Source organism: Lepisosteus platostomus, chromosome 2 (genome assembly GCF_059453375.1).
Source record: "Lepisosteus platostomus isolate fLepPlt1 chromosome 2, fLepPlt1.hap1, whole genome shotgun sequence".
In the NCBI taxonomy this organism is placed as follows: Eukaryota; Metazoa; Chordata; class Actinopteri; order Semionotiformes; family Lepisosteidae; genus Lepisosteus; species Lepisosteus platostomus.
In genome coordinates this window covers 893,150-1,037,328 of record NC_142612.1, presented here as the reverse complement: position 1 = coordinate 1,037,328, position 144,179 = coordinate 893,150, and the positions used below count along the sequence as shown (strand labels likewise).

Here is a 144,179-nt window from a genome sequence, read left to right as displayed (position 1 = left end):
CCTACAACATATACTGTAGGTATAGAAAGCATTTTACCTTGCTTTGATATCATTACTAAAATACTTGTGGAAATTGTAGATATTTCCTTAAAATATTTTTAAACTTTCAAGATTTTAAATTTTAAACCTTTTCATACTTTTAGTGCAGGAATATATATTTTTTTCAGATAACAAATTTATGACTTCTGCAAAACAAAGCAAACAAAAATGCAGCATACAATATTTACAGTGCTTAGTTTGATAAGAGCTGAAGACTGATACTGTACAAAGACACTTAGTTCAGGTGGGGAACTGCGACAACATGCGTGGGCTGCAAAGGAACATGTAAAGGTTTATTTCTTCTGAAAAGAGAAGAAAAGAAACACAACATTTCAGCTGTGGAGCCTTCTTTGGGTGTGTGAAGGAGGACACACCTGAATAAGGCTCCACAGCTGAAAAGTTGTGTTTCCTTTCTTGTCTTTTCAGCAGGAATAAACCTTTACTTGTTCCAACGGCACTTAGGACATATTAAAACAATATTGTGTGTGAAATTCCTTAAAACCTATGAATTCTGAAAAAAGCCTATTTCTTATACGATTAAGTAGACATTTAAAACTTGTAAAAATGCAAAATGTATTTGAATCAAATGTTTTTTTTACACCTAAAAAACTGAAAATGCTCAGATATGAATGTACTGTACTAAAATAACAGTGAAATCTAAACAGTTTTCAAGTTGAGAGACATTGAAATCACTTCAATGAACAATAAATGGTAATTAGTCATAGAATTTAACATTTACAGTATTTATTCATACATACAGTACCTGACTAAGCAGAGGTGAAACGCTAAAAAGGCTAGTCAGTTAATTGCATCTATAATGTAGCTCTCCTGTGCATCTCAGGTTATTATGAACATGTGAAAACTGCAAATTTCATTTTAATTAAAAGCTCATCTGTTAAGAGGGTCACATTTTATTTTCTACAGCCAACTTCAAGGACCATTAAATTCATTATTGAGGCTGAATACTACATTCAACAAAACAGAATACATTTCATAGTTGTCTTTATCTAGAGTGCAGTGCATAATGTACACAGCAGTAAAGAAATACATTTACCAAAGGAAACAGAATTCCTTTCCTGTGATTGAATATTGTGAATACTGTAACATTTAAATCATAAGGTAGCCCTTTTTAGTCTTTCAAAAGCTTATTTTTGAAGGTAAAAATGTACATTATTTGAAGCTGCATTCACAGGCACTTTTATGTAAAGAAACTTATAATCAGGGTATAGGGTGTCTGTAACAGTAGCATAAAACAACAACAAAACTAAAAAAAAAAGGTAAATACATTGTTAATTAAGCACTTGAATGTTGAACAGTGCTAAGGCATTTCGGTGCTGCTTGACAGACAGGAAGTAGTAGCATAAGAGCATATTCAGTGAGTGTTAGTCACAGACCTGTGGGGTACAGTATATATTTGGGCGATGCGGTGGCTCTGTGGCTAAGGATCTGCGCCTGTTATATACTGTATTATATACCTAGGGGTCACTACTATATAGTCTACGTGTATTACTGATTATTTATTTATTTCACCTTTATTTAATCAAGGGAAAATGAACAATGTTTTTAGGGTGGAGTCTAGGAATCTCCAGCATTCTTGCACTGGACAACAGCAAAACATGTTTCAAAATAACAGAGTCAGACCCACAAGGAAGTGTCAGAACAATTAAACATTTCTCAATCAGCAAAATGGATGTAAAGAGAGAAACGCTAGAAACAGCATCTTATCATAATTGGAATAAGATTGTTTTGTAAGGTCAGGCTTGCAAAATCTAGGGTTATTTCAGGAGAAAATACTTTAACTACAGTGACATTTTAAAACAGCAACCCTTTCATACAAAAACAACAAACCATTGAAAATATGACTATTGAGATGTTTGTGCACATGACATGAACAGTAATACATTTTAGTGAACTAAGAGCTTCAACATTAAACTATCACATGAATTAGTATCAAAATTAAGATCTCTGAGGATTGTATCTTAGAGCTGTTAACCAACAATAAGCAAGCTGATCCAACATCAGAGGGTTTTCCATACATATCTCATAATTATATCTCTTGAAGAGAGATGCTTGGCATTGTATAATTTATACTTTGGATTACCTTGAGACTTATGATTTATCTGTATTTTACAAGACCTTATCTGTGTCTATATCTATATTCTGTATAGCTAAAAATCTTATTAGCTTTCCATACGACTTGGTCATGAATGGATTTTCTTTTGTGACTTTCTATGAAGTCTTTCCTAAGTCTTGCCCCAGGAACTCCATGGCTGAGTAGCAAATTCTTATCAGTATAATGATTCTTTATATGCACTGGCATAGAGAATTTACTTTCTTTTAACACAGCTTTGATCAACTTGTTTTATAGAAGAAAGAAATATCACCACTTAAAATGCTGAGCTATATCAATATAAAATGTACAGTATCCTTATAAATTAAAACATTTTTAATAATATAAGCATGCCATTTTCAGGAACATAGCTACAACAAAACCACATAGTACTAAACAATACTAAGTCCAGAGATAACTTGTGACACATGGGATTGAAAATTGAAAATCATATTGATAATCTTTGATGTCTTAGTACTTTAATTATAAAATGCTCTTTATTGCCTTTATGATTGTTTTGCAGAATGTAACATGAACTCTCTATAAAGGTCTTTTCACATGTAATAAAAACATGTGCTTCAAATGCAGTGGGTCAATTGTCACTAATTTTTGGATTTAGCAAGGAGCTCTGTGTTAATCATTGGATTATTCTCAGTTACTATTCTAGTTTCAGTTTGTTGAATTGGCCTACTAAAAACAATGCATGAAGACAAGAAAAAAGTTGTAGTTTTAATATAGGAGGGAGTATTAGAAATTTTGATTTTACTGGTTGGACTGGACAGTCAGTAGAGACTTGCTTTTCACTTTGGAGCATAGCTTCACCTTAAGACATTATTAATTCAATCACCTTTAACTAAAAAGTAACAGACGCAATAAATTAACAATGAAAGTAGAACAACACACACTTTTGGAAAATTCTGTAAATAAGAAAGGATCATAAGACATTGCAAAATCTTGTTTGAGGAAGACAGTGATGAGCTTTAACTGAGAATATGCATACAATATACTGTATACAGTGAGGTGAAAAAGTAAGAATACCCCCTTAAGATTTTATGGTTTAACATATTTAGACATATTTGATCTTTGCTAAGTCCTCACCAAGTCATAGATAAAACAAACCTCATTTGACAAATAATACACAAAAAATGTACTTTGTCATTATTTATTTTAAAACTCAGCTAGCATTTGATATCTTTGCATGTTTTAAGCTTGATACAACACTTGGCCTGTAAAAACCAAAATACACAGGAAAGTCTGCATTGCAAGCTTTTCAGTAACTGAGCATGGATACATTACTGAGACGTTCATTGGACTTGCAGTTTGTCCCTTCAGCTAATGCATGATCTTATGGTTGGCACTGTCTGTACCCAAAAATTCTGCACTGGAGAAATGCTGGAAGAGTGCCCTTATTTTCCTGCTCTCAGACTGTATCTTCTTCGTCATTTATAGCAGGCATTGCTGTATAAGCTTGTAGGTCCATTTTTTAGATTTCTCTGTGTACAATTTATTGCACTTAACTGGTGTACAGTATTCCCTCTAAGTAGTGTGCTTATGAAATCAACGCACATACTGTAGGAAATTGAACTGTGCACAAAAAATTAAATATGATCATAATAAAACAAACACGATCGTCAATTGAAAAATGCCAAATTGACCACAAGAGACTGGCTGCCAGAGGCCCAACTTGGCTGTGTGCATTATTATTGCTACTCATAATCAATATCTACAGGTATGATCTCATAGTCTTGTACCTCACTGCTCACGCTCGCTCAACACTCAGTCTCAATGACTGGGCTCGTTGAATCGCTGTCCCGGTCTTTTGGATCTCTATGCTTCTATGAGAACGGCTATATTAACAAATAATATTTTCAAGTTTACAATTTAACATTGTAAACTTGTGAGCACATGTTTTTGTCACTGGGGAAAAAAGTTGCACATTTTTGCGCACACAGGCCATTAAAAATATGAGGGGACATTGCTGGTGCAGTATGTGTTTAGCAATTTAAATGAAAGATGTTTTCATTTTTTCCCCACATTTTTTAAAGAATTGTCACTCTTTAGTTGTATCAAACTTTTTTTTCAAGAAAAGCCTTCTACTATTGAACATATAAATGTTTAATCTCTATTAAGTACTATAGATGGTTACATTATAGATAATACGTTTCTAAATGTTTTGTTTTGGTTAAAAGTTAATTGTGTTTTGACATAATCTTTAAATATGTTTTCAATTAATGGATTCATTTTTTTTTGCATTCACATAGCAAAGTAGTTTTGTTATATTTCTGGAAATATGTAATCTGTGGAAATAATTTAAATTAAATGTCATTAAATCTTTTACATTATTATAGTGTTATAGAATTATAGTGTTGTTTGTTTTATGTATTTTATTTCATTTCAGCCATACATTTCAGATGGTGCTAAAATAAATTGCAAATCATGTTTATATATTTACTCTTAAACTGAATTTACTAGGACTAGGAAATACAGAATTATATTTTGTATATTTTAGTTCTTCCTCCAGCAAAGTGTGTAAAATTAAGAAAAAATAAGAAATATTCAGTACATTTAAAAAGGGAGAAATTAGTGGCTTGTAAATTGAGGGTTTTGCACCTCTGAAGTGGCAAATTCAAGCCAAAGGCTTCATCATGTGATTTTCTAAATTTACAGTTTTATGTATTTGCTTCAAGCTTGAGTTAATATTTTCTTAAAAGCCACCCATTTTCTGAGATAATTTTTGTGACTTCTATTTTTTATAAACATTAAGAGCAAACAAGATTTGTAATTATAATATCAAGTCAGTTTTTTATGTTCTCTGAACATTGTGGTCTTAAAAGAAATGTCTTGATTGCGCAGACAGTTTGATGCTGTGCAAATATGTCATGCATCAGTTTCTCTGAGTGCTGAATTCCCTGTGCTTACAGCTATTCACATTCCCATTTCAAATACTTCCTCTGTGAGACATCATTTAGACATTACCAAAAAGAAGCATTTTTTGAATGTTACGCTTGAATAAAATGTTAAGTGACATAATAAGTTTATGGGATCAATCTGAAAATCTGAAATGGCAATCAAATTCCACTTTGAAACAATTTGTTAAGAATAAGGAGCACACTATTATTAGAGCCAAGATTTACTCTGCAATTTCTGTCATTCAAAGTCAGTCTGCCTGTTGAAAAAAAAGGAAAAAGAAACATGCCTATACAGAAAATCCTTGTAAATCTCTTGAAAGCTTTTAAACCAGTCAGTCAAGCTTAGGATGAAGTAATTTAGGGAATCATAGCACTGAGGCTTTGGGGCCTCACTGTGCACGGGTAATAAATGTAAATGATTTAGCTGTATATAAAAAATGCAGTGAGGAAGTGGTTAAGTGTTTAAAATAGCTATAGGACTGCTGTGATTGCTGAACAAGAGGTGAAATAGTGGACAAGTTTTTGTGCTAGTCAGTGTTGAGGAGTAACTACTGTATATCCGTAATTTTTGCTTTAATTAAGTTTGGTAACTGATTGTTTTTTGCATAAAAAAGTAACTTCTCATTTTAATAAAGAGCTATTGATAATGCATAAAGTACTGTATGAATCAGAATGGCCTTTACTAATTCAATTAAATCCACTAGAAATATTTGTCCGAGGTTATGGTGATTTTATATGCAATATTAATTCACTGTATATGAGCTAAACTAAAGAAATATTAATGCATCTCCCTTTGCCTACAACAAGTGTCATGTGTAAGTGAACTAATATTACACATATTATACATAAATTAGAATCTTAGAAATTAGAATGCTGAGCAGGATTTTAATAACCATAACCCCCCGAATTTTAAGAGACATGCTAAGAATATATCCGAGAAGTTCGTATAGTTTGAAGCACCTGAGGTTTTAATTATCTGGCACAGCTCTGGTGAAAGAATAATAAATGTTTATTAGCAATAACAATAAGACATTCTAACCAACACACAAAATAAAACATACATCCAAACCAGAGAAAAACCCAGACTTCTAATCTAGTACTAAGAAATCCTATATAATGGCCAAAGTCATAAAATAAAGGGATAAACCTGCATCCTAAATAAAATAAAATACAAATCAAAGCTAAAGCTGAAGAAGATCACTTTATTAGCCATATACAATGTCTTGTATTAGGAATTTGTCTTTTTGCATACCCCAGCTTGCTCTCCATGAGACACAGAGACAGGGAGAGAAGCTGGGGGTCAGAGCGCAGGGTCAGTCATTTATACGGCACCCCTGGAGCAGTTGAGGGTAAGGGCCTTGCTCAGGGGCCCAACGGAGTAGGATTCCTCTGCCAGCTGCAGGATACGAACCAGTAACCTTCCAGCCACAGAGCCACCGTATCGGTCTTCTTAACATCTGAATGTTCTAAAATGAATGGGAATCAATGTCCCTATTCTAAAAATGCATCCACTATCAGGAGAGAACATTTTTAACCTGGGGATTTTTTTTATAAAGGAAATCAGAGCTTCCTAAAATAACAGAACAGCAAGCTCTCTTAAACCAGTTTCTAATACTTAGCTAGGATCTAGTCTTTAAGGTAATTTGAATGAGGTGCACTCACCTTTATCTCCTCTCTCTGTTTATTTCCTTCTTCCCCTTCTTGTGTGTGGCTCTATCTTATTTCCCTGCTTCATTCTTCCTGTTTTCAATCCAGTGTCCCTGGACTGTTGTTCACTGTTAATGATTTTCCAAGAACATAATTAAGGTAAACTAGACAATTCCTTTTGATCAACGTCTCTCAGACCCCCTACAGCTCAGCAAACACCTCATCTTCCATTCATTGTTGCTACTTGTTGCTTTGAATCCTGGGAAATGCAAATGTTGATTTTTAAGACCATTGTAATATCTGCAACAATATACAATACTGTGATGTCCTAAACATCTTAATCACAGTCAGGAATTGCAATTTATGTACAGTATGTCTACTTATGAATTTACTGAAAGCTTCCATTAGCTTTTCCAATAGTTTTCTACTATTTATAACTCTGATAATTGTTTATACAGCTCAATTCTGGCAAGAAGAAGCTTGTCTTTTAGCAGTTTTTAATTCACATAGATCAAATCTTTTAGAACCTGAAAACCCAAGGCAAAAAATACAGGGCTGTTGTAGCTAATTAAATTTACCAATCAAATCTAATTGTATTACCACCTTATTAACGTAATTTCTTGTTCTCTACAAATTTTATAGAGCTACTTTTTGGATACCGACTTATCAGGATTAAGTATAAAAGTAAAATACTTAAAAAAGGAAAAACATTGAGTGAGAAGATCAGAAAAAAAGACAAAGTTGAATGCTTTTACAAACCCGTATGAATTATTATCATAATTTTATTAGAATAATTCCACTGGACGTGTTTTATAATAATAATAATTATAATAATTGCTTACACTTATATAGCGCTTTTCTGGACACTCCACTCAAAGCGCTTTACAGGTAATGGGGACTCCCCTCCACCACCACCAATGTGCAGCATCCACCTGGATGATGCGACGGCAGCCATAGTGCGCCAGAACGCTCACCACACATCAGCTATCAGTGGGGAGGAGAGCAGAGTAATGTAGCCAATTCATAGAGGGGGATTATTAGGAGGCCATGATTAGTAAGGGCCAATTGGAAATTTGGCCAGGACACCGGGGTTACACCCCTACTCTTTTCGAGAAGCGCCCTGGGATTTTTAATGACCACAGAGAGTCAGGACCTCGGTTTTACGTCTCATCCGAAGGACGGCGCCTGTTTTACAGTATAGTGTCCCCGTCACTATACTGGGGCATTAGGACCCACATGGACCGCAGGGTGAGCGCCCCCCACTGGCCCCACTAACACCTCTTCCAGCAGCAACCTTAGTTTTTCCCAGGAGGTCTCCCATCCAGGTACTGACCAGGCTCACACCTGCTTAGCTTCAGTGGATTGCCAGTTGTGAGTTGCAGGGTGATATGGCTGCTGGCGTGCTTTTATGCTAAACTAATATCATTTAAGCTCACAAAGCTAAATTTATATGTGGGTCTGCTTTCTCTAACATTAAGTTATAACATTAAATGTTAATACTACTGTAATTTCTAGTTCAGTAGTTTGGCTAGATCCTGGTGAATATGACAGAGGGATGAAAGGTGCAGAGGGGATTTGGCGTGACTCACCTAGCTGAGCGAATGCAGTCTAGCTGTGAGGACAGGCTGCCCAAACCCCCCTCTCTATAGCGAGGACTGAGCTGGGGAGCTGCTGCGAGGGTGTAGGTGGGGGAGCAGAGGGGATGCAAGAGAGATACACAGAGGGAAGTCCTGGGTACGAGACATATATGTAGGGGAGCGAAAGTGTGTGAGATTAGGATCTACCCTTCCTCCTGAAATTCTGCTATAAAGTCCATTAGTAACAATAATCATGATATGTAAGACATGTGATGATATAAACCTTTTAAGGTAAAGTGCATTATTGAAAGTAAGACCTGGTTATCACTTACCAAGTAGGAAATTATAACTGCTGGAAGTCGTATTTTTTTGTGAAAAAATATATTTTTTATTATTTGAAGAGAATACAAAAATACTGTCCAGCAAAAATGTACTGCATGTAGTCAAACAATCAACCCAACAAAACACCTCTTCAAAACACCCTTCAGTGGTTCCTCTCCACCATGTTCCATCCAAAGGACTTCAGAAATTAACTCAGCTGACAAAGGTAGAGGTAGAGGTATGTATAGAATAGCATGTAAATAGAATGTATGACTTGAATGAAATAAAATGTAACAAGTCCTTGACCTTGTCAGCTGCAGCACCTCCATCACTACCCTTCAACTGCCATGATACAGAGTGGAGAATCCTCCATATGAAAATAATGTAACAAATAGGTTACAGATTTTAAACGCAAGAACTAATTACAATTTTTGACAATTACAATTTTTGAGTAACTTGTATTGTAACTGATTATATTGGTAAAAGTTGGCAACGTGACTACTGCGTATGATTCTTTAAGCAATATGAAATACAAATCTAATCTAATGTTATATGTAAATGAGATGGGTACCAGTTAAATTGGAGCAAAGATCTACAGAGAAATTCACAAACATTTAGATTAAATGGGGGATCTGAAAGAAAATCTTCAAGACAGACTCACAAGGAGCAGAGGCAAAAAGTGAACCAAAAGGGGAAACATCAAAGGACCAGGTAATTAAATACGTTTTTCTACATAGAAGGAATAAAATACAAGAAATTCAAGTTACTGCATTAACATCGATTATAACGTTACTGAAATCACTAACAGAGAGTGGCGATGACAAAGTCATTAATAGATGTTCAGCATTAGGAAGAGACAGGAAAGATAGAAAAGGTGGTAATGGAGCAGTTTACATCAAAAACAGCATTTGGGTATGTTAATCTCAGTGCCTATAAGGGTCAGATTGTATAAAGAAACCATAATGCTTAGAGTACAACACAGATCAAATTCATTTATTAATTATACTGCATTTGTATAATGGAAATCAGAGATGTACAGTATGTGTAAAGGAATTAGTGGTTATCATAGGAGTATCATGGGAGAGGTGAATTTTCCTCACTTTGATTGGAGGAACAAAAAGATGTCTGCAACTAAAATGGTAGACATGGTTCACAATGTCAATGTGTCCGAGCTCCTACTGTCACGGATTTCGGAAAGGCGTGCCGTGGAATGGCAGGAGAGTGAAAAAAGACACCATGCGTAGCGGCAAGATGGGGGGTAGCCCGGGCTCAGCTGGTCAGACAATGTCAGGTAGAAACCTGTGCCCTCAGGCTGCGGAGAGGACGACCTGGTGCTAGGCGACCCGCCTACACATCCAAACCCTCAATGCTGAGCCAGAAGGAAAGTGTGACCCGGAAATATATCAACCCAGACAAAGATACACCGGAAGGACAAGCAAAGCACAGGAAACTAGGGACAGGACAGAGTAGGAGCACCCTCTAACTGTAGAGGACGTGACATCTACAGAGCCAATGCCTGTATTGATCTAGTGTTTTCAAAAAATCAATACAGAGCGAGGAAAACACTCTGAGGTGAGAGAACCTTTCCGGAACTGTGATACTTTGAAGTCAATAATATAAACACTTACAGTATTTTTCTTGATATTTTAAGACAAGAAAAGATACCATTTAGAATTACAAAACAGAAGGCAAGGAGTAACTGAGCATCATCTAAAACTTTGGTTGTTTTTTTTCTATTCTCTGGCACACCTCTAATAATAGATTAATAAGCAGGCCCACAGGACAAAAAATATTTATTAACAATAAATAACACATCTGTACAGTACATCACACTATACAGAGATGTACAACAACACCACCTTGAGACAACTGAGAAATTGAGAATAATGGAATCCACCCAGGACCACATCTCTCTTCCCAAACATGGATGTTCACAATGAATGAGAGCCAGTTTACCTTTTAGAACACTAAAATATGAGAAAACATTTTTAGGATTCCACAGTGAAGAACTCATGGAATTAATTGAAAGGAATACGTTTTCTTACTTTAATGTTACCTACCTACCTGGTTGCAGTCAGCTTCAAGTTTATTTTTTGTGATTACAAGTGCTAAAAAAAACCCGTTTCATACAAGTAATTTGTAGAAAAGGAGTAAAACTTTAAGAGCCTCATTTCACGATTTTTTTCTTTTTTCACTCTGGTCAAAAACACACTTAGCTATTCTTTGTTTTTCAAAATTGTAGCGTGGTGTCTCATAATTTTGTACATTGATAGGTTATTCCTAAAAGCCAGGAATTGTTCGATTCTTCGATCAGCCAATTTTTCTATATCGTGTATAATGGCCTGCAAACCCAGCTGTATTTGGTCGGGAATATGTCTTAATGTTACAAACATTTGACTCAGGAATACTTGATTAACAGGAGTAATAACTGATGTCTAAAATACTGTAGATGTATTATATGTCATCCTTCATGCTAATTACTTTCCACTAAACGGAGTGCAACATTATTCGTTTATTCTTCTTAATGAAGATAATACTGTCATGAAGATGCTGTTCTGGTTCCTAAACGTTTATTTTTAAACCAAGTTGAAAAACATTTTTGTCAAAGTTTTTTTTAATGTTTTTCATTAGTATTTATTTCAAAATAATACATTGTTATCTCGGAATAACGCAATAATATGTTTCTTCTCCTTGGCACTAAAAGACTTCTATAAAAACATACTGTACATATGAGGACATTTCAATTTATATTATTATAATTCTAATTTTAGTATAGGATTGTGGAGACCTGCCCTAAATGGCACAGTGACCTAATTCTGGGTCGCGATCCATGCGTTAAGAACTCCTCATCTAAGACAAGCACAGAAAGTAACCAATATGCACTGCATATCAGGAGAAAAACACCTTTCTGTTATTTTACTGTAGGTATGACAGTGGCAGTGCAATCTTATTCTCCATCTGGAGTATTGACAGACAGCAGGGCAATATGTTGAAGTGAGACACAATACATTCATGATAGGCCACAATCTGAGAGACCATGAATGGGACAAAATATCAAAAGCATCTTAAACTGGTGTAAAGCAGTCATTGTAAATGTAAAATATATTGCTTTCAACAGTGTATGGCCTCTCATTTCTTACTGTAGACCCCCCCGGTAGACCCCCCAATTAACCAGCCAAGTTGATGAGAAATGTTCATCACGAGAATTAATTTACCTTTAATCTTGTCTGTTCAATAAAAACTTTGGTGCTATAAAAGTTATTTTTCTGGTAATACCTTTGTGAATGTGTTGTAGTTATATGTGATGTGTTTTTACATGCTTATTACATGTGGAATACGTACTGCATATGTAATGAAGTGAAATGAAAAGGCCCCACTGACTACAAATGAAGCAAACAGCAGCAAATAACAGACAAGCCTGAAGTTTAATCAGTTAAATACACAACGTTAATTTAACAGTGCGCACTGGGGACAGAGTGCTTCTCTCTGCATCTGCATTTTTTATCTAGAAAAGCTGATTGTTCAGATTTGCGACAGTTAGGGAAATTTGGTTTTGAATAAAAACAGTTATCAATCATTTGTTTTTTGATTGCCAGCACATTGGGCAGCACTATAAATAGATATGTTTCGTCTTGACAAACCAGTGAGACTGCTGTCAGCTTCCTTAAAAATTAAAGTGGCTATTAATTATGTACACATACTGTACTTCTCTCTTTCTGAAAAAAGGGATATTGCTAATTCTTCTGAATCCTTTATTTTCACAACATTTTGTAACCATGTCACCTTTATGTCAAAAACTGTCTATCCTGACAAGTGTTAGGATGTCTAAAAATAATATATATAATTATTTTAATTTTTGAATATTTGCTATTATTTTTATTTCAATTTTCTACATTAAAAAGCCATGGATACTGTATATTCATAGAAAATGCTCAGTGGCCATCACAAAAGAGTATTAAGTTGTTTTCACTGGTTTTATGATAGTTTTTGTCTGTGTCATGAGCTATACTGAAGAATCAGAAGCATCAGAAATATTTTATAAGAGGAAAAACTATGAATAGTTGAAGGGTTTTTTTATATTTCAGGATTTGACCATGTTCATATGAATCAACCTTTGTTAATTTAATCTAAATACAGATTTACACTCATCATTGATCATTTCCTGGAACACTTTATTTATTTAAATAAATCAAGCAAAAAAAGTATTATTTTTACATGATGTCAGTAATGTAAAATGAAGAGCTGTCAGGAGATTAGATGCAGCATTGTTGTTGCACAGGTAAGGGTGAAGGAGCACTTGGATGTAGAAATAATGTATTTTAGTATGATGAAATAATATTATTTATCCTAGACATTCCTTTCTTTTTCTCTTTATATCTATTTCTTTTCTTACATACACTTTCATTCCTACATGTTAAAAGAGAAACATGACACACAGATTACAACTTTGGTAACTTGTTTAAAGACACGCTTTTTAGGCTGTAATTAAATTAACTGCACTTAATTTCTCAATAGTATTAATATATTTATTTAATAATGAAACTCAAAATATTGAACCTAATCATTTTTCAAGTATAAATGACCATCAGTTTGGATACATTTCTTTATCTTTTGGAACTGTCTGTGACAGTCTCCATGCTAATGTTGGCTTAGTAATTACAGCTCTGTTGTCTCTAAATCATATGTCTAATTTATATATTTCCTTGTGAAGCAGATTGTTTGTTTGTTAGTTTGTTTCTTTGTTTGTTTGTTTGTTTGTTTGTTTGTTTGTTTGTTTTGAGTTGAGTAAGAACATCACAGTGTTTTAACTGTTGAGTCAAAAGAGGGCACTGGGGGCGGGGAGTTCTCACCATGCGATCTGGAGGAGCCAGAAGAGCCCTGGGCAACACGAAGAGCGAACCGAGAGCAAACGGCTCATCCATTCCCAAATGCCTATACATGTACCTCAGTGCTAGAAGCATGAGGAGTGAAGCACATGATTAACAGTGAACTACGACATTATAGGAGTAACAGCAGCATGGCTGAACGAGGGTTACTGGGATGAACACGAAAGCAATGGTTACACAGGTTTGTAGAAACACAGGCACTACAGAAGAGGTGGGGCTCAGCGACTGTATATTCAAAACAACCTGCAAGTTAGAGAGCTTGAACTGGAGGGTAACAGGCAGGGTACAATCTTTGTGGGTTAAACTGGAAAAAAAACAACCAATTGTGACATGATAGGCGGATGCCTTGGATGCCTTGGTGATTGCTATAGGTCACCTAATGACAGCTGCACGCATACCTTACTGTGTGATGAGATCAGGAAGGCATGTAGCAAAGGTGATGTTATGTTACTGGGAAATTTCAACTTTCCACACATTGATTGGGATAGTGTGATGGGGGATACAGAAGTTAAAACTGAATTGAAACTGAAGTAGTTGACAATTCTTAGCCAAGTCTGCAAAAGCACAGACTAGGAAATTATTCTCTCATTGACCTTATACATGTCTTTTTTACCGTTTTATATGTTTTTGTCTTTTCTGTCCACATCAGGACAATGTGAAAAAGTACTAAAAGCCAGCAGAATGCTTGTGTATGAAGCCCAAAGCGTAGAATTTAATTCTGTTGAGAACATTCTCAAGCTTTCCAAAGCACTAGTAAGAATACTCACCTAAAATAGTGTTCAGTTTATGTCTCCATACCACAAAACTGATGTAGTCTTAGAAAGAGTGATATCAGGGAATTGTTATATACTGTACAGTCTGGCAAAGGAGGCTAATTACCTCCAAAAAGGAGAATGAGAGAATTAAATACTTGTCCACTATAGAAGAGCATAAATGGTTAACCCTGGGGACACTCAGACATTAAACAAGGACACTGGATAACAATTGTTAACTGAAAGGGAATTAATTTGGGATGAAAACTCTTCTCTACAATTGAAACAGTGGGTATCCAGAACAAATGTCTCAACCAGGTGGCCGAGGATAAAACTCTGAGCTCATTTTAAAACTTTGCCGGATGACATTGGTTTAAATTTAATTACTGAACTGCCAAACAAGCAAGATGGGCTGAATGCCCTCCCAATGTTGACTATAAAAAACTGATAGGAAGGTTTAAGTCAATCTGTGTGTTTATACAGTAGTTTCAGAAATGCATATATTTTGTTCTTCGGAGGCATTGTTTTGTAGGGTGTAATTTCCGAATACAGTATTAAATGCTTAATTGGTACCTTTAAAAAGCTTGTTTGATGTACTTGACAAAAGTAGCAGTTAGTAAAATGAATGTTATTGACATCGGAAATGATTGGCATTTCAAGTATTAAGTAAAAGCTTTAGACTTGCATTGATACTTTTAGTGACAGATTAGAGATGTCATGCCAACCTTTTATTTAATCCTTCACAATGCTTTTATATTTACAAAATAATTTCCTCATTAAACACCTAACTTAAGCTTCCTTTCACTGAACAGTGCCACTTTTGAGTCAGTTTATGCCACATAAAGCAGAGTCGTCCACAATCTCTTCAACCGACAATCAGTTAAAACTAAGCGAACTAAACAACACACACTCCCTATACGATATATGGTGTCTTCCATCAAAGTACGAGGGTAGGAATCAGATATTTGCGAATGTTTTAGTATTTAAGTATAAATCGTTTTGGCTTAAAACGCTTGCTTAAGAGGTAGCCGCGTGACATCAGGACATGGAGGCTGTGCCACTTCCTCAGAGAGAAGAGTTCACCAAGGGGCAGCTGCAAAGGTGGAGCTGGGGTGGAGGAGGGATGAATGTGGAAAAATGTACTCAAGACTTACTGTATATCCTACATATAACAAAAGGTGCTTATGATTGTAGTATTAAACAGCTGGATGAGATTGGCCTGTCTGTTGCTATCCTTCCTGAATGTCAATTAAGAACCCCAATTTAACAATCTAGAGACTTTCACCTCCTTCAGGAGTACAAATGTCAGATGCTCTTAGATAATTCAAATTATCCAAATTTCTTTGAAGGTTCTGAAATATGATCACCATACTGTCCTGAATTGCTATGAATTGATTCCATCAATGGAGTTTGAACATATGAAATGATAAAGAAGATGAAATGTTAATGGAGCATATAAAATCTTATTTAAAGAATAAGAATTTACAAAGTATGTGAAAACCTCCAATAATCTTTGACATTGCTTACTTGTAAGGAAAACTGCAAGTGAATTAATTATTCTTTGGTTACCTTCTGAGGACTTTGATCCCCTTGATCAACTTGAAACTTGAAACTGGGATCTCTGGCTCTGTGATCATGCAATGACAACTTGTCTAGTGGTTCAAGTTTAAGCTTGTTACCTGTAGATATTGTCAAGGACATGCTTGTGTTAAGGTAGAGAAGAATGATCTCCCTCAAGCTGTGGGGTGATAGTTCAATACTTGTCAAGCACAGGTAGGCCAGCTAGGAGATGATAAGCAGGCTGAAAAGCTCTTGTACTGAATGGTCAGTGCTTCTTACATATAGATTATAATTAGGACACTTACATTTAAATCATGAAGGTCATATTCTTCAAACATGTTGAACAGAACCTACTTATATAAACGTTATATAAACTACACTACAATATTGCTAAAATAAAAAGTTGCCTCTTTAAAACTCTATTATTTAACACATAAATGTAACATTTTTTTTTCTACTTGAAAAGTTCTGTTCAGTAGTTTTCCTTCAGGAGTATTGGATATGTTCTCACTAACTAACTGTAAAAGAGCATTATTCAATGAATTCATCTTCACTATTTGTGTTACATATTTAATGTGATTTTTACCCTTGCAGCTATATGCGTCTTGCTGTGATAGAACACAGATTCTCACGAAGATTAGGGCTGCATAAATATTTTTTTACATTTATTAGGAACAAAAAATATCTATATGAAAAAAACTACCATCCACTCAAAGGTTGATTTAAAATCTTTGATACTGTCTTTATTAACAATTTAATGTCCATGTTCTATTGAACAATAATGTATAGTCTCTTTGGACTAATGATTGTTATCTTTTATAGCATTTCTAGAAGAAAATTATAGCTTCCAGTTTAATACTCCGATAACTATTCATAACTGTAATAAATAAAACATAAAATAAAAAATAATAAATACAAATATTGATATTGTTTTTATAGCTCACGATCCCTGTTTAGAATAAAATAATTAATGTTGTTTCTTGATGCAGGAAGGGAAAATTTTCTTGACCATGAAAAGAATCTAATCCAGTAGGCATTATATTCGTACATGTAGATTAAAAAAAATCAGTCAACTTTCACTGTCAATTTTCCAGCTCTGTTTCCATTTGAACAAAGCAACCTCTGATTGTGAGGTTTGTACTGGTTCAGTTTTAGCCTCTCTATTTAACATAGAGTAAGTTGAGGAAGAGTTACTAATCTTTCATTGTCAAATCATTGTCAAGCTTTTCTCCCTCTCTTTTGTGCAGCAGAGGGAAACTTAATTTCTTTTAATTCCTCTTGGCAAAATTCAATGTGTTCTGTAATTTTATGTATCTACATTATTTTTCTTTAGAATATGACAAATATTCCAGGTTTTGCTTTTCCCATTGTGACTATTTTATTGTAAATCTGCTTTACTGAATAAGTTAATGAGATATACAAGTGTTTTAGATGTTGTTTTCATGAGCTGTCCAAAACGTTCTTACAGTGAAGTCATATATTGAGCTGACCCATTCAAAGAAGCATTGATATACCGATAGGTTTCTTCATCTTTCTTTCTGTGAATACAAATTCAAACTAAGAAAAAAACATCTGGAACTTTTACAACTGACAGGTTCTGTAGCTACAGTATCACCATGTCACCACCTTTTCTGCAATTTAATTGTCTGAAAGGGAAATGTACTTATTAAACAGTATTGAAAATGTGCACCTTGAACCACACATGGATTAAAAACTACCATTTTTATCTGATGAAAAACACATTTTACTCAACAGTGATGAACAGAATAAACATGTAGAATTGCAGAAATGAACTCTGGCCCCTAGCGACATGAAGTTCTTGTTTTACAGCCTCATTTAAAGGTCAAATTCTCTCTGTCTCATTGTAAGATATATTTTCTCTTGATTAACAGGTATTAAGCCATATATTATTTCATTGTGTAAAAAACTAGATTAAAAGGACAAAATAAAAAAAATGTCTGTTATCATTAAATAATGACACTCCTCATCAAGGAGGCAAACCTGAGTGTGAAATGGCATCTGTTGCTAAAAGAGGTGTTGTGCTGAAATCATGAACATAGCTGGAAGGGCAAATGAAAAGCAGAAGTGTGTTAATCAGATACTGTAAAGGGCTTTAGGCCATTGTGTTGCATTTCAATTGCAACATTTTATTTAAAGAACAATAGCTTTCTTTAGAGTTCCTTATTTCCGTAATACAGAAATAATCTTTAATAGATAAATTAAGTTGTCAAAACAAATATTTTCTGTAACTATGTGGCCAGTACTGACAAAGGTAAAGGTGCTATTATGTCAGCTGAAAGCACAGAATTATGCTGTTTTGTATTTATTGTGGGCAAAGTTAATAGAAAAGAAATGGAACACTGATATTTTTGCCTTTTTTAATTAAGAATTACTTTATTTGTATACCTGTGAGATTATACCTTAAATGTACCTTATTTCTGAAACAGCAACTCAACAATAAATTAACAGATAATGTATTAGTGTCAGTTTGTCTCACCCACTTGTAAGAGATATGTACATATTTATGTAGCTTAAAACAAATAAAGTAAGAGCAATGAAAATGCCAGCAGACTTTCATATGAATTCAAGACTTCCAATTCCTAGATAACTAAAAGACACATTGGTCCTGTTTTTAAAAGAAATTGTTTCTGTCTTTCAGCACCATCCACTGGACAATAGTTGCAATCACAATCTTTCACCATGAGTGATGCTTTACATTCAACATAATAACTTCATGCACCAATTATGTGTGACACAATGATTTTATCATGCCACTTACTCTCTCCGCCGTTAAATCAAAGTCAACTGAGTCTGTAACTGGATTCGATAATTCACAGAGCACAAGAGCAAGCTGGTAGCACATGCTGGAGAGTCTAATGTTCTCACTGCCTTCAGTTTGGGGTTGGTTGTAACTATATTCTACGTATTTCCTATCAAGCAGTTACTGTGCATAATTAGATATCAGCCCCATTTTCAGTCACAATATGTCATTCTTCATGTCTAATTGTTGATAAAGCATTCTTGAATGGTTTTATTTAGGTGTTTTTATTTTCCAGGTAGCAAAGACATCACATTTAACCTCTCAACACAAATTGCATGAGTGATTGGAAACACTTGAATTATGCTGAGCTGAATTATAGTACAAAAGAGAAGTACAAAATTTTAAAAGTATTTGTTAGTAGGTGTTTTACTTACACCTTTGTCGTACTTTTTCTCATCTTAAAGGCATGAAATAAAGTGAATAAACTAAAATTAGCAACCTCAAAAGTGTCCCAGTTCTTGCCTTTTATAACAAGAACATGTGTGGCTGGTGTATAAATACCAGCATAGAGTCAATGTTGGGAGCAGTTATTATTGAAAACACACCTGACAGCAATATGGGAGGCATTTTTATTAATTTTAATTTTGAAACAACTGTCTATATTTAGCAGAATAACATTACTTAACAATCACCTGATGCACAAGGTGTGTGTCATTCAAATATCTGAGGAGAATTTTGAAATTTATGGGAATATTTGATGACCTTTATGAAACATAATGCATAATATACAATATTGCTTAATACAGTATATCAAAAAATGAAGTTGAATTGGGAACAACTGAGGTTCTCCAAACAGATCACTACAATATCGCATTAACCACACATTTCTATGGAATGCAGTTCACAAGATTTTAAGTCACTTTCAGCCTTGCAGCTGTACTTTGAAGGTTTTACAGATGCATCTCAGGGGACATCAATGAAACATTTTCGAATGTCAATTTTTTTTTGTAATTATCAGAAACACTGCCTTTAGAATATTGAATGTATGCAAGGTCTTTTAGCCATTCTGAAATCTGGCACACAACGTATTATAAAAACAACACCTGAAAATACAATCTTGATTTTGACTTCAGAATTAGAACATATAGGTGATATGGAAAACCTATTTCAGGAGCCACTTATGAAATAAACAATGACCGTGTGAAATGATCTAATATTTGTTTCAGTATCCTCAATCCTTCGAGGAAGAAGATAAAAATTTTGCATGGGGAATTGTGTTCCCAAAATAACAATCACAAAATCTTTTCTAAACAACACAATCAATGCTGTGCTGCCTTCCCCATTGTTTAACTTTCTTGTCCATATCTAAGAGATCTCTGTGCATGTGCTTATCTTTGACCTTCAGATTGTAGCTTTGTCGCTGCTTCCTTTTAGATCACAGATGACCTTCAAAGAGATATCATTAAACCCTGACCCACTTGATGATCTGCTCATGTGGAATGCATATGCTGAATTGCAGTGGCTTTCACAGTAGGGGTGAAGTGAAGTACTTACAAAAATTCAAGTTGACACGCTTTATCAAATGTGGAAAGATGAAGACAAAACAGCTGCTATTGCTGTCGTAAGCAATCTGCCCGTGATTGAATAAAAGTGTCAAGAAAAGGGCTGCTTGATGGTCTTTTGTTCTCTCCCATCCAGCTTGATGTTAGTTTGAGCTGTCAGGAAGGAATCACAGCTGTGTGATTTATCAATACACTAAGTGACCTTGTAGTTCTGCTGGTGGTGTATTAGAAGACAGCGCCCCCAAATGAAAGACAAGCTAACTACTTGGAAAATGTCTCTTTAGGAAATTCTTGTGTATGGGGAATTTAACAAGTAGAGACTCACTTTCACAAACTTAAAAATGAATTCATATGAATTAATTTAACCTACAATCAGGTCCTTAGAGCAAAAAGATTGTGGTCAACAATCTTAAAAAATTGTATTCCAAAAGGCCCAAAATTGTGTATTGGAGAGGAACAAGGAGAAAGGCATTTATAGAAGTGAATGGGTGATATGTGTGAGAGAGCAGAGTGGTTATTGAAATTTCTAGATAATTACTGGCTGTACAGTTTGATGACAGAAAAGGTAAAAGTCTGTGATCCCTGTACACAACCACAGCTGGACTGAAGGACAGAGAGATATTACAAACAAATATCTCTCTGTCCTTCATTGAAACTCATATAAATAAGATGTATTTATTTAAACCAATTATTCTATTTTTATTCATAACTATTCTTTTAGATACAGTATATTAGAAAATATATGTGATTTTTGTTAACACTGTAACATATTACTATCATTTTAAATGCCTGTATTCAGAACTGAACGTACTAGAAATATACAAAATCTATTGTAGAGGTTGAAGAGGTGAAATGATTAGATTGTAACATCTAATGCTGCGTCACAACTCTCACTTTCAATATAAACCTTTAGAAGGAACAAAAGGGCACTGTAAAGCCTAGAAGTACAACACACCTCAGGATCTAACAGCCATAGGAATAAGAAACACTTAAAAATTAGAACTACTTAAAATCGTCAAGGTGTCGAAAAACTTTTCCTGGACCTCCATAAAGCTCCGACTAATGTAATCAATGTTAATGAAAGACGAAATCCGTCAGAGAGTGAACCCCTCAAATCCCCATGAACTGAATTAAATACAACAAAGCTGGTTAGGTGGTACTGCTGTTACGAAAATATTCCATTTCTCAGACATGCTCTGAAGTTCATTTATAAAAATGAGCATTTGGGCTGAATTTTTTTTTCTTAATTCAAAGAACGCAATGTCAAAATCGTCAGCTGGGTGATATACTGGTGTAGGAAACGTAACGCATTCATCAAGTATCACAGACCCGACTATTGTAAGGGTCTGATTATGCTGGTAGTATGGTGTACCAGACAGGGCCTTGAACGAGATGCCAGTCCATGGAAAGGCACACAGGTACACAGAGCCAGTTCAGAGACTCCGGAAACCTCATCAGTGTGACTTGGGAAGGCAGGAGAAAATGGGAAACTTTAGAGAAGACCAAAGAGAACATGAAGAAAGCATATTAATGTTTAGAAACACAAATGTTCCTTAAGAGTGGATATTTTTAATAATCAATACTATGATGTATTCAAAATGCATTTCTTTGGATCATATTAATTTACATCTAAAATGTAAAGAAATTTACAGTTTGAAAATCGAATCAATTTACAGTGTGCTGGACATTGGATATCAAATATACATATATAGAATGCCAATTTCAAATATTTCAAATATTTTCTTTCTGTTTTCCACAAATACTTCCTTATCTCTATGGGGATGGTTTCGGTGTATAGAACATAATTGATCTTATTTTATTCAAATCTAAACAAACTTTAATATTTAAATATTCATAAATCATTCACAGATTAATTATTAAATATTACATTAAGATGTTGATTTCCACCAGGTAGTCTGTGATACCCCCATAAATAACCTCATTCTGCTTAGTCTAATTGCTTTCTATTTTTGCCAACATTAACATTCAATTCTTATTTAGACATTACTGAGTGAAACTAAGTATTTGGTGAAGAATATAAAATAATGGGGCTGCTAAGTTCATCTGTTTAAAACATAATTGCTTAAAAATATGATAATTTATGTACAAATACATTAAGTACTACATACAGGTATACAACATATTGTTGTACAAGAACAATACAACATATTGTTTGTATGTGCAATAAACATATGAAGACAAATTAAAAAAAAAAAACTTTCATGTTGCTTTAGTGTACATAAATATTCCAAACATTTTCAAAGTCCAATCAATACATAATGACTTTTGGGATTTTACATAATTACAAATAGCTTGTAGGTATATCCTGCAAATTCCCAGAGTTAGTAAATTATATTCGCCCTACAGTCCCAATTTATTTTATCTGACCAATGGTTTTAATCTTGAAAGTCTAATGCCTTCTAATGGGACATCTGGCATTTTCTTTTAACTTTGTGAATTCTGTACATTCTGGAATTTTGAACCAATTCTCCTCAGAAACTCTAAAACTCAATGAAAAAGATTAGTAATACAAATGTGAGCACTGCATTGCTGTTAGGTAACATTGAAAACCCTGGCATTAACCTAGAAATTAATTGATAACCTTACATAATGTGCGCTGGTAGCTTTAAACTAAAAAGATGAACATTTTTGTAAAATAGGTGAGCATAACAAACTGTGAAGCAAAACTAAGACTAAAATGTAACAAATTACCATGTTTGTAAGCTTCTAGCTTGGCTCATGGCTCATTGGCCTACTATTAGGTTTGGAAAATTCAGTACATTTAGTATCATAGTTTATTATACCTTATTAAGCTTATTTTCCTTTAATAAATGCAATTAGTGGTTGTTGTCCAAGTAAGATATAGATATGTAACTCAATATTTTATGTTATGTTACCTTTTTACAAGTTTTTGTCCTGTTGAGTCAAGTTTTTTTCAAGATATGACATCTCTTAATCCAATCTAATTGATATAAAGATATGATATGAAGCTTCATAAAACAACTAAGGTACTGTACATGGATTTAAACATGCTGCATAGGAAATTATTTCTAGCAACACTGCTTAAATATTCTCTTTTAAAGATACCTTTGTTGTTATAAGCTGCAGAATTGAAACCTAATTAATTTCCCCAGGTTCTTGCAAAGAATGCAGAACACGTACTAATAAAAATTGCCTTTAAAATATCCCATTGATTGGCAGGCCTGCTTTTCAAGGGACGTTGATCTCTTTAATCCTGAAGGTGCCCCTTTGTTTGGACTTCATTGACTTCAGAACCATGAACAAAACCCCAGCTGATTTTCATTAAAAACTCAAGCATCTGATCAAAAAGCATTTAATATTTAGATAATAGTCTTGAACATGTAGTTTCTTTTGTTTATTAGATCTGATATTCAGTATGGAATTAATAAAAAAAACTTCAAAGGCTCTGGGTTTCAGTACTGAATTATTTTTTTTTTGAAAAAATGCATTCATTTTATTGTTTCTATCAATACTTCCTCAGATAATGGTACAATAGTAAGGAACCAATGAAAACAAAGACTGGCACATTTTCATTTTCTAGAACGCTAGAAAATATTTCAGTTTATTTCAGACTTGTTGCCTAAGAAGATTATTATTGTAAAATGCTAGCGGTGTCAGTACACTATATTTTAATGTCAGAGTTCTGTATATTTACTGTTTGATTCAGTAGTAGCTTTTACTGACAGTACATTAGAGAAGTTTCTTTCAGAATGAGAGGCATTCGAAATAAGAGCATACTCTAAGTGTGTTTCCAAAATAATCACATCACTGGCAGAGTTTAATTACAGTATGAAAGGCTATTCAGAGTTATCAAAATGATCAAAGTAAAAAGGAGTTCAGTGATTACAGTATACATACAGGTTGCTTACTGATGAAAGATAGTTTTAGACTTCCTGCATCGCATGAATTGTCAGGATTTTAGAAGTCATACTCCAAGCAAAATAACCTGCTGCCCAAAGACAGCCATAAAAGAAAATGTATAAAGCTGGTTAGAAAATGGTTGTACTAAGTGAGAGAAAATAAAGTCAGTGGAACATGAAAGAGATTTATCAAAATATTTGTTTTTAAAACAGTGGGAATGTTGTGATGCTGTGGTCAATGAAGTTAATCCTATTTATACAGAGATCAAATTTGTCCTTATGAGATTGAAAGATTAATCTTATATAACTTACACATGATTTATAATATAAAATATCTTTATAGTAATTCCATCTGTTGTAAAAATTATTTTGTCCCAATAAAACAGAATTGTGATATATTTCACAAAACTTGTTTTGGCTTATTGGATAATTTAAGACTCCATAAACATGTGATTTATATTAACTATCACCAAAAAGTTACACAAAAGAATCTTTAATACATTTCATTTATCACATTTATTAGGATCGAACTGGATTACTAAACATTAACTTTGTTATGATTTTATCAAACTCTCATCCAAATCAGTCAATATTTAGTCAGCAACTTTAGTCAAACTTTTATGCCAGCAATACATGGATTTAAAATATTTGAAGCAAATCATACCTCAGTTACAAATGGAGTATCATGAATAAGGCAGTGAAGTGTCTATGAAGTTTGTTCACCAGTAGCACAGAGAAAAACAGAACTGGACCAAGAATTGAACTTTGAAGGGCTTGCATACGGCCACTGACACAATTAAAACTAAATTAAATGTATTAGTGAGATAAGAACCCGAACAAAACATTACCTGGAAATCCCACAAATATTTCAGGAGTATCAGTTAAAAAGAATGATTGAAGTTGTCAAAACATTGTCCATCCAGGAGAATCTATACTGATGGCAAACAGGTCTTAACAGGACAATAAAAAAGCTTTTGCCACCTGAATCCGAACTATGCATCCGCTTTCTAACAGCTGTATCTAGTACAGGGTCACAGGAAAGCCAGAGCCTGTCCTGGAAATCACCTGAAGCATGTGCGGTACATGTAATATTTAAGTGTTTGGTGTTAACACTCCTGGCTGTGAAAATGACAGCTCTGGCTGTAAGGTCAAGGCTGACAAAAAAAAACCTCACGTGTGAGGAATGAACTAGGGAGGCAGCCAAAAGAGTGAGGATGTGGTGGAGGGAGGGGGGGGCTGGAAAAGATGTGCACACAGAGGTGATCTGCAGATTAAGTATATATGCAGAAGAGAGCAGAAGTGCGATACTACCAAATGACTCCCTCCCAGTCTTGTGTTTAACAGCTCTATTTAGTACCAGTATCAACTGGATTACATGTTTGACAGGGTGAAATCTGAAAAAAAACTTTTGCACAAAAAATCATGTATAGCTAATAAAATGTATAAATATTCATGTAAATTGCAAATGTAAATAAACCTGGGCCCCTTTGTTACCCCAGATTTAGTTTTAGAATTTCCAGTTTATCTTTCTTGGAGGGTAAATTAAATAAAATGGTATTCCATGTAATGCATAAGATAAAATATTCAGGGTTGTGGTGAATTGGTGTACAGTATATTCTCACTCCTTCACAGAGATTTACCACGTAATAGACACATGTAAGATATTAGAAACTCCTGAGGAAAAGAGCTGTTGCTCTCAGTCACCTGACCAGCAACTGGGAGACAATTGGTTAGGTGACAGCTTAAAAAGCATGAAAATGGGGGTCGTTGTGTCAGTCAGTTGGAGAGATATCTGCCCTCTGGAGGCAAAATTTAGGAGTTTGGAGATTTTGGAAATTTTTTGAAGAGTCTCAGGGAGGAGCTGGGTTTTGAAAAGAGTCTGGAACAAACCAAGCTCTTTGAAGTCTGTAAGCAGCAAAGTTGCCTGGCAAAATAACCAGGTATTGAAGAAGTCAGGAGCTCAAAAAACATCCAGGCTCTTGTTTGGTTGATGTTTTTTTTTGCACTGTAAATAAATTGCAGTGTTTTTGTTTTTAATCTAATTGTCGTGTATTGGTGTATCTGTTGTCCTGGACCTGCCTGTTTTAAAAGATCCTTACGGCACACCCAGTGGGATGTGACAATATCCATTGCAACCACATCCTCTTGCAACACACCATACCACTGAAAGTTGTTCTTTATAATTATGACTGAATGTTTTATAAGCATTTTAATGAAATTTCAAAACATTTAGCCTATTATTCTCTTCTGTTACCATACAACCAGCCATTTACCATGAAATTTAATTTGTAATTCTAGATTATTTGGTCTCAGACATGCCAAGTGTTGAACATTATTGAAATCTGAAGTAGAACACGAAAAACAAAAGTAAAGAAAAAATGCTTATTGAGCATCAATACTCCAATATTCAAAGCATTACATCTATAGAGAATGCTCTCTTTTTGTGTAATACAAAATAAACATGTTACTTAATACCATTATCGATGTAGTCAAAGGATCTGTAGAGAAAAATTGCACTTTCATGAAAAATACAAAGCCAATATTAATCTTAATTTGTCTGTGTTAAATTGTGACTGTGAGGGTAAAATATTCATGGAAAAGTCAATACTGCATTGTAATTTCACATGACACTAATGAAATGACACAAATGACAATTTATTTTTGTTTACTTGTCTGCCCTTTAATGGATTGATAAATTTTATTAGAATAGAAAACAAGAACAGTGCATACTAGGCATATTTTGTAAAACAATTCTGATTGATTTTTCCTCTGCATTCCTTGGGTAAAAGAGAACAATAATCAATCTCTTTAGACTGATTTTGTCCTCATATTGTTTTAATAACCCTTTCATTTTTAGTAGGTAAGCATATCTCTTAGACGCAGTAACAAATCAGAAAAGAGTGAAAGGTTGAATTTACTATACTGTATCTTACCAAACAGTTTAAATACTATTCCTTTCAGGATAAATTTTAAGTGATAAGCCAAGGATTTATAACACAAGTAATCTGTTGCCATTGGGAACCTATTATATTATTCAAGTACGAAAGGAGTTGTATTCTAAGGATCTAAAGTATCTTTGGAAAAGAATAATCTAGTTTTCTTTTTTCCATAGTTCGAGTGTTTGTTTTGTAATTGTTTTCTCCTTTGCCTTTGTAATGCAGCAGGATTCTCTTTTATTGTTTCTGAGTGTGCAGAGCTCTTCAGAAAACTTAATTCCACTTGAGAAGATAATGTTGTGGCTAAGAGCTCATTAATGTGTTATTCAACTGCTAAATAAAGTAGATGTGGGGAAAAAGCCCTACCAACAACAGAAACTCTGCTTTGTTTTCAGCATTGTATGAATGCTTCCATATGTGCAGTACATACAATGTAAATGACAAGAACAATGTTTTTCTCTGTATCCCATCATAAGAATAGTGTCACATGTTCGCAGCTCCCATGATTACCAATGAAGTGCACATTTTTAAAAAGACAGGTTGCAAATGAGAGGAGGCCATTGGGCCCATCTAGTCATTTCAGTAGTTGGTAGCTACTGTAATTGATGCAATGATCTCATACGCCTGTATCCTTAAAGAAACCAGAGTATCAGCTTCAACAAGATGGTTGGGCAGCCACACTCCCACAGCCCACTGGACCAATCTTTCTTGTGAGGAGGATATTTACAAGAATTAAACCACTGAAAAGTTTTAATAGTATAAATAGTAATTCCAGGATTTTCTCAAATTTTCTTCCACTCTGTTGTTAAAAGTCACTTAATCTTCAAAATATTTTACGACCACAGTGCATTTTGCTTGTACCCTCAGAAGCTAGTACTTCTTGAGCTTTGTTCTTCTGTCAATCCCTTGAAGATCTTCCAACATTAAAAAAACATTAATCTTTAAAAAAATCAAAGGTTTGCATGTAATCTTCACAGTCGCAGTATACAATATTCACCCAAAGCCAGTTTTATCTGTATACTGTATGTTTTAACTGTAGCATGTTTAAATCAAATGACATGACAGATATTTTGGCTTTATTCCTGTGGTGTTAAATCACATTTCAGGCTAATTGGCAGCTATTATTCTGAATTATAAACATGGAGCTTTAACAAGCTGCTTTGTAAGGCCGTGTATAACAATTTGTTATTCGTTGTCTGTTAGAGAAGGGTTGTGACCAGCATTCAGATACAGTATGCCCTTGCTATAAAGATTTTTTGATAGAATTTTGAGAGGCACAAAGGAAAAAAGAATAAAAAGAATAAAAGTTCTAGTTTCCAAGATTTCTGTTTTACTTAGTGATTGCCAAAAAATAGATTTGTTACCAGTTATGCAGTGAATATGTATAAAAATGTCAGTATGTAGTGGTATTAAGTGAGAAGGAAATCAGTGGGAGAATAGGGGTGTTAAGTCATTTTAAACAAAAGGCAGACAATTTAACTTCATGTTAAAAAACAGGAGGTCAATTTGCAGACTGCAGGATGCATTTTTGTGATTTTTCTTGCTTTATCTTGTGTGTACACAGTTCAGGTGAGGTTAACTACACTACACATGTATATATTTACATTTTGATATTTATTATTTAACCAAATAGCTTCCAAGAAATGCCAGAAAAAAATATCAAAAATAAAACTATTATTTGTAATAGAATTTGATATGACAGGAAATTGCATTATATTGATAATGGGCTCTTTATAGTCCTGCTACCTACAACCAGGACCCTAAGGTTCATGTGCATTCCATGGAAGATCAGCGATGGAGAGGTCAAGTTTCCCCTGTCTGTTTTATTATTTCAGTTTTTACTTTTTTTTTTAAACAAGGCACAGATTGTTTGAGGCAGAAAACACCTGTAAGGTGCAAGCCACAGAACAACTCACTTTGACAGACTCCCTCGTTTTAGTCAAAAGGCAATTATTTCTACATATGATAGGGGACTGTCAGCTTCAAACAGACAACATTCTTCAGGCAGATTAGCCCAAATTATGTTTTATTATGTTGGCTTGCTTGGGTGGATTGAACTCTATCTAGTCCCTGCACCAGCGGAATTCAAGACAAGGCTATCACAGTAATGTTTGTGGCATGTTTGGAGTTCCTATGATATTGAGCTCCCTTTATGAAAGAGCTTCAAAAAGTCTAAGATAAAAAGTCAGCTCAATGCTGATGCTGGCTATCATTCAGCAATGATATCCATTTTATCACTGTTTTTGTGCCTGTAGAGAGATTAAATTAAACAGTCTGAACAAATGCATTACATGTGATATTACTCAATATCAAACTGAAGCAGAGGCAAGGAGCCCAGCACAGTTTAAGGATCAAAGGAACAAGAGAGAAAAGGAAGAAATATTAGAAGAGAAAAAATATAATCACCTCAATAACGAAGCAAGGCATTTTCATTTAGAATGCTTTGTACTCTAATAATAGCTTAGAAAATTTAAACTGATGAATGCATCTCGAGTTAATTAAATTGTTTTTATTAAATTAACACATTATACAGAGCAGGGTTCTCCCTAGAGTACGCTTGGCCTCATCTGGAGATATTCTGCAAACAAACAGGAATCACTTTCCATAACAATAATGTATTTATAGTATTCAACAAGTTAAGATTACAAATATTAAGTATTTTAACAAAATAAGTATTTTTTATCAAATTTGATTAATTTGCTAGGTCATCAAAACCAATGTAGTCAAAGAAAATCTTGTCAGTGTCCTTTGGTTTCAGCAATAAGGGCAAGTGATATTTATAGTGAAAGACTATAAATATCACTAACATGATATTACAGTTTTTACATGAACTGTAATAAATGTGCAGTCTTATATAGAAGAAAAATGCAATAATTAAAAAATGTTATGCTTACTGCATTTTTACAGAAAAAATAGGTTAAAAACTAAATGCTTGTGTGAACACAATAATCCATATCATTTCTTGATAAATATACTTCACAAGAAAAGCAAGTTTCCTGACCAGCTTTCTGGGTCACTCTTTAAAAGTCAAGAATCTGTCAATAAGAAGCTAATTGCATCACTAATAGAAAGAGTAAACGGCATAAAATAGCAGCACAAAAATTCAGATAAAAGGGAGGCAAATGTACCAATCTAATAACATACAAGCATAAGAGGAGATGATTTGACCATTAAGTGAATCTAAAATTGCACCTCATGATTTATTGATGGAGCAGTTTGGAGTTAATCTTCTGGCTGGGAATCCTGTTCTACATTCACACAACTCCTTCTGTATCCTCTAGGATTTTTGATTCATCTCCTTTGATCCAGACTAAAGAAATGTAGCTGTCTGGACATGTAAAATGTCTGTATAGACCTATCCCTGAAGACCAAGACATCATTTCTGTTGCTCTTCTTTTAACACAAAGGCTATTGTTTTGTGGTATGGTGAGCAAAACTGAACACAGTATTCTTAAATGAGGTCTTACTAAAGTGATCTAAACCTTACAAACAGCTCCCCAGGAATCCACACTTCCTTGATAACATACACAAATCTGTACGTACAACCTTATCACTCTTATTAGCTTCCTGCAACTCCTAATTAATCATAAAATATGTACTGTATGTCCTGACTTCAATGTTGCTAAAATTAATTTGCGTGATTACACGACATGACTGTCTTTCTGCAATTCCCTCTAGAACAAATTTGAATTTATTGTACATATATTAAAACCATTTTGAATTATATTAGCATTTCTTTTTAAGATGGAAAACAGGACCCTGCCAAAATGCTTGAAATTGAAATCACATCAAGTGTATCAATAAATCAGAATTCGGTTATGAAACAACCCTACTGTTGTATGAATCAAAACATCTGCAGTAACAAAAACTTGTGAAACTAATAGGAAACTTAGAAAACATCAACTTTGGGAACAACCCCTTTAAATGGGATCTAGGTTTTCCGCTCATGCATTGGGAACTCTTACCTGATTGAAGGAAACTTTAATGCAGTTTTGCATTTTAATGAAGGGAACATATTGCAGCCTATAATGGCACACAGCAATTTTAGGCTAAGATCACAAACACAACAACAACAACTGTCCATTTGACAAGTCAGCAAAAGACTAATTAAAATGCAAGAATGGTCAAGGCAATTAACTTACCTGTCTCAAAATTAGAATCGCTGATCTGAGGAATGCTGCGTTTTGCCAGAGAGATCTGAATGGAGTCAGATGCCAGGTATGTAAGATGTCAAAAAAGACAGAGGACACTTAGGAGACAGATGCTGATAAGTCAAAGCTAAAAAAGTTTGTATGTTTTCATGTAGCCACAGGATGGCATATAGAGTACCTAATGTAAGTGTGTGGACATACTTTTCTTTCAATGCTTTCCTTTTATCCAATATACGTGTGTCCTTATAAATATCCACATTTTTTAAAAGTATCTTGAAGTAATACTTAACATAATTGTTTGTTTTTTTCCTTAGAATGTTTTGTACAGTCTATGGCAGAGGGCTAATATTTGTTAACTACTGTAGTTGCAGTAACTGCATCGCCCGCAAAACAGCACCTCCTTGTATGTACAAAACATGTTCACCCATCAGTTTTGCAGAAATCATAGCAGATTTCAATATACATGCAAACAGGTGGTTTGGAACTCCTCAGCCCCCTGATTATCTTGTTTTTACATTCATTATTAAACTTTAGCCTGTAAATTGAAATGTTTTAAACTTTAAATAATAAAGTACTACCATAAATGGAGGTACGTTCTATTTTAATTAAGGTTCAGGTGAATGTCATCTGGCACAAATGTTGTAATTCAGTTTAACGTCGTCTTACAGTAAAAGCTCAATTCTGCTAACTGCTCGCTAGCTGACAGTGAGCTTGCTCCACCCTGTGGTGTTTCTCTTTACTGCTTTTTTAGATTCCTGAAATGCAGAGCAAATTTCAAAATCAAACTGGTCTCTATTCAGAAAACAGAGCTCAGTTACATATTTCTTTACACCAGTAAACCAAACTTATCCATAACAACTGCCCCCACTATTAAGAACAAAAAGATGGGTACCACATTTTATTTTATTGGGCAAGCTCATTATTTTGTATTCCATACAAAACTGAAAGAAAACCTGATAAGTATGTTTGTAATTCTCATGTAATTCTCCAAATCTTAGCATACATACACATGGTTCCACAACCCCTTCGCAAAAAGAAAATCCAATCACCGATTTAAGAAATGAAAATATTTAATATGTTAAATTAAAAAAATCAATTAAATCACAAAGTTATGGCATAAAACACATTTAAAGAATTCTTAATACTGTGCTGCAGGAAGACCCACAACATATTAATGTGAAATTTCACAAACAATGCTAAAACAGATTAAGAAACAGTCCAAGTGAAACAAAAAAAACAGTTAAAGAAGACTATTTCAGACATGATTATAATTGTACTGAAGTACTTCTAATATAAATACCTTGAGAGTATCAGATTAAGCCTGCAGCGTTCTGCAGATAAAGAATGTAGAACTTTGTTCTACAAAACTGTAACCCTTTTATATGTGAACAAAGAATTCTTTATGAAGACATATCTTCCCCAGCTCTGTGGTTCCATCTTGTCGAAAACATTTGTTCAAACAAGAGCATCTTGGTCTTTCTTAGCTTGTGCTGTTTTCAGAAGTCTGTAGAAAGAATGTAAAAAATAGAAAACATTAAACATTAGTAAAGCCACAACAAAAACTTCTGAGGTCCATCTTATCACATTATAGACACAGGTCTGGAAACTTTTTATTTAAAATAATTTTGGAAAATGGCGTTTTACACAAGTATCTCTACAGAAAACTTTGGATTTGTTTTGCATGTTATGACAATAAAAAAAACAATTGAAAGCATCTTCTTGGTATTTGGAAAGCCCAATACACAAAAACAAACATCTGTTATTTTGCGTTCATGTATTTATGACTCTAATTACAGACAAGTTTTCTTCTGAACTGCCACTTCACATCACCATGTTAAAATTAAACAGTATTTAAATCTGATTTAAAATAGGCTACAGTCATTGAATTATGATTTAAATCAGTGAGTTGAGTTAAATATTTAAATCAGCCAACCTTGACCTCTAGTACAAAAGCTGTTTACCTCAAGAATTAATTTGTCTCAAACAAAATACATTACCATAAATTTGTGTTCTTTATAATTGATTACAGGAATAGAACAAATATCATAAGGCCTAAAATAATTAATGGTAAGAGGGTCTAAGGGATTTTGTGTTTTAACTTGCTATGATAGCAGTAAGCAAAGCTGCAGAGCAGTGGAAGTGTACAAATACGGTCTATCCACATCAGAAGAGAACTATGCTATGGCTGATAGTTAATACAGATGAGGCCAAGTACCAGTGAATCCCAGGGTTCACTGGGCTGCTCCAGTACTGTCAAGTTACTTTATTCTCAACATGAAAACTTTTTGAAGTTAGAATCTGAACTCAGTTCCAAGGGGGTGATCAAATCACTCTGCTAACACAGAAGTTATTCAGGAACATCACAACTCCTTAAATATGCCTTGAGACAAAGCATATTTACATAGTAATAGAGGCTGAAATTCCTTTACTAATTTAACTTACTAATCTATAACTGTTGGAAGTCTCGAGTCTTAACTTCAGCATACAGTCACTTTCAGCCACAGAAAAAACAAAATAATTAAGCTCCTGATTACAGTAACAGACAGTAAAGACAACAGAAAAGATGTACATCTTAAAAGAAGTTACATCTACTTTCAGATAATATTTCTGCAATGTGCAGAAAGCTTATCTTGTTCAAGTATTCCAACTGTGACCGATACCATTTTTATAAGAAGGATTCCATATCCTGAAGCAAAAAAAAAAACCCAACAAACCATGTTCTTTGAACCTAGAAAGAAAAATATTGGCTTGTACCTTTAGTGCATCAGAAGCTTTACGGAGCTCTTTTATAACTGAAGAGAGTGCCTCAGGATTGATTCCTTGTTCACATAGGCGAACACAGATAGAAAGAGATTCCATGTCCAAGCCTGTATTAAGAAGCCTTGATATCTCTAGAAGAACTAAGAATAAACTTGTGTTAGTTAGGATGTGCAACATTATTTCCATCAGCAAGTTCTGCTATGCTATTGTACTTATTGCTCCTTTGATTCTTTAGGTTTGTGTGTTTAAAACCAGCAGAAAATTCAAAAAGAAAGATTACAATGTCCATTTTTAAATCCATGCTGAAAAAAGAAGAAAAGAAATACAAAGTTTCGGTTGTGGAGCCTTCTTCGGGTATGAAGAACACCCGAAGAAGGCTCCACAGCTGAAACTTGGTATTTCTTTTCAGCTGGGATAAGCCTTTACTTGTTCCTTTGCAGCCTACACAAGCTGATGCTCTACAAAAATCACTAAATAAGACTCCAATGGACTCACTTTTTCTTGTTGAACAGGATATAACAAACACATAATACAAAACAAGTATTTTGTTCGGTTTGAGGCCAGGTTAGGTTTCATCTAGTAATGTATCTATTAGTTTCTTGAAAAAAGCCAGTGTATTGGCATGAACAACATGGACAAACACAACTTTAAGTATCTTACCACTGAGCTACTGCACTTTAATTTTTATACAGTATAGCTTAAATCAAGGCTTCTGCTCTCAAGCTTTAAATTGTGATCTTTCAGCTCTTAATTCCAATCTTCATTTGTGCTTGACTGTCAGGGTGGTGATCTGATCTTTGCTTATTGTCCTTATTAACTGTGGGAATGGACTACACGCTACTAGGCTACCTTCCTTCCTGTGTGGTATCCACACCACTATCTTCAATATGACTATTCATGTGCCTTGCATTGCACTTCCAACTTGCGCTAGTCGTATTCTTCATTTCAATGTAACTTACTATATGTAAATGATTTTACCTAATACTTTTCCCATATACTGTACAAATCCCTCCGAGTACACCTACACAATAATAGTTATACTGCACATAAAACCAGGATTTAGTCAAACTTTGTATACAACAGAAATACAATTATTTAAGCGTTACTAACCTATAAATTCCGTTCAAGTTCCCAATGGCATTACTTTTTTAAAATACAGGACATTAAAATCGAATAACAACAACGACAAAACGTCAATAGCCCAAAAGGAGCAGTCGGCCGCAGCGGGAACACTGGCGCGGATTATATTATTACTATCAACGAGGTGTTCAATCGGATAAACAACGGTAACACCGAATCAGTTTCATAAACAAAAATGAACGCCCGATCACGTAAACCACGAAAATCACAATAAAACGCAGTGTTTCTCACCGTCCATCGTTTCCCGCACAGCGTTCAGATTAGCAGCGCTTGCCATGTTTACAGTGCTCTGGCTCATTTTAAATTGCGACCCGGTAAACATGAACTTGAATTCATGTAGGAAAAAAATCAAACACAATTAAATCCTTGTAATTTTCTGTTCTATACAATCTATATTAGTTGTTCTTATAAAACAATTTCGTTCAGAAATTTGTATTAATACCATTAGTGTCACTTTTGTATGTAATAAAGTTAGGTCATTTTGAAGGGAAGTTGCGTATGAAGGGTGGGGCTTTCATTCAAATTCTTAGAGAAGTCTTAATTTGAGTGGCCATCTGTGCTTCCGGGTGTCGTTTATTGGTGGAGAGACAGCACCTGAGGTTACAATTGGTGGGGAGAGACAGAAGAAGGAAAATTAAAGTGAACGATTTACCGAGAACTGTGTGAAAAACAAGAATTGCATTTCAGGCATAGATACGTAAGTTCTATATATTTTATTGTATTTTGATATCGAGTTTATTTAAATGATTGGGAAAGTTTATGATAAATCTCAGACTCTTTCTGAAAACTAATGTTGCTAACCAACTATGGCTCGCTGCTTGTAGGTTAAATTTTACTTTCCTAGTACAGTTGTTTCTTTCGTCTTAAGTCGATTGTGACTGCAATTTCTTACAGATGTAGGATTGTTATATCCATCGCCTAAACAGCACTAGGCGTTGATTAATTAACTTTGTACTTGACACGTTATGTAATGTTTAGTTTTAGTAACTTTTATTGCTGATCTCGGCAATTTTGGAGTGGAGTTTAATGGAATGGTTTCGATAGTACACAGGGAATATTGTTAGTCATTCATAGTTAAGTTAGCTAATAAAACAACACTGTGACACCGTCACCAAAGGAGTATTAAGAACTGTTTTAAAATATTGTAACAGATCACTTTCAGTCAGTTTCATGTTGTATTATTCTATTCTATTCAATTCAAGATTGCACTTTGATTTGCTATATCCAAGTCTATTGCTTTGTCGTTGGATATTAAGTTGAAATGATAGTTAAATTTGTGTCCTCTTGTTAGATGTTAATTTGTGTTTGGTCACTGTCTCCTTGAATAAAGATACCAGCTGAATAATGTTCATTCTCTCTAGCCCTTTGGTAGTTTAGTAGTAAATGTATCCAAGGATCATATCCAACCGTTTCTTGAAGGAAACCATTGTATCGTCTTGTTGTCTTGTGTTTCACTGTTTATTCTAAAGACGTCTGCTGGGGTGTCTTTGTTAATGCCTGTAAGGATTGTGAATACTTTGGTCACTGTGGTCTTCTCTGTTTTCAACTAGAAAGAATAATTTCCTTCCGACTGTCCGTGCAGGACGTTTTTTTAAACCATTGAACGTATCTGCTTGCTGCTATTGTTTGGATTGATTTTTAGAGTGGCAATATCCGGTGGAAACCAAAACCGTACACAATATTATACAGCAAATAAAGTTTTACTAGTCCAGTAGTAACAATTTGCATTCTACGTTTTTAAGAAACCAGCATTTTCCATTTTAATTTTTTTTTTTCTTCAGGAGCCTCTTTAAGTTCAAAGTTTCTCATGGTGATTTTTTTTTGCTGCATGTAGTGCTTGTCCTTTGTCATTAAATGTAGGTCTTGCATTTTAAGGGGTCCCTTGGCATTAATAATAATAATAATAATAATAATTGTTTACACGTATATAGCGCTTTTCTGGACACTCCACTCAAAGCGCTTTACAGGTAATGGGGACTCCCCTCCACCACCACCAATGTGCAGCATCCACCTGGATGATGCGTCGGCAGCCATAGTGCACCAGAACGCTCACCAGACATCAGCTATCAGTGGGGAGGAGAGCAGAGTAATGAAGCCAGTTCATAGATAGGGATTATTAGGAGGCCATGATTAGTAAGGGCCAATGGGAAATTTGGCCAGGACACCGGGGTTACACCCCTACTCTTTTCGAGAAATGTCCTGGGATTTTTAATGACCACAGAGAGTCAGGACCTCGGTTTTACATCTCATCCGAAGGATGGCGCCTGTTTACAGTATAGTGCCCCCATCACTATACTGGGGCCCACATGGACCCTGCTGGCCCCACTAACACCTCTTCCAGCAGCAACCTTAGTTTTTCCCAGGAGGTCTCCCACCCAGGTACTGACCAGGCTCACACCTGCTTAGCTTCAGTGGGTTGCCAGTTGTGAGTTGCAGGGTGATATGGCTGCTGGCATAGATCTCCAGGGGATAATTATACCCTACCAACTGTACTTAAGGAAACAGGAGATGTCATTCATAGGTTATTGATACAACTGCTTTAAACCCTGTTGATCCCTACTCTTTCTGTTAACTAGTTCTCCACTCATACATACATTATCTAGAATACATTCTGCTTGTGATTTGCTAATGAATTTTAATGAGGACCTTTATCAAATTCCGTCTGAAAATGTAAATATCCCAAATTGCATACTCTGTCTATTACTGTTGTAATATTAGGATCCTATTTCCAGATAGTTTTCATAACTTTAAATGTAATAGAAGTCAGGTCTATTGGTCTGTAATTATTTGGTTCTGTTTTGTCACTCATATGGATGGGCACTAAATTGTGCAAATCTCCCATCAATTGGTCAGTCACTAAGACTACCCGTGTTTTGAGTGACTGTTGGAGCAGTTGTATCAATAACCTATGAATGACATCTCCTGTTTCCTTAAGTATAGTTGGTAGGGTATAATTATCCCCTGGAGATCTATTAATCTTGAGTGCTTCTAGTACTTCAAACTTGATGTTAATCCTTTTTAAGAATGATCCTTTGTCCTTCTGCTGCCCCAGGTATGTTGTTGACTTTTTCCCCCATGGTGAACACCTGAGAGAAACACTCATTTAGTACATTGGCCATTTCTTTTCTTTGCTTAGAAATTACCCCTTATTGTTGTGGATACAATTTTTTCCATTCTTAACGTATTTTGCTGTTGTAGTATGGAAAGAAACTTTGATTATTCTAGCCTCTATTGCACTATTCCTTTCTATCTCTTGACCTTTCTAGTTTCATTTCTAACCTCCGCTTGCAATTCTTTGCAGCCTACACATGCTGACGCAGCCACCTACTTCAACATCTGTACACTATGTTTTATCTTCTGACTTATTTACTCTTGAGTGAAATCTATTCTGTGCTTCAAGCAGAGTTGGTTTTGAAGTGTTGTAGACCAACATTCCCTATTCAATATTTATTCTATCCCATTTTCTTTCATTGCTATAAATTAACTTCTGATATTGACTCATTCTGGATAATCTCAAACTCTATTTCAAAATCATACCATGTTATGATCACAGGTCCTAAATTGTCCTACCTCTTTGTCTTGGTTTTATGTCTGAAAAGCCAAGAGAAATGAAAGCATTTCCTCTTGTAGGTGTGTAGATATATTGAGTATGAAAAGAGCTGTTGACCACATGCACCATTTTGGTTTGTGCTGCTGAGAATCCTACACGTCAGTTGTTCTTGGTTATTTGGCTGTGGAGGAATGCTGCAGTCTGCACCCCCAGGGCTACCTGATGCCTTTGTTCACCTGCTTGGTTGTTGTGACTTCTTTGTAACTTTCATCAGTCATTTCTGAGTGTCCAAAATTATCTACTTCAAGGGTCTGCTTCCAACAACATCGGCACACAGTACCTTATGCAGTCTCTTCTACACTTGCTTGCCTTTATTTCAGTTTGTAGAGCTCTTAGTAGTTGATGATGAACAGGCATGGGTGGGAATGCCCCTGTACTATCCTCTCCCACCTCAGTGCTTTTTTGCTTTGTTTGTTCCATTGGCTACATTTCAGTCAACACCCATGAGGCCAGTTCTGAAACAGGAATTGACACGACATTGATGCCAATTGCATGAAGAACTTGGTCAGAGCAAAAATCAGAAGAGACAGTGTTCCTCCCAGACCGGCACTGGAAATCTACGCTATATGGCTGGTGGGCAATGTTGAAGTCCACTTCTTTTGCACATATATTCATCATTTTATTATACAGCGTTTAATTCTAATTAACATCTTCAATTGCTGCTCTGTAGCATTCTCCTAACAGTACTGTATAACCCTAGAATGTTTTTTACAAGTATGACCAAGTAGCCTCAACTCTATATAGCCTAGATTCTGAGACTCTATAGCTCCTGATCCTGAAGGCACCTTTTGATATAAAGAACTGCAGGTCTGTCTCTTCTCTTTCCTGTCTCACTGGAACAATGTGTGTCTAGATAGATACTTGATAGCCACAGGCGCAGATCCTTAGCCACAGAGCCACCGCACGTCTGCACTCTGCATCGGTTTTATTAATCCGGTAAGGGAAATTGCAGAAACTATTGTTACATTCATCTCAGTTGTTCTTGTTAGCTATGTTTCTCTGTTTCCAGTTATATCATAATTGCCTGCTAATATGGTACTGTAGTTTCCATCTAATTTTTTCTAATACTTTATTTAGGTATAGGAATGTAATTACCTTGTCATTTTATTTCATTTTCCCTTTGGTTTTACTTTTACTTTGCCCCTTATCTTTTATTTTATTTGACTTCTTTCCTTCAGTTTTAATTTTTCCAAATCTCTTTTGAGTTATTGTGACTGGTGCCAGTCTCATTCCAGTGGAAGCTGTTATATCTGTGCAGATCTTTGCCACAGAGAGGCAAGAAGTGGTTAAGAAGCTGAGGCTGCCTTCTACACACTGTCCTTATCTGTTAACACAACACATGGATTAGCATTTGAGCTCTGTGTGCAAGGTACCTCTAGGTCCTTGTTGAGTAATATGGTGATGGGTTGAATGTCATAACATGTTCTTTCTTCTCTGCAGTGTTGGCTTGATAGTTGCTTGTCAAGCATTTCAGACTTGAACTGCAGAGACTATCCGGAAGTACTGTTAAAACTGTAAATGGGGGTGCTGCTTTTCACAAAAGGTTGTGGGGGTTTGGAATCAACTACCAGCCTTGTTGTTGAAGCTGATCAATTAGGTACTAGCCACCATACAGGCTAGATAGGGTCAAATGGCCTCCTTATTTTTCACCTTTATTCAGTAAAACCCATGAAAAATAAAACAAATGAGAAACTCCAGCATGACCTTCACCTACAATTTCTTTTTAAAATAGTTCTTATTTAAACTAACTTTTGCTTTTTTTTTAGATTCACTTTGGATTCCATCTGGTTCTTGCTAGTGTTCTCTGTCCATTGCAGTTTCATTTTAATTTTTTAAAAATACCTGTGTTTTTATCAGTTGCCTTCCAGGTTCATTGCTTACCCCGAATGTTCCCGTTGAATAACATGGAACATATTCAAGATGCTGGTGAAATCTTACCTGAATCACCTGGGCATGCCGCAGTTCTCAACCCTTTTGAGAGCCCCAACGATTATCATAGCCTGCATGAATCCGTCGTCGCTAGCCCATCACTCTTCAGGTCTTCTAGGACATCATCAGCGGTGCGTTTTACTCATTTAAAATTAAAGAAGGCTTTTCAAGGTTAGAATTTTCTGAAATTGATTGAAAAGACCAATCTCTTCTCTTCCCTTGAATCAATATGTAAGGGGCACCAAGATCAGTCAAGAAATTATGTAACTGTATTACGTTACTCTTGAAAGAACGCTGTTTTATTCATGTTGTTGAATTTCAGACCCCAGCAAAATTCAAGTGGTCCATTGATGAAATAGCTAGCCTTCTGCCAGTTGACATTGACCCAGAAGACATCCATCGTCAGTCTCTGTATCTGAGCCAAACCAGGTAAAATGTGATTTTGATCCAAAGTGACAATTATTTTACACAAAACTATTTCAACAAAAAATACAGTTAGAAATTGTTTTTGAACATATAGTGAGAGAGCAAGAGTACAGTGCAGTAGCAAAGTGTGCAAAAGATGAGAAAAAAATAAGTTTATATCCTTACACACTTATTGGTGTGAACACAATAGAAAGAAGCAGCTGTAGTTAAGTGCCATTTTCTGTACCTTACTCTATTTTGTAGAGCTCACAGCTTTTCATTGAATGTCTTCATCTTTGTTTTTCAAGTATAGTACTTTAATACTAATAAATATGTTGTGTTGACAACAGTCCTGTTTGCTTATTGTGGTCAGTAGGATGTCCTGGAGCATTTCATACTAGGTATGTCTTTTATTAATTTGCTTTGCTCAGTAGCACAATTCAGGCAAAACATTCTGATTGCTGTTTTCAAGTTTATATGAAAACTTGATGCAGGCTTTGCTGAAAATAATTTAATGGGTTTTTCACCATAACCTATTCTTACTTTTTAAAATGTCAATTTAGGACGGATAAAGAAATTGAAGAAAGGCGACAGCATGCGATTGAGCAGGTATGATTGTGTGTTTACTATATCCTTGAAAGCCAAATTTCAGAAGATGTCCTCGCAAAAGTGTCTTTTAGTTTAAAAAACTATTTTTAAAGGCCTGAATGTTCCAAAGATGTGTTGTTGTCACTTTGTTAAATTTCATCAGAGTGTAAAATAATGAAAAGTATAATGAGTCAATGGAAAATCCTCACAGTTATATTAATAGAAACCTGTGTTTGTATATAAATACACTGTAGTCTCCAAACTCCTGCAATGATAATATTATTGATATTTGATAAGTAATGTTGTTAAACAGTACATCTATTTTGCATCCTTTGCGTTGAAAGTAAATGCTGGAAATTTAATCCTTAATCCTTAATCCTTAATCCTTATTTTTTAGTCATTTTAGAGCCTCATAGTTATTGCAACCTTTTTTTTAAGTCTCTTTGATTGTTGTTTTCTAATGGCTCCTGGCAGGTATCAGTTGCCCTAAGGTTTACAGTAACATTGCTCCATTTAGGTGTTATTGTATTTAAATATAGTTGTTTTACAATCTGTAGCGTCTCATGTTTTTGTTTTCTCCAGTTCTTCACTAAGAACACAATTGTTCCTTCGCCCTGGGCTGAACCAGAAAGCAAACAGCCAACACAGTTACATGCTTTAAAATGTAAGTTCAGCTTACCAAATGCTGATTGGCATTCAGAATCTTTTACTGGTAGATGCTGGCACTATTCTTTTATTGTGGTTTTTCTAATAATGACATTACTATCATATTTTGTGTGTAGATTGTTTGTTGAAGGCCAGTTTTGTGATATACTTTGATCATTTTTTATTTTTTTTAAATGTAAAAAACAGTATGCTGTATAGTGCCACTAAAATTGTCATATTACAATAAATCTATTATCTGTTTTGCCACGCTTTCTTGAGTGACAGTCACTTTTTAAATCTTAAATTACCAAATATAGTTGTAAAAAGATCTGATATGTGTAAGAAACAAAATAAAAAACTGCCTCTTTGTTCTGTTTTTTCATTGCATTTTTATAGGTTCTATTTCACCAAAGATTCCAAGAGAAAATCTTCCAAATGGAAAAGCCAATGGTTTGTAGTTCTATTGCATTACATTACGTGCAGATTTACAGATGATTGGTTGAAATGATATTTTATAGGGGGGGACACACAAAACATGTTACTAAGGATTTATTTTATGTTAATCCTGCCAGCTACCTAGATTTAGTTTTAAATTTGTGTTGAGCACATCCCAGCAGAATCTTTCACCTTTGATTTAGTTTTTTTACATTTCACTCTGGATTTTTTTTAGGTTTTGGGTTTTCGAAGCGAAAGCAGGTAGCTATAAGGTGCTACTTTTTTTTAAATGCATCTTTATTATATCCTTGGCTTTTAAATATGGTTGTTTCTTGCGTTAATTAAGAGGTGCCTATGATTTGAAATGATCATTCTAAAGTTCTACGTGTCCGAGCAAGTGCAGTTACCCTGGCACATATTTAGAAAAGGTCATTGTTATAGTGTTAGATTTAATATTGATATTTTTACACCACCATTAACAAACTCATGAATTAGTTCTTGTTATAGGATTTAATTGATTTAATTAATTTTTAATTTGTATTTTAAAGATAATGTGTGTGTGTGTGTGTGTATATATATATAGCAAACCTTAACGCCAGTACTCCTCATGCATTGATTTATGGAATGGCTGTTTAATATTAGAATTTAATTGTTTTTCAACAATGAATCAAATTCAAATGTATGATCTTTAACTGCGGTCACCTCCACCCCACAATGAAGTGCGGGCAATGGGAGATCTGTTTAGTACTGTTATTTTGCTGAGAAAAAGTGAAAGAGATTAAAAAGAAATAGGAATGTAACACAGCAGTAAAGAAGGTTGTAAACCAGGGAGTTGCCTACTATGAAGAAATTCTGACTATAAAAAAGGCAGCTCACAATTGATACATTCTTCAAGGACTCTCATGAACTTCATTTTATAAAAATTCCAATGATGCATTCATCATAATATTAATTTACAAAATTGTTTTTTTTGTGACGTGCATTTCTGTTTTAGTTTTTAATTCATTTTTATGTGACTCTGTTTAGCATGGATTGATCTGAAACCACCTTATGCTCATGTTAAGCAAGGTATATCTGTATATGAAAATCTGGATTATTCTGAATTAAAGCACTCTGTACAGTCATGCTGAGTTACCACTAGAGGGTGCTATAGAAATTTGTGGGAAGCTAATTTAGAATTTAGAAAGTAGAAAGGCAATAACAGTACTGAGTAATGGTGAATGCTGGTGATTGCATATTAGCAAGTTATTTTAATAATGACTGACACAGACTCATTTTCTACAACTATAAAATGCCTAGTATTGGTGCTTAAAACAAAGAACACACAGGAAGTCCCTGTTTGGTAGAGGCATGTGAGAGAAAACCTTTCATCTGAAGCAATTTCTGAATTTTAAAATGACAAAGGAATGATTTAACAGCCTCAGAAATCAACTGTTGATACTTTCGCAACAGTAGAGCTTTCTGTCTGCAAGGATTCAGAAAAAGTGGTAGCGTTGCTTTTAAAATAAATTACGAATGTTTTAGGCAAGTGGTAGAAAATGAGTTATTTGAAAAAGGTGTGCCAAAGTTTTACTTCTGCAAATGAGTTAATTTGGCACTGTGCAGCCATGCTGAATCTTTTAATCTGGGAAATATACAGCCAATAGAACTTAGTGAATGACAACATTTCTGTGTTGTTTTTAAGAAGTGAAATAAGTGAATAAATAACTTTATAATAAAGTTTATAATAAACTTATAAAATAAGTTTATATTCAGAAAATACTTCAGAATCCTCTGATCTCCTTAATAACCTTACAAGCAAGTTGCACAATTTCTCTTATTTATACTATAGTGCTTCCTATAATCACTGACAAGATGTAGGACAAAATAAAGTATGAACAGGTTGCTCTTGTCCTCTGACTCGTATGGAGTGCGTCCAAAAAATCATGAGTCTTTTCAGTGCAAGTCTACAACTAGAACAGATGGCCAATCATTGTTGTCACTACTGAAAACCACTACTGTTGGCAAAAGCAAACTGAGATCTCAATGTTATGATTCCACAGCTGATTTGAGAAGTCCTTACAATGAGCCTGCTTCTCAATTCAGCATGTGTAGCAAATCATACCTATTAAGTAATCAACTAAACAACATGTTATCTTTAGAGCTTTACAGAAAGGTGGTTTACTATTGAGCTATCCATTGAAAATGCTAAAAATGTGTTTTTACCACGAGCTAGCAAGTGGCCTAAATCCTCACTGAATATCCACATTTCTTTTTGTAAGGGTTCTTAAGATTTCTAAAAAAAGTCTGACGTTTAAACTACTTTGGTTGTAATTTATAGAAACATTGGTCTTGGAGGTTATGGGAATGGCATTGTCAAAGACTGATATTCGATTTTTGTTCTCTTGTCTCTTGTGCTCAGTTTTAAAGCAGTACAGCATACTCTCAAAACCTCTAGACCGTTGTTAAAAGCTTCTGCAATTGATATGCTTGATTTAATGTGAACGAAAGACTTCTCCGTGCCATTGCAACCCCTGATTGTGCATTGGGTCACCAAATCTGGCCAGTATACACCAATGTCTGCAGGATGGATGTGGCACCATTCTTCCATTAGAAAATCAATCAGCGCACGTCTGCTTGACGGAGGTGGAGCACACTCAGTCGTTTTCCCAGAATATCACAGAAGTGCTCGACTGAGTTAGATCTGGTGACTGAGAAGGCCATCGCGTATGGACAGTCGGTGTTGTGCCCATGAAACCATTGGGCAATCACACGAACACTGAGGATGGGAGCTCAGTCATTGTTGCTGATCTCCCTCCCAGCAGGTTAGGAATTCTGCAACATGGGGCAAAGATGACCACTCGGTACCATTAAGCAGCAATTAGCATTGACGTTGCCCTAGGAGGGAATGAGCGTGTTCAGCTCGCGCAAGAAAAATGCGCACCTCAACCTCACAGGATCGCTAAAACCCTTTGCTGTTGGAGCAAGTACTCTGTGTGTTGAGTGCTATAGGTTGGCTCCACGTGTGCCTTGTCTGTTAACACGTTGAAGGATGATTCATCTGAATCCATCACATTGCGAGCCCAGGGGTGTAAAGAGCATGGGCAAACATGCCCTGCCAGGTGTAATGAGTGATGCATTCTCCCTGCAACCTGGTTATGGTATTTTACTATGTAGGGCTCTCAGTGAACTGTTTTTAATTAAACTGCTTGGACTACAGGTTGAAATTTCACCTGTTTGCTCTTGTACTTAGAATTAAACGCGTGTGGATATCATCTGGGTGTACAGTATGCACTGCCGCTGGAAGTTGCCCTTTACCTTTGTTGAACTGTCTGGATCACTAAAGCTCCTAGCAAGTGTACACCAACAGTCATTCTTCTTGTGCTAAAAACCTCAACACCAGTTGAGGTGTTGGTCTTGAGGTTTTGACGCCTTTGGTCATCAAAAACTGCAAAGGGGGGTCTGCAGTTCTTTTAAAGCCCAATTGACAATTTTGGACACGGTTTACTTTCAATAAAACTTTTTTAAAAAACGTTATCCTGGAAAATTGCATGACTAAAAAGAGCCAAACCAGACCATCTGTGTTAATCACACCTATAAGTAGTGCTTTGGGTAAAAGAAGGCTTTTTTGCCTTTCATGAATATTTTTCTCAATTCGCTGTAGTAAACAGGGTGGGATAATTGATATATTTTTTTAACTTTAAAACTTGTAGCACTGAGAGCAGGTGGCACCTTCTGCATTAAAGTTGAATCTACAGTGCTTTTCAGGTTCAGTTGAACCTGCTTTCTGAAATATCGATTCCGTGTGTGGTTTTTACCCTCCTACAACTTATACTAGTTCTGTCTCTCAAGCCTAGTATAGATTAGCTTTAGGGTAATTTAACAATATATATCTACAGTAGTCACCAGACCTGCCTAATGTAGTTTACACAGGATAACTTATGATATAAATACAATGATTAACTGCCCTTTGAGATGAAGTTGAACTAATTTGCATCATACTGGTGCTGAAGAAACACTCCCTTCTGTGCTCATAGCAAGGTCATTCGTATGATGTCTCTTGAGAAGTGTCTTGACTCACACCATTGAAGTCTTCTTCTATTACAAGCATTTCTACCTTCATGAATCCCAGTGCAAAGCTTATTGTGCATCACTGAGTGGAGCGTGACATTGGACTGCAATCTGTTGAGACAAGTAGCCTTCATTTGCTAAAGCTTTTTATTTTTCTTATTTATAACACATTATTATGCTGTTATAAGTATTTTTGCCTTTGATCTTTGTTCGCAGAAATAGGACGTGAAGTAACTTAATCTGCTGTTTATCATAGTTAAAATCCAATCGAAATGATCGGACAATTTGCAGCACTTGCATCACGACTTATTTATGCTGGTAGATCTTTCTTCTCTTGTAGTACTGTTTATCAGGCAACTTCCTTAACTTCTTATGTCTCCTTTCACTAGCACACAAGGCTATCAAGCTCATTTTCCCCCCACTATTTTCAGTTATCTTAAATCTTAGTTTTGTTCAGTACAAACTGAAATTATCCTTAATGCCAGCTCATGCGTACAATGCGTACAATCCAGAGATGAATGTATTGAATAGCAGTAGCATAAATCTTAAATCTAACCTGACATTTTCTAAGGCGGTCTTGATAAGGATATGATTTTTGTCAGTAGCTCACACAGAATCTCTTTATGCAATTTTGTGCATTACATGGGGAGTTCTTTGTGTGTTTCTTCCAGCTTCTAGTCAAACGGTGCTTTCATTGCCTGTGGATTTTGATCTGGAAAAAATATTAGGTAAGTATGAGCAATTGTCCGAGTTCATTTGTCATCCAGAGATTATCTTGACAAGATTCCTATAGTCTATAAATATTTTAGTCTTACATTTTCAGGTAGTCTTTATTAACTCTCATAGGTAATTAATCCTACCAAGGACTGTGCAATATGCAGTTAAGTGAAACTCTGTAAATCCACTGTTCAGTTTATAGGTTGGAAAGCTTTCTCTATAGTTACAGCACTGATGCTGCATAGACTTGTAAAGGGGCTCTGTTTGTGAGCGTTGTATTATGATAGTGCATCTGTACTGTTCCGAAGAGTTCCACATATACACTGTCGATGCCCTTGTACATCTTGTATTCACAGGATAAGAAATGGCTTTCAAGGTAGAGGGTGTTATACCACAGCTTGGTAGTAGCTCTGTTTCATAGGTAATAAAATCCAGTCCTGGGAGTCCTCCAGCAGTCTTTACATTACCAACACTTGAAGACCTATAAAAAGTGAAAAGCTAGTGCAGTGAAGCTAATGGTTAGCTCAATTACATCATTAAGAGGTGGAACAAAAACAAAATCTATAGATGCTGAGGCCCTCCAGGACTGGTCTTGTACACCACTTGTACATCAGCCTTACTCAGTGGAAACAGCTGTTTGATGGGTTTAGCTAATAACGTTTGATTTTCGGCATGCTGGAAGGCAAGCTCTGCCAAATAGAAAGAACAAATGAAAATCTACTGTGTATGTTATTGCTAGTTTGGTTTCATTCCATTTTTTATGCCAGAAAAAAATCCGGTAGAGATCCGTTTGCTTTATTTCCACTTCCGACTCGAGTAGCTTGCAGTGCATATGGTCAGATACTTAGTTTTGTGATGTCATATTACAGTAACATGTTAAAAGATTTCTTTTAAATGTAAGTAGCTGGATTTGTCCTTGGAGTTTTGGTGCTGAGGCTAAAGAGCGTGAGCTGTGCATGTGTAACCACGCAGAGTGCCTTTCTGTCACCTGTGCACAGGGGAATACTTCAGGGCGGACGATGCTGACCAGTCCGGCGAGAGTGTGAGCTCCCCGACGCTACGCCGCAAGCTCTTCCTGGACGGGCACGAGTGCGAGTCCGTGTCCCCCCAGGCCAGCCTCGCGCACAGCCCCGCGGCTCTGGAGACGCCCGGCGTGCCGTCCTCATATCACCTGTCACCACTGCGGGGCCCAACTCCCCTTCAGACCCCGAGCTCTGTGAGTACAGCCAGGACTCGGCAGAACCAGGGGTGTACTGCATGGCAATTGCTGCTCTGACTTCTCTCGTGACACATAGACATACAAGAAATAGAAATTCCATTGTGATACAATTAAAGCACCCTTTGTTTTATTCTCTGCAGAAGAGGCTGCCACATGCCAGGTAATAGCAAATCTACAAATATTTTATTTCAAATGAGCCAGCTGTATTATGGCAGTACATTTTTTTTCCCTTCATCACAGTGAATCTCAATGGGATCTTGTTCATATTTACCATAAAATCTTTATAAGGGACTTTAAAAGAGAATTTGCACGATGTCATTTCCTTCATTCAGGGGCAGTTTTCTTCTAGCCCGATTAAAGGCAGTCTCAGATGCTACAGTTTGGAAAGTGTGACAAGTCCTGTGTTCTCGGAAAGGCCATCTCTGAATTTAAAGACTCCTACCTTATCGCCTATTTTTCTACAGCCTGCGCAGACGCCAGTTTCAGGTACGAGCTGTATGCCGATCAAGACAATTGGGGTGTTTCTGGCTGATGTTTCAAGATTATTTCGAACAGTTCTTTTTATAAGATGAGATTGACAAAACTTGAGTAAAACTTCATTGTGCTTCTCAATTAGAAAATTAGAAAATGGGAATGGTATCCATTTATTTTGTGGACTTAAAGTTTTCACCCCAGCCATCCTTTGTAACGCAGTTGTATTAAATCTAGACATCTTTATCTGAACAGCTGTATTCATTTACTAATCGACACATAACCATGTTTGTACTTGCTACTCTTTTGTCAAAATAAGGACACACCCAGATTGACCTAATTAGAAATGTTCTTCATTTATCAGAAATAATACAACCGCAAATCTTATTGAAGAAGCTTCATCACATAATGAATTATTAACATCATTTCAATCTGACACTTTATGGAAGTATATCTAGGTAAAGGCCAACTAGACATACATTAGACATAATTTTGTGTCCTTAAGACAAATTAAATCAATGCATTTCATATTTTACTGTGGATTTTAGGATGTATGAAGAAACAAATACATGCAAATTTAACAATGCATCATGCTGCAACAAATTAGAATGGATAATGTGCGTGTTTAAAAGTGTAAAAGTGTTAGGTATCAAGGTAAACTCCAGTTTTGTGGGGTTGTAAAGCGTGCGTTAGAGATATTCAAATCGGTACAGGAAATTATTTCAGTCCAGGACGATTGTTTATTCAGTGCAGTCATAGTTGAATATTTTTATACATGCAGCCAGATCTGCCAGGTTAAGTCTGGCCTTATAAGGGCATAAAATGATACAAAACGCAGTAAGTTCACAGGTAGTGAAATCTGAGCTGTGAGTTGCTGATGTTAGCACTTAAGCTTTTTTTGCCTTTTGAAGCAGAGAGAAAACGGCTGAATTTCCTTTCTCCGGATGGCGTGGCAGTCTGCAGCTCGAACACGAAGCCCAGCCGCTGCACTGAAAGCCCTTATGTTGAGGGGTGCTCTCCCATCAAGAGCTGCTCTCCAGTGAGCTCTGGAGGCAGGCTCAGAATGCCCCGCCGCAGGGTTTCCACCTTCCAGCTGCCTCTTGCGCACGAGTGCACCATCGAAGAAAAAGAGACCCTGCCGCTCCCTGACCCCATGCCCCCCATGGACATGGACGCCTGCTCCTTGCATTCTCATTCTGTGGGGAGACCTGAACCCTTGTCTGAGGCCTCTGAGTCGCTTCATGTGGAAAGTGCTAAAGGCAATAACACGGTGAACATGGGAGAGCCAGTGGAGAGTGCCGAGGATGAGAGCGCGTGGGTAAAGGATGGGGTGGAGAACGTTCATATTCAGCTGACCAGCTCCAGGACAGGAAGCACATCCAATGCAGAAGGTTCTCACATGTTCCTGTCCCTGCTGGCAGAGAGCAGTGGCATTCCCTGCGACAACGCCAGTATACAGGTTTGTATTTTAATTTTCCAAAACATGTTAGAAAGGTCTCTGGTTATAACACCTTTAACCTTTTCTTTTTAAACATTTACATTTCAGGGAGAAATGTATGTCTCATTTAAGCTGCAGTCTGATTAACAGAAATATTTCACTTCAATGGCCTCAATAAGATGGCATTTTTTCCAGAAGACCTTGGCTTTATTCCAATAGCTGGTTCTCAATTTCTTTTCTATTTCTGTATTGTGATTTGGGGATTTAACCTCTTATCTGTTTTGTTACAGTAAAGCTTTTCATGCAGCTTAGATTCTTAAAGAATATTTGTTTTATATTCTTTATTTGGGTGTTATACTGATATTTTCAGCCTAAATGTTTAAATGCAAATGTTTTTTTTTGTGTTTCATGCTTACTGTTATTTTAAATGTATTTACAGGTAGACAGTGCATACAACACACAATCAATAGGTGTTAGCAACATCGCAGATGGAACTGGTACAGACATCCAGCAGAAAGACATGCTTGACGTACACCTGCCTGAGGAATCCTGCTTATATAACAGGATGCATTTTAAGTCGAAGGTAATTTATACTTTATTCATTTTTATTTTTTTTTCCTGGATCAAATTAGACATTGTATCATTGACTTTTGTACCAGTAACTGTAAATAGGTCACTGATTCCACTGTAAACATTAGGGTCTATTTAAAAATGGAATGATAAAAATGATAATTCTGTAATAGTTTTCCCCAGTTCTTTATGGAGTATTATAGTGCTTAAGGATCTGAGGAAGCTTTAAAGGGAGTCAATGTGCTGATTTTACCTATCAATTTTTTACAGTTCCTTAATCTACATCATTAGTGGTGGAGAAGCTGCTACTCCCATGACCTGTGCTGCTGATGTTTGGAAAGGTGCTCTAGATGTAATGAGGAATTGGGTTTGCATCTAATTTTACATTTTGGAAATACTCTGCAAGTCTTAAGGAAATTGTTAATGAAATCTTCCTGCAATATAATATATTGGAAATGTATAATATGATGAATTTTAGTGCCAGCTAGAGTCATTATAAAGGCAATGCATGTTAGAACAGTATTTATCCCATTGCTATGAATTATATTGTAAAGTTTCACAGTGGGAAATTCATTTCCTGGTTTTTAACAGTTCTTGAAACCTCTGAGCTTTGTCATCAGTGCAGTTGACAAGTCATCTTAGTCAACAGCTCTATGAAATGTGCTGTCCAAGCTAACCTCACCGTAAAATTATGCTATTAGAATAATTGGGTATGGTTTGCTATATCAAATGTTTTATATTTATTTTAATAAAACTGAATTTGCTGCTGAATTTTCTCATAAGTAAAATGATAACAAAAATGTAATGTCATCAAAGGTCATGATGATTTTTTAAGCATGGATTTTTTTTATGCATTTGTCAGCATTAAGAACTGTTGAAAGCTGCATTTTGTCTGATTTGTATGACCAAATCCAGCCATTTAGCAGTATGTTTAATATTACTACATTTAACTAGTCATTGGAATACTTTTGTAATGACATGACTAATATAAGTGTTCAATTCAGTAGTTAGCATTTATGATCATAACATACTTTGAAACATGCACATGTAGAGGTCAAGTCTAAAGGAGATTATAAGGATTGAGAAAACTGACTTTCTGATTTCATGTACAAGGAATTTACTCTGGTGTACCTGGTGCTGCTGTGTTTTCTTTGTGGTACTGATGATATCCATTTCCCATTTGATGGGATGAAATAAATATATCCAATAGGAAAATTATAACATTTTAAAGATATTGATCTCAAACTACTAAACAGATTCATCTCCTCAGTAGATAGGGCCCAAAATGGTCAAATAAATCAATTAAAAATAGAAGGAGAAAGAAAGCAGTTAAAGACAGGGTATAATGAACTGCCTGCACAAGTTTAAAAAAATGAAATTGGAAAAGGCCAAGGGAAAGAGAAATGGAATCATAAGTTAAAGGTTTATTTAGTTTTATAACAACACAATAGAGGGACTAAGTGTCTTAGAAATGAAAATCAGATCCTTCCAGATAATGGAGGGGTCTGGTGTATTACATGAATTTTTTTTTTCCAAGGAAGAAATAGACAGCAGAGCTCAGACAGAGCAATCAAACGTCTACATTAAGTATTAGCATAGAAACAGCAGTGTTGCATGTACCTCTACAAGCACTTGAGCTAAACAAATCACTACAGCCTGATGGTTTTCTTTAGGTGTACTTAAAGAAACATGATATGTTATTTCTAAGCTATTATCAAAACCCTTGGTGGGTAATACGGAGTGGACTAAATATCATCACTGTAGCACCTAATCTAAAGAAACGTGATTGTTGTAAATACAGGTCAATAAAGCTTATGCCTATTACAGGAAAATACAGATATTTAGATCTAGACTAGAGGATGATCAGTAAGGTGCTGGGATTCTGTTAGTAGAATTTGTTAGATCTTTGAACAAGCAACAGCTGTGAGGGATACAAAGAATATATGGTATATTTTAGGTTTTCTAAAAATCCTGAAAAGAGCTCAAAGATCAGTCAGCTAAGAAAAGAGTAATTGATACACGCATGGGAATGTCCTACATTGATAGGTGAAAAGAATTTAATCTTGCACAGAGAAAATGAGAAGGGGACATGATAAAATATTCAAAATCCTCAAAAGTATTGCCTAAGGAAAATCACCATAGTAAAACACAAGCTTGAAGATGGGTGGAACCTACAGGTAAGCACATCAAAGGCTGAGGAACTGAGGAAGAAGCTGCCCGTCTATTTCGTTGGCCCCAGTGGTCATCTAAAGTCTGTCCTTTTCAGCTGGAGAGGAAGCACATTTAGCAAGCAGAAAGACACTAGAGTGCACCGTAATCAACTTCCATATCATGGCGTGTGTCTATTGATATTTAATTTCCCAGATCACCTCTAAACATCTGTTAGCTAAAACTACACCCTATGCCACTCAAGTCGGAGCCTGACCAGATATTTGTTCAACTCAAATGAAGTTTAAAATAACTTAATAGTTTGTACCTACCTTTGGTTGAAATATGTTCATTTTGACAGCATCCAAGAAGTGGTTAAAGAACAATGTCAAAAATGGCATCAACGCCTTGTGTTTCATGTTCATTTTAATCTTGCATAGATCTTAAATAGTAGAAAACCAGTCCAGTTCTTATTCCCTTGTAGTTTCCTACAAAAACAGCACTAATTTGCCAACTCAATTGATTTAAATTTTTCAGGAATAACACTGAGGAAAACTGAACCGAAAACATAACTTGCATATACAATATACTGTACTGTGCAGTCCAGATCATTGAAAGAATTATGTTCCCCTGTATGCCAAGTTAACTAAACAAGGTAAAACAAAGACTTAACACCTTTATACTTAAAAATGTATTTGTTACAAAGCATTTGTACAGTGTTGGAACAACAAACTGTTTTAAATTCAACACGGTGAAGATTTGAACCATTTTTAAACCAACAACTGGATTTCACTACATAAATTGCATTATCTGTATTTCTTCTGTACAACAGTGTAGTAAAATGAAATATGCCAAAACCAATTGCTGATAAGAAATTTCATTCATCTGTGAATGTAAATTTAGCCACTGTGATCTGTTGTCCTCATCATAAGCCCTTGGGGATGATGCTTCTAATAGCAGTGTCATGTACATCTTACAACCAAATACAAAACGACTGACAGACAAAAGACATCTGAACATCAAATACGAAAGATTTCCTAATATTTGCAGGCTTATCTGTCTCACTTCTTAACTACAAAAATTCAATTTTATGGATCTGTAATGATGCTCTGTTAAAACACAATAGTTTTATGCTGGAACATGGCTAACCAATTATATATAAAACATCTCTGGGAATATTGCAATGTGTCAGATGAAAGGTTTACAAAAATATTAGTTGTTTGTGCTCTTGACAAACAACTCACAGGGCTCAAACATTATAAGAAATATCTCCAAACAACTATCAGACACTAAAGCAAAAACGTAAAAACGTCAATCTTGCAACAACTGTCACTGTCCTCAACAATCCAGTTTGGTCTTCTTTGCTTCAGGTTCACAGTCTTGCGCTGACTGAGGAGATACACTAACCCCAGGGATCTGGAAGAAATTTTTGTTTTATATGTAAGCCTGAGGCATTGAAGTCTACCAAATACATTAACTGTACCAACATTTGGAAAACAAAGCTGCTTTGCTTCTATACAGTGAAAAGCAGTATTTACTCCATCAAGAAGAATTTTTATCTGAGCAGGAGGGAATGATAAAACGAGCAATTATCGTTAATTATGAGCCCTAGTTACATCTATCATCTTTACCTATATGACATCCATCTTGTCTGAATATCTGGAATGAATCTGATTCCCAGAAAGGGCTAGACATACCTTAAAATCCTTTAATGTGAAATTCTAATTTTGTTAAATTGTTTTAGAGGTTTTTAGGGTTAAAATTACCAGACTCTAAATTTCTTACCACTGGCTCCACAAGGGACATTCGAATCTTCTGATGCTGGATGTTTGAAGAATCTAGACTTATGGTAACTTTCACTTTGTCAAACAGATGAAAGGTGTGGTGTTCCACAGTCAGGGCAGGAATCTGAAAAATAAGGATCACAAGAATATTTCTTGAAGAAAAAATAAAACTGATGTACTTAATTTATTCGTTATAACTTTTAAAATCAAAACCACAGGAGAATACACTGAGACTTCAAAATGATGTCTGAAAATGAATTAGGTTTTTAAACAGAATGGTTTGTAGCTTTCTTCATCTCTATTCATCTTCCAATTTAAATGTGATTTTATTGATCACGAGCTGCATCATTACATTAGATCATAGTACTGACATCTCACAAAACATTAATTGCAAATATGGATGAATGGATGATTATTATAAAGAGGTTTTAAAGTGATACATTTCTAAAAAATCCTTTCTAAGATACAGAAAATACAGACCTAGTGTTATAAGGAAAACACAAATTACTGAAACGTATATATCTAGAGTAATGACTTAAGAACCTGAAAACATTAAATACCTCCTCAATAAAAGTCAGACGGGGGTTGTTTTTGTCTTTGTTTTCAAAAAACACTCTGCCTTCAAGTCCATATTTGGGTATGAGAATAACGATGGCATTTTTCTTCACAAACAGAATAAAACCTTCTTCATTAAGAATCCCTCTGCTTTTGAAAAATAACTAAAAGAGAAAAAAAAAAGCACATTAAATTTTGATTATATCTTATGAGATTCTCTTTTTTTCCCAAGTCTAAAAAAACACTGTCACAAACAAAAATAAAGCCAAATGAACATGAGTAAACCAATAACAGTACACGTAAAATATGGGCTAGGAAACAAAGTACAAAGACAAAGAGCTGTAAATAAAGGCAAACGGCCACAAAATGAGGAACTCATCACATTTCACCAAAAAACGAACCTTCACATTAATTTTAAACATTTTGCGCCACAAAAAAAAAGTTTAAAAACTTGTAAAAGTGGTTTTAGTATTAATGACATTTCAGAAAAATTCAGAAAAGAGGCACTAACATCAGCTCTAACTACAGTGACACCACAGTGAACACACTGCTTGTGGTTACGAGGAATCGTACCTGTGTGTGGAAGGCAACCGATGCTCTCTGGGCATACTGTGCCATTTTGTGTCGATAGTTCAGGTTGTTGCTCAGAGCTGCCTGCTTGTGTTTGTCCATCAGGTCAGGATACGTACTGTCTGCTCCTATAGCTGCTGCCAGCAGACGATGCACTATAATGTCAGCGTACCTGTAAGAAAACTCCATAAATCTGCTGCTTGCCAGGGGTACACTGTACTAAAGACACGTGTCAAACTTGAAAACGAAATGCAGAAATTCACAAATCCAAAGGAAACACTCAGCGCACGAGGGATCGGTGTCGATTACCACTACTTGACCTCCGACTAACTGACCTTCTGATGGGCGAGGTGAAGTGCGTGTAGATGGGCGAAGCGAGGCCGTAGTGATGGTAATCGCTGTCCATTCCAGAACAGAAATACACGGCCTGCATCATGCAGCGAGTGGCCAGGATCCTCAGCAGCGTGTTGAAGTACGGAAACCCCTGTGCTCGGGCTGCATCCAGAGAGTCCGCAAGCGCCTTCGCAGAGTCCGTTCGGAGTTCAAAGCTCTGGCAGAAAAAATGTCCAAATAAAATAGTGAGGTCCACAGAAAGTGAAGATCACCAACAACACTGTTTTGGACTGCCAACAACACTGCCACTAATAATTTGTTTAACAATATATTTCTAACACAAAGTCTTTTAGAATTTATTAAGTACACAAAATTTAACATTCGTCTCATTTGTATTTTATTCTTGCTTGCAGAGAACCTTTTGAAATAAACAGGCAAACAACAAGGACCTTGATGAAAGAACACTATTTGCATTTTATCAAACCTTTCTTGACAGACAGGAGAAAAACAATGCAGACCGAAAGGGGAGAAAGGTGTAATAAATTGAGAAAAGTAGGAAATCTTCCAAAAACACTTTTTAGTACAAGTCTGGTTGGTAAGGCACCATCCCTTTGATTTCTAGGCACCAAAAAAACAAACAAACATAAAACCCACTGAATGATTGTTGTAAAAAAGGCTGAAAAAATATTAACTGGTAAAAGCGGAGGAAACAGAATACGCAATGATCTCAAAAAGGCAGAGAACCACAAAGGTAAGGAAAAACTAACAGGAAAAAAAACTTGGTTTAACAGAAAAATCTCTGTGTAGGCTTTCAGAAACAAATGCAGTAAAACGGGAACCACAGCAAATTGATCTAGATGTGAAAGCTGTGGGAAATGGTTAAGAATCCTTTCAGCTGGTCAGCAAAATCTTCAGATTACTGAAAAGGCCTTACAAAATACAGTAATAAAATAATGGCGCCCAAAACCTTTAATTTACTAATTAAATTTGTTTTTGCATGTGATTTTTCATTTTATGTTTACTTATAAAAATGAATATCTACATTAATTTTGCAAAGACAAGGAGAATGTACAGAAATCCATTTACAATGTGGCTGTCGATGTTTTTTCACATCTTAAATATTTTTCTGTAATTATATCTGCATATGTCTTACTAGAAAAATCAACTCACAAAGTGCTTACCTTAGATTTTGCTGCCTTGACAAGGATGTCATAATTGGAAGGCGGTGGGGCAGGATGTTTCCTGAGAAGGGCAAATTCGGGAAACTCTTCGTAGATCTTCTGAGCTACTGATATGTTTGCTAACAACATGAACTCTTCAACCATAGAGTTAGTATCCCTGTAAATGAAAATTAAGAAAGCAGAGAAGTACAGTAAACTCCAGGAAGTGCAGCTGTGTACAATTAACCTAATTTACACTGAAGCTGTCAAAATTATAATCACAGACATCAGCAAATATAATGAGGAGACATTATGAATCACAATGCACATTCATTCTGAAGTAATATTAAAAAAAGAACATTCATGTAAACATTATTTAGCTTACATGATAAAATAACTTATGGACTTAGCAAGAAATCTAAAGTGCTGTACAAAGGCATACACAACAGGTAAAAAAACAGGTAAAAAACTACAATAAAAAAGTAAAGCAGATTGACTCGGTAAGACCAACAGCAAGACTAAATTACATGGTGAAAGATCATGGTAAAAGGTCCACAGAGCTGTTCCTTCCCACCAGCTCATTTTTTAAACTTTTCCCTTCTGGCAGTTCTCAAAGCATCAAATGTTGAATGTTGCTTGAATTAAATAAATAGGTCTTTAACCGAGATTTGCAAAAAAGAGTACAAAGTCTAATGGGTCTGAGCAATGAGTTCCAAGGACGTTGTGCTGCACGCAAGAAAGCTCTCTTCTCACATTGTCCAGAATCAACACAAATTAGGTGAACGGCTGGACTCTACTCATGCATTGAGTCTTTAGGACGAGATCTGGAGCTAGCAAAACAAGAGATGTGTAATGCAATATTCTCAGAATAAATGTCACGGCTTATTGAAATTGGTAAAGTGAAATGGGAAACAACTCACTTGAGCTCCTTGGTTTGCATGTCAATGGGGTCGTGAGTCTCACTGTCTATGTGGAAACGTACTTCAGGAGAAGACAGAGTTAACGCTCTGAAATAAGGAAAGAAAAAATAAAACTGAAAAAAATTAACCACTTATTTCCTAGAGGTCAGTCTTTTTTCCAAATAATCAATTAATCCCAAAAAGCAAATTAAGGCAAAAAGCAATTATACTCAGTGCAAAAATGTTCTCATGACTAATACATGACTACTAAAACAATTTTTAAAACTGAAGCTAATGAATATGGAATAAGAAAAAGGGAGAATTAAGTGAAATCAAACGTTTCATATCTAAAAAAGATAAGACATTTATTGAGACTTTGAAAAAAACAACTGCAATGCAGCAAAGCAGGAGACCAACTCACCCGTTTTCAATCCTTTTCTTCTTAAGTATCTTGGCTAATCTGTTCAAACCGCGCAAGCTTTTGGTTATTTCATCGTTCATGCTGGCATCATCGATTCTCATCTGGGCTTCAGCGTAAGTAAGAGATGCCTGAGGGCAGAAAATGGCGGCACATCTTTCTGCATTGTCAACGTTTTGGAATGTTTATGAACAGCTGAACAAGCCTTTGAAACTCTGGTTTGCAACAAAACCTTTATCTTAAGAGATGAATCCATCTACAAATACAGGTCTTCTAATTACTGAATTAATTAAATGGTTTGAATTGTCATTATTTTGGGCCATGCTGCCTCAGAGCCGTACCCTGAGTGAGGAACAGCCTGGGTTCTGCAGGAAGTCTATGGTAGCAGCTGTGGCTGTACTTTTCACAGGCTGTCATTGGCAAAACCCTGCAGAAATCACTGTCTTATTCATGCAGCAGAACTGCTCGTCCTTGTTGCAGCCCTTAAAGAGGTTAAGCTTTTCCTGATCGCCAATCACATGATGTCAATACAGGAACATTTTAACATCTAAAGGAGATCCAGCAGCACTTTGCACATCACAAGCATACACAAAAAACAGTGCACCACAGAGGAGCATAATACATCCTTTAATAATGTTAACGTACAACCCCTCATAAATTAGGCTTTGTAGTAAATACATTCACCAACCTTGGAATTGATCACACTTTTTGTAAACCGCGTCTTAACAATTTCAGCGTTGTGGTTCACCTCCCAGATGCAAGAGAACGCCAGCCTGAAGGATCAGACACAGTAACAGTTATTCAGCCAGAACTAGCGTGAAAAGTTCATGTATTGTTGTGTATTTAAGAGGAGCTACAAATCTCCTACCTCTCTACATTAGATCTTAGAGAACATAAATTTGAGCTAAGCAGTTCAGGAACCATGTCGATTCGCTAAAAGAAAAGAGAAACCAATTTTAATTTAGCAGGGAAATTCCAAAGGACTTTCAACAATAAAATGCACTGCAATATTTGTTCACATTACCCTTTCGCAAAGGTAGACTGTGGTCCCTCGGCTCGCTGATTCTTGGTCCAGAGCATTTCCAGGACGAATGAAATGACTGACATCCGCTATATGAACTCCAACCTAGCTCAACGCAGAACAGCAGTACAATGAATCGTGTTTCTGAAGACATTTATTACAGGCAACAAGTTCATGTGGAAAATGAAGACGCATTCGCATTTGCTTCAGACCATGTCATGAGAAGAATTCTTTGTTCATCCTAGTAAGATGTTTTGAGTAAGCATTTGAAAACAAATTTTTGTGGAGTCCAGAACCTAATGAACATGATGTGATTTCCACACGACCCTCAGAATTTATGGAATGTGGGCTGATGAAAGTTGCAGTATCTAAACTCCTTCCCTTTCCTTATTTCACCATGGTTGTTATACAAATGTGTTACTGTTGTGTTACAACAGATGTTTACAGCTGTTTATTAAATTTATGTCTGGTTACATTGTTCTTCACTCTTGTGTTCTGAAGTCTGATAAGTTAAACACCAACTTCACTTCTTCACAAAGTCTTCAAGTAGCTACACAAATTACAAAAGCATTCATTTACACCTTCCTCAAACCTTCCACCACAACAAGCCAATACCTCTAAATTTCCACCTTTGCTAGAACGAGTGAGTACCTCTAAATTTCCGTTCTCCAAGTCCCTGCAGTGAAGTGCATCGTCGATATCCGTACACCCGGGAGGATCCACACTACACACATGTAGGTGTCTCAGGTCTTCACGGTTTTTCATATCCTACAAGAAAGAGACAAACACGAACCCAAGAGTGAACTTACAACTGCAAAGGAACAAAGGGTGTCACCATCCGAGACTGGGAATTAGAACTTAGCTTCAGCTGAACAGAGCACTCAAGACTACAAATCGGCACCTCCATTTCTCTTAAACCATACTGCAAACTAAACAAACAGCCTAGGAAAGTGGACACAGAGCAAGGCATCTACCTCCTCTGTTATGCTCCATGGCATCTTGGGAAGGAAGCCGAGGACGGCCTGGGAAAAGGCCTGATGAGGAACGTCATGCTCCAGCAGGAGCACTTCCGTCTCCGTTCCTTTGTCCCCGGCGCTCCCCAGATTCCTCACAAAGTGGCCCTACAACAACCAGGGAGAAAATAACCTTCTTATGTGACACTTCCATCACTATGAACATGGTGGTTTTGAACTGTGAAACGCCGTTGAAAGACGCTGTTGAAATCATTGTCTTACATTGGGATATCTAGAATTTTTAGGCCAACCGTCAATGGCAACGATAATCCTCTGTCCTTCTAAAGCAGAAGCCTGACGAGTTTCTATTCGGATCCGGGGGATCCTGCGGTCAGCTGGAGTGAATAAATGCCTTGTTGCCTGTAAAACAAAATCATCATAATACATTGAAAGCCCCAAAATCTTCATTTCTGGAATGGATGCAAGATAGTTTTTAATTTGTTGTATCCTTCAACTGTGAAATAAAAAGCAAGAATAAAACAAAATATTTTGGTGTAATTATCCTTACTAGGACTGTAATAAGAACATATCACTTTCCAGATTGTGAATAATATAAAGCACGTCACATGAAATTCGGCTTGTAACGAAAACGACAAAAATCTTTCTTTCAGCTTGGTTTTACCTCTTTAATATGTGATTTTGAAAGCATTCCGCAGTACGGTCTCCAGTTTCGCTTTATAATGCCCACGACTCTCCCAGTGGGTTTCAGCATCTTCTCACTGGCTACAGATTTCAGCTGGAAATTCCAATAGAAAAAAGTATTACAACCTTAGATCTGAAAAGTCTGAATAACTTTAATATCTGAATAACTAAAACTCAAGTGTTCATTTAAGTGGTTACTAAAATATTTTTATTAAATTATGCGCGGACCGAATAGAAATGAAAAAATGCATCAACTAGCGCATGGCCGAAATTTGAAAACCTAATAGCAGAGGTGAAATGAGGATATCCTCTTTGTCATAATCTTTGTGACACAAAGCTTGCACCATACAAAGAATCCCATCACTAAGAATCTACTTGAATCGCAGCGCTACAATGAATGCCCAAGGTGTTATTCAGTGGGGCTCCTTATACTGTTGTCAGTGAGTGTATCAGGTGTTACATCAAACCCCATCTGACACCACGACACTGCAAGAACACATACTGTATTTATTAGAAAGCTATTTTTTTTTCATTGCATGAAAAATGTAATGCATAAAAACAGAATTATTTTATGGATAAAAGCACTTTGTTTAGTTCTCACAATATTTTCCTTTTCGTCTTCATTCTCATCTTCCTTAGGGCCTTCGTCCTCCAGGACAACAGAGGAGGGGGCTGCCCACTCGCTTTTGGGCAGTAACTCCACAGCCACCACATCCTGGTGCACAGCCCGGTTCAGGCTACTGAGTCCCTGGATCAAAACCTGGGGAGAAAACCCTAGGAAGGTCACCTCCAAGTAAGACCTTCTGTCCATTCAACATCTAACTCAGCATGGTAACTATCTGAGAAATTAAAGTGCCTAAAGTTCTTTTCTAACATGGAAACCAATTATCATAAACGAATCCTTCATTCAATATCTTTCATTGTATACATACTGGAGAGCAAAAGTTGTAGACATCCTAGCAGCATTTGTAAGTTTATATGTGTTTTATGAGCATCAACTATTTACTCAAAATCTGTAGTTAACACAGCTTAGTGTGAATGAGACAAAATCTACTTTCCATTTAGAAATCTATAATTCACACTGAGCAGAATCTTCAAAACCTAGAGATAAAATATAAGAGCTGCTAATTAGTAAGTAGCTAATACACCACATTTATCAATCAAATGTAACTGACTGACCTCAGGAGCTCCTCGTCATTAACATCATTTGTTCCTTCGCAAGAACTCCATAAAGCGTAAAGGTTAGTTCCGTACTACAAAACGCAGATCTATCACGATTAACTGTTAGCTTAAAATAAAATACCTACACTTTTAAGAGATTATCAGAGAACTGCATTTCAGTTTAAAGAAAGACACTGAGTGAAGATAGCAGAAAAATACAAATCATCTCAGACATTTGGGCAGCAGTGTGTTTCATTTCAAAGGAACTATAACAATCTGACACAAAAATTGATCAAGATCTCATAGCTTTATACTCACAAATTCCCCTTCCCTTACAAATGCTATCTACAAGAAACCAGCAGTGTCGGATGTAAGAAAAACAGAAATGTTTACATCCTGATATCCACATTACACCACAAAAGAAATCTGAGATAGACTTGCAGGACAGTTCCTTCCACAAAAGAGCAAGACCCACCTCTACATCTTCCTCCCCGTCTCTGTGGACAAACACACTGGCCTCCAGGTAGTTGTCTCTGTTTGCACGGAATGTGCCCTGGAGCAGACGCCCAGACTTGATCCCAGCCTGTATTTTGGAGAGTGGGAGATGCTCTGGAAAGAGGATCTTACCCCTGTCACTTTCATTCTGTGGGGGTCAAAGAACATACTGCTGTTTAAAATAAGCTGCAGCAATGCCATCAATGTCAATTTTAAAACATTCCTCCTTCTCTTTAAAAAAATTAAAATCCCCAGACTGGTATTAAACAGTTTTCATGCCATGTCTCTGACCCAGTGATGTTTATTTTTAACCAAACTTCAACTTCCTATTAAAGAGTAACCGGTAATTCAAGAATGTTTATTTAAGAACAGCTTTGATCCACAAGCAGTCTGATCTCTGCTTCTTATACAAGCCTTATGCAGACTAGCACGAGTGTCTACGTCACTCAAAACAAGATCACAGCGGTGCTGACACCTACATTCTCTTCCGATTTCAAAGCCAGGCGGTCCACAAGTTCGGGGTTTGCAATCAAGCTCTTAATGTACTCTTCACCTGGAAAATAAATATATATTCACTAACACATTCTGAATTTAAGTGATAAGATCTAAAAGACATTCTATTAAGAAACAAGTACTGAAAAAAGTATTATTTTTCTAACCTAAGGAACCTGTCAATAATACTATTCTGTTTTTGATACAAATTGCGTTGATATCTCTGTCTTATCATTGATCTAGTAATCCTTTTTATTTTTTACTAAAAGCTATAATTCTACTTGCTGTGTGTAGCTCTACATAAAACTTTGACCTTAAATGAAAGGCCACCTTTGATCCTACCAACAAAGCAAAAAACGAATTCAATAAATCACACTGCCAAGATCAGCATAAGACAAAAAAACTTACAATTATATGACACCAAGCCGATCTCTTCAGCTTTCTCCTTGCACTTCCCATCATGTGTGAGCAGAATGACTTTCAGGTCCTCGGCTGTCTGGGCCTTCTTCAGGTGCTCAGTGTACCACTGAGCCGCCGCACGGATCGCCCGGTCGTGCAGCTCTGCGGCGCTTTCTCCCTGCTCTTGCTCGACGTAGGTCTCCCTGTCCGAGAACAAAGGAGACACAGGAGCTTCTGTTTACTCACTTCTGCTCAGTAAACACACAAAAAGACAGCTCCCTTAAAACAATTACAGGACTGTTATTTCCAGTAACATATAACATATAGACATAAGCCTGCCTTGACATGAGCCATCGTTCTTATACTATTAAAATAACTACAGCTGGCTCAAGAATTCTTTGTGCCCTTGATACAATGTAACTGATAGTTGGTTTTAGCAAACAATGCTGACATACTCTAATAGAGAGTACTAGATATCACAGAAACAAATCTGTCCAAAGTCATTGCATATTTTTTAAAAGTATGCACGCCCCACATGTCAGAATTCTGTAAATCCACCTTGGGCTTGAGTAACAGACAGGCTTTGTAACACTTTCAGACACGTCTCTGTGGGGATTCATGCCCGCTCCTCCCAATGCATAAGCATTTCATTGCATTTGTACATATGACAAATTACACTGTGTGGACTATTAAACTGTTTTTATTTTTAATCAAAACCAGCACATGTTCTGGCTGAAGTCTGGGAATGGTAATGAACCAAACAAGAACACTGATTTCAGGCTCCCTTAACCATTTGAAAGTACATCTTGTGGTGAGCTTCAGATCATTATTCTCTGAAAAGTCAATCTGCAACCATGTCTGAGAAGAGGGAACTAGAGTATTAGATAAAATTGTCTATTATCTTTGAAATATATATTTCCTTGAATTCTAACAAAGGCACTGGGAGCAGAGGATGAAAAAAGCGTCAAAGCAGAACAGACTGAAGTCCCTACTTCGCTGAAGGGATGACTTTTTCTTCAGACATGTGTAAATCTGCCCTAACACTCCATTTCCCTTCTTCCAGCTGCATCACGTTGTCCCATTTGAAAAGTCCCATCTTTCCTTTTCATGTTGCTAAGACATGAGATTCATGAGGTCAGCCTCATAGGGTGGTCTTGAAGACACTGAATCCTGATAATCAACCTTTTGTTTCAGCACGTCGCAACAAATTGCCAGAGTGTTTTACAGATTTGTGTGAAGAGTTTTTTCCCCAATACTCCCCACTTTTGGCCTTGAGTGAGAGGCAGCCACTTTTCCAACTGCACGTTGGGAGAAAACATTTTCATGGCAACTTCCCAGTTGAGTAGCACCTATCCCATTAGCCTTGAACATCTGGATGAAGGACATCAGGGTCTAAACTAGTGTCTTATCAGTGTTTACATAACTGTCACTGGAGTAGCTGAGGCTGATAATTTTATACCATAAATATCCAGACAGTTCAGACTCAGATTTTGAGTGCTTTGCCTCCTTTACTATCCAGTGGTAACCAAGATGATTTCCAGAAGCCTCTAGAAACCTTCTGTGTTTTTGTGAAACTGACAGATACCTAAAAATATTTAATGATTTTTTTCAGCATTTATTTTTGATAAGGTGATTAGTTGTTACAACCAACATTTCATTACACCGCGTCAAGGGCATGAATACATGTGGATCCAAATATCAATTTTGTAAAGAAATAAATTTGGAGCCAATTCATTTTTGTAAAGAAACATATCTGGTTAATTTATTAAATTATCATACCTGTTACAGAACAAAATTGGACCAAGCAGCAACAGCAATAAATCTGAAGAAAACACCACTGACAGAACATTGTCTTTTCAGCCTAATATTTACTTGCCAAATTCTAACAAGGAAGAGCTGCTTTTTACCTATGGTGTTCATTAGTGAAAGTGTAGAAATGTTTCTCCGCGTTATGAATGGCATCTTTGATCCTCTTGTAAACTGGAGCACTTCTGTGTCTTACTTCTTGCAAAACCGTCTGCAAGATTATCACGTTCCTGATCAGCGGATCTTCAAGGATATCGATCTGGATGGAAAGACGGTGTGTGATCAGTTGCATTTCTGTTCAGACACATAATCAAATCAGGTTCCATTACTGTCAAAGAATCGTCAATAAACAACGAAATAAAAGTAAAATAGACCTTTGTATGACTTGAAAACATGAATACACTAAGGAGGAAAAGACGAACACCACCGGTAAAAGGAAAGGAGTGATGCACCGGATGTTTAGCATGAGAATGTCCTGGGATTGTAAATCGTTGATGCATTCCTCTTTCGTAAGCTTAGGGCTTGAATTGTTTTAAAGTTCTAAGAATGAGAGATACATTTTGATTCTCCTACACAACGAAAAAGAAAGAGTATTGCAGTACCTGGTGTAAAACGACATTCGTGTCTGGAATTAGGTAGTGAGGAGAAGAGCACAAGCTACTCTCCATGTAGGCATTTCTCTGCAACACCGTGGAGTCCTGTGGGCACGACTGACAAACTTCGCTTCCACACCAGATATCATCTCTGAGATAATGCTCTCGAACAATCTTCCTCACCCCGCCGGAACGTGTCTTCTTTACAAACGTTTTAGACTTCAGCATCTTTATTTAAATTTTAAAAAAGACTTGCCTAAGAACAAATCGTAAACACTGAATACAGCAGCTAAACAGGGGAAAACACGTGTCGGCGGGTGGCCGAACACTACTTAACCTGGGTTTCCTACCTCCACGCAAATGCTTTTGCAAGATTGAAATACAGTTAAACCAAGTGTAAGCTTTTAGTTGGCCACCTGAACGTGCTTCGTCTACATTGAGGAAGGACAGCGCCCCCTGGCAGCCGGGCTGTTATACTGCCGTTTCGCACGGTTTCTCAGCGGGTGACCCAGCCAGGTAAAACGACTACCTCCCGGAAACCGGCTAGATGGCGCTGTAGGCAAAAAGTACGTCTCTGATGGTAGAGCATCTCTTTCCAAATTCACCGTTAGAAAATGTTTTGCAGCAGTGTTGTTAACATCCGGCGGTTTCTAGGGTGATCGGGACAGGCGGGAGGATAAAGTAATGCTGTCGTGAAAGGAATAGGAACAAGAAACGGACTTTATAAAGATTGCAAGAGTAAACGATCTGTTGTGTGTCAATAATTAAGGTAAGCAACATATTTTTAGCTGCAAAATGGGTTACGGTCTCAACTACAATTCTTCCCACTGTGTAACAAATTGGGATGCCCTAAGTTAGCTACATCTTATTGGAAGAGCCTTGGAAAACCCAGGACTTTCAAATGTGTGAAATACTTCCTAAATTTATTTTAATAGATCCGTTGATTTGTTTTCTATGTAGGCATATTTGTAAAGCTGGTTTTCAGAGTTGTCCCCCAGCACACGAATGAAAAGGCTGCTCTTCAGGAAATTGTGTCCCGTTTCTTGACTGGAGAATTCAAACAAGCGATTTCAGTGAATATCGAACTCATAACGAGCAAGTGTGGTGCTACAGGTCTGCTTGTCAACACAGCAGCTGACGATGCCTCCCAGGAGACACAAAGATGCCAAGGTCAACGTGTCCAGCTCTCTGGAGTCGGAGGACTTGAGCTTAGAAACCACGGTGCCCACCGAGGACGTGTCCTCCTCAGAGGAGAGGGAGGGGAGCACGAAAGTCACCAGGCAGCTTATTGAGAGGAAGGAGCTGCTGCACAGCATCCAACTGCTGAAAATAGAGCTGTCGCAGAAAGCCCTCACCATCGACAACCTGAAGGTGGAGTACCTCACCAAGGTGAGCGACTGCAAAGGGAAGACGGGCAGATGAAGGTTTGATCCTAAAGTACTGTATTAACTACTGTAGAAATATAACATCCAGCGCTGGGTTGAATAAGAAAACAAGACAGTCAAGAGGGAATCTGTCTGAGTGTGTTATCACTCCAGCAGAAGAGGAGTGAGCTGGCAGGCACATTAAAGACATCTTGAGCTTCTTGATCACTTCTCAGGGCGGTTAGCTGCTGTATCACATTAGATGATATGTGTGACAGTATTTCAAAAGTAACAGTTGGTAAAGGAAAATTAGTGAGCAAGTGTTATGGAGGACAAAGAGCTGTACAGCATTAGACTTCTCTGCTTTTGCACATAGTCCCTTTGTTGTAGAATGCTTGTATCCAGAACCTCCCTGAGATTCTTGAAACTGTAAGATTTTCATTGTGGTATCAGCGAAACCGCTGTCTCGAACTCAAATAGCGTCCCAGAGATGAAAATCACATTGGAAAGGTCAGACTGTAGAGAGAATGTAGCGAAACTTTAAAGCTGTTTGTTCAATCTGTCATTCTTTTGCTGAAGTTGTTGCATCTATGTGTAAAAAGCAGACAGTCACTTGTAAAGTGTAGAACCCACAGCAACTGTATCTAATGTACAAATTAATTTGGGTGCCATCAGTATAAGTGAAATATAAGCTCAAGATGTCTAATAATCTGATACAAATACTATATATATAATAAATTATAAAGATCCCAGCATAAGAACCCTGTGGAATACCTGATTGGTGATGCCTGGATCATCATCAGATTCAAAATTGCCAAGATTTATGAATTGGGTGCTATTTGCCAAATAGGTGACTAACCATCAAAGTGAGGTACCAGTAACTCCTAAATAGTTTTCGATGTTATGCAGTAAGACACTGATTGACAGCACTATAAGCAGCAAGTAAACCCAAAATATGATTTGATCCTTTTAGCAACCATCAGCAAGTAATTAACCTCCTATCAAATACTGCTTCATTATGATGTCTTTGCCTAAATCCCCACTGGAAGGATTAAAACAGCTCATCAGATGCAAAATATGTTTGCATTTGAGATGCAAATACCCTTGTCAGAATGTTTGCAAGAAAAGGCTAATTAGGAAGGTAATTATTAAGCACTTCAGGTCTAAACCAAGTTTGTGTTGAAAACATTGTAGACTTCTATGTAATCATTGTTATATTTGCAAATTAATTTTGAAACAAATTCTCTTTGATTTTCAAAACATTAAAGAATAGTTCAGAATTTCTCGGCTGCAAAGTCTTTCTGCATTGTGATGATGCTGCTGCTCACAGGGTAAATGGTCACTGCTTACACATTTATGTATACTTGATACATTACCCCAAAACTTTGAAATCTAACTGCAGTATAATTTCTGTAGATTGAGGAGCTGGAGGAGAAACTCAATGATGCCCTTCATCAGAAACAGTTGCTAGCCTTACGACTAGACAGTCAAATCAAACTACAACAGGAGGAAACCAGGTGAGAATGCATTTAAGTCTGGAATATTGCTTAGCTCTTATTGCTAGCTGCATGAAAACTGAGATTCCTATGGGCTACTGTTTGCTAAAAATACTGTGTCCATCCACCCGTTTTCGAATTGCTTTATCACATATCCCGGCAAGCAACGAGCGCAAGGCAGGGTACTCCCTGGATGGGACACCAGTCTATTGCAGGCACACACTTTCACACTGGGACCAATTTTCCCAGAACTAACAAACGTCTTTCAAAAAAATACAGATATCAGGCTGTCTTGTTTACAATTTCTGTTTTTTAAAAAGATGCATTTATCATACTTTTTTTTTCTAATCCACAGATGTTGCTTGTAGCAGAAGCATTACTGATGTGGTGTGCATGTGCTTAGCTTTTGTGGAGACTGTGCATGTAATTTCCTGTAAGATCTGGTTAACCAAGCGTCATTCTTCTTTCGGAACAGGAAACAGCAGGCTTTTAGAAAGCAAGAAATGGACACCATTATGTCACGACAGAAACAGCTGGAAGAGACCAACTTGCAGCTGCGTGAGAAAGCCGGAGATATTCGACGCAGCCTGCGTGACCTGGAGCTCACCGCAGAGCAATACTCCCAGCTGAAAGAACTCCCGGAGGACCAGCTCTCCATCCCCGAATATGTGTCCGTGAGTAATTTATTTCTTCCTCTGTAGACACCTTATGATTGGAGGAACTAGATTTGTATGTAATTTGAGCGTGGGTATGTCCACTTTTACATGCGATTGCAGTTTTGTGTTATGTTGTATGACAATATTACACATTGTAAAATAGTATATATTGAAATGTAATTATATTACATTTAAATAACATGACAAATATGTAATATGATAGTGTATAGAAGAATGATATAATTTTCAGTAATAAATTACAGCTTAGTGCCTCCATGAACCCTAAGCTGATTTCGAAGTTGAACTAAAGTCTGGGCTACCAAGAACATATGATCAGTTTATATTGATATAATATACATCATAATATACCATTGTATAACATATGTTGATATAAGCTGCATTGGCTGCTGTACATTTGTAGTGGATGGAACTTACAACCCTCTTATATTAACCTAAAAAAATATCTGGACAGCAAAATCGTTGCGCCTCCATGCAGCCCCAGATACAGTATATTACATTCATCCATTTTCTAACTACTTTATCAAATGCAGCGTCGTGAGGGAGCTGGCAAGCTGGTATATTACATTGTTTTTAAAACAACATTTTAAATTTTGTTCTGCCTAATTTAACATTCATGAATTTGTGATTCCGTATGGCCTTCCGGGTCTTGGGTGATGAAAGAGCACAGCAGGAGTCGAAGGTTGTTAAGCGCAACTTTCAAATTAGCAGCACGACAAACTAGGATCAGGAGAAGAATCCAGTGAGTGAGAGAGCCCCTGCCTGCCCCGACCCGAGTACTCACTACCCAGCACCCGCAACTCGGCCTGCTCCCGGTTCTGGTCTGGTCACTGTCATTCCGGGGAGCGGCAGGCTGGAGTCTTTACAGACACATTGACAGTTTTATTGCCCTGCTCATTCCAGTGGGACCTGCTGTTCAGGGAGCAGGGTGTTCGCTGTAAAAGAGAGAGAGAAAGTGTAGGTGTCCCCTGGTTATTCACAGGTTATATTCTGTAGCGGGTTGCTATATGTTTGTGATGACTGTTGTTTATTTTCATTAATCAGTATTATTTTTATTAACTTGGAGCCAATGCAGGAATGCTTTGTCATATAGGGGATGTTTACTTATGTCTTTTAACCATATGTACTATATGCTGTAGTACATTAGGCAATGTTATGAGAGAATGTGTCTATTCTCGTTTATTAAAACCCTACTGCAGACTTATCTTGTTCTCTAATTATTTTATTAAAAATGAACAATACTGAGATTTCATTCATAAAGTTCAGTGTAAACTTATAATAGATTATGTGCATTTGAATAACATTCATGTAATCTAATTTTAGTTAATATTATTGCAATCATTCATGTTGATATGTTAACTGGACTTGCAAGTCCTTTTACAAAGTCACAAGGGGGCAGCAGTGTACCAGAAGAGTGAATAATGCACTGTATTTGACATTGTGCAAAATAAGTACCAACAGGAGATTAAATTCTAATAGTTACTGTTGGAATTTTTATTTAAATAAAAGAACATCACTATATTTTTTTGAATAATGCCATGAAACCTTAAAAAGGTCTGTGCATTTAATTTAGTAATATTTCTTCCTAATGTAATATAATGTATTACTGATAGGGTTATGATAAACTTAAAGGACGCACTCAGCGCTTCATGGGTAGTTGTTCCAGTACAAAACAATGTATAAATGTATAAATAAAATAAATGTAAAATTTGATGTTTTAAATGTATGGTTAACAATGTTGAGCCAATTGTTATGTTGAAGGGCAGAGAGTCAAAATGTTATATAGTTGAAGGACGCACTTTTGGGTGTGATTGTATGTATTTGAATAACATTAATAGCATTAACTGCAGTGGGGTTGAACTAGAAAGTGTTGATATCCTTTATTAAAATGTAAATATTTTTTTAACCATTTCTGTGCACATTAACATGGTTTATATTTTGTAAATAGGTAAGATTTTATGAAGCAGTTCATCCATTGAGAACAGAGGTTAATGAATATAAGACTAAAAACCGCAGCTCGTCTGAGGACTTGAATAATTACAGAAGTCAACTGCAATCAGTGATGGAAGTAAGTATGTACTGATGCATACAATAAATGTTGGAAGTTTAATATGTTAGGTCTTAGTGGTTGTGCATACTATGTATAATTTTGCTTTTGTTTTCGCTAAACATCATCTGTCCTTCATTGCCTAGCTTTAAATAATTTATGAAGACTGTCATCATTTAGAAATATAATGAGTAACTATGTTACCGAGTCACTAATTATTAGTCACCTGTAAAGTTATGATGGGTGGGGAGGGCTTTTCATTCAAAGCAAATCATTGAATGATGCGTGCAGGAAATTCAGATCATTCTGGTTCTCTATACGTGGCCATCACAAATTCATTAACCCTGACATTTATATAATTGTTCAGTCACTAATAATTGTTAGAAAATAAAGTAAAATCTCTTAAAATACCAGAAGAATCTGTAATTTTCTATGCTTATACATTAGTATGTAGAACACCATACCAAGCAGTAAAACATACATTTTTTTGGATGATTAATATTTTTTGAAAAGTATGAAAGATTACACTTAATCAGTTTATCCGCTCTCTCCCTCATTCACCTACAAAGTTGAAGAAATTACGACACCAAAACATTTTTGTTCTTTCTGCTTTTCCAAGTGGAATTAACGTCTTTGTGTTCATGTATGTAAGAGTTGGAAATGCTTTAACAAGCAAGTATGACTATTCAGACAAACACAGACTCTGCTCTGTAATCTAGACTTGTATAGTTTGTGACTGGACTGAGGATGTCATTAGCTGGGTGATAGGCATTCCCCAAGTAGGAATGCACAGCTGGTCCAGTGCCACCAAGATTAATTCGTTTTGAGATGGTCAGAGTGTCCAAAGCTTGTCCTTTTAGTAATACTTTAACTCTCTCATTGGCGCTGTTAGCTTAAGGTGTGAAAAAGAGGTTCCATGATCAGTTCATCTATCCATCCATTAACAGCAAGTTGCTTAATCATAGTAATGGTAGGTGTCCTGGTAAATGTTTGTGTATATTGTGCTTTCCAGAGTTATGAAGAAGAAAGAAGAATGCGCTCAGAATTAGAAATCAGGAGTCAGCGTCTTGCTCTGGAGCTGGCAGACACAAAACAGCTCATCCAGCAAGGTGACTACAAGCGAGAAAATTATGACAAAGTTAAACGGTAAGACACAGTTGAGGTGCTTCTTGGAGTGTGTTTGTCTATATATTGAGCAAAAGAGGAAGCACATCACACCTGGAACAAACTCAAAAGGTTTTTATCAGTTAAATGACAATTGCTTTTCCAACAGGTGGAAAAAATAATTATTTCTGACATGCATCAGGGTGGTGCATGTAAATCTTTCATTTGTTGTTTAAAGAGGACTTGGTTCCACTGTAAACAAGTTGTCCGGTTTCCAAAATACTGATGTCATAAAGGTGGTGTTCTGATTTTCACCTGTATTGGCATTCAACAGGTTAAAAAGCTTTTGTCCAACCAGCTCTCCCACTCATGAAGTGATTTAGTGTTTATTCAATAAAGGCACTCCATTGCAGCAATATTGCATATTGCATTATGTTTTATATTTTCCACATTTCACTCATTCCTTCATGTTTGACATTTGAGTCATTTGTCTTTGTTTTCTTTTCTATGTCCATGAGATCTGACTGTTTAGTGATACTTATTGTAATGCTTTACTCACTAGAAATACAGTATATATATATAAAACATATTTTTGTTTTTTAGTGAAAGAGACAGCCTTGAACATGAAATCTCTGACATAAGAAAACGCTTTGAAATACTTGAAGTAACACACAAAGCACAAACAAAAGAGAGGAATGACTTGGGAAAAGAGGTAAAATAATTGCCTTTATGTTTTTTTATATGCAACAATACATAGATATGAAAATAAATAAATTTTTCTTTTGCAAACACCTTACATAACTCAAATGTAACTTTATTATGAAACAATTAGCAAAGGCAACAATAAAAATATATTTTGGGGGAATTTTGTCTGTGATTTTTCTGTAAAGAGATTTTTATGTGTTGTAATAGCTCATGTGAAAAGGCACAGGTACGATTTTGACTTCAGTTTAATGGCTTTAGAACAGATTTATTTCAATTATTGTGATTTTTTTACCCTTAATGCATTAGTAAAGCAGTTAATTAAGAGATGTTATTACACCTTGGTAACAGTTACGTGTTAGGGTTTCTTGAATCATTAGGTTACAACCTAGAAACACATCAACGAATTCTTAATTGTTTAAATGACTTTTATGTTTTTATTTACTTGCAAATCACTAGGATATTTCTTTGTATTTGGTATTTTTCTTCTAAAATTTGTTTCTTTATAGATGTCACTCAGATATTACTTATAGATATTATCGTATAGCTTTCCATAATTTTTTAAAAATCCTTATGGATTTTTTACTTATTCTCATACTGTTCAGAAAATCCATAGTAACAGCAGTAATAAATACATTGACACACACCATAAAGATGTATATTGTTAAGTGCCTATTAATAATAAAGAAGAGTGGACAGTATCTTGGCAGAATTGTGTTGATATGAACTTCTCTTCTCTGTTTTCTTTAACCCCAAAAACATTGGGTTAGGTGGCTGCACTGCAGCAGTCAGTCACACTACTTCAGAAAGATAAAGAGTATCTGAACCGTCAGAACTTAGAGCTCAGCGTCCGCTGCGCTCATGAGGAGGATCGCTTGGAGAGGCTCCAGTTTCAGCTCGAAGAAACAAAGAAAGCTCGAGAAGAAGCATATGAAAAATATGTTGCATCAAGGTAGTGTCGTCTCTCTCTAAAACATCATGGTGGAGTTTTGTTGGAATGGTGTCGATTTTATTCAGGCTTTTTTACCAAGATTATTACAATGTATAATCCGTGGATATAATATTAATTTAGAATATCTTATGGTTGTTGATGCGTCCCAGTATTGTCCCAAGGCATTGAATTCATTTCCTGGTACACTATAGCAACGAAGTAAATTCCTAATTTCTAGAAATTATCTTTGCATATTAGTTGAAGAAGGAATAAGTTTAACTTTGGCAACAAATTTGAGTTTTTAATGTAATGACAAGTGCTAGCCTCACCATATTTGGTCAATTTTTATTGAAACACTTCCCTTAAACATTTTCTGCCCTTTCCTGTGTACGTGTGGTCTACCATAGTCAAATGAGACTGAACTTGTATCTAAAAACTTACCAGTATGCAATTAATGACCATTGTAGAGGCAAGTCATGAATGTACTCAGGTATGTGGTCATATCTCACATGATGTCTGGTTGTGGTAGCTTCCACATGTATATTTCATTCTTAAAATTTGTCAAACCATTTAATAATATTTTACTTTAGGTATTTGCTATATTCTGTCAGGAAGGCAGTATGGATTTTACTTAGTAATTCATATATTGTATAACAGTTAACCAATTAAGCTGGATTTTGAACCAGTTTAAGAAATTATAAAGTGGTTCAAAAGCTTTTTTTCTTATCTGTGAGATCTATTTCTTATTTAGAATAATATGAGTACCTTTCTAATGGATTTGATTTTAAGATACATGTATGTCTGCAATCGCATACCTTATGTTACCCAAAGACTGGGAGGAGAATAGTTTTTTTTTGATAGGTTCACTGTAATGTATTACAAGTACTTAATAAGAAATTAAATTTGCAATAATGCAGCTTTTCATTGAAAATGTTTTTCTTTAATCTTGCACTGTAGAGATCATTACAAGACAGAATATGAAAACAGACTTCGTGATGAGATGGAACAAATCAGAACAAAAACTAATCAAGAAATAGAGAGTCTTCGGAGAACTTCCAAGGAGATGTATGAACGTGAGAACAGGTAAGGGTGGGTAGCAGTAATTGTTAAGGCTATTTAATGCAATTATTTTACTTTTATTTTTGGGGACTGTTTGTTAAAACTAGTTCCATTGCATGTCTACAGAGCATTTCTATATAATTGTAATCCTTTGAAAGACTAACTTTTTTTTATATTTACCAAATGGAAACATATCATTATAACAGTTAATCTTAGATGACACAATCCACATGGCACTTTCTCTCTACAAATATGACTTTTAAAGTATTACCACTAAACCCTCTTTGTGATGTGTAAAGATTAAATGATCATGCCAAGCAAGGACACTATGACTTGTTCTTAATAGTCTGACAGAGGCAATTAATTTATAAATTTTACAAGAGATATAAAATCTGTAATTTCACCATTACCTACTGTTATCTTTAGAAAAGTCATGTCTGAACTTGAATAACGATTGTGCCAAATTGTCTTAATACTGAAAAACAGTATTTTTGACTAGATTGTATGCGACATTTGTGCAGATTTTCTGTATCCTTCATAAAATGTTTATCCTGAAAACTAAAATGGAGTTTGCCTTATATATTTTTTTGAATTTTTCCAATATTTGAAATTATTTCAACAGAGGCTGCGCCCTGATTTTCTCAAGTGTGTAGTTTAATGTTTCACGTGTGTGAAATTGAATTATCTCCCATGTACAGGCAGTAATAACTAGCTTTTACTGTGTTACTGCTACCATTGGCAGCTAAACACCACCTGCTGCCTTCTAAGGTTTTTGTTCTAAGGATTTAAGTGATAGGAGTAAAATAAAAGGTATTTTTTAAAGTAACTTTTAACTTTTATTTTTGCTAAGGTGGGACAAGTTAGATTTGTATCTGTGGCATTGGCAAAATGCAGTTGAAATGAAACAGAATTGGTGACACACATGCGTCATTAAGATTCCTTGCCTTGTGGCAGCTGCAGGTCTGTTTGTTTCACACTCTAGAACTTCACATGCAGAATTTTTGTGTCACAGCGTCCATTTCCTAATGCCCTGTCGTCATACGAACCTGCACTGCGTCAACATTGATACATCTTTCATTTATGATCAAAATGCCTAAGCATCTTTTTAAGATACTCTCGTGGATTTTTTAAAAGTTTTGGAATTGGCAAATTTCTCGTTACTTCTTGCAACATTGCGAACCCCACCAAACTGGATTTGCCAATTTTTATTGTCTCGGCTCACACTGATTGCTCTTGTTCCCAGACAGGCTTTTCTCACTCGCCCATTAGCCTAATCACTCATCTTTTCACAACGAACAAGGTCTGCGTGCTTTACAGTAGAGTTACTGCTGAACGGAACAGTGAAATATAGTTTAGTGGCATTGCTGCTCTGGAAGCCTGCGGGCGCAAAGGAAGTCCTAGGAGTCGCTGTGTCGCGGAGAGCCATGAACTAACTAATTACAGGCCCACACCTAGCAGCTTTGATCTTGAATGAAATTGTATGACACTGCCTGGGAAAAAGCGTTCTGTTTCACTTTTAAACAAACTTCTTCACATTTAAGATTGGTATTCTCAGAGTCATTGGTGAAGACCATTTAAGACATGATTTTAATCAAACAATGTCCGACAAAATATTAAGTTAACCTGCTCAACAAAACTGATTTTCTATCTTATCTATCTTCTATCTCACCCTGTGGTCCATGTGGGTCCTAAAGGCCCAGTATGGTGACGGGGACACTATACTGTAAACAGGCACCGTCCTTCGGATGAGATGTAAAACCGAGGTCCTGACTCTCTGTGGTCATTAACAATCCCAGGGTGTTTCTTGAAAAGAGTAGGGGTGTTACCCCGGCGTCCTGGCCAAATTTCCCATTGGCCCTTACCAATCATGTCCTCCTAATAATCCCCATCTATGAATTGGCTATATTACTCTGCTCTCCTCCCCACTGATAGCCGATGTGTGGTGAGTGTTCTGGCGCACTATGGCTGCCGTCGCATCATCCAGGTGGGGCTGCACATTGGTGGTGGTGGAGGGGATCCCCATAACCTGTAAAGCGCTTTGAGTGGAGAGTCCAGAAAAGCGCTATATAAGTGTAAGCTATTATTATTATTATTATGATTATTATTATTATTATTATCAGCTATCTTATCCTCTAACTTACCTTATCAGGCATCTCAAACTCAGTTCTTGGAGGGCCTCGTGCCTTTTGTTTTTTATTTATTCTGAACATTCAGTTAAGTACTCTAATAATGTAATTAACTTCAGAATTGTAAAACTTCTAAACAAGTTAAGGTAAAGTTATCGTAAGCAGTTCACAGATTACAGAACCATCCTTAAAGTAAATGTTTTGAGTAATCAATTATAAAAAACATCTTTTAAAAAATTGTGTAAGAAAATAATGAATTGCTTAATTGACTACTCAAGTTGGATTAAAAACCAGTCCTTTAAGCAATATGCTGATACAAGGTCATCCAATAAAATTAGAAGGTACATTAAAATCTGAGTAATTGTTATTGTCAAAACGTCCCTTCTGAAATGTCTAAATTTGCATATCTGTATATATTTGTCTTTGTACATCAGATAACATTACTTTTCTCTCTTTCCTAGAAATCTGCGAGAAACAAGAGATAACTCAATTGCTGAGAAAGAGAGAGCCATTCAAGCAGAGAAGGATGCTCTAGATAAATACAGCCAACTTCTGGAACAGTAAGTTTTTTGTATGTAATCTTACATATTAGGTGCCAAATAACGACCCAAAATAAAGACCCTGCTGTTCTTCCATTTTTTCATGAACCATTATTTTGAAATGAAATCCAAACCCCAGACAGACACTTGTATTTTGTACAATAATTTTGAGGAATTCTGAACATCGCAGAGGTTTAGAATTGGGTGGGCCATGTTGTGCCACGTCCTTAACAAAGTTATTACTCATGTGGTCTTGTCTTGGACTTGGCAAAAAACATGGGGAGGATTTCTTAAATGTTGCCATATTAGAAAGTTTGCATGCATAAAATAGCTTTCGTCTTATGTCAAGATTGTTCTGTGAAGTATAACATGATTGTTCTGGTACGGTGCTACCTATTGTAAAACGTCACCTGCGACATCTTACAATGATTGCACGCTAAAATCATGGTGAGTCAGTGCTGCTCTATTGCATGTTTCAGCCACTGACCTCTATCGACTGCACTCCTTTTGCCTTCCTGCTAATTCAGAGAGAACCATGAATCCATGTTAAGCATGAATGCTTGTACTTTTTGAATCTTTTTGTTAAGGCTAAAGTTAGTTCATTTTCTAAACATTTAACCCATTTCTTAAAAAAGATTGATCACATTTGTGGAATAACTTGCAAGAAAAGCATAAAATGCTTTCTGTTGGTTTTGGATACACAGCCATGATCTGAGATGTTTTCCTAATTTCTATGTGTGATGTCATACTTCTCCTTAAGAAAATAAGAGGAATTATGTCTTTATTTTGGGAAAACTCTATTCCCATGATCTGTTTGGTATCCCTTTTGAGTAATCTCTGTAGTCATTTAACATTCTGTCTGGCCCTGATGCTGGGTTGTTGGGTATTTCTAACACTAAAGAGTCCAATGTACTTGCTTGCCTCGTGGGTCTGTAACACCTTATCTGTCAGTCTCTCAACCAGCATGTCGCTGTGGGGCGCTGATGCTTGGTGCCTCCGTGACGAGGTCATCCGCACTGGGATGGCTTCATTGGATTGCTCCTCAGCCTGTGGGAGCTTAACCGCTTCCATTAATTTTCAATCTTTGCCCGTTCTTTCGCTACAACGGAAAAGAAAGTTAGTTTAGTATGGATTTCTAAACTTTTACCTTTATAACATTTAGCTCAATTTGGAATGCTTCATGGAGCACAGATACAGTTTGAAAATTTTAATCTCCCCTTAAAAGTCAGTGCACATCCCGGTCTATTCATTCTAAATGAGTGGGAGCCTTTTAGTTTACACCTGAAAAGTTGCTAAAATGTTCTTTATGCCCACAAAAAGTTGCATTATATTTATTTAGGTGGGTAGCTGCGTCAGCATGCGTAGGCTGCAAAGGAACAAGAAATAGGTTTATTCCATGCTGAAATGCAAAGAATGAAAACACAACATTTCGGCTGTGGAGCCTTCTTCAGGTGTAAGACGAAGGGTTACACCCGAAGAAGGCTCCACAGCCGAAACGTTGCGTTTTTTTTCTAATGTAAGATGTTTTTATATTTGTACAACAGTCAGTTTTTAATTGTTAATATTTATCCATTTCATGTAAGAGAATGTTATTAGTGGTGGGCAGTGAATGTTGTCGAAAATGTATCGTGCTTATAGACGCATATGGACTGGGTCTTCTTTCACTTTAGTGTGCATTAGATGCAATTATTAATCGGTTAATAGCTGAGTAATAATTGTAAACTAGATAATTTGTATTTATTGTATTAAGGTTAAAGTGTATGATTTTTAAGTAACTTACATTTATTTGTATTTTGGAAAATTGCATAGAATTTAATTTTTAAGCTTTTTCCACATGGAGGCTTGCTCTAAGAGTTTTATTGATTTAATTTTAATATGTATAATTTTTTGTACAGTATAAATAGAAGGTATAGACAAAGACGTTTTGTAGACTTATGTAGTTCACTTGAGATAATTAAAGATGAAGAGGTTTCTAGAAGAATGCTGAAACCAGATTGCCGAGATGCCTGTGTGTTACCCAAGCAACATATAATGCCTCAAATACTCGGTCTTATTGCCTGTTGGCTATGCTGAAGCATGTTAAAGTAATAAGGGGTGCACCCAAAATTAAGAAATGGTATATTTTCTTGAGGTGTGTTATACCAAAATCCAGATCTACCAGTTTAAATACATACCAGATGAATATGTGAAAATAAAGCTTCCATGGCAAGCTAAAATGATTGCCTGAGTTTTTTTTTTCTATGTTGTTGATAACATGGCCCATAATGCAAGATCTTCTTGTTTAACATCTGTTTGGCCAAGTAAAGTGAAAGCTTAGTGTTATTTCAGTTAGCACACAGTTCCTGATTAAAGCAAAATGGCTGCTTGAGTCCCATTTTGTAAATGAAAGTGTGTAAGCAACCACTTTATCAATTGAGATAGAACTTGGCAGGTTTAATTATGTGTCATACAGGCATGCAAACTGGTCCAAAATAAATTTAACCATGCCAACTTTATATTGACATAGTAGACTACTATGTGCCACTAGAAAACTATGAGTAGTTTTTGAAGTTACAGATAGTACTGCTTGGGCTTATTTTGGATCTTCCTTTCCAAGCATATTGAAAGCATGTGCATTGTGTAGATAATTTGATACACTAAAATCTTTCATATTCAAAACAAAACCTATTTTTACATGTTCTCAAGATTATTCTTATTCATTTTGACAAATATCCTGAGTGTACCTGAACCTTCAAATGGTTTTGTATGTTTTCACATGCTGACAGTTTCTTTGATTTTGTGAGATGTTTTCATTAAATTATAGTTATAATTTATTTGATGTAGAATGGTGTTACAGAGAATTACATTTGCCATATGTGCTCAACAGGTTTTTCTTTAGGTGATTAGTGTAAAAGGATTATCTTTACCATCCTCTGGAATCTTATCATTTGACGGTTATTAGGGTGTGTAAAAATGTCTTGTTCTGTAGCCTTTAGGTGAGATTCTGTTACAGGTCTTTCATCTTTAAATAGCCTTCAGTAAAGGAAAAGTACTGATCTAAATTCTGGACAAAACATTGTTGGAATTTGCAATTCCTTGTGATTGTATATTGAGTGTTATATATATATATATTGTATTGTGTGTGTTAAATACAGCCATTTTATAGTGACAGTTTATCAATTGCAAGCAATCAGCAGTAAGCAAATCATAATAATCCAATTCTTCAGTCGAACATAATTTTTTATGGGAATTCTGTTAATTCGTATAGGTCTGCATTGTTATTGTATTATTATGGTCTTGTTTGCATTTTGTAGAAATAGGCTAGCACTTTCTGCTTCATACCTTTGAGAATGAACCTCAAGAAAATGAGAGAGTTGTTCATTCAACCCATACAGCCTTTTTATTACAGAAGCCAAGGTAACGGCTTCAACAGAATGGTTGGGTAGCTTGTGCCAATTTCCCACAGCCCCTTGGTTGTAAGGTGCCTCCAGTTCTCAGTTTTAAATGCACTTCCATATAGTTTCCACCTTTGACATCTGCTCCATGTTTCAGTGTTCTGGATACATTTACCTTTGATTTTGAATACTTGTATCAGGTCCCCTCAGAATATTCTTGTTTAAGGTTCAGTTCCTTAAGTCTGTAAGTGTAGGACATTTGCTTAAACCCCAGAATATATCTGATTGCTTTTCTCTAGCCTGATTCTGGAGTCACAGTAAATTATATGTAACCTGGTGACCAGAAATGTGCACAATATTCTAAATAAGGCCTCACTAGTGTGTTACATATTTTTAACATACCATCAGCTGATTTAAATTGATTGTTTTTAACTAGCAATTTGTTTGCCTTCTTAATTGCTTTCCCACATTGTCTAAAACAGGTAAATGATGTCAACATAAACACAAGTCTTCTAGCTCAGCATTTCCCCACTGTATAGTTCATCTGCATGTAATACCCTGCAGTCGTTCACATTAAAAGTTTCTGGAGTTTGCCATTTTGTAATTTTTAGCTTAATCGTTTTGAATTTCATTTTCTGCTGTTACTTCTGCATGTGGTGACAGTCCATATTAAGTATCACCTGAAAACGTGGCTACTTTACTATTCCAGAATCTAGACCAGGTGATGGCAACCAATAGCATGTATGCCAATATTGCATGCAAAGGGATTTTTAAGGGTATATGCAATGATAATGACACATGCAATAAAAGTCTAATAAGCCAACAGGAAATTAACTTAAAGAAAAAGAAAACAACTCTGCAGATATGTAGTTCACTAAAACTTGCAATCCAGTGAAAGCTTTTTAGAAAAAAAAATATTTACTTTGTTTATTTACTGCATTATTTTCAGAGCCTATTGTATTCATAGGAAAGCTTGCAATCTGTGCTCCTGATAACATTGTTCACACTTAAGTGTAAAGTCAAACATTTTGGACAAAATATCGGTTGCTAAGAAAGCAAAGTTAGATGTACGCTCATTTCAACTCTTTTGGAGAGATGAAAATGGATTTGCTCAGAATAAAGTCTGTGCTGTTTATGCTCTGAGGTAGCAATTCTTGCAAGATACTGTGACTCAGATTGGAAATTGAGAAGAGCTGTGCTTCCTAAACCTCATGCATGGCACAGGCACAGCTACTGGGGACGATAATGCTAAGACATTTATTAATTATTGTGAGGAAAAAGAATTGTCTCCAAGACTTTTTTTCTGTGACTACTGACAGTGCAACCACTGTCGACATTGTGGTCGGAAAACGGAAGGGATTCAGAAAGATCACTGCAGATCTCATTTTCCACCCCATGGTGAATTTTTACTGTATCATACATCAAGGAAATCTTTGTTCCAAGATTTTTAATTATGAGCTGAATAATGTGGTGACCAGAGTGGTGAAAATATTAAATATATCTATACTGCTACAAACCTGAGATATGCAATGGTGCCTTTTAATTTCTTAATTTTAGATATTATATTAATCAAATTGTAAATAGGGCTATTCTTGATATTAAAAAATATCAATGGAACACAAAAAAAGCAAGTGCAAGAGCTTATTCTTGCCACGCCCTGTCTGATCTAGACCATTGATATAAAAATGTATCAAAAGCCTTCTCCAGCAGCCATATCACTCTGCAACGTACAACTGGCAACCAACTGAAGCTAAGCAGGGTGTGAGCCTGGGAAAAACTAAGGTTGCTGCTGGAAGAGGTGTTAGTGGGGCCAGCAGGGGGCGCTCACCCTGCGGTCCATGCGGGTCCTAAAGCCCCAGTATAGTGACGGGGACACTGTACTGTAAACAGGCGCCATCCTTCGGATGAGACGTAAAACCGATGTCCTGACTCTCTATGGTTATTAAAAATCCCAGGACGTTTCTCAAAAAGAGTAGGGGTATAACTCTGGTGTCCTGGCCAAATTTCCCCTTGGCCCTTACCAATCATGGCCTCCTAATAATCCCCATCTATGAATTGGCTACATTACTCTGCTCTCCTCCCCACTGAGAGCTGGTGTGTGGTGAGCGTTCTGGCGCACTATGGCTGCCGTCGCATCATCCATGTGGGGCTGCACACTGGTGGTGGTGGAGGGGAGTCCCCATTACCTGCAAAGCACTTTGAGTGGAGTGTCCAGAAAAGCACTATATAAGAGTAAGCTATTATTATTATTATTATTATTATTATTATTATTATTATTATAAGCAAAGACAAGAAAATGACATTGAAGTCCAACGTGTTGACTGCCCCAGCAATGGGGAAGTATAGACCGTAGTTATGTGAAGAAGATAAAGCTTTGTGAGTGACTCATACACTCTTTGTGGTAATGAAATTGTTTTTTGTTGTTCTTTAGATAAAACTACAATTTCAAAGGGAGAGCCTTTAAAGTACACATTCAAGGAATCTTTTCTGAGCAGGAAACACAGATGCAGAGCATGCAAAACATGCAGCTTGTCTGTTCCTGTGATCTACCATTATTGAGCGCTTTGTCTTCAGAATGAAGGCCTGTATAATTGATGGATGTATGCTGTAGGTACCAGCCAAAATAAAACTTAGTTTCACATTTTAATGGTTTAATTGCTTTGCGCTTCTTTACTCCTAATGGCTTTGATTTGAATTCCACCCCTGCCCAAACAGTGTAGTTTGTTGTTGCTTTCAAAAAGACAATAGCACAAATGTCTCACTTCTCCAACTGATCTGGTGGAGTGCTGCACTTCAGCGGTGGAGAAAAGAGTCACTGTCTTAGGTGTATTATTATTATTAATAATAATAATAATTATTAATAATAATAAATAATAATATTTCCAAATATGTGGCAAGGTAAATACCAATGAACAATCTGGGAAACTGCTTACAGTGGCTTTGGCTTATACATGAGTGACTGCAGGAAAGAAATCACTTTGTCAAACAGGCGTTGTGGTTCTTGTACCTAGAAAACTGTGGAGATTGGCATTCTCTGTTATGAAACTGAATTCACAGCTGTCCAAATAAAGATATAAACTGTCAATCATTCCTTTTATTGCTAAACATTCCTTCTCAGTTGTGAATTAATCCTTCTTCTAGGGTACTAATTTCCATACAATGTTCAAAGAAATTCTTAAGAAATGCATAAGAATGAAGATGCGGTTTATTATCCTCATTTCTATGCAATGGTCAAAATGTCAGTTATGTTCTCATCAGTTTGATTGCAAGAGATTATTCATCATACGGATTTCATTTGACTATAGGACCAAACTACAAGAGTCAGATCTGTTTAATTCTTGCACATGTTTTGACTAGCCCTGGTTTTGGCCAGTACTTGCAGTAATAGACATGTTGTTCTTTTTTATTAGAATTTTCAGTGTTTACATACCTGATTCTTAAATGTTTATTTCTTAAGAAATCATCTTAAAGATGATCTAAGAAGAAAGACCAGTTCCTAAGTATAATATCTGTATTCATGTTGCTTTGTTACTCCTGTGCTTTGCATTCCTTATTTGCTCATGTTAAGGGAGAACTGATCTGCATTGCAGTAAGCACATGCCTGGGATTCCAGCAGGTCCTCAGTCCAGTTGTTGGGCATACTCCGAGTTTTTTATGCTAGGGAAAAAGATTGCTCACATTCACAAAGGAGCTGGATTGTGAGCCAAAAATGACAGATGCTCAGCTGCAGCTGAATGTTCAACAGTTTAGGGAATTGCTCACACAGTTTTTTTTTAAAGACCATATTAATTCTTATACTTCAGATCACTTAAGCCAGGTCTGTAGTGTTGATAGGGACGGTCTATAAATAAAATGTGAATTTTAGAAATAGATTAATTTTTTTTCATGCTACATATGTCTATTCAGTTGCAGAACAAGAAATGACATTGATTTCATAAGCTGCAATTAATAAGTGATTTTGTAATACATTCTTACATTTGTTTAAATTGTCACCCCCTTCTCATCAGACTTTCTTGGAATCTTTTACTAGAAAGTAAGGAAACTTTATCATTATGTTAATCAACATATGTGTTCTGCCTAATAAGTGATAGTTCTAGAAAAACAAAATTGTCTCTAACTTCCTGTAATAATGCATCATTTATCTGAGAGCACTCGTGATCTCAAACTATGTACTGCTTTGCCTCTAATGATTTTCCTGGTAGGTAATATCAAAATAGATCAATTTACTCAGAGTCTGTTTATACTGTATAATGCTTGAAAATTTTCAGTTTTATATTATTGTGGAAATTCATACTGACTTTAAGGCCACTTTTGGTGGTATGTAAATGGTATAATTTGCTGTGATTAATTTGTCGGTTTCATCAGTGACCCTGGAAAGATTAACTTCAAATCAACAATTAAGGCCAATGGTCTTTTTGCCATATTTTTAAAAGTTACATCTATGTCACAGTGGGACTGAAAGATTTAGATAGATTAAAACTTTGAATTAATATTATTTACTGTATTTATAACAGATTCCAAACTATTATAGTTTTTTTGAAAACTAGAAGAGGGAGAATGTTAGTTCAGTGTTTTTTATTTATGTTTGAAGACAGGTGCATTCTTTCCTGCACTAAAATCATCTTCAAAACAGTGACAAAGCATCTGACACACAATTTGTGCCATGCCTCTGTCCTGTGACATTTTTTTTTCCTATTTGTAATGCAAACATTTTTGAACACCTTCAAGTTGGTGGATCTTCTGGCAGATAAAACAATCTCTAGATTTGTGTGTGGGTGATGGGAGTAAGATGTAACGTATTACATTAAGATGTAATGGCAAATTTAAAGTTTTCGCCTCTCTTGATTTTTTTTTACAAGTTTGGTTGATGACCAAACTTCAGTGTGTTTTTTATTATTGTTGTGGTCCCTTTCACTTTCTGTCCTGATATGAAGAAGAATTTTGGTTTAAACGCAGTTTGATATTTTGTACTCGCTTTAGCTTGAGATAGTCATACTGTTATACAAATTAGTTCACTTTGTACAGCTATATGAAAAGCAGGCTTTAAATTATCCTGCATGGACATGTCTAATCCTGAAACTGACACTACTGCATCAGGGGAAAATGCAAAACACCTTCAGGCCTTTTTGCCTGCGTCATTTTAAGTTTCTGTGTTGCAGCCGCGTTACTTGTCTTGGGAAATAATGTTCTAAGTGTCATTTAGTCATGATTGTTATGATTTGATGTAACTCTAATAAGAACTAAGTTGGGAAAAATGTTCAGGTTTAATTTTTATTCAATTCTGATAGAAATATTTGTGCTTTATACATATTATATGAATGCGTTATTTGAAATTTTCCTTCTATTTTTTAAAATATGCATAGTCTTCCAGGTATTCTGCATTTACAGTATATTTTAAACTTCTCTCTGGCAGTGTCTGTCTTCCAGGTAAAAGCACTCCTAATCACAAAATAGGGTGAGCTGCTTTTCACTTGACATCTCAGTTGCTGAGTTCTGTGCCTCATTAATCACTCAAACAGAGTGTACAGGTGACACTGATCACTGTTTAACTCCCATTTTAGTCCTGCAGTTAACTGCAGTTAATATATAGTAATATATTTGCCTCCAATTGTGGATTTATTTTTTCCAGCTATTGAATGAGACATCCTGGCAATACTCTTTGTGACATAATAGGAGTGCAAATTATATAGTTTACAATGATAATTTCTCAAGTATTTTAAGAAATTATGTTTAAAACGATAAAATCTCATTCTGCACTTAAAGGGCAAAAAATTAAAATCTGATGAAGATACAATGATATCTAAATCAAACGGAGGTGTGTCATTGTCAAACAAAAAAAAACATAAACACTAAATATACAGTACAATGAAGAAGGGTGGTGGTCACAATTATGTACACCTGCACTAAGAAGTTGTTAGTTTGAATTCGACAACATAGTAAAGTTTGTTTCTTTCAATAGGATTGAAATTTATAGCATGTGAAAAAGAATATCAAAGCAATGAGACACACTTGAAAAATCCATAAAGACAGTGCTGCAGTCTCTCTTGTACTTCAATTGCTAATCTTCATTCTTTTATATTTGTTCTTTTCATTTATTGGGGCTGATGTGCTCATTTGTAACCTAAAAAATGGTTTCTTCACTTAAAATCAGTTAATAACCATGAAAAAACGTCAGATCTTACAAATATGTAGGGAACCACAATCAGGCTTTGTGAAACATTTTCTGCCGTTGTAGCACGTACTGTTATTTTTGCAACTGAGAAAAATGAAGTTTGCACTGCCTTTAGTTAATTGGTCGAAGTTTGTTTTCCGGTATAGCTATTTATTTGAATATTTTCACTAAGTTAGTTCTCTGGGACTGAACAGGAAAGTGCCATCGAAGCTGATGGCAACACATGCCCCTGCTTGTTGCTCCAGGTTCACACAGCTGTAATTCATTTTTGCTAACTTATAGGCACTGTGGAAAAGCCAATAAAATTCAAATTAATGTTTGGTTGTATGTGTAAAAGCATGGAGTACAAGTGCAGGCTGGTCATAATGAATCTGTATATTGTACCTCTGGAATAATTGTTTTCACTTCAGAAAAGTTGTAAAAGCAGGACAGCTTGTCTTACTGTGGGTCTTAATGGTGTGCATTATTACGATAGATATAAAGAGCTGGATGAAATGTATTTAACCACAGGAGATAAAGGCAGAGAGGAGACTTGAAACAGGCTTTTAAATGCTGAAAACAAGTATGTACAATCCGCTGATGAAGGTATTCAAAATTAATCTCAAGACATTCTTGTACAAGTAGATACAGATCTAATAAAAGGAGATACCACTTCCTATTAAATGCAATTGATTAATAGTTTTTCAAGCACTTTAATATCATTACATATCCTTCAAGACTTACATAAAGGTTATGCTAGGTTCACTGAACATAAAAGGCAGTTGGTCGGTCGTTGGTTTCTATAGTTTGTTCTTATTTCCCCTTATATAAAGTAGTCCACTGCATTTTCTGTGTTACCTTTATTTTCATGTCTGTTACTTTTTAAATGTGAGTCATTGCATTTAAGTGTTAGAGGCAATACTATTTAAAAACTACTATCAAATATCAATTAAATAAAATTTTAAAACACTTTTAATGTTATCATTATAGTAGTATTATTCAACTTCTTTATAATCTGTTCCACATACAGTATGATTGGCTTAAACAGTGAATACATCATTTGTAGAAAATTAGAACTAGCTTTCTAATCCATAGTCTTTGATTATAATAACTGATTGATTTTTTATTGTTTTTGTAAAAAACTGAAATTTCATTTATCTCAGTTATTCTCAGAATCAATTACATTATATTACATATTTTACAGTACAGCTGAATACAGTCTTCATATGGTGTTTAACAATGCATGAAAACAGTGGTAAATGTTAATGGAAATGTTAGGCAATGAAAATTTTGGTCGTTCAAAATTTAGTTTACAATGCCCCTTTAAACATAAGATATTGTTTTAAGTGCTTTACCAAATACTGTTATCTTTCCTGATAAACTGTGTGTTCTTGAAGCATTTGAGCAAAGCGTCGATATCTGTTTTGATGGGTGGCTGAAAACAAGTATAAGAGGAGGCAACGTAAATTAAAACCTCCCTCATATGTCCTTAAGAATCAGAATAAACATCAACAGTTTAGTTAGTCAAACATTTTTAATTCTCCTGACTAGTCATGAAAACCACATATTTCTTTCTGCGAGAAGCCTTTGCCCATTCTAAAACTTCAGTCTCTACTTGCAGTGATTTCATTTCCCAATACATCTTTGTGCAGCATTAATATCTCTGAATAACTGCTGTTATTATCATCCTTTTTTAAACCACAATATCTGCTTCTTGTTCTTCCAGGTTCAGACAGCTTCAACTTGGGACAGACAGCAGAGTTGCTGAGTTGCTCAACCAAGTGAAATTAAAATCCTTTGAAGTGGAGCGTGCTCAGATGATACAGGAGGAAACAGCCAAGAATCTCAGCCAGTGCCAAATAGAATGTGAGAAGCACCAAAAAAAACTTGAGGCAAGCCATTAATTTGTTTAAGAACTAGGTCTTCCCATCTTTTTAAAAAAAACAATTATAATATTCTTTTGCCATTATTAAAGTAGATTATTTTGTTTACTTAAAACAAAATGTACCTTTTTCAGGTTGATTTGGTCAAATGCTTAAGATTTTAAAATACATACACTGTATAAAAAGTTGTCTTTTAAGTTTTTTTTTCTTTAACCTTTGTAGAGCAAAAGATGCAGTGTTTTTCTGATTTGAAATATTCCAGTCTTCATTACTATAAACGTGCATCCCTAGACTTTCTGTCTAGAAGCAAGCCAGGCTAGTCACAGCAATTAAAATGAGGATCTGGTTTATAAAAAGCACTCTTCTTTGTACTACAGAAGCTATCGATTATTTTTCACAAATAGTGAACACAGAAATAATTCTACAGTGTATTTACCTTTAGAGTTATTTTACCAGGTGCTACCCTAAAAATTGTACAGATATTTGCGTCCAATCTTCTTCTACAGCTTTTAGTGCGTCCAGTTCTGATCCACTTAATCCAATTCAGGGCTGGGGGAAAGCTGGAGGCACATGGCAGTGCATAACAGAGCTTTGTTTTCTGATTTATTTTGGTACTTTTTCATAAAATCCTTGTGTGTTAGATCATGTTCCGCCACTTGTCACTACAGCCTAGGAGATTGTCAGAATCTTAAAAAACGAGTCGGTACAATGCTGTATGCAGCTTTGTAAAAGTGAGAATATCCATCCATCCATTTTCTACCTGCTTTATGCGATTCAGGGTCGTGAGGGAGCCAGAGCCTATCCTGGCAAGCAATGGGCATAAGGCAGGGTACACCCTGGATGAGACGCCATTTCATCGCAGGGCAGACACAAACACTCATAAGAGCGCCAGTTTTCTTAAAAGAAAATTAACCAGTTTGTTTTTGGGCTGTGGGAGGAAACCAGAGCACCCAGAGGAAACTCACACAAACACAATAAAGGACAAACGTATTAACTCCAAATAGTTAGCAGCTCCAGCTAACCACTGTGCCACCCCCCAGAAAAAAGAATATTTAAAATACAGAAAAAGTTAAATGGTTTTGTAGTAGAAGTACTTACATTAATGCATGTTCATGTCATTGTTCCTTAAGGTTTTTTAAGTATAAGAGAAAAAATACCAGGTGTGAAATCTTACTTCGAGACACAAAAATTTATAACTACATTTTTGTTCATCAAAAACAGGTCTTGACGAAGGAATTTTACAGCCTTCAGACATCATCAGAGAAACGTATTACAGAGCTGCAATCGCAGAACTCCGAGTACCAGGCTCGACTGGAAACCTATGAAAAATTAGAAAAAGAGCTTGACGATGTTACCCTGCAAGCTGCAGAAAGTATGTGCCGAAACACACACATCTTGCAAACATTAATTGATCTAAATCATGTCATTGAATCATTGTTGCTTTATTTTTGGAATTTGGAAGTACAACATCCAACATGTTCGGCAAGCAATATTGATTTTTTGAGAAAACACTTCGCGATCATTTCAGAGGGCCTGTGCAGTCTATTGGATTGATAAAACTAAAGCTCCATAGCACTTTTATACAAGCTGGCCTGTACCACGAGGCCCTCATGATATGAGCACCTTCATGCTCACAAATAAATCGAGCTAAGTCAGAGCTAAGTCAGACCAAAGCTGCCAGATATGTCATGCTGAAAAGATAAGAGAGAAAACAATGTTTCGGCTGTGAAGCCTTCTTCAGGTGTGAGCCGAAGGTGCTCACACCTTAAGAAGGCTTAACAGCCGAAACACTGTTTTCTCTCTTCTCTTTTCAGCATGACATATACAGTATGTACAGTATGGCCACCGTAATACTTTTCTATTGGATTTAGCTAGTATATAGACATAGTTGGCCTTAGATATTTCTCATTCACTTATCAGTGTCTTGCAGGACTTTGAAAGTAGCCACCTTAAGGTCAGCTGTGTACTGTCTTGGACTTAAACCAAAAACATGGCATTTCATATTTGTGAGAAAAACATTGAAAAATAAAACCATGCACATGAAAAAAAAAGAAAAAACTGAGCATACTAAAACTAAACCTTCATGTATTGCAGTGTGTTGCTTTCTCCACCAAATTTTTAGAATTTTGTCAGCTCTTTTAAAATCTAATCTTACAGTGGACAATGAAGATGAAGCAGAGAGAGTCCTTTTTTCATATGGCTATGGTGCAAATGTTCCTACAACGGCTAAAAGACGACTGAAACAGAGGTGATTATCTTTGCCTCATTCTTTTTTTGTGTATATTGTGTCGATGAGAAAGAAAAACTGTACTGACATTTACTTGAATTATAGCCATGTATGCTTGATTGAACCTGTATGGTGTAAAAAAGATCTGTGTTTTTGTAATGCAGACTTTTGAGTTTGTTTTGAAAGTCTCAAACTAGATCTTCTTGTTTCACAGAGGCATAAGATGCAGTTAAGAATAACATGACGAATATAAAGTCTGCATAACTGTCATTGTTACTTTCTAAAGAATGATGTATGAGGTCAAAATAGTGAAAGGAAATCGGAGATTTTGATTTGTTTTTTTCTGTTTTTCATTCCATCTCTGTTTAAGCTAAAAAAGAGGAAGTCGAATATAATTACAAATAAACAAATGCTGGCAGGTAAAGATGCAGAGAGTTGGGGCATGTAAGTGCAAACCTCTGCGTATCTATTCTAGGTCCATTCTGTACAAATGAGAAATAAACCACTTGTTTGGACCACATTTCAAAAATATCAGAAAATAATTCTATTAGCAGTAATTTATTGAATGCAATTTTTGCTGACACATTAGCTATATCTAAGAATGCATGATTTTTTTTTAACATATCTTGAAATAAGTTTGAGATTTTGCTTTCTGCCCAACTTGATTTCTGCCCAAGTTAATTGAGCAGTTTGTTTTTATTTTGCTGTAGTGTTCACCTAGCGAGGAGATTACTACAGCTCGAGAAACAGAACACCTTACTGAGGAGAGATATGGAGCGACAGACAGCTCGGGCTCAAGAGCTTTCTAAAGAGGTAACCCATTCAGTGACTTTGTAGAGTGTTACAAACGCTATTGCTCTTCCCATTTAAGAATAACTTGAGACATTTCATCAGTAGCAGTTTCCTCCAGGGGCTGGCTTAGATAACCCAGAAAGATCTGTTGTTGGAGAAGGAAGGTGCACAATTTCCTTACAAGGAGATCAAAGAGAGAAAGCATAGCCTCAAGCCTAGATATACCTGAGGGTGCAGAATCTTTTTTTCAGAAATTGAAATTTAAAATTGTGCATTTGATCATACGTTTCAATCCAAAAATGTGCTAACCTGTGATTGATTTGCTCCGAGCTCAGCTCACATATGTCTAAGAAAAGCATCGTCAAACTAACATTCGTGTTTGAGATTCAAAGATGCCTTAAAAATAGACTTAAAGTATAAAAACCAGGACAAGACAAGGAGCCTCGCAATTAGCTGTGCATGCTGCCAGTGTGGAATTTATTTACACAGTTGTAGTCAGTTTTGCAGCATTAAATAGAATGGAGCGGCAGACTGATGTCAAAACTCCATTGGGAAAAAAAAAACCTTTAAAACGTTTTCCTCTAAAATTTGAGCTGGTGCTGAAACAAAAAAGAAACGGACAAAGCCCCGAGCTGCTGGCAGGTGGTAGGTGTGAGGCGTGCTGCTCATGTGGTTCAAACTAATGACGATACGCCAGCTAATGGCACTGCTGTGGAAAAGGAGAATTGGGCAGCATCGGCTGGTTCAGGAAGTGAATGAATCGCGGTAAGAAAATGCACTTCTAACAAGCATTTGGACTTCTGGACAATTGGAAGTTCATCAGACCAAACACCCAAGGCATATATGGAGGAAACTCATCTAGGCTGAGGGACATGTTGAAAGTTAGGCTCCCTGACACCAGAGAAGAAGGTGGGCATGAAAGGGTGGGTAACGTGCTCCAGCGCTAGATGCTTGATACACTTAGCTGCATCTGGTATTTTTACAATTGAATTGAATGTGATTGATATGGGATGGATTCTGCATGCCAATGTTGCATGCTCATACACTCAACAACACATTTCTTCAGATACATTGAAAGTTGTTTGAAAGGGTAGTGCTAGGTGCTCCTAAAATCTAGCTAACACAAGATTACGCTTCTGATTTGAGCCAAAACGTACCTTGATCAGGTTACACACCTGTTCGTTCCTTCATTAAAGCAAAATGATTGCATTTCAATCAGTTTTATTTTAATAATGGAAAAGATGAGAAATTTATCCTTTAAGTAAATTGATACATCTTTGTTAATATGGTTACGCATGGGTAAACATGGAGCATGTAGCTCGGCTCTGCCCCTACCGGGGCTCAGCGGCGAGCTCTGCTGAGCCAGAAACTGGCCGCAGTGAAGCTCTGCAGTGCCTAGGTTTTGTGGACCAGTATTTGTCAACGCCCTGTCTGAGGGGGTGGGGGCACTGGTGTGATGTTAAAGAAAATGTGTCGCTGTATACCCTGTCGAACGTACCCTGTCGAACAGGGAGAGCAAGGCCACAACAAAAAGAGGTCTCAGCCCGTCCTGGTGGAGATGCACGGTGGAATAAGCGAAAAGAAAAAGAAAATGAATGTAAAATGTGGTCCTATGCTCAGTCACAAACCCCTCATGGACTGTCACTGGAAGGTTCTGCTCGCCCCTCTGGGAGGAGGACAGTGCGTCTTCAAGGGCTTCACAGCGGCGGGTCGGCCTCAATCAGCCGGGGCAGCTGTGGTTGCTAAAGCAACATGTCGCTCCGCCTGCACACTGAACACGCCCCTGCGTTGTGCCTTAGGAGTGACGTCGCCTCTGTCACGTTGACATGTGGGAGATCATGCAGCTGAATTCTGAAACTCTGCAGACCCAACAAAAAGTCCATCAGAGTGGACGTTTTCCAACAACAGAGAAGACTTCATAGCATTAGATTATTGTATGTGAAATTAATTATTAAAATGTTTAACTTGTTAGCCTGTTATTGTCAATGAAAATGAAATGAAAATACATCAAAAGAGTTATGGGCAAGACACTGGTGTTATATAACCTCAGAACATACAGTAAAGTCATCAGGTAGAGGCCCAGTACCTTGGTTGCCTCTAATTTATCCAATCTCTCTTGTTTCTTCACTGGCACTTTGTCAATTGCAAATTAAACTCTGGTGATAATGTTGCTTAATGTTTTTACTCTACTTGCTTTCCCTGTACTGCTCTTTTGGAAAGGCTTCAAAGTAACCATGAACCCTGTACACAATTATAAACTGTAATTTATTAAGGGATTTAATTAAATCTGAGAAATTGCTTAAAGCATTTGTGATTTAGAAGCTTTTAAATTTAAAATGTTACTTTAATTGCGCACTTTAGCAGCTGTTTTTCTTAACACCAGGGTATTGGGAAACATAGTGGTTGTGGCATCGGGAGGTTTTAATACATTTTGCTGACCTTTCTACCTTGTATTCAAAAGGTCAATCTTTGTTTTTGTTTGCCTGAAACAGTGGGCTCTCCTGCTTTCTGATCTATTTGATGATGTGAACGCTGAACTGCTTCTGTTTCATATTGGCACCAGTCAAAGAATATTTGGCATGCATACCTGTCCTGTCTGTTAGATTGTAAGTTTAGAATTACTACACAATTTGAAAATGTAACACAAACCACAAGTATAATAAACATAATAATAAATCGAATTATAAATCATTCCCTCCCCTTCGTTAAGTTGTTCAGCCTCCTAAGTAAGTTTTAGAATGTGTCAGCTGCCAAAATAGAAAGCAGAATACATGCCGAAAGCTACAAGGAATGAATTGAGCTCTTGTGGTTTGTTACGTTAGTCTGTAGCTCTCACGTGGAGTATATTAGTGATGATACCAAATAATATTGGAATGGATAAATTGTAGGCTTTTTCAGGCAAAACTAATTCTGGTTTGTGCTGCTAGGCCAATCTCACATATGCTCACATATGCTCACATATGCTCACATATGCTCACATATATAATATATAATATATATAATATATATAAGGGTATGTAATGTAGATAAGAGATGGGCGGAGGTTGCCGGTTCAAATCCCGCGGCCGGCAGAGGAATCCTACTCCGTTGGGCCCCTGAGCAAGGCCCTTAACCCCAACTGCTCCAGGGGGGCTGTATAAATGGCTGACCCTGCGCTCTGACCCCAAGCTTCTCTCCCTGTCTGTGTGTCTCATGGAGAGCAAGCTGGGGTCTGATAAAAGACAAATTCCTAATGCAAGAAATTGTATATGGCCAATAAAGTGATCTTATCTGATCTGTAATGTAGTGCCCTTCAAGTGTATTCATACACATGAAATAGGAACAAAAAAAACATTGCATGTAGATATAGAGATACGGATTAGTTCATGTCACACTCCTTGAGGTATCTTGTCAGTATTCCATGCCTGGAGGATTTACATAATACTAATTACAGAGGTGTGAAATAAATTGACACTTTGTTTTTTAGGATTGTATTTATGAAACATACAAATTTCCTTTACATGCTGCTATTAATGATAGTGTCATTACATACATATTTTCTGATAATGTATTTATGTATGTCTCATGTTTGTTGTATCTGTTTCATCTATGTTCTGAATCTGGAGGGTTTTGTATTTATACTTGGAGAGTATCCTCTTTTTATTAGACTTTTAGAGTACCTTTAAACATTTAGAAAATAGTTACCTGAAGAAAGCTGAATAAGGCTAAAGAAAGGTCAGCAATTGATTATTTTGAAGGCCTTTTTTATCTCTAACCTTTATGTGCTGTAATAGTGGAAGCTGCAAAGGGCAAAACACTACCTTACAATAAAATAGCTTGGCAGGCATTGTTTTGAAATGTAATTATACGGAGTAAATAAAAAAAAAAGTCCAAGTAAATTTGCAGATTGATTTTTAATAAAGCAGAAAAGCTCTTTGCTGTCCGTGAACTTTAGATGCTTGAAGTAAATGTGTTTGGTCATTGCTTCAGCTTTGCAATAGCGAAATGTTAGAATATGGATAAAAAAACATTCTTTGCCAATGAGAATTTTATTTAAAGGTAGTGAAACCAAAGGCTGTGCCAACTCAGAGTAAAGATGTGTGTCTTTATTTTTTTACAATAGTTTGACTGGTTATAAAGAAATAAAGAACATGGAAACAACTAGGAATCTTGTATGTACCTTGATCTAAACCAATTTATTGCTCGCTATAACAATTTATCACAGCTTTCCTCTAGCATGAAGTGATAATGGCAGATAAATTCCTCTGGACATTAAGACATAATATTCCATTTGTTCTTAAGTTATAGTGTGCTGTCTAATAAAATTTGTGCTTGTTTGTACTTTTACCCAGACTGTGAAAAACCTCAGCATTACTCACGTTTTGAATATAAAGGCTAATTTATAAACTGAACTATTATCGGTACTGTAGTAAATTATAAACAATCTGCTAAAAGTGCCACTGAAAACACTGTTTGCTCACTGTTGCATCCATAAACCAGCAGTTATTTTAAACTGTAGATGTTTGTTTGGCATTTGCAAAGGAAAGGATTCAGACATTTAGTGAAGGTCTTAAAACTTCTTACCTTTAAATTGATTGTGCTGGAATCTATCAAAATGCTTCTGATTTTAAGATAGCTGTATGCAATAGCTTGGACACCCCTGGTCAAATTGCATGTTTCACTAAATTACATATTTCTGCACATTTTAATGCACAATTACTATTTATTTCCAGTGAATGTGGAATGTGCAAAAGTTTATTTGATTCATTTATACTTTTTTTCTAAACTTGTTTGACTTAGGCCTTAAAATAAGCCAGATGAATACTCTGGCCCTTCTGACCTCTCGGGATGTCGTGCCTACTCCCCAACAACCATGGGCTCCTCTTCGCAGCTGACTGAGGACTTGAAAATAAAGTTAATTTACTCTGTAAAATATATCTAAATGCTTCCAGCTTAGAACTTACACTGTGAGAAACGTCATTATAAAATGGAAGTTAAGGGGAACTGTCCAAGTCAAGGCAAAATCTGGAAGACACAGAAAAATCTCAGACAAACCGGCCTGTAAACTGGTCAGATATGCAAACAGAACCTACATGGCTACATAGCTGACAATGGAAACATTGTCCACAGTATAGAGTTACTTACACAAGAATGAACCACATGGTAGAGTTGTCAAAAGGAAACCTATCCTATGACCTTGTCACAAAAGGCAACATCATCAACGCAAAACAATATTTAGGTAAGCCAGAAGCTTTTAGGTACAAAGTACTGTGGACTGATGAAACAAAATTTAACTTTTTGGCCACAGCCAGAAAAGATGGAGGAAAACAGGTGAAGCATTTGAAGAAGAGAGCACCTTTGCAACCGTGCCAGTGGCACAGGAAATATTGTGGGGTTGAAAAGAAGAATTGATTCATCTACATATCAACAAATCCTAGAAGCTAATGTCCTAGGGTCAGTGAAGAAATTGAAGCTGAAAAAAGGTTGGATGTTTCAACAAGACGACAATCCAAAACATACCCCAAATTGAACCATGAAGTATTTACAGGAACGAAAGGTGAAGGTTTTGGAATGGCCTTCGCAGTCCCCAGAGTTGAATAGTATATGAAATCAGTGGGGAGATCTCACACATGTAGAGGCATGAATGAAAATCTAAACAGAAAAAAGTCCTAAATCAAGAATCAAAAGACTCTTAGCTGGCTACAAGAAACATTTGGAATCTGTGATTTCTACCAAGGGAGGTGTTACTAAGTACTGACTGACAGGTTGCCTACACTTTTGTGCATTCCACATTCACTTTTTTTTTTAAATCTGTATAAGAGATGTTGAGAAGAGAGCTGTGGTTGTGTTAACCTCTTTTCACTAAGAGATTCTGTGAAACATGCAATTTGACCAAACTTTTTCATACAACTGTGTCCAGAATACAGATGGTGATGTGTGGTGAAAATATACTGGACCTTGACAAGCCCCTGTATTTTGTCAATCTACAACACAATGTAAAAGAAAGTGTGTAATTTGCACATTTCAGTTGCTATGGGTATTGGGTGTAACTAAACGAGAATGCTAGAAAGAGATATGTGTAACTCAGTGGCATTAATGGTTTTCATTAATTTGTTATATTTATTTGTGCACTTCTAGCTGGAGAGAGCCAATTCCCTCCTAAAACAGACCCAGCAGCCTTACAGCTACTTGATAGAGGCTGTTCGTCACAGAGACGACCAGATACACACGCTGGAAGAACGCATCTCACAGCTGGAGAATGATGCCAGGTACACTTCTATGTTTCCATTCTCTTCACTTTTCTAAATCCCTCAGTTATTTTTTTCGCTCCACCAGCAATGTACAGTACTCTTCTGTACTTGTAAGCAAGAGTTTTCATTTTTACAACTCTCCACTCTTCTGAGTTTTTGTATTTAAAAAAATGCAAAAGAAGTAAGGGGATTTTGTGATATCTACAGCTACCTGCTTATTTAGAAGTTAGATTACTTCTACGTTAGTAGCCAAATATTTCCCATGAAGCCTATGTGAAATGGGAAGTCTGTTCAAGTAAATCTTGATATTGCATCCTTCTTGCAGTAATGTTTTAATGCACGTCTGTTTAAAAGTTTTGTTCTAAAAGTGTAATCCTTCAAGATAAATGGCTGTATAAACAGTGGTAATCCATGTTTTCAATAAGTATACTACTTTTGGGGGAAAAAAAAAACGTTTTAACCTGTTTGCATTCCCACAAAAAGCATGAGAACCTTAAACATGTTTTTCACAACAATAATAAGCTCCATATCATTGTCATATCCATTTATTAGTCCAAGCCCAGATTAATTTACATCCATTCCTAAACATAAAATAAATTTCAATAGAAATAGAAATTTTTAATAATATTAAATACCTCAGTTTAGAAAAACTCTAGTGACACGTTATTGTGACGGAGCGCTAAGAATGCAAACAATAAACCTGATTTCCTTCATGACCCCATTCACAATGTGTAACCAAAGATAAGAAGCCTATTCAGATTGTTCTAATTCAGCTCTGAGCACCCACACAAAACTGCTTTGTCATATTTTGTCATACTTTATAGATAATTTTCATCTGTAAAACGCTGTTGTTTAAGCAACTTCACCAACCCTAGGGTGGTCTAGTCTTGTTTTTCCTCTACAGAATTAAATGTAATTTTGCACTTTTAGCCCAGTTACAAGATGACAATTAGTTTAAACATCTTATTTGGACAGAGCCTTAGCAGAAAACTTTTTTCACAGTTTTATATCTAGTCATAGATTGTTTTTGTTGTATTAAAATCCTAAAAGCATAATAATGAGAAAATAAACAATAGGTTTATTCCATGCTGAAAAGAGAAGAGAGAAAACACAGTGTTTCGGCTGTGAAGCCTTCTTCAGGTGTGAGAAAATGTCATATGCCTGTTTTAGACTTGGTAAGGTGGATAATTTGACTTATGCAAAGCTAAAAAAACAAAACCCTAATAACTCATTATTATTAATGAAATCGATATGAGCTATTCCCCTGCTTATGTTTTCCCTCAAGATGACAAATCTGTTGAAGGTGAACTCTTATAACCGTAGAGCAAATATAATAGCTAACTTTTCTTCTCAGTTTTATACCAGCTTCATTTTATAATCTATTAAGCCACCAGTGCACTCCTTTATCATTGCAGTATTTCCATTTCCTTAATTAAATCCTAACGACAATACTTCTTATTCAGTGCTGTGAGTGGGAGTATGAAAGTCTTTTAAAACCACTGAGTAACCACAAAGAAATCTTTCGATCTCTAAACCACAGCACGCAAGCTGGTTACCTCACAGTTTGCTGTTACAGCTTGTGCATTGAGTCATCCTCAGGGTAAAGAACAGGTTCTTTAACAGCACATAATGGCCACACAAGGTAAATTAAGGACCTATGTACTGAGTAGTGTAATGCTTAGAATAGCCTGTACTTGCAGTGACTAAACTAAGTAGCTAGATAACATTGCAGATACTTTATAGAGCCCCCACTGTGTACTCTGTACTGTGTACATGGAAATGACAAGACAGATTATAATTTCCATTGCTTGTTTTTTTGTTGTATGCATGTGTGATTTAAGTAGTTTATTTGGGGATATCCATTGGTATCCATTTATTTGAATTCTTTATAACAGAGCCTACTCATAATTCTAAAAAATCTGAGGGATCTGGGTTTTCTTTTATTTCAGAACCTTAAACAAAGAGAACAGGGCTCTGCAAAACATCAAGAATAATATGGCGGCAGATTTAGAAAGACTTCTTAATCACCGTGAGGTAAACATTCTCAATAACATAGGTGTCTAGTGTGTTTTCATGTATAAAAGCGAGCTCTGTTTGACTGTCACGTTTTTATAGTTCCCTAATTTCTTATTTTTCATAAAAGAAGATTAAGAAGAAGGTCCTGCACACTACATTAGTGAAAAATCATTCTGACATTTAAAATTGACATTTGACATTTTGACAATTTCATCAGTCTGATGAAAAGGTTTGATCAAATTGGCAGCTGTTCTGCTTTCTGTGCTGTCTTCAATAAAGTTAGAGTTTTATATATTGCAGTTTGTGAAAGTTTTTTTTACTTTTTTGTGTTTTAAACTATTCTTGTAAACACCTATAGAAAAAGGTCATGTTTGGATGTTGTATTTTGCTTAATCTTCTTTTCACATACAGGTTGGTGGGAAAGCTAGGGGAAATAATTGCTATGAAGGGTACATTACATGAGAGATTGATACCGTTACATTTTAGTAAGATGTTGCTAAAACTGAACTTTAGACTAGCTATATTTTTCATTATTTTCATTTTGAAAACAGACTACTGAAATTTTAAAAGAATATACAACTTTAATTTATTTTCTTTCCTCTGTACTATTTAAAATGTAATTATTTGAATTTGTTTAATTGCCATTTTTGAAGAACAAATCGGAATATCTTTATAGTTGTTTTGTTGTGATCTCCGAGTGTTAAACATTTTTACTTGTATTTTTGTATTTTTTAATTATTCTTTTGTTTTGAAAATGTAAAGAGTTAAGAGAAAAACTGAAAAAGCTGAAAAAAGTGATTTTCAGCTTTTTGCAAAACATTACTTGTACTACCTCAAGCCCTCAAGCAGGATTTTAAAGGTCAGTTTTAGTGACCAGGAGGTGGCCATTTAGAATCCTCAAAACCTGTTTTTCAGGATGTGCAAAACAAATTATTGTTGCTGCCATGTATAACCAAAGCAAAGAAAAGCATCCGGGTACTTTTTTTACTAAAATTAGTTTTAATTACTCCTGATCACTTCAGGAGAGTTTTGTTTTTTTGTTTTGCTCTTCCTTTTAAACTCACAAATAAGCTACATCTAATTTTCCAGTTCTATGTTTAAGTGGAGAAAATGTATTTTCCATACAGAGATTTTCATTGCAGACAGATCTGCACCTTTGATCATTCACCTGTTTCACAGCTTCCCTAGAAGCTTCTCTTGACACATGAACTGCAACATAAAATTTAAAAATATTTATTAATATTACAGTATATATGTAATATATATATATACAGTAGTGTGTACAGTTATCAAACAAGCCAGTGAGTTATGTGCTTTCAGTTTGTCAGTTCTAAAACAGGTAGATGATGTCTGTTATATTTATATTTGTAAGAAGTAGTGTTAAGTAAAACCATAATCAGTCAGTGCATTACAAAACATTGAGGTTTTCCAGAAAACATAGTCCCTTAAAAAAGATAATTGAACTGACAGTGGGAGGTTCTCTTGTTTCTGAATGTCATGAAACTCGCATTCCTTTCAAAACTAATATGAGCTGTTCAAAGGGAAGCCTCTGAATACTGAGAAAAGTGCTGGTGTAATTATCCCTTATGTGCTTTTGGCTTTGTCCCCATTTGACTGCTGGGCAAACACATGGACTTCTGTAAAACTGTATCCAATATGTTCAAGTTACATTACACTGAATTATGCTTAATGTTTATTACTCTGCTTCTTGCACAGCTCATTTTTTATATTGAATATTTAAAATGACTTATTGTATATATGTATTAAATAAAAGCACCCCATATCCATTTGACTACCCATACAGTAAATAAGAAAATTAGGTATTTTAACAATTATAATGCAGTGTTATACAATGAAACAAGGAACATATGTGGAAACTAAAAAGTAGTTGTCGTGGGAGATTTGCCTCGCATAGATTTAGAAAAACCAGTAGGGACATCAGCAGCTGATACTGAAATTGCAGACACGGTTAGCGACCTCTGTCTTACTCCGTTTGTCAGAAGGTCTACAAGAGGGTAAGTCTGTATTGATACAGTAAGAAAAACGGAGGTGAGAGAATCTGTGATCACAGTCTTGTTTGCTTTTAAATTTATTCTGAAATAGTTCAGGTAGAGTCCAGAATAAGGGTTTAAATCCTCATGAAAGAGGATGCTGAAAGAATTAGAGTTTCTCATAGAATGAGGAACCAATAGAGAATTTATGGAATCGGTTTAAAAGTTATTCTGATAAAAGCATAAAACAGAACACAGGTAAATCCAAGCCAAGAAAGTAGTAGTTCTAAGGGTTATACAGTATATCCAATAATAAACAGAATCGACTTAAAGAAATTGAAAATAATGGATTGGTGAAGGGGAATGGACAGGTGTGTGGGATATTAAAAAGTCCAAGAGAGTTAGAAACGGGTATTGTGGTGGAGGCTTAAACAGCATTTTGTTTCAGTGTTTTAGCAGGAAACAACAGTAAAGGATAAACTAAAGCATGTCTAAGGGGAAATGGCTGATATAATAAATACATATTTCTTTTAGGAGTTTGCTAAGCAAGAAATTGGTAACATGTCTTAAGCAGAGGATAGACAAAGTTCTGTATTAAATAATATTAGCATAGAAGAGGCAAATAACCCAATCTCCTAGGCCTGGTGGCATTCTACCAAATGTAAAGAAAGATGTTTTCCAAAGTCTATTAACAAAAGTCTTCTCATAGTCTCCCAGAAAAATGGTCATGCCAATTCATTGGCAATTTGCTAATGTAGTACCCAGTCCATAAAATGTGTGACAAAACTGAACTGCATAGTCATAGACCAAATCTTATTCTACTACAAGTTTTTAGAAATTATAATTAGAGCTAAACTAGAGTATCGTGCATATCACACTTTCGATTCTAGATTCTAGAGCACTGTCAAAATCAATTTAGGAAGGGTAGATCTTATTGAACTTTTTAGATTTTGAGAAAGACTCAACAGACATCTGGCAGATGATGTTTAATGAAGGCCAGTGCAGACCATTACATGAAAGTGGCAAAACCATAAACTGTAAACATAAGATGAGAAACATGTAGCTTGAAGAAACTACTTATAAAAAAGGCTGTTTGTGTTGAAATGTCATTGTCTTGAGAAGTAAATCTAGGGAAAAATATAAAGGCAAACAGCATTACGATGTGCAGTTAAAAGTCTTTGAAGAAATTAAATCGCATGATCTTATGTTAAAGGTGTGCAATGAATACCTCATGTAGAATAATGTGTAATTCCGGTCACAACGTTACAAAAAAATTGGTGCTCTAGATTCAGTCCGGAGAAGAGCCACCAGATACATTCCTGGTTCTAAAATGTCTTGCAGGATAAAGGAACAGTTAATTTTGAACAGATAAGACTACTGATTCCAGTATTCAAAACTACTCGAAGGCGTTGATAAAGTAAACCCAACCAATATCTTCAGAATCAGCAGTGAAAGGAGAACCAGAGGGCACAAGTGGAGTATGTGGGGAAAGTGGGTTTAAAACGGAACAGGAAGCACTTTTTCACAATGTTTTGTGGGATCTGGAACAAGCTAACTGCCCATGTTGACGGTGAAGCTCATTCAACCCTGGTTTCTTTCAGGAAATGGTTAGATGAGATTCTCTGATCAGTAAGGCAGTAGTTACTGAGTGAGCTAGGTCCTCCAAATGAATTCACATTTGTAAACTTTCCTATATGCTTAATTTATTTGGCTGACAGCTTTACCCAGAGCAACCTACAAAGTTTCAAATCACATTTTTACATACAAATGTATTACATATAAATGTACCCATTTATACAGCTAGGTTAATTGGAGCAATCTGGGTTAAGTACCTTGCTAAAGCGTACAAGTATGTCACTCCCTACCTGAGATTTGAACCCACCATTTGAACGTTTCAACAATGTTATGCATTAAATACGCAACTTGAAAATTTAAACGTTGAGGGAAATAAAAAAACTAAACATGTAACTGTATTTCATTTTGAACATCTTGAAAGACAGGTTAAGAGGATTTTGTAAAGATACCATCTGGCCATGAAAATTGACCTCATGCTTTAGCGCTTGAGGTGGTCTAGGTCTATGTTAATTATATTTCATATCCTGAAATCTATAAGAAGCTTTTTATTTAATTAATTAACCGATCAGCATGTTTTTGGAGTGTGTGAGGAAACCCATGCAAACAGGGGGAGAACATACTGTACAAACTCCTTACAGACAGCAGCCCAGGTCTGCAGTTGAACCCAGGGCCCCAGCTCTGCGAGGCAGCAATACTAAACACTGCGCTACTGTGCTGCCCCTATTTTAAAACAATTCTAAAGTAATAAGACAATGCTATTTCATTGAAAACTACAAGTAGATTAAAGGCTGGAAACTAGGAACAAGTAATCAAATATTCAGGGCTAAGTTTTTTTTTTCAAAAATTTATTATAGAAAAATATTGAGCAATGTCTTCTATTGTTTAATGCTGAAATTAAATGTCTGCTATTGTGAGTTTAATGCTGACCTAATGGGAATGCCTCACTAAAGAAGCTCTGCCAAGTCGGTGTTCATTCTGAAGATATATTGTTAAAAACCCCTTTCAATCTCTTCCTTCGTACTAACATCACGCACAAGCACTGTTCACTGTTTCATTTTTTTTAAGAATGTTTTGGATTTTAATCCTTAATCATTTCTGACATCATTTGGCTAATTTTCATTTGGTGGATTGTTTTCATCAGTAGTTCAAAACCAAGGGAAGTTACTGTCATTCTGATTTTTAATAATTTGAAAAAAAAGTTCTAATATTTTTAAAAGGCCTTTATATATTACAGATGAATAATTATTCAGATATCTTCCTTGGTTTTACATTCAATTTATTTTTAAGAAGTACACTTAATCGTTTATATAGCGCACTTGAATGACAACAAAATGTCTGAACTGCAGAAGTATTTGTGAATTGAAGACGCATAGTTTGCAATGGATGTTTGAGTTATTTTCATCAAAACATTCCCTCAATGCATCTCCTTGGCATCATCTTTGCCGACTTCACAACTTCTAGCAGCATGTTGGCATAAAGCATGCAGTCCTCGTAGACAGCTGCACCGCAGTTGAGCTTTTTACATGCCAGCACATATGGCCAGGGGAGATAAATAAAAATATTAAATGACCTCGACTCATTCTGCTGAAGACACGTCTGAAGTTTTGGTGATGCCTTTCCTATGTTTATGAACAATGCATTTGTAAGATTGCCACAGAATTCTGTTGTTAATGTTAACAAAGCAAGGATATGGACCTTTAAAAAAAAAACAAACGTAATGCCTCTCTTTTTTAGAGTTGCCGTTGCGTTCCTATTACAAATTCAGTGTGCGGGAGGTATTAAATAGCGGTTGGGCCTGGTCAGAAATGCTGTATCCACCTTGCTGTTTCTCAAAGCCAGCTGAGTGGCACTCAGAGGGACAACCTTCATTCAGATTGAAGCAGCATGTAGGCATTTTCATAGACCTCCATTAATAAAGGAAAGGTCTAAATAAGTGTTAATGTCTCTTGACCCCTGTGCATCCTCTGGATAGCTGTGTTGGGATGATAATTTTTTTGGTTTGTTGTAAGCTATTCACTTAAAAACACTCCAGTTGAAAACCAGTCTAAGTTTGTGAGCACAACTGAATTGTAGGGTTAGGGGTTTGTGTATAGAGATGTGTGGACATTTGGGAAATCACGGAAGTTCCTCTGTTTTTAAAATGGACAAATTACGATTCTATGTTTTATTGTAGGTCCCACCAATTTTATTTAACTTTTTGCAAAATGTCATTTTTTACGTGACAAGTACATAAAATAGTGGACATTTACTTAAGTTTGAATGTAATCTTAAATGTACACAACCTTCAAGCTTCTATAGAAGGTTTTAGTGCATTTGTCTTTGAGAGCTGTTGTAACAATTCAAGTCTTTAGACACAGACAAATGTTTCCTGGTGTTCTTGAAGAAAAAGTGCTCAAAATAACCCATTAATTAGTGGGCTGTGCCCTGCCAAACCGGTGGTTTCGCCTATTCTGAGGCCTCATAGTATTTTCTTTAGTCATCTCTGAAACAGTTAAAGAATGATAAAGGGAACAAAAACTCTGAGAATCCGATTTCTTTATTTCCATAATAAAATACATTTGTTTTAGTCCTCATCTTCAAAGTAGAGGATCTGATGGCTTAATTGCCCTGAAGTTGATTATTCCTTGTTTTGTGTGTGTATGTCTGATTCATTGACTGATATTTGACAAGTTTAAGAGGAGATTTTCTCTGTCCACTCATCTGGATTTATGTTTTTAGATTTTAATAGGAATAAAGTCTCTCATTGTTTAAACCATTGTTAAAGGACCCACAGAGTGCTATGCTCTGTTTTAACTTTCTTTTATTTTTTATTTTCATTTTAGTTTGGTGACATATTTGATAAGTAATCTGAATCTCAGATTCTCTTTTCACCATGTGCTACATACGTAGGAAACTTCCTCAACAGTTACTTGTTGTCGGGATTATCGGTCCTTGTACAGGATTATAGTTCACTAGCTGTTTGAGTTACTAGAGGCAGAGGGTTAATTGTACTGTCTTTGTTTTATAATACTCTAGGCCTTACTTCCATTCATAAATGTATGTGTGTATCCAAATTACAGGTGAAATAAATGTAATTTTCCATCTATATACAATGATTAGTGGAACAATATGATAACACTGAACCCAAAAATACTCTGAGTCAAAATGCTAATAAAAAGAATGCTTGGTGGAATATCTTGTGTAATTCAAAATGAACTTTGCTTTGCTATAAAGTGACTTTCTCATTATTTCCATTTTATTTAACAGGAATTGGCTATAATGAAACAAGTTCTGATTAATATGCATCAAAAACACTATGGTGAAGGGGCGGCTCATCCTCAAAATGAAGAAACCAGAAGAACAGCGATATACAGACCAGAAGGTCTCATTAACACAGAGGAAGAAGAGAATATTCTCAAACCAAAACCAACTTTGTTTGTAAGTATTACACACATTTTACACTTAATTCTCAAGAAAGTTAAACATTATCTTACATTAAAAGATCAAATAAGTGTTTTTTTTTTTAATTATTGCTTTTATGTAGTCAGTCAAACTATGTGGAATAATAATAGACTCTTCCCTGAGTGTTTTCACATGGTTGGAAAATTTGTTGAATTTTTTGCTAAAAGCAAAAGTGCTTAGAATGGTTTCTGAACGTCAGATATTTGGTAATTCTTTGTTTTAATGATGACAGATGAACAAAGTAAACTGTGATTGGCTGTTCAGTCTGGTATGCTTATGACTTTTCTTTGGCGTTTACACTGAAATGTTTTGTCAGACTGCTTTTTTGAGAGAGTTCATTATGCACTTTACTGTTGAATGAATTAACTGAAGCTCTTTCTGGTTTTTTTCAGACAAATAAAGAGGCTCCTGAATGGTATAAAAAGCTGAAGCATAAAAATAAGTGACAATTTTCTGTTGTCATCATAAAATAAATCATTGTGGTGGTACTGTTAAAAAAGATGTTTACCATTATTTATTGCTGCATATACAGTATTTTATATGATAATTTGCTGGATTGATTTAGTAAAATCAGTGCATCTTAATTCTTTGTCAATCAAATGTCTTGTGAGATGCCTTATGTAATAAAAATCAATAACCAATGTTGCAGAAAATGCATTGTATCTCATTATTTAATGGACAGATCTACAGTACAGTACATGCATTTTGTGTCTCCCAAACTTCTTAAAGACATTTTTCACCTTACACAGTTATTCACAAGATCTAAGTTAAAACTTTAGTTGAAATGTTTATATTAAACTGTGTTGGTGGTATTCTGTTTTGAGGCAGTATATTAGAACATAAGAGAAAATGGAAAATAAAATTGTATTGTGTCTAGTCTCTAATATGAGCCTATATATTACAGCCTATAAATATATTGCATTTTGAAATACTTTGTTAAAGATAAGGAAAACATGCATGTAATGTTTTGATGTTATTTTTTAAAGATGACCAGTAGTAATCATAAGTGCACAGCAGAACCTTTAATGTTTTCAATTTATTGAATATATGATTTCTTCACTATGCTTTAAGTATTGCTGCGAACAAATTAATTAAACTCAAAGCATGGTCTTCTTGTTCACTTTTAAATTATTTAAATTTGTTTAAATTACTATTTCCACAGTTTGGAGCTAGAATTGTACTGTTGCTGGAAAAGGTAATTCACAAGGCTTATCAGTATAATTAGGGGCAGAGTGCTGCACTAGTGCTTTGCTACCTCACAGAGCAGAGACCCTGTTTTCAATTTCCTACCTGGGCTGCTGTCTGCAGAGTGTGTATGTTCTCCCCACATTTGCCTGGGTTTTTTCCAGCAGCCCAAACACATACTGGGAGGTTAATTGGCTTCTGGGAAGATTGGCCCTGGTGTGAGTGTGTGTCTGTGTGCGCTCTGCGATGGACTGGTGTCCCATCCATAGGCTCCAGCTCCCCCACGACCCTGAATTGGATGAAGTGGTTAGAAGATGGATGGATGATTAAGTGTATTTAAGGAAATTTGGATGATGCTTTTCTCCAAAGTATGTCCCACAGATTATAATATTGTGTTTTGTTTAATGCAAATGAATGCAGGCTCTGTTTGGTTGGGCAATCGGATTAACTTATTATTCACATACATGTACAATGCCAGTGTACCCCCTACCCACCTGTATGGAGTTTAAAGTCCAAACTGCTACACTATACATATACCGCAGCCTTCTTATAGGCCTTCTTCTACTGAATCACCTTCCCTTAAAGGCTCCATTTCTAGGAATCCTGATTGATATTAACAAATACAATAGCTGTCTCAGGACACTCGGGAACTTGGGTTTGAAAAATAAGCAATCCTGTAACTACAGACTCTCAGCATTGTTCGTTACCCTGTAGGGCAGTACATTCTTACCGTTAAGTGTGTAGCTCTTTTAAGCAGAGAACATAGTGTATAGTATTAAATACCTCATTCAATACTATATATATATATTACATTAAGTCATGTTTATTAAAAAGTAAATACTTTTAAAGCTGATCCAAGTATTTAAAATCCTCAAAGGCACTGAGTCCAGTGAGACACAAACCGGAGGAAATAACATGGAAGTGCAGTTAAAACTGAGAATAGGAGGGAAATCTTTTCACAGGGGCTGTAGGATTGAGTAGCAAGTTACCCAGCTACACTTGATGCCACATCCCTGGCATCTTTCCAAAACCAGCTGGATGAAATCCTAAAATTGACCAGCTACTAACTACCAAGCAAGCCACGGTGTGTCAGGTGGTCTCTAAGCACATTTCTTGGAATGTCTTCTCATCAGATTTCCGTTCCAACCTGTGCAGGGCAATTAAACAATTAAACCTGATTGTTTTCTGAATTTTGCGTATATCGAGTTTTTTCCCCTACGGTCTTTTACAGTTGTTATTCACTTCCTTAAAGGTAAAGTTTCTGATAAATAACCTCGGAGCCTAAAATGTCAGAATTATGCAGCTAATTAAACAATCAGACCAACAAGGTAACTGGGACCGTGGACTTGTGCTAGTCGGTCCTCCCCCGGTTCGTGTCTTTTACAGTATTTTCCGTCATATGATTATAGTTTCTAAAATATACTGTAGAAAATAAGGAGAAATACATTTTGTCTTGACAGAATACATATCACTAATTGCTGTGTTACCAATTTAAATTCGCTTTCAGAATATTTTTGATTTTCTTGCCACTAGAATAATTTCCTTTCTGTCATTCGGGTACAGCTTTTTTAAATGGGTGGATGAAGCAGACTTAAACTGCACACTTTTAACCGATGTGGGGAAAGCAAAAAAAAGTATTTAAAAAGTTATAAAAGTTTTGTGCATTTGCATTTTGTGTATTTCTTTCCAAAGGTTTCCAAATGGGATAAACTGCACCTGCTGTTCAAGGTTGGAGAAAAAATCTATCACATTTTAAATAGCAGGAGCGCGTTGTTATTTAATAAGGTCTCAACAGGACATTCCAAATATAATAAATTGCAGTTATGAGTTTTATAATATCTTACTGCTGAGCTAGTTTTTTAAAAAAATATGTTTTACACTGCGAGTTTCTATTGATGTTCCTAAATTACATTAAATGCTGAACTGGTGGACTAACATACTTCACTTTTTTTAAATACTGGCTTCTAGATACACAATCATACGATTGCCAGTATGTCGGATGTTTCACTTGACAGCATTTATGTCGCCTCCTTCTTGGAAAGAAACAAAGAGGCAGCATTTAAACAAATCCCCTGTTCACAGGTCCTGCGAACTGTACTTCACATCTAGCACGCAAACGTAGTGTAGCAGGTTAAATGGAAATGAGATCGCCCGGGGCGTTGTTTTCAAATTTATCTGGATGAAACTACACACCCAAACAAAAGCGGGGTTAAAATTGTTTTTAAATGATGTATATTAAAGATGCAGTTGCCGAAGGTTTTACATTCTAATGGCTATGGTGGTTGGTCAATTTTAGACGTTGGGACGTAATTCAAAGGACATCCTTTATCCCTACATCATGAACGAAGATTTCGGCATTTGTGGGAGCTAAATGGATAGGATGGCTTTGGAAAAAAAACCGTGCGAAATATTTCTAACGCTCAAAGTCTCCCGGGTCTTGATTTGTTGCACACACAGCGTTTAAAAATAGGAATGCATTCCTTTATCATTAAGAGTTTCGAGCCGATCCGGGTCTTCTAGTTACCCTTGGCCCGAGCTGCTCAGAATAAACTAAACTGCTGTAACTGGAATTCCCCTCCAGCTCCACTTATGAAAAACAAAAAGATACAGTACTTCGTTTTCCAGTACATTACATAAATATTTTTTCCACAGTTTAGGGGCTACAAATGTTGTCACGTGTAAAAACAAATACGTGCCACCCTACTCGCACGTTCACTGACCTGCTGTGGTTTGAGTCTGATGAAGTTACTATGTGGCACTATTGTTACTTTTTGTTCCCGAAACGATGTGAATCATATCCAGACCTTGTGCATTTTCGCTGAAGAATGCTTCTGAACACTCCGCAGTACACCAAACCCGCTGAGTAATAAAGCATTCTCAAGATTTTCAATGATTGTAATCCCTACTACGGTTTATAGTAATTGGCCTCCCCCTTGTCAATCCGATCACCTTGGCTCCGCCCCGAGGCGAACCAGAGAAAAAGTGACCGAGGCGATGTTAGATCAGAAAAGTCCAACGGCGAGCTGGGTGGAGCACCCCGCGAAATCTACCGGAGATCTTTCAGTTCGTGTGATTTTCCTATTTGCACTCTGAAAGAATAGCATAAGTAAAACCTAACTGGAATATACCACACTGGGTATTGCACCCTGTAGCTGACATTCATGGCCACTACCACTCTGTTAACGATGACTGCAGGGCTGGGTCCGGGGCAGGACGAACCGTTTTATGCCCTTCTTAAACCAACGCTGTCTGAAGGTAACCAGGAGAGAGACTTGTCGCTGTTTGCTGGAGACATGAAGAATACGGCCAGTGCCAGGATTTTAACGAACGATTTCATGCAGGTAGGACATACTAAGTTTTAGATTTGCAACTTTTCAGTGAAGGTTCTCCTGGGAGCTACAAGTTAAAAAGTCAGGCTTTTTGCGAACGCCTTCTTTTGCACTGTTCAATAGCTATTGATGTATTTGTTTAAAACTTGGTTTGCATTTAAACAGTCCCTTCGTCTCCTTTGAAGGCTGCCTGAATAGAACACGACATTCTAGTGACGACATTTTCATTCTTTTTCAATACTTTTTAAAATAAATGTCAGATATGGTGTGATAGTCTAGATGTTTTTGTTTAGATTGCTATTTTTGTATTTTATTTTTCCCCGAAGAGAGAGCCTGCTAAAAACGCGCAGGATTTGAATGGTTTCGTATCATTACTAAGAAAAGGACATCCGTAGTTGGTACGACTGTAAATATATGTATGAATAAAGGAAAATAGTATGTAAGTGAATCTTAAAACTATGTTTATTTCCAGTCCGGGGTAGGAATGAAGGTGGGAGGTACTGTGTGGGTGGAGGGCATTTTTAGCTGTTTGGAAGTTGGAAGCCAGGTCTCTGGCATGGAGTGAGCGCTCTGTACAGTTGCTGTACGGCTGTGTGCACTTGACCACCATCTCGTCGACAACTGACTCCCCTCGCCCACTCGCAGCGCTGGCTCGCAGACTGGGAGAAACTTCCCAGCAACGCAGACCTTAATCAGAAAACCGTTTTGAAAGAGATACTGGGCAGTGAACAGCTGGAAGATCTAAATTCAGAAATAGCTAACCATAGCCTAGCAGAACACTTCTAGCGCTTTGTTCCAGTTTAAAGGATTTTTTTTTTCGGTTACTCGAGCATATCACTTACATAAGAGAAATTAGTGAAATTTCCACACATGATTTGGACAGAAGATTAGTTTTGTTTTAACGCGATCGGGGGAGATAGCAGAGTGGTATGAAAAAAGCTTAGCAATTTAACTTATTTTCCATTTGTCAGCTGATTCTGTTTTGGGATTTGGTGTGAGCTGCGTTTTTACAAGAGAAGGGGGAATGTAGCATAAGTCCATTGAAGAGTACTTGATAAATGTTTTGCTGATGACTGTACTAGTAACATATCAGCCTCCTTCCACCCACACGCGCTTTAGCGCAAGCACGGAATGATTACAGTTTAGGCATCAAAATGTCAAGTCTAGTGTTACAGTTTTATAGCTTGACATTATACCCTGCTGAAACGTGGAATGAGAATATTTAATCTGTAATACGCACGCGAAATACACCATGAGACTTTATTCGTTTGATAGCTCACATCCCAATCCATAGCTTTCGAAACGTTTTTCGAGATTTTATTAATGAACAACAAACCCTTTTGCTTTCCTTCTGCTACTTGTTTCAAACATCAGGTAGAGGCTGAAGGACGGAACAGTGCAATTTCTAAAGATGCCTGAAAAATATTATGGAGAGATGCATATAAAAGGAGTACACTGGAAACACTGAAATCTGTTACAGTTTTGTATTGAAATGTAATAATAATCAGAATTGGCTGTGAGAGAGGAGACAAAATGATTTACAGAAATCAGTTACACATTTGGTGTGTGTGTTTTGTTTTGGCTTCCTTAAAAACGTCATGTGTAATATGTACCCCCTGCAGATTTGAAGGTCATAATATTAATGTAGAGAAAAAAAATGATCAGAAGTACTTATACTGTTTTGACAGAAAACAAACCCAAATCTTCCAAAGCTTACTCTTGGTCAGAGTTTAAAATGGAAGCACTCACTATTTTTAAGACGCTCATGCTTCATGAAATGTATCAGTAGCAATTTTAAATACCTTATTTTACATGTATTATATTAATTTTGTTTATTAAAAAAGGTCCAAAGGGAAAATTTAACTGGTAGCAGTTAAATCTTCAGTAGTAGGCTAAAGATATATCTACATAATAGATTGGTTCCTAGAAATTGACTCTTAAGGCACACAGAAGAGTGATTATGATTAATATAATTTGAATATACTGGGTGTTTTCATAGTGTGTCAGCTGGACTTATTATGTTCAGATTTAAAACATTTTTACACCAGTCTAGGTGAATTTAAAAATCTACACATTTTTATCTTTTGAGATATTACATTTCTTCAATAGTTGGTGAAATTAAGAAAAGCATTGCAATCGTTTGTCAGAGTCATTTCTCTCTGCCTGAGAAATACACTAATTTCTTCTTGGTGATTTTCTTGGTTTTTAATTCTCAGACAAGATCAGAGATGGACAAGTACCTGACGCCACAGCCTCCGCCACCCCTGCTAACACCAGAAGAAAAGAAGTTTCGTAGAGATAGTGTTTCTGTGGTGGACCAGTTCTTTTGCGAAGATGAAGGGTCACCATACAGCATCAACATGAACGTCTTTCTTCCAGACTTCACGTACCTGCGGACTGGCTTGTGCAGACCCCAGAGGCCAGCGGTGCCGCAGATCAAGACTGAGCCCATGCACTGCTTCGTGCACCCGAACAGCCCAAGCACCAGCGCAGCACAGACCCTCCCCGAGTTTACCAGTGTCTTCAGCTCTGCTGCAGGGGCAGACATCAACAGTATCTTCATCAAACAAGAAATGCCTTCCCTTGATATCCCTCAGGAGGGTCCCCTGTTTCAGCTCTTAAATTCCCCAGAACTGGAAGGGCCCATTGCTGGGAGCCAGGCCTGTGCTAACCCTCATAGCAACATTCCCATGGCATCTACAATGCCCAATAACAACAACCTTCCTTTGGGCACCCAGCAGTCTGCTGCCAAGCCGTTCTGTAACGTGCGCACTGGTCCCTATTCCCTGCCACCCCAGTTTGTTCAGCAGCAGCAGAAGCCCACCTATCTCCCCCCCTCTCCTCCAAGCTCGGAGCCAGGAAGCCCTGACAGGCAGACAGAACTGCTACAGAACCTGTCACCTCCCCCTTCTTACGCTGCCAGCATCGCTTCCAAACTGGGCGTCCACAGTCCAACTCTGGCTCCTGCCTTGCAGGGCCCTCAGCATTCTGTACCGGTCCGGTACGCCCGCAGGACAAACCCTGACCTAGAGAAAAGACGGATACATCACTGCGACTTCCCAGGTAAAAAAGCACCATTCCTCCGTTAATGAGTAGATCCAGCAGGGAAGAGCCAAATGTATTTAAGAGTTTTTTGTTATTGTTCATAATGGAGATTTATGTTTTGTTTTACCTTGTCTTCGCTCTGAATTATTTAGTTGAAGCACATTGCCTTTTACCAACTCCCAACAAATGCAAGGAAATTGCTGTCAAATTATTGAATACTGTTACCTCAAAAGGTCCTAGCAAATAAAAATGATTGAAGGATACAGACATTAAAAGGCCATTTGCGCAGAATAGTTTATTTCAAAAGCTAGAATAAAGTGCTTGCCACTTAAAAGAGTACATCAGTTTCGGGTATTATGTAGCCTAGTATGAACAGCACTATGATTAAATACTGTTATTTTTTCCTTTGTTGATGTTTGTTAAAGCTTTATTTTTCTCCCAAAAAATCTATAATTATGTATTTATTAAGAAGGTATCACATATGCAATTTTAAATAAGCCAAACTGTTTTCAAAATAGTTATTGGTTATGAATGACTGTTTTTTTACTGCATGTTTTGAATTCTATTCCATTTCATCTCTAATTTAGGGTGCAAGAAGGTCTACACCAAATCTTCTCACCTGAAAGCACACTTGAGGACTCACACTGGTAAGCATTTTAATTATCCAGGCATCATATCTTAAAACTTTCTTTTAAAAGAGAAGGGCCATTTATTCTCAAACTGTTCCATGGCAATTTTCCAGGTGGCAGACTTTCCTTGTTGGCATCATTGTATATTCATTTTGTGATGCCTGAAGATAAAACTATCCCACATAATTTTATTATCCTTCAGATAAAATGGAAAAATTACACTTTTTCATTTGATTTCCACTCTTAATTTTTCCAGAAAGTGGAAAAAATGGAAGGTATTTTCCCAAAAAAAAAGAGAAGCAAACCTTTTGGAAATTTCAGGCACAACTATATTTCTGTTACCTTTGTTTTGTGTTATAAACTGGTATTCAATGAAATACTGCTTTTTTGTTCTGAGCTATGCCAAGATGTAAAGTAATTAAATTGTATGCCTTCTTTAAGAACTAAATTTGCACCCCTTTCACAAAACATTGGTGTTTTTAAGTATAGTAAGTATAAACAGTATAATCTGTTGATGCTGTTCATTGATAGATTTCGGTTATATTAGTCATTGCATTTTCTCTTTTTGTTCTTAAAAAGGGGAAAACTGCTTTAAGTCCATCCTGAATGCAAAGCAAATGTTTGAACTGCCTTCATACTGCTGCTATCATCAGGCTGAAATGGGCCTGTTGATAATCTCTGGATTTGAATGTCAGTTTTGCTGTTTTCCGTGCGAAAACTGTACCTTTATCAGTGGGCTTATCCCTACTTGTCTGATTTCTTTTTCACGTAAATCCTTTCGTTAAACTGCCAAAAAAGGCAATCAAAATATTTAGTTAAAAGGTTGTGAAGTTAAAGTTAATGCTGACACCCTGGTTTATTTTGTTAACCTGTTCTTTTTATGTGCAGACTTGATAAGCCAATGAGCTTTCAATACATCCAATAACCAGATAAGAGGGAGATTATCAGTAGTTGGCATTCTAAATTATTTGACTATTATGAATTGAGATTCATAGGTATTTTATAGTGTTATTTTTAAACAATAATTATTTTGTGCAAATAAAAACAAGGCAATTGTGCAAGAACTGTATTTCACATTTGTGTACGAGCATTAGAGCTTGGTGAATTTCAATATGGTGATTATGGCAAACCTACTGTTACTGCAGAACTTAGTTTAAGGTAAATAAGGAAGTTATCACTTTCATTTCTTTCAGCCTCTATAAATCTAAACTGATGTCATTGCAGTATTTATCTATGGGGATAAAGTTCATTTTACTTAACTGCTGGTGAATAACTGTTGTTTAATTTGCTTGATTTATTTTGTCTTGGGGTGGGGCAGGTAATGGTGAACCTAGATGCTTTGCTCTTTCTCAGTATAAGGCTTTTGTAATGGCGCAACACATATCAACACGATTACAGAAAACCCCTCAACACAATGGGGTTTAAAACAAAGTTAGATTCTGTATTTATTCATTTACTTCCATTTCAGAACTTACTGGGAGGCCCTGCAGTATTTCTCTCAGCATTCATTATCTTAAGAAATCCCCAATTGTTTGAAGAAGAGGGGCTTTTTTCTAATCTGAAAGGGTCTAAACAATAGCTATATAATCGCCTGTGATGAAGACAATCTTGTCTGTCTTTTAAGGTGAAAAGTGCTTTAGGCACAGTTTGTCTACCATTAGTAGTCTAAACAAGTTAATGCACATCCCCTTTGTTGGTCTGTGTTTACCCAGGCTTCAGGTCCACCTTAAGCTGCTCTGGGGGGTTTTCCTCTGTCTGTCCTCGTATTGTCTCACATTGTATTTGTGGAAGGTGTATGGTATGTTAGAAAAGTTGTACGGAGGTTTAAAGATTGTTATAAAATGCAGTTAAACTAAATGTCAATATTAATAGGTACTATTGTTTTAATAGAGACAGAAGCCGCACATGCTGTCCAGCAGGAAAAAAAAGCAAATCTATTTTTTAAAACCTGGTATACTGTAACCATTTAATTGATGTAAAGTATGTTTAATAGTTTAATGCAATCTGCTTCTTTCTCTTTGGCATATATAGACAGAATTAATTTGTGTCTCTGGATATGCAAGTAGTTGTCAAATATTGCTTCATCTAGATGCTACTTTAAAGTTGCACTGTAAAAACTGCTTAAAGGATATATATATATATTAATATCTCATAGGTGTTAGGTAGATTCATTGAACGCAAACTATAAAAGATTTAGTACTATCCTTTCTGACCCCTAAACCTACTGATTTTGGTTGCAAACATTTACACGGATGGAAGGTGAGGTAAATTTCTGCTGGTAATATGTCAGCAAATGAATGAACGAAACAAATTGTACAAGAGAGAAATAAGACTAATAAGAAAAAATTAGACTAATTTGCTTACTCTATTTTGATTCTACTTGTGTGAGGTCAGTGGTTAACTTGTTAGTATGATTTTGGAGATTAGAATTCTTATCCAAAAAACTGAAAAAAATATCTATTCAAAGTAAAAACTGTGACTTGATGTGTGCTAGCAGTCTCATGATTTTAATGTTCCACATTAGAAACACCATTGAATTGTTAGGAAGTTTGTTCACTCTCGCTAAAATGGTTTAAATCAAGTTTTGTGCATTTTCATAACTGTTTCTTATATGTAAAGGAACTATAAATTCTGCAGTTATGTAAAGGGGAAAATTGAATAATTAAAGCAATGCTTTAACGTACTAGTGTTATGTGAGAAAAGTTTGAGAATTGAGAATTGTGAGATAGATGCATGTATACATAGATGTATACTGCAAGGAGTAATATCTGCTAAAATGGAACTTTCTGAACTCAGTAGTTACGCACATACCCAAAAGGGTTTAGAGGAAAAAAAACTGGTAAAGCTGGATAATATGTAATCATACCAAGCCACTACATGATACATGCTTAAACTGTACCATTAAATCTCCCAAAATAATTTTGCCATCTGTCATATTTCAGAAAAATTGATTCTAAAGCATAACACACATTATCAACACTTTGTAAACCTTAAGCTATATTGAAGCAGCGTGCAAATTCAATTGATAACATCCTTGCCGAGTGTTTATTATGAAACCATAGATACAAACAGTCAGAAATGGGGAACATTATAAGGACAATTGCAGCCTTGCCAGAAGTTTCTCGTGTAGCACATAAAAGCATTTATGGAAGTGGAATTCCTCACTTTTTTCACGGCTTTGTTTGAACAAGAGTGTATCTGTGTTTTGAAGGGCATTTGTCAACATACATATTCACTAAATGAGTACAAGTGTTTTCTTGACTACCGCGCCATCCTTATGAAAGTCTAGCTGTTCAGAGAAACACCTTGCTGTGAAAGCAGCTCTTTATTACTTTTGCTTGTTTTTACTGCTTCAAGCTGAGTGAAATTCGCTCTTTTTGCTGATGAATGTCACACTGCTGGGGAGTCACACACTTAGGCCTGCATCTCGCATTCTGCTCAGCTCTGTCAGTGTGCCACTCTGGCCCATGGTTTTGAAGGCAAAGGCAGGGGTAGGCTTTTCCTGTTGTTTAACGAACCCAGGCCACCCTGTGAATCGCTTTGTTTCCTTTCCAGGCGAGAAGCCCTACAAATGCACCTGGGAGGGCTGCGACTGGCGGTTTGCGCGGTCGGACGAGCTGACCCGTCACTTCAGGAAGCACACCGGCGCCAAGCCCTTCCAGTGCGCCGTGTGCAGCCGGAGCTTCTCCCGGTCTGATCATCTGGCTCTGCACATGAAGCGCCACCAGAGCTAGGCCGCGATGCAGGTCGCCCGCATTGAGTGAGAAGCCTGAGCTGTGTCTGATCAACCATTTTCACATTAAGCTTTGGGGGAAAACTGGAACTTTTCAGATTTTTTATTCATTTTTTTTCCCCAAACATGACAGAGGTGCAAACCCGAAGAATGTTTTTGTGTTAATTGATTCTTGCGTCCCCCTTGTTTAAGAGTTCTTGGAAGAAGAACAAAAAGACTTCAAGCTAACACAATTTGAAAACCAAAGATTCTTTTGTGTTTTGACCAAAGCAAGCATCACTCTTATGATAGTGTTTAAAAAAGGGCTTGGAAATCCATGAGACACTGTTAAAGAAAATAAAAGATAACAGCCTTACAGAATTGGATTTCAAACCAAAGAACAAACCTTGGAAACTACTTGAAATTTTCTAAAATGTTTTACTTGTATTAAGACATTTCCATTATTAAAATACCTTTATGAGATCACTGTGTAGTACCAAAATGTTCTACAGCATATATATATATTGCAAAGGGCTTGTTCTGCTTTTTAGCATTTACTTAAATGAGCATGGCAAGCTTCAAAACCTGTTTAATTTGCCTTTTGACTGAGAATTTGTCCCATGTCAGTCTAATAATGAGCTACTACTGCCAACACTATATTTGCCACAAGGCCTATGATTTTATCTTGGTGTAAGACACATGACAGTTGGGAAACACAAATTTTAAAAAATCATAAAAATTGGCACAGAAATATGTCATTTGTTAATAATATGTTTAAGTGCGTTCCCAAATAGTCTTGTTACAAAGCATGGATTTATTTTACTTTGGTTAATTAGAAAATGTTTCTCAGAAGCTAAACTGGAAAAATGTAATTACATAATTTTATGTATTGTTTCTAAGCACTGGAAGGGCACATTTAATACTGCATATATGACTGATGAGCACTATCATAAAGCTTTCATTTTAAACTGGATGTCAGATTTCTGAAAATATATTGCCTTAATAATAATAATTGATTGTACTGCTACTGGATTTTTTTAACATAAGGGAGCGAATAATTAATTTAATATGATGTAAAAAGGAATTGCCCAAAATGTGGGAATAAACTGGTTCAAGTAATGTATCATTTGTACAAACATAATTATTTAAACTGCTATGCATGCCTTTATATTTTATACTGTTCATGTTTGAAGCCATATGAATGTAAAAAAACCTTACAGTTTTCTGTAATAAGCTTTATGAACAAGAATTTCATTGCAAGTGCCTTCAAGGCCTTTTAGAAAACAAACATTAAACTTTAAAGTTTCTCATTAGATTAACTAATTTGTAAAGCAATGGGACAGGATTACTACCCTTTCTTAGGCTAGGCTAATGTGAAAAATAGTGGCTTGCTATTTGGTGTACATGTTCTTTTTCTCATTTTATTTATTAATGTAGCCTAGTATAAGGAAACTGGAAGAGTAAAAGTAAATTATGTAACTAAAATGCCTTAATGTAAATACTTGGCATCTGATGTACATATCATGTTTTTGGTACGATGTGTCAATTGATATACTCTATTCCTGAAAACAAAGGGGCAAACCAGGCTGCTGTCCTGCTCTAGCATTGTGTGTGCTGTTACATTTTTTTGTCTTGTGTTTTTTATTATTATTTTGAAATTATGTATAAAATGTAAGATGACGTTCACAAAACAGTTGTATTCCCACCATGTTTTGGGACTGATCAAAATATCTAATAAAACTTTGATGTTGCTTAATAATGACTTTGCATCAGTTTCAGCTGTTTCTTTGAGTATTTGTTTTCAGTTTGTTGAAAGTAATACTCAAAACTATGCTTTAAATATTTCAGTTTTCAATCAATTCATAGGATTGTTCTATATTTATAAAATATAGTATGTATTGAAATATTGATCAAACATTGTTTTTTTATTTTGTTTAATAATCATTTTACTTGTTGACAGGATACTCTTAAGGCTGGCCAGCCCACTCCTGGTTCTTATCGCTCAAGAACCAGAGAACACTGTTACAGCTGAGGGCTCTGTTACTTCATTAAACCCTTAATTGAACTAATAATTTGCTAATAAGTTGCAAATCATGAGTCATTTATACAACAATGTAATTGATTGGAAACATCTAGGACTTTAAAGCACAAAATTACAATGTAGGTCCAATTGACCAAGTTATCAGTCAATAAAGGGCTCTACTACATTAGGTAATGAAGAGCTCAGCTGGAAACTGAAACCAGCACATACTGGGATCACCGGGATCTCAGTGTCCTGCTCTATAGTTTATGTTTTTAACTATAATTGCTCTTTATTGCAATCCTCCCACCTTGGCTTGCCATGCCACTCTCATACCTGTGTTGGAGAGATGTTTGCTCTAAACCATGCACTGTTAGAGTCATCTGCCCCAGAGTGCCTGTGGCCAAAGTCAGCATCAAACAAAGGAGTGGAGCAGACATCTTTACAGACACTGCAAACGCACTAAGGCCCGCTTAACCACACGGATCTCTGTTCTCCTTCCAAGCTTCTCCATCACCAAGTGGGTCTCAGTCAATAGTGTCCAGACACCTTGTGGTGTCCCAGTCACACTTGGGTAATGATACAAACCAGGCTTACAAAGGTGAGGTCTGGGCTATAACAGGGCTAATTCTGGGACTGAAACATTGAAGCAGTGTGCAACAAGGATAGTGTTTTATTATTGTTTTATCCTGTATTTGCATGATTAGTGGAGTGCTTTTTTGCCTATGTGCAAAAAAATGTGTCAAAGATTTTAAAACCACTTCTTCACATTTCTCATACTCATGGTGTGTAAATTTACCAGATATTGTTGCCTCATGCTCATATAGTCCTAGAGCATCAGATGCTTTCTAGAAATCTCATGTTCAATGAGCAATTTAATTTCAGTAGAGTTTTTTTGACCACTGTTCACTTATCATAAATTGAAAGTCTGAAATACATCATTCCGATTACTTTATTATACTTGAATTTCAAATATGTTTTCAAAGGGCGAATAGCAACGGAAACATTCACCTATATTTTAAAGAGTATATCCAAGTCACTGTTACACTACAATTTTTTTATTTTGAAGTATACAATTTTGTAATCACTACAGAAATATTTGTAGCACTCGGATATTTCAAACTTAAAATACACCATGTATGTATTAGGAAACTTTACCAAGTTGGTAAAGATTAAATACCTCACCAGTGTTCAGTCATATTGAATAATTCTAGCAGGAGGTGAAATAAAGCATGGAACTTTGTTAAGCTTTAATATTTTTTTCTTGCCTACTGTACCTGGTCTCTGAGTTAATCAAAATTGTCATGAACGTTATTCAAAATAGCTAATTTGGCTGAATGTACAACATGGATGTTAGAAGGTCTTTGTTGGGATTAGGTTTCTGCACAGTCTTTATAAGCCCTTTACTTGACCACAATTATGGAGAGACCTCGGTTCAAAATACTCAAAACTAGATTTCCTTGTAATACCCAATGGCAGTTATACTATGAAGAAAGCGTGTGGGTGCATTGTTTAAGAAGGCTTTCATCATGTTCTTCTCCTTACAGGGAACTAGGTGGGTGTTGAAGATTGCAAAGCTATGGGAGCTGCACATGTCCCACAGCTTTACTTGTTAGAGCCTCCTTGATACGTGTCTGTGGGCTGTAACAAAAAATTACGAGCAGCTGTTGAGATGGGATGTTCTCAGGCTGGTGTAGTCAATCATCCACATAGGAGTATGGTTGCTCAAAGGGTGTTTTTTTCATCAAGGAGGATGCTGCACACTGGTGGTGGTGGAGGGGATCCCCATTACCTGTAAAGCGCTTTGAGTGGAGTGTCCAGAAAAGTGTAAGCAATTATTAATTATTATTATAATTATTTTTTTTCCACTGAATGGTGCTCATAAATTAAATATTGAACCTGAAACAAGGATCAGGCTTCTTTAACTAAACCACAAAACGAATCCTGTTTCTGAAGAACTGCCAATATATGCCTTATAATACAGTTACCATACACCAATTCTGGTTTAACCAAAAATGTTAGTAGTGTATTGCCAAGCAAACATGGCTCAGCATCATCACCATATGGAAAAGGGCTACTATGACTGTCCTCTGGTTAGAGGAGGTAAAGAACCTTTCAGACCTTGGTTAAAGGGTTTACTGCCGACTGATTCAGCTGACCATCACCAATAACCATTCGGATTGAGTGACTATGGCTTTTGGTGTTTGCTAGTAATTTGGGATACATTTAAGATCCCCTTTATTTTTTATGGAATATGTATATAGCTACATCATAGTAAAACCCAGCCAAATTGATTCAATCAATGAACTGTGGACTCGAAAAAACCTGCTGGTAGTCCGATTTAAGATCATCCTCATTATTAAGTTCGGCCAATTATAGATTTCTATGAAAACTTTTAAGTGCCTGGGCTAAAGTCCAATCCCTTTTCTCCCTTTAACACCATTTTAAACATAATAGCGAAGGTATTATTCACACACCAGCTGCCAATTTTCTGTTAGTGATTAAATATTAAATAGTAGTCCATGTTTGTGCTTGGAATTAGCTGCTGCAGAGCAAACTACTCCTGTTATCATGCACCACATGATTGATGAGCACTGCGTGGCAGGGCATGAATAGTTGCTAGGTTTTAAGCAACCCTTGACTCTCGTGGTTAATTGGCACACATCAGGGAATAATAGGAAATCCTTAAGATAGAACTATCAAAACTAATCTATCAATTATTCAGATTAGTTGAGTGTGTACGCATGGGTACATTTTTTTTTGCAGTCGCTGAAAGTGTTTTTATTACAGTGCTTAAAAGTTAGTTGAACTGTTTTAACATCTGTATCATTAAAAATTCATGTCCCATAGATCATGGAAATTCAATATACATTGAATGGCACCACAGGGAACACATGTCTAATGGCAGTCCACACCTGGGGGCAGTAACATGACCACTCTACCACAGTCCTTTGGTAGCCTAAGAATATTGTGCACCATCTGAGGGACATGATGTTAGTGCTGTGTGGATTGCACTGTCGCTGTCTGAGTGAATGTGTCCCTAGTGGCTTGCGCTCAGATTTAATTCTGCTCTCACATCTGGACTGCCATGAGGATGAGGCACACACCTTGGCCTCTTTCACGAACACCTAGCTCGATAAGATCTTCATATAATCCCGTGTTCTCATACTTAACAGAATTCTCAACAGTATAACTCTCCAATATAAAACGTACTCAAGGATTGGACATTAGAATATTATTTTTTTTCATCTACATAATAATTACAATAGAACAGCTCTAAAAAGTTTGTTAAAGGGGAAGCTGCAGCTGTGTACTACCACCACCAATCATATTTATACCATGTTGACTTATACCAAGTCGTAAAATATGAAGATCACTGTGAGTTTTGAGGACCACACCTGCCAGTTTCTCAGCTCTGCATCTGATCTACTGTTTGGAGTAGACTCTTGAAGGAAATGGGTGGTATCTTAAAAGTCATGAACTCACTGGAATGTACAGACACATATACATACACATATACCTGTAATGGCAGCAATTACTGTGTTGATAAGAATAGCTTCACTGAGCAGCCAATAAACTCTGTATAAATAAAGGAAGAAGAACAAATGAAGACAAGAGAGCTCACAGGGCAGCAATAGTGCCCTTTTCTGCATCCCCTATTTCACTTAGCAAATATGCTTCACAAAATGTTGAGAACTGTTCAAATCCTTATGCTTCCATTCCACCCTTCCTGATAATACAAAAGCATTTTCAAAAGCTAATTTGATCAAACAGGCTAGATGGGCTGAATGGCCTTCTCTTGTTTGCAGTTTTTCTTTTTTATTTACCTGCACTTCTTATCATGGCAAACAGCAAGGGGTAGAAGAATAGACAAATGTTTGGCTATTGTACGTGCAAGAAGTAAGAGAGTAAGAGAGTCAGTACAGCAAGGAACAGATTACATTACTTTAAGACTGCATATACTGTATTATTGCATTTGAACAACATAAAACTAAAATATGTTTGACAGCTGGTGTTCTCGACAAAGCCGTCTTAGTAACCACAAAAAGCATGGTGCAACTCATGCAACTTAATGACATGTTACACTGTAATATAACATTATACTTCAAATACAAATGTTGAATTTGTAAATAGAATACTTTATTAAACGCATTTTGTATCTTAAAACTCTTGAATTTTCTTTCGATTTATCATTTATTAGCAAATTTAGCAGTGTAGCTCATTTTGAAGATTTATTATTTCTCCTCAATGATACTTTTCAGTCTCAAACCATTGCAATCATTTTCAAATTACTACCCCATAAATATTCATTACCATGTAAGGTATTCTGCTGCATGAAAGGATGTAACTTTATCGCTAGAGTTACATATTACAAACAAAAAGAGTTTCAACCTTCTGAGCCCTGGTGTAACTTAAACCCATTTAATTGTTTTACAGCTTTGAAATGCTCTCCAGCAGCATCTTGAAATATTAAACAGGGAAGAAAAGCTAACATTATTTGTTCCATTATTGTAGTGTTGGTGTTTTTTTTTTTCATTTGTTCTTTTTAACTAGTTGTTAATTTTGGAAGACAGTTAATTATAAGTAATAGGCTTAAAACATACAGCATTGGAAATAATTGTAGAAACAAAGGAAGATGTATCTTTAGTGTGATGAAATTACAGTACATACATAAATCTGAAATATGAAACAAACATTTGACAAAATGTTTATCAAAATTAAATTAAAATGTTTTCTCAGTTAAAGTTTGGGGTTTTGAGAAAGGGTTCTGTTGAGAAAGAGAAAAGATTAAGTTTCTGTCCTGACAGTTTCTGTTGTTTTGCAATGGGATTCATTATTATTATTTGCTTTTCTACATAGTTTGCTTCAGACATAATAGACTAAGACATTGGAAAGCAGACATGTGTTCTGTTCTCAGCTGTTTTAGCTGTATAAAGACATCACACAGATCGTAGCTTTGCACCATTGTGGGAAATGTATACAGAATAAGCAGCTAAAATAAGGAATTGGTGTAGTATTTAAGGAGACAATGTTGAAAAAAACTGAATTTAAACCTCTTAAATCTGCTACAAAGCTTAATTAATACCTACATTGCAAGAAAGTGGGAGTCTGTAACAACCTCAGTTTGTGACTAAAGATGTGTGTGTACGTCTGTCTCTTGTAGTTGAGAAGGTAAACAGTGCTTGTCTGGGCTCTGAAATGGGTCAGATCTCCCCTTCAGCTCTGTGCAGCTGCCAGTTCTAAAAACACAACAGTGGGAAAGTACTGTTGATTTTCATGCTATTTTTATGTCATTGCCCTTATGAATGTCAGAATACAGATTCCGGTCAAGGTATTCTGTTCTGAAACAGGTCATCATTTTTCCTGTGCACTTTTCGGCATTTTCAAATATAGCCAGATCCCATCTGTGGCTTCTTCAGCGCTCACTGTGAATTCATTTCACTGTTAGCCGTAGGGTGAAGAAACAAACCCTCTGAATCTAAAATCAACACAGCTGCATTTTGTCCTGAAGCTTTTATATATCTTTTTTTAACTATGAGTGATGATAGGATAGTTTTCAGATATGGATTATATTTTATTTTTGTTTAAAACAGCATACCTTCTATGCATTTAAATTCATTTATAATATTACAATGTGAACAGTGTTCATGAGTGTGTTTAATTTGTATATTGACTATTAGCTGTACTATCTACTCTAGTGAAGAATGAGCACAATCCACATTATAAATAAGGAGTTGTAGAGATGTAGTTTAGGTGAATTATTATTATTCAAGTAATTATTGTGTATTTATTTAGCCAATGATTCATCAATTGCACAAAACCATTACAAATACAAAAGACCAAAACATTGCTGGATAATAAAAGAATCAAGACTGAAAGTAAAAAAAAACAGTAAAAATACCAAATACCATAGCTGATGATCAGTTTGCTAAATAATGAACATGATCTTACAAATAAAAACAGCTACTAGCATGCGAGTGGATGGGATTTAGTAACCACCTATTAAACACCAGAGGAATTAGCAGAATATGCCTGCACATGATTACTGTAAAGGATATAACAGAAGCAAGGACATATATTAATATATGATATTAATATCACCCTGTGTTGTTGCCAGGCAGATCCACTGTGGGGCTGTTATTCACATGGCTGTTTGTGGGGTTTTATTTTGTTTCTTTCTCACTTTTCAGCATAGAATTAATCTCTACTTCTCAGCTAGATAGATTTAAGTTTTGAGGTAACCTTTAATATTCAGCTATGCCAAACAATTATATAAAATATATAAAATTTCACAAACCACATATTTCAAATCACATTCTTACACATCCGGAAAAGAAATCACAAATCTTTTTCAATAAATACATGAATTAAATATTCAGATTTAAAAACATACATTAGAAAATGTTAATGCTAGTCAGACCTATACATATAAACTTAATTTAACATACCATGAAATGCATTCCGGTATTTAACACAACTTTACATTTGTTCACATTTCACACAATAAAATGTATCATTGTTTTGCTATAGTTCGACACTTTCACATTATGTGAAATAATATAGTATTAAATATGTTTAGAAACATAATTTATAATAAGATGGCTAATAAAAAGAAAATAAAAGTCAACATGCCACAAAATTAGAAGAGAATATGCATCTATTTCTTCTTTTGAACATACAGTATCTTGTATAGGAGACAAGATAGGAAGAAGGAGGGGGGAACTCTGCAGGTGCTCACAAGGTGAATCTGTGGAATAATGATCTGGGTGAGCCTTTAAATGGGACTTATTTGTGGATAAAACAAAGTAGTGTTTAATGTTCCTACATTTGCCACATTTCCAGATAGACTGCAGCTGCTGACGTTGATCTATAAAGGAAGATTTTGGATGCTACACTTATAACTTTCCTGCATTATGAAAAACAATATTATTCATTGTTGTACAATTAAGAGACATAAAAAGTACAGAGAATGATTTCCATACAGCTTTCTTCTCTATATGTGGTTCTTGGAAAACAGACAGAGTTTTTAGAGTAACCTCAGACCTGTGGTAATGGAATTCAGATGTTTAGGGAAAAAATCATTCTCTCTATAAATCCATTTTTTTTTACTGATTTTCCTCCTACATTTTTTTTCTTTTCTTTCACTCCCTGTCCTCCTACCTAGGGATTTATCTGCTTGAATGCTATTGTTTAATTATACAGAGATTGATTCTCTTGGGCATGGGTGGATATGTTCTCATAATCTATCCTGTTTGACTGGTTCAGGATTGTTCCCTGGTCAGGCTCTGAACAAAAGAGCAAGACATCTGTGATGCAACCTGAGGAAGGAAGTAACTTTAAATTGAAAACCATGATGCCTATGTATTTTGCATATAAATGAAGAACAACATGTTAGGACTTTACCTTCCTCTTCTTCTAACCCTAGAATGCAATCGTATGAGAAAGCACGTGGACCATAACAATTGTATTTATTGGTCTCTTTAGATTGATCTGTAGCCCCACAGATCTCTAGCTTTAGTAATTTCTTGTCTTGTAAAAGAATATATATAATCCTCTATCTTTTTCTCATTCTTTAACTCAGGTGCAATAGTTTTCAGACTCTGTTATCCAATGATCTTTTATCTTGTTTGAAGCTCTCAAATGTAAAGTTTCTTTGATAGAGATTTCTTGTAGTTTTAAAAGTTAAGCCTTGTTTGGCTCAGATAACTTGATTCTGCAAGCTCTTATTCACATTAACACTTTTCCTATTCTGAAAGAACATATGCAACCATTAAGAAAAATCAGGATAATGGTAGGCATCCTGTTTGTATTTACCTGTTGTTTGTCAACACTAATTATCTCTGAAAGTAATTTTTAGAAGTAATTTATTTATAAGTTTCTTCAATCAGAAATGTGTTTTTCCCAAACAAATTCTTCCTTTACTGGAATGCTTGGCCACAATTTTTTATATTTAAACTTCTGTATATATACCGATGAATCCCCAACAAGCGGACCCTGCTGATGCGGGATTAACGCTAGGATGAGAGATAATCTAGTAACTAGTATTTTTGTTTTTGACAAACTATGGCTAGAAATGCTTCATGGAGTTTATATAGAAATTTGGAAGGAAGTTTAGATACTAATCTCACAAACTTTCGCTCCCCTACATATGTGTCTCCTACCCAGGACTTCCCTCTGTGTATTTCTCTTGCATCCCCCCTGCCTCCCCACCAACACCCTCACAGCAGCTCCCCAGCTCAGTCCTCGCTATAGAGAGGGGAAACCCCCCTCTCTATAGCTGTCCTCACAGCTAGACTGCAGTCGCTCAGCTAGGCGAGTCACGCCATATCCCCTCTAAACCTTTCATCCCTCTGTCATATTCACCAGGATCTAGCCAAATTATTAACACAGTGAATAGCGCAGAAAGAGAATAAAGAAACTAATTTCTGAGCTGAACGGTGATGAAGGTCGCACTGACAATTCTACTCCAACAGCAAGCTTTTGCAGGGGCCCCTGTAGAAGCCTATAGAAGGTATTTTATAGAACCCATGGGGTAGGTGAATGCTGACATAAATGTTGTTTACTGGCAGAAGAGAAGCAAAAACTCCCACCCCCTGAGACAAAAACCTTTATTTCTGCAAAGAAGAACCCATTGCACACCTTGTAAATGCTGTACTCTGCTTTTCCAGAGTGCGCTATTAATTAAACATGGCTTTAGTTCGCATTAATTCAATATAGTCCTAGTTGGGTGTTTTTAGGCACAAAAGACTGTTAGCACTTTCGCAGACAGTCACTGGCTACGATGGAGGGAGTTTCGTCTCCGTCTCTTTTTAATACAGACCAGAAGGAGAGGGAGAAAAATATCTCTATTGGTTATAGAGATATTAACCTCCTATCATAAGAGACACTTTTTGGAGTTCGACTTGTGTGCAACTTGTAGCCAAAATGTGCTCAAAATTCGACAGGATTCTGCAGGAATTTGAGTAGTATTTCAGAGATTGTTGAGTATTTACTGTTTGTGTGGATTTTTCATAGACATGTCTTTTTTTAACCTCAGATTTTAGTTGTCTTTTGCAATCCTATTTTAAGTGTGTATCTATTATTTAGTCTTTGACTGAATAAAAGATTTGTGCCTTGACCATGATCAGATCAGTATTGTATCTTTCTCTCTTTTCTTCTCTTCTTGACCTTTTTAGCTTTACTTTTGATTAGGTTATTCTGAGTGACAGGAACCTATACTGAACAGCTGGGAATTGTATTGTAGGCATAGTATTCCTTTCCGTTTCAGTTTTTATTGTGCTTGTCTTGTGAACATCCACGAATTAATTTAAAAAAATGTTGTCTGTAAACTGCTTTAGTTTCTATACTGTCACCACTAATTCAAAAGGATACAGGTGTTCATTCTTTCCCTTATATGTACTATATTTGTATCCTTAGTATCAATATGTATGCTTTTCCCTTATTTGCCAGAGTTTTATGTACTGTGTGTTGGCAGTTCTACTTCTTTCCATTTTTGAATTGTGTGAGCCTCTTTCTAGGTTTTGTAATGTATTCACTAAGTAAAGAGCAAAGTAAAGCCGAGTGAATCACTTATTCATAGCAATGTAGTCTTTAAAAAAATTGCTGCAGGAATAATAATTTTCGAATAAACTACTGCATATGTTTTAAATTTGCAATAACTGTTTTCACATCAGGGCATCTGGCATTAAACTTTAGATTCGCTGTTTTAAAACAATTTTCCAGTTTCACTTTACAGACCACCCAGACTTGAACAAAGCGGGAGATGTTGTGGGAGGGTTTGATATTTGAACAGGGATTATCTTTTGGCAACAAATAGCAGTGAATCCACGGAATACTTCTTTTAGGTGTTTTTTTTTTGCATTTTCATATCACAGAACTGCGAATTGCACACCTGTTTTGAGGGTTTCACTTCTGTGAGGGATTACAGCTTTGACTGAGTAAAATGTGTTTTAATGACCCACAATTTGTAGATCAGTACTTTTTGATGAACTTCAAATATCTGCATGACACGCTATCAGAGTAATGACTTCTTTGTCAAAATTGAACTGCATCTGTTGTGTTTAAATAAACACAGGAAGATTCATAAGTTATACTATATGTGCAGTACATGAATACTCATTGTTAAGGTCACCATTAATGGAGACAACTGCAAATATTTATGAATCAAGGAGGACAGCTAAGTATCTTTTGGTTTATCCAAAAATCAGTATCACCAATTCCAATACTAATTTAACTTATAGTTTCTTTCTAATTGAGATTTAATCACAATTTTCAGGTGTCTCTGTAATTGCTCTAAAGTGTGAAAGTACTAAGAAAACTATCAAGTAGTGCACAGAAGATGAAAGTGTGTGACACTGACTCTCAGTCTGACTTCCATGTCAACAGAGACTGGGACTAATGCCACTGTTTTCCCAGCACACATTGCAGGCACGCAGACACAGAAAGTCTACGCTTTCACTGGGTTGAGCTAATTCTGGTGAATGGTGAAGAGTGCTGAATGGTTTCACGGACATACAAAACAAAAACAGACACCATTACGTCTGAGAGCAGCAGAGCATGAGCTCCGGGTTTCTCTGCCAGAATAAGGTGACTGTCCACCTCAAGGCCAACTTAAATTAAATCCTGAAATATGTTTTGTTTATAATATTAATAATAATGTGCTGGTGATGTGTGCATGTGTGTTGTGAATAAATAAATACACTTTATGTGCTGTGGGGTGGAAAATTTGAAAAACACTGGTCTAGAAGATATAAATTATGTGTCAACAATAAATACCTAGAAAGTGTTAAAAGAAGGGTTTTAAGCTCAGCATTTCCCCATTTTCTATTTATACTGTAGCATATATTTTTTATTTGCTCTTTTGTATATTAAACATTATCTAACAAGTGTTTGCCCAGTGTTGAATTGTATCTAAATATTTAAAAAACGTAGTTTACTTCTGTAGTGTTTGCTAATTATCCTATTTTTGAGTCATATGCAAACTGTCACGACCGTAAACCCCTCCTCTTAAGGACGCTCCAGCTTTTTCTCATTTATTCTTGATCTCCTGCACCTGCCTCCAGTTTCTGCCCCCGTCCTGTAAAAGACAGACATTCCTGCCAATCTGGGCTCAGCTTTGGAAGATGGACGACCAGAAGCCCGCCTACCAGCGAGTCCAGGAGGGGGCTCGATGGCATAGGCTTCACATCAGCGTCCTGACCATCTGGGTCCGGGACTTGGAGCACCTGGCCCCGTAACCCGCTTTTAGTGCTCCGACCCTTCGCTGGATCCCGCTCCGGCTTTTAACTCTTGTCTTGTCTGTCAGGATGGATCACCCGGCTATGGACTTGGGCTATGGCTTGCTCTGGATATTCTCCCGGGCTCCCTTGGACTAGTTTGCCTAGGACCACTCCCCCCCGGAACACCAGCGCACTTTGGACACGCCCCCTGTTCTTCTTCCAGCCCCTATCCTAGTCTTTTTTTCCCCAGTGTTTTCTCACTCCTCTCCGGATTGTGCTGTCTGCATAGAGTCCTGAAAGACGATTCATGACACAGACATGACTAGTTTACTATTCCTCAATCTAGATCATTGATATGAAATAGGAAGAGCAGTGGTTCTAGTATAGATCCCTGTGGTATCCCACTTATCACATCATCCCAATTTGAGCATTCACCTCTTATCTATGCTTTCTATTAATAAATTATCAATCCAAACACGTAATTATTCTCAAATGCATACTGCTTGTAAAGCAGGTGTGAGAACTAATCTTTTATAAGGAACATTATTAACATATTTCATTCTCCTTGTGTGTCCAGATCTCCAGTCCATGTGTTCTAAGTTGTGTTATGAATACCATTTCTCATTTTCATATGTACAAGTGTTATGATACCACAGGTCTTTGGCGATGTGATAATCTTTAGTGTTTCTTGTACTCAAAACTCTTCTGCCATGTTCTTTTCCATCCCTTTATCAGTCATTTTCTTATTTGTGCTTGGTATTCATTGTCCTTCTATTCTTTAAATGAATCTTCTTGTTTTTACTTGTATTTTATGAAGTACTTTATTTTCCTTTAGATTTTTCCTTATCAATCTTTGGAACATTTAGGCATACTTTTTTGCCCTTTGATTTACTTACTGTTCCGATAAATGTGTTCTGTGCCTTAAGCTGTTTCTGTTTAATCTGTTGCCATCCATTATATAACTGTCCTGTTCCACTTTACTTAATCTCCGTTTCATTCCTTCAAAGTCTGAATTTATAAAATTGTACAGTTACAAAGTGAACTTCAAAGCACACTTATTATGATCACGGTTCCCAACTTTTCTGTCGCAGGTGCTCAAAAAACTGAGTAAGAAAGCAGTGGTTAACACATATACCATTTTAAGTTTCATCTGACATTCCTACAGATTCCTGTCAGCCTGTTTCACCCATACAAACTACTTCTTCTTGTACAAGGAGAACCACTAGTCATGGAAGGGACTAGCATTAGTACTGAATCTACAATGATAGGGAAAACAATGTTGGAATAATTTTGCACTATTTCTCAATTTTCTGATTTAAACAATTAAGACCAATAAGATGCTAATAAGATGGGAAATATTGCACTGTTTCACTTCATGACAGAGAAATATATAATCTTTTCAATATCTAATCAACATGTTTAAATTTGGTTCACTGAAACCTTTAAGTGTGAAGAAAAGTAATACAAACTAATGCCTTTTGTTTTGGAGACAATCAAACAGTATGAATTATTTCCACAAGCAAATTTATGCTTTCTGCTGCTGGCTTTGCTTTTAGACTTTGGTATTGCAATGAATGACCCTGTTTTGGTGGAGGTGGTGTTAGAAACAACATACAGGTTCGATGACAGTTTTATTGCCTTTTTCATTACAGCAGGGTGCACTGTCACAAAGGAGGGTAAACATGGGGTAAGAAGGCAAATGTTGTGGGGAGAGTCCAATGAGTCACAACCTGTCCCAGATGTGAGCTAGACAGATAGAATTGGGCCACAGTTCTAAAACTCAGAATATATCATTTATGTTATCTTCTCTAACACTTATGTAGTGTAACTAAAAATGTTGCTATGCGCCACTAATGTTGTTTGTTAAAATAATGGATCAGTTTTAAAAGGTCCACACATACTGTACATTTTAAGCTACTGTATATTTTAGTGCTTCCAATAGCAAAAATATAAAATCTTGACAAAGCTGTGCATTGAAGTGGATAGAATTTAAATATGAAAAGGACAAGTGATTAAGAATGGGTACTTAAATTCTAACAAAATCCCTTAATTCTAGTATCAGTTAACGTTCTATATTCTGCAGCACAATCTAATCTTACCTCAGGTGCTTACTCCAAGTTCCATGAATAAAGTCTTGCTGTTTTATTTTTTTTCTACCTCTGTGGTAAAACATAAGCTGTAAGATTTTATCATCAGCTGTCAACCCTAACAAAACTGAGCACAGAAAAAACAAAGTATACAAAAGCAGACTTGCAGGTTTGCAGGAGATATTTACCCAATCACCCTGTATTATACTTAAAGCAATTAATCAGGCCTTTGATAAACAATAATTGTTTTTCCACCCACTCAAGGAACAGATTTATGGGTGTTATTTAGATATTAGATGCCAAAGTAACTTAGCATCATGTGAAAGGCTAAATTATATTTTTCAGTATTTGCAGATGAAGGCCCTTAAGAAAAAGTATAATTGTATTGCATTTACAGCCATTTAAATTGTCAATTACATGTTGGAAAAATGCTAGATATGCATATATATTTATTCTTTGTGTAAATTATACAATTTACATACTGTATATACATTTTTGTATATACTGTATGGTGTATGTGCAAATACACAAAGAATGTAAACTGCATTATTTCACATTCATACACATAAGGCAGCACAGACTGCACTGCAGATGACAATAACATGCAGATACTTCAGAAATTTTCAAATTTAAAAAACAGAGAAGGGTTCAAATTTAAATACTGTACACCATCACTATTGCACTTCTTTACATCAGCAGGTTTAACAACACGCCCCAGGGTTTAGGAATAAAGTTGATCAGACACAAATTCTAAAATTTACAAACAGGTGCTTGTATAAGTGTGAGAAACTCAAGGTGAGGTCCTGAGCCGGGATTTTAGTAGAAGTGGTAATCAGATTGAGATCTTTAGAATGCTGTATAGCCCATGGTTTGCAGAGACCCCCATAATTAAGAAGAGAGGGGATGAAGAATGAAGAAATACATGTAACTGTAGAGAGAAACTAGAATACAGGACTTGGAGTTGAAATAATGTGTATTGGATACACCATAAGACAAGGTGGCCCCCAGGGCCTGTGGCTTCTCAGAGGTAGTCCAGATGAACAACCTGAGAGCGAAGAACAAAGCACAGAGTGTAATACAAAAAACAGAAAATTGCAGTTGAGCAAAAGACAGATACCAGACCATTGAAAGCAACAAAGTGTATAACTGAACGGAATGAAAAGGCATTTTCTTGATTGTTCTGAACTTATTTAGAGCAGGCAATATTATGAAACTGGCTCATCCTACTGTTAGTTCCACAAGTGCTACTACAGAAAGCAACCATAGCAAGAAGTGTAAATTGTCAAGAAACCAGACATCAGGAAATAAAAGTTGTAGATGACAAGCTTATCAGACAAAACAATACAAAATTATTGTCCTTTGTACAGAATGTTCTGATAAATGTGCAACTTTATTGGTACCAGTGTCTATGTTCTTTCCCTTTTAAAATTAAGTTATACTTCAAAAAATGTTTTACAGTGTTTGAAGAATGTACTATGCTCTCTTTAATCAGAGTTAATTATTTTACCCTCTGGCACTGGCAGATGATATGCATTAGGTGTCTTTGTACAAATCCTTAATACCAGTACATGCAATGGCCCTTAGAAAAACAGACATGCTGAACCTGTATTTCAGGATCGTGCCTTAAACCCGTTGGAGTCACTATGAAGTCAGGAAGTTGTGTTTGGTAACATAAATTGTTACATAAATTAAAATGTATAATGTGTGAGAGACAGTGTGAGAGTATGCTTCAGCATCTGATTATCATTTACATTTCTAGGCACGGTTAATAAAGATTTCAGCTGGAACTGCGAAAGGTGCCACAAAAGAATATGGGATTTTAAAAGAGCTGGCCACCACATAAAGTAGTTAATATAATATTACTTTTTGGTTGTCATGTTTTGAAACAATAAGTGGAGAATGCAAAACCCAAAATACATACAAACCTCACAATCACACTTCCTCAGTATTACATGTTAACAGTAATACCCATGTACCCTGGGATTTACAATAGATCACAGGTGTGTTTTTGTCTAATAGACCTTAGTATGAAAAGACAACAATGTTAAATCCCTGGCTTTTCCATCAATGCAGAGGTTTTCTGCTTCTAAAGAAAAAAAAACAGACTGCTCAATGTTAAATGGGCACAATTGATTTTTGTAATGGTGCATTTCAGATGTGTGCTGCTGAATAAATATATATCCTTTCTATAGACTGGTGTGTTGTTGTACTCAGATTTGATGTATAATGCCTCATTGTTTTATTGGTGAACAGCAAACTGTAAAACAGAACTGGAAATACAAGATTATATTGTAGTTTTAAGCAAACACAAACAATATGCAGTCCTTTTGCTAAATCACATCTACTTTGTCATAAAGCCTTGATGATGAAGTATGTAAAAAGGCAACACGCCTAATCCATAGCTATTAGTGGTAAATCATCATGAAAAGTCCTAATCTACTCTGGCCCTATGCCTAAACCCATAATAAACACATGCTCTCACTGGTGAGAACACAACCTCATGACATTCAGTATTCCCAATGAATAAGACTAAACCATTTCAGCAACAACATTCTTTTCATAGCTAATAGACAGTGACAAAACCCTGTTAAAGATCTCATACCTTATTTTCTAAAACAAAAGAAAACAACTTGTTTGTTATAGGCAAGTTATCGGGCTCTATAAACGGGTGTTTTCATTTTGGTTTCAGTCACTGAATAAATAGAGAAACGTGAAAGGTCTTGTTTTGCTGAACATAATTACTCCATTATCTTCAAAGAAAAGAAAAGTCACATTTGCTTGATGTATTGGCTGCTATAGTGAATGAACTCAATTCACCTGAAATGTTTTTTTTTTCCACTGCAGCATCTTAGATTGATAGTAAAATGCCTCCAGAAAGCAGGAAGGAGTAGCGATGTAACCAAACAGGTCACAAAAAGTCTACATTTGCTTTTGGGAAACCTTTTATGACAAAACCTGCTAGATCCATGAAGAGGAAAGAAAAGTAAAGCTAAACCTGTCAGGTCAAAGGTCAAACACTTGTATTTTGTATACCTGGCGATGCATGCAGAAAAAACATTTAGAGGAGTCGACGAACAAGCCTCTGACACAAAAGCAGGGTATCATGTTGCTCTGCTTTTCTGGATTTCAATTACCATTGCTGTCAAAGTGGTTAAATGCATGATAGTTGTCTCAGGGGTAAACCCCTTCTACTCTGCTCTGCTTTAACAAGATTATAATTTTTGTAAAGGCATAATTCTATGCAAAAACAGCTTATAATGCATGATTTTATTGTATATACAGTTTTTTAAAACAAATGCATAGAATACAAACCACCTTAAAATGTATATCATGAGAAATGTGGAATTTTAAGTTGTTCATGAAGGAAGAAAATATTCTGCAGCGAATATCTGCAAGATGATTTCCCAAAAATACATTTTAATACACATTATTGGTGGATATTAATCTGTCCACAGAAATACAGACATTTTGTAAAGAATAAAATAATCGTTGTAAGATCATGTAATATGTATTTCATCTTATGCACATACATTCAAATTATCACACCTGCTTCAGACAGCAAAAGCCACCAACCAATGCTACTGTGTAGCCGCTTGGTAAATAGGTTACTAGAAGGTCACTAAGAGGTAGATTTCCTCTGCTGCTTATTAAAGTAAAAAATATACAGAGGTCATGCTCAAAGTAATGAAACTGTAAACAGAAAAAAAGATTAAACAGCATTCATATTATTAACATTAAAGCAAAAAAGAAATGCAAGCAATTCCCAGACAGTGGCAAAAATGATCAGTAATGCTGAATTAAACTTAATATCCACACATCATGCTATAAAGTGGTGCTGGCACTCACTGTGCCAATGTAGTTTCTGAGGCAAGTAAAGGTTTTACATAAAATATCAGCAAGCAAATATATTCTGACAAAGACTAACATAAAATTACTTATTTTTGCACCTGTGAGTGACTCTAGTATTAATGAAAAGGAGTATTCAGAATTATGATTGTGCATTTGAGAAATCATGCTTTATTACTGAAATTCTAGCTGATATCATCTAGGAATTATAAAAAAAATCAGTGTGGACAACGTGGGTGGGAACTCACTCCTTATGAAGCTTTTATGAAGAATTATACAGATGGTGATGATTACTCTCTGATGAAATGATCTACTCATCTTGACACAGCAGGCTTTACTATGTCCAGTACCCCTTGACTGATCATTGTGGGCTTCCATGTCTGTTTAGTACAGGGAATATGGCCTAATAGCTTGTCCAGGACTGGATGTGGTTTGTTTTCTCTAAGTGGGATGAGAGACAGAGAGCTCGATTTACACAGCTTCTAAAGAGGAGTGGAAAAAACTAATAACTTAGCAACTTCAGTGAGTCATTGCAAATGGAAGGAATTACAGACAAAAGTACACTGTGTGGTATCAACACCATTGCACCAAAAGTGGGAAGTGTTAAAGCTTGCTCAGAATAGCCCACCAAATAGTTGTTTCATTTGACCAACATCCACAAATAATCAATATGAAATTCACTACTACCAGTAAAGGATTTCGAAAGGAGTCATAAATGTTTCTTGCTAACATTACTGCTTCTTACAGAAGTCTTGTCTGTGAAACAAACTGAAAAAAAACAGGTGAAAAATGTGAAAAATACAAGGTTTCTCAGGTGTAAAATAACAATAATACAGACACTACATGGAAGAATAATCCCGCACAAATGGAATTCTTTTAAGTTCAGGACCAGTCCAATTACTTGCACAAACAGACTTCACATGGAGTTTGCACCATCTTGAGAGTTTGGAAAAACAAAATAAAAATATATTTAAAAATGCTGAAACCAAGCCAGGTAAGCTGCTGTGATTATGTAGTAAAATCAGCCCTCCCAAACACTATTAACCTTACTGTTTATTATTGTAGAACTTTTCTAATGGTGGAAAATATTGGCTTGAATAAAATTTAAAAAATCATTTAATCACTACATTTGGCTATCCAATATATCATACAGGCATGATCAACTTCTAACTTATTTGACTTATTCTGTTTATCAGGAGTGTGCACAGTGGTCTTATGAGTGTTATCTCTGACAAACTGGGAAAGGCTGTGCCATAGGGAAATTAACAAAGTCACCTCATATTACCAGCAAAAACATTCATTACCCACATCCATTTTAACGCACCCTTTACTTTGCTTTTTGTCAGTTAGAAACTGATCCACTATCGCTGAAAATCGAATAAAGGCGAGATGTCATCACACTACTCACAAAATTCTTGATGATAATTTCTACAACTATTGTACTTTCCTGGTGAATGAGATCCCTTTTCCAGGCAGTCAGTGTTCAAACCTCAGTTTAAAGTTGTTTAATTGATGGAAATTTGTGTAAAATATTTATATAAAAATGTGATGCCAGATGAACTGTAACTGAAACAGTTTCTTCCCTCTACTTTTCATTGTGGAAACAATAACCTTCTCTTGTTCCTTTACAGCTAATGCATACTGATGCAACTCCTCACTCAAACATTTACATACATACTGTACGCTCAGAATCAATAGAAATATATCAATACAACTGCAACAAATTGCCAAAGATGTTTTAAGAAAATAACAAAATCCTTTATGTAGGAGGTACATTCATACTGTATGTGATTAAACATGGGTAAATTCATTATGCTGATTAACATTTGTCATTAATTGGAAGTCTATTGTGGAAGTCACAAGCTAATGGACTGTTTAAGCACAAGATATACTTTACCAAGCTTTCTTCTGGGTCGTCAAGAAAGATCAGTTAATTTAAATGATTGCTAACTTCTGACATTTTTGTTCCTAACCGCTCAAGAAGGGTTTTTTCTCTGAAACAAATGTGTTTTTGCATTGCAAGCTACACAAATGACATTATATTATTTCCAAGTCAATTATTTGTACTCTGCAGTTCATCCTCTACTACTAATTATATATAACAAGTATTAAACAAACACAACGGCACAATGGAACAAAAGAACATTATGTACTATCCAAATCTTTATATTCTGGAAATGGTCTTTTATTGATATAAAATGAAGGAGATTATTGTAAATGACCCCAGTACAAAAGAAACAACAACAGGATATCCATCTATCATTACTCTAAAAGCTATGAAAAGTGTTCATGCATATATATTGTAAGACTGTGGTAAGAACAAAGCAAGACCTGACTTTTCCATGTGGAGGCCCGTTTGAAAGAGTAGCAAGGTGCCTTTAGAAGAATGGTGGTGACACAAATACATCAACATCAGATCTCATGCGATACCTTGTTACGCAATAATGATCTGTTTCATGAAATAAAACATGAAGAATAAACCCCAACTCTCAACCTTATTAATGAAATTTAGCACTGCATTTCAAGTGCTGTACAACCATAACAGGGGTCATCCTCAAATCTCACTTCTCAATCAACAAAAGTCCTGCAAAAATAGCATTAAAATGTAATATACAGGACATTTTGACCTAATTCATAATGATTGTGAAATAATTCATTTCAATTTCTAATTACCAATTAGATGACAAATGTCCATCATTTATTAAAAATCTAAGTGCACTGTGAAATTAAAAAAAAAACCATAATCGTCGATCACAGATGTGATTAATTTAAATCAGAAATACTGTATACTAGATAGAACTAGTCTTCATTCAAATCATAAACTGTATATAAACAGGTAATGGAATTGCATCATTAATTTACATTTATTGTATCTTATAAAACCACTGCCTTCAAGAATTCATGTCTAAAATGAGCATTGCTGCAAAATGAATTGAAAATTGAATTGGTTTTCTTAAGTCTGGTAAAATCTATAGATGAAGAGGAGGGGAGATCTGAATGACAGTTTCCTCAGTGTCGTTACTCGTTGAAGGAACACAAGGATAACATAAGAATATAACCAACCAGCAAGAAACCATTGCTACAGTGTAGACAAGATTAACAACTGACCATCCAACCATACAACCATCAATAAGTTTTTATATCCTCAGAAACTGGGTGAATTCTCACTAGGAACTAAATTTCACCCAGGGCTGTTTGGATTGTCTCAGCCTCTTCCATTTAGTTAACAGGTTCTTCATTTATCAGGTGAGACTACTTAAACTCTGCTGTGCCACTGATCTGCTGCTCTGTCATTGAGTTACCTTCAGAAGAAGGTAATGTGCTCAGTGATACTAACCCATGTCACCGCAGGATACTCTGCCTGAATCCTGCCCTAAAGATTCCCAATTGTTCTTGAAATGCCTTGCCTGTCTGCAGCCAGTGGCCTTCTCAAGCACCAGAGCAGTGCACGGTTCTTTGCCTGTTATCCCTTCACTTGGTCACTGCTCTGGGATTCTTCAGTCTATCAGCTTGCTGCGTCATTCAGAAGTAATGTACTGCATACACAGAAGGTATTATTTTTCTAAACTCAACCATTACATTCTTTGGAAATGAAAAATGTAATTGTTTTAAGGTACATGGGACCTGGTTATATATTTTGAATAAGGTACCATGGAGTACAGGGCATGCTAAATGTGAAATATTTCACAATTTTATTTCCCTTTATTTATCTAAATACTGTAAAAACACTGTAAGTGTATTTAAATTAGTGGGGGTCCCAATCTGACTGTGATCTACATGAAGCAGTGGGACCATGAGATGGTATTTAATACAGTATATTTACTATGTTTCATTCATATAAACTTGAAGATATGTTGCCTGCTTCCCATAACTAAATTAACTGCTAATGTGACTGCTATTTAATGTTTTTTTTTTTATTTTTGCAGAACAAAAACTAACATTTAAGTGTGGAAGCAATAAGTGGCTATGCTTCACCACAAATTAGAGCTATATAAAGAAAATGTACTTCTCCATCTTCTCGATGATGTCTGGCATTACCAGATACTTAAAAGGGGAAATTAATATTTTAAAACAAAATAAACAGTGTTCAACCGATATGTTGATGTTGACTCTTCCTACAATATTTTTTCTGTGAAATAGAGTTTTACAATAAAGTAAGTTGCTGGTAGTCACTATGCTCTTTCCAGGAACTAGAATTGGCTTTCCACTATAATTGTAAAATATTATCATAATGCTTGCTGTAAAGATTAAGTGATACAAAAATCACTGACCAGAATCATATTAAGAGGAAACTACCCTTACAGCTTAGTGTTCAAAGATGGCATAATTAATATATATATATAGTAAATATTTCTAAAAAATACAATATTTATGATTATATTTAGTGTATTTAAATATAAACATTTATTTTTACATAAATACCACATTACCCCCCCCCCATCTCTCATTTTACAGACTAGCAGAGTCTAACATTAGACAGGATCCCAGTCCAGTGCAAGCTCCCGGAGAAAGGAATCATTTGAAGTAGCCAATCACGTTTCTGGGGAGCTGGGAGGGTAGCAGTGCACCAACAGTAATATCCAGACCAACAGGAGGCGAACACACCAACTCTGCACTGACAGACCCTGGAGCTAAGAGACATCAGTACAAACTGCCACATCACAATGCTCCCAAATTACATGACAGCAATGTAATAAAACCAGGCTGATATATTGGTAAATGTAATTTACACAAACACATATTTCAATATTTCATCAGAAATTTGAACCATATTGCAAGATTTTGAAATAATGAATACAAATGCAAACTATGATCCTAGTAAGATCA

The 144,179-nt window shown here is 36.0% G+C and overlaps 5 protein-coding genes across 10 annotated transcripts; 3 read left to right on the top strand and 2 right to left on the bottom strand.

Moving 5' to 3' along the window:
* Nucleotides 1-32,144: 32,144 nt before the first annotated feature.
* mzt1 (mitotic spindle organizing protein 1) lies at nucleotides 32,145-35,479 on the bottom strand. The gene is made up of 3 exons (XM_088644476.1): nucleotides 35,224-35,479; nucleotides 33,847-33,992; nucleotides 32,145-32,596 (listed from the first exon to the last, which is right to left on the bottom strand). Exons 1-3 carry the CDS (start codon nucleotides 35,312-35,314, stop codon nucleotides 32,573-32,575), a joined length of 261 nt encoding a protein of 86 aa, XP_088500602.1. The 5' UTR covers nucleotides 35,315-35,479; the 3' UTR covers nucleotides 32,145-32,572.
* Nucleotides 35,480-35,537: 58 nt separating this feature from the next.
* bora (bora aurora kinase A activator) lies at nucleotides 35,538-51,840 on the top strand. 3 transcript variants are annotated; one of them, XM_088644474.1, is made up of 12 exons: nucleotides 35,538-35,689; nucleotides 40,460-40,662; nucleotides 40,854-40,960; nucleotides 41,500-41,545; nucleotides 42,107-42,188; nucleotides 42,566-42,619; nucleotides 47,326-47,382; nucleotides 48,370-48,587; nucleotides 48,923-49,076; nucleotides 49,976-50,520; nucleotides 50,939-51,082; nucleotides 51,340-51,840. In XM_088644474.1, exons 2-12 carry the CDS (start codon nucleotides 40,489-40,491, stop codon nucleotides 51,358-51,360), a joined length of 1,602 nt encoding a protein of 533 aa, XP_088500600.1. In that variant the 5' UTR covers nucleotides 35,538-35,689; nucleotides 40,460-40,488; the 3' UTR covers nucleotides 51,361-51,840. The 3 variants fall into 3 exon arrangements, with proteins under 3 accessions (XP_088500600.1, XP_088500599.1, XP_088500601.1); XM_088644473.1 differs by having other exon boundaries at nucleotides 35,543-35,689; nucleotides 49,973-50,520; XM_088644475.1 differs by lacking the exon at nucleotides 47,326-47,382 and having other exon boundaries at nucleotides 35,548-35,689; nucleotides 49,973-50,520.
* A 2,053-nt stretch (nucleotides 51,841-53,893) lies between these two features.
* dis3 (DIS3 exosome endoribonuclease and 3'-5' exoribonuclease) lies at nucleotides 53,894-66,894 on the bottom strand. Its single transcript, XM_088644472.1, has 21 exons — nucleotides 66,568-66,894; nucleotides 66,067-66,224; nucleotides 64,169-64,362; nucleotides 63,748-63,821; nucleotides 63,249-63,416; nucleotides 62,214-62,372; nucleotides 61,593-61,706; nucleotides 61,193-61,330; nucleotides 60,932-61,078; nucleotides 60,609-60,725; nucleotides 59,961-60,062; nucleotides 59,805-59,869; nucleotides 59,625-59,709; nucleotides 58,940-59,067; nucleotides 58,540-58,626; nucleotides 57,641-57,797; nucleotides 56,462-56,676; nucleotides 56,130-56,298; nucleotides 55,562-55,720; nucleotides 55,003-55,125; nucleotides 53,894-54,633 (listed from the first exon to the last, which is right to left on the bottom strand). The coding sequence occupies exons 1-21, from the start codon at nucleotides 66,784-66,786 to the stop codon at nucleotides 54,556-54,558; spliced, it is 2,856 nt and encodes a 951-aa protein (XP_088500598.1). The 5' UTR covers nucleotides 66,787-66,894; the 3' UTR covers nucleotides 53,894-54,555.
* A 269-nt stretch (nucleotides 66,895-67,163) lies between these two features.
* Nucleotides 67,164-108,933, top strand: pibf1 (progesterone immunomodulatory binding factor 1). Of its 4 annotated transcripts, none has more exons than XM_088644470.1 (18): nucleotides 67,164-67,327; nucleotides 67,693-67,947; nucleotides 69,339-69,439; nucleotides 69,894-70,092; nucleotides 72,041-72,160; nucleotides 73,152-73,285; nucleotides 73,847-73,955; nucleotides 74,716-74,897; nucleotides 75,834-75,959; nucleotides 78,523-78,621; nucleotides 89,852-90,017; nucleotides 91,230-91,380; nucleotides 92,166-92,256; nucleotides 92,946-93,048; nucleotides 99,145-99,275; nucleotides 101,207-101,291; nucleotides 108,086-108,256; nucleotides 108,673-108,933. In XM_088644470.1, the coding sequence occupies exons 2-18, from the start codon at nucleotides 67,699-67,701 to the stop codon at nucleotides 108,724-108,726; spliced, it is 2,271 nt and encodes a 756-aa protein (XP_088500596.1). In that variant the 5' UTR covers nucleotides 67,164-67,327; nucleotides 67,693-67,698; the 3' UTR covers nucleotides 108,727-108,933. The 4 variants fall into 4 exon arrangements, with proteins under 4 accessions (XP_088500596.1, XP_088500595.1, XP_088500593.1 ...); XM_088644469.1 differs by having other exon boundaries at nucleotides 67,690-67,947; XM_088644467.1 differs by having other exon boundaries at nucleotides 67,672-67,947.
* Nucleotides 108,934-112,467: 3,534 nt separating this feature from the next.
* On the top strand, nucleotides 112,468-121,942 carry klf5b (Kruppel like factor 5b). Its single transcript, XM_088644471.1, has 4 exons — nucleotides 112,468-112,806; nucleotides 115,011-115,857; nucleotides 116,427-116,486; nucleotides 120,024-121,942. Exons 1-4 carry the CDS (start codon nucleotides 112,627-112,629, stop codon nucleotides 120,200-120,202), a joined length of 1,266 nt encoding a protein of 421 aa, XP_088500597.1. The 5' UTR covers nucleotides 112,468-112,626; the 3' UTR covers nucleotides 120,203-121,942.
* The last annotated feature ends 22,237 nt before the right edge of the window (nucleotides 121,943-144,179 follow it).

Coding starts and splice junctions, on each gene's coding strand:
- pibf1 (XM_088644470.1), top strand. CDS start 67,699: ATGCCTCCCAGGAGACACAAAGATGCCAAGGTCAACGTGTCCAGCTCT. Junction 73,286..73,846: donor AATTATGACAAAGTTAAACG/GTAAGACACAGT, acceptor TTTGTTTTTTAG/TGAAAGAGACAGCCTTGAAC. Junction 91,381..92,165: donor TACCCTGCAAGCTGCAGAAA/GTATGTGCCGAA, acceptor CTAATCTTACAG/TGGACAATGAAGATGAAGCA.
- klf5b (XM_088644471.1), top strand. CDS start 112,627: ATGGCCACTACCACTCTGTTAACGATGACTGCAGGGCTGGGTCCGGGG. Junction 112,807..115,010: donor TAACGAACGATTTCATGCAG/GTAGGACATACT, acceptor TTTAATTCTCAG/ACAAGATCAGAGATGGACAA. Junction 115,858..116,426: donor ACATCACTGCGACTTCCCAG/GTAAAAAAGCAC, acceptor TCTCTAATTTAG/GGTGCAAGAAGGTCTACACC.
- dis3 (XM_088644472.1), bottom strand. CDS start 66,786: ATGCTGAAGTCTAAAACGTTTGTAAAGAAGACACGTTCCGGCGGGGTG. Junction 63,822..64,168: donor CGGCTTGGTGTCATATAATT/GTAAGTTTTTTT, acceptor TTTATTTTCCAG/GTGAAGAGTACATTAAGAGC. Junction 61,331..61,592: donor CAAAATCACATATTAAAGAG/GTAAAACCAAGC, acceptor TTTGTTTTACAG/GCAACAAGGCATTTATTCAC.
- mzt1 (XM_088644476.1), bottom strand. CDS start 35,314: ATGTTTACCGGGTCGCAATTTAAAATGAGCCAGAGCACTGTAAACATG. Junction 33,993..35,223: donor TGTGCGGGAAACGATGGACG/GTGAGAAACACT, acceptor GTTTATTCTTAG/TTCTTCTAGAGATATCAAGG. Junction 32,597..33,846: donor AAGCTTCTGATGCACTAAAG/GTACAAGCCAAT, acceptor TTCTTTCTACAG/ACTTCTGAAAACAGCACAAG.
- bora (XM_088644473.1), top strand. CDS start 40,489: ATGTTCCCGTTGAATAACATGGAACATATTCAAGATGCTGGTGAAATC. Junction 40,663..40,853: donor CTTCTAGGACATCATCAGCG/GTGCGTTTTACT, acceptor GTTGAATTTCAG/ACCCCAGCAAAATTCAAGTG. Junction 50,521..50,938: donor GCGACAACGCCAGTATACAG/GTTTGTATTTTA, acceptor ATGTATTTACAG/GTAGACAGTGCATACAACAC.